Source organism: Myotis daubentonii, chromosome 5 (genome assembly GCF_963259705.1).
Source record: "Myotis daubentonii chromosome 5, mMyoDau2.1, whole genome shotgun sequence".
In the NCBI taxonomy this organism is placed as follows: domain Eukaryota; kingdom Metazoa; phylum Chordata; class Mammalia; order Chiroptera; family Vespertilionidae; genus Myotis; species Myotis daubentonii.
This window is the reverse complement of record NC_081844.1, coordinates 3,003,853-3,115,158: the sequence shown is the minus strand read 5'-3', so window position 1 is coordinate 3,115,158 and position 111,306 is coordinate 3,003,853. Positions and strand designations below refer to the sequence as shown.

At 51.5% G+C, this 111,306-nt stretch overlaps 1 protein-coding gene and 1 long non-coding RNA gene across 8 annotated transcripts; one reads left to right on the top strand and one right to left on the bottom strand.

Moving 5' to 3' along the window:
• The first annotated feature begins 40,164 nt into the window (after positions 1-40,164).
• On the top strand, positions 40,165-43,946 carry LOC132234565 (uncharacterized). The gene is made up of 2 exons (XR_009452900.1): positions 40,165-40,305; positions 42,362-43,946. It is a non-coding gene; the product is annotated as an uncharacterized LOC132234565 (long non-coding RNA).
• A 1,181-nt stretch (positions 43,947-45,127) lies between these two features.
• USP53 (ubiquitin specific peptidase 53) lies at positions 45,128-98,681 on the bottom strand. Of its 7 annotated transcripts, XM_059695573.1 has the most exons (20): positions 98,462-98,681; positions 97,577-97,680; positions 95,169-95,445; positions 85,579-85,922; positions 83,326-83,418; positions 79,441-79,575; positions 76,918-77,031; positions 76,759-76,841; positions 72,971-73,076; positions 72,235-72,381; positions 71,099-71,248; positions 66,802-66,964; positions 65,912-66,064; positions 64,166-64,288; positions 62,085-62,126; positions 61,162-61,825; positions 60,089-60,165; positions 49,067-49,157; positions 48,697-48,747; positions 45,128-48,239 (listed from the first exon to the last, which is right to left on the bottom strand). In XM_059695573.1, exons 4-20 carry the CDS (start codon positions 85,720-85,722, stop codon positions 47,264-47,266), a joined length of 3,312 nt encoding a protein of 1,103 aa, XP_059551556.1. In that variant the 5' UTR covers positions 85,723-85,922; positions 95,169-95,445; positions 97,577-97,680; positions 98,462-98,681; the 3' UTR covers positions 45,128-47,263. The 7 variants fall into 7 exon arrangements, with proteins under 7 accessions (XP_059551556.1, XP_059551555.1, XP_059551559.1 ...); XM_059695572.1 differs by lacking the exons at positions 95,169-95,445; positions 97,577-97,680; XM_059695576.1 differs by lacking the exons at positions 48,697-48,747; positions 95,169-95,445; positions 97,577-97,680 and having other exon boundaries at positions 98,462-98,680.
• Positions 98,682-111,306: the final 12,625 nt, after the last annotated feature.

The following is a 111,306-nucleotide window of genomic DNA, read 5'->3' as shown; positions in this document are numbered from 1 at the left end:
ACTGGAGGGGGTGAGGCCCTCAGCCTGGGGCATCAGCAGCATGGAGGGGGTGAGGACCTCAGCCTGGGGCATCACCAGCATGAAGGGGGTGAGGACCTCTGTCTTGGGCATCACCAGCCTGGAGGGGGTGAGGCCCTCAGCCTGGGGCATCACCAGCATGGAGTGGGTGAGGCCCTCAGCCTGGGGCATCACCAGCATGGAGGGGGTGAGGCCCTCAGCCTGGGGCATCAGCAGCCTGGAGGGGGTGAGGCCCTCAGCCTGGGGCATCAGCAGCCTGGAGGGAGTGAGGCCCTCAGCCTGGGGCATCAGCAGCCTGGAGGGGGTGAGGCCCTCAGCCTGGGGCATCACCAGCCTGGAGGGGGTGAGGCCCTCAGCCTGGGGCATCACCAGCCTGGAGGGGGTGAGGACCTCAGCCTGAGGGATCACCAGCCTGGAGTGAGGCCCTCAGCCTGGGGCATCACCAGCCTGGAGGGGGTGAGGCCCTCAGCCTGGGGCATCACCAGCCTGGAGTGAGGCCCTCAGCCTGGGGCATCACCAGCCTGGAGGGGGTGAGGCCCTCAGCCTGGGGCATCACCAGCCTGGAGTGAGGCCCTCAGCCTGGGGCATCACCAGCACGAAGGGGGTGAGGCCCTCAGCCTGGGGCATCACCAGCCTGGAGTGAGGCCCTCAGCCTGGGGCATCACCAGCACGAAGGGGGTGAGGACCTCAGCCTGGGGCATCACCAGCATGGAGGGGGTGAGGACCTCAGCCTGGGGCATCACCAGCATGGAGGGGGTGAGGACCTCAGCCTGGGGCATCACCAGCCTGAAGGGGGTGAGGACCTCAGCCTGGGGCATCACCAGCATGGAGGGGGTGAGGACCTCAGCCTGGGGCATCACCTGACTGGAGGGGGTGAGGCCCTCAGCCTGGAGCATCACCAGCCTGGAGTGAGGCCCTCAGCCTGGGGCATCACCAGCATGGAGGGGGTGAGGCCCTCAGCCTGGGGCATCACCAGCCTGGAGTGAGGCCCTCAGCCTGGGGCATCACCAGCCTGGAGGGGGTGAGGCCCTCAGCCTGGGGCATCACCAGCCTGGAGGGGGTGAGGCCCTCAGCCCGGGGCATCAGCAGCCTGGAGGGGGTGAGGCCCTCAGCCTGGGGCATCACCAGCCTGGAGTGAGGCCCTCAGCCTGGGGCATCACCAGCACGAAGGGGGTGAGGACCTCAGCCTGGGGCATCACCAGCATGGAGGGGGTGAGGACCTCAGCCTGGGGCATCACCAGCATGGAGGGGGTGAGGACCTCAGCCTGGGGCATCACCAGCCTGAAGGGGGTGAGGACCTCAGCCTGGGGCATCACCAGCATGGAGGGGGTGAGGACCTCAGCCTGGGGCATCACCTGACTGGAGGGGGTGAGGCCCTCAGCCTGGAGCATCACCAGCCTGGAGTGAGGCCCTCAGCCTGGGGCATCACCAGCATGGAGGGGGTGAGGCCCTCAGCCTGGGGCATCACCAGCCTGGAGTGAGGCCCTCAGCCTGGGGCATTACCAGCCTGGAGGGGGTGAGGCCCTCAGCCTGGGGCATCACCAGCCTGGAGTGAGGCCCTCAGCCTGGGGCATCACCAGCCTGGAGGGGGTGAGGCCCTCAGCCTGGGGCATCACCAGCCTGGAGTGAGGCCCTCAGCCTGGGGCATCACCAGCACGAAGGGGGTGAGGCCCTCAGCCTGGGGCATCACCAGCCTGGAGTGAGGCCCTCAGCCTGGGGCATCACCAGCACGAAGGGGGTGAGGACCTCAGCCTGGGGCATCACCAGCATGGAGGGGGTGAGGACCTCAGCCTGGGGCATCACCAGCATGGAGGGGGTGAGGACCTCAGCCTGGGGCATCACCAGCCTGAAGGGGGTGAGGACCTCAGCCTGGGGCATCACCAGCATGGAGGGGGTGAGGACCTCAGCCTGGGGCATCACCTGACTGGAGGGGGTGAGGCCCTCAGCCTGGAGCATCACCAGCCTGGAGTGAGGCCCTCAGCCCGGGGCATCAGCAGCCTGGAGGGGGTGAGGCCCTCAGCCTGGGGCATCACCAGCCTGGAGTGAGGCCCTCAGCCTGGGGCATCACCAGCACGAAGGGGGTGAGGACCTCAGCCTGGGGCATCACCAGCATGGAGGGGGTGAGGACCTCAGCCTGGGGCATCACCAGCATGGAGGGGGTGAGGACCTCAGCCTGGGGCATCACCAGCCTGAAGGGGGTGAGGACCTCAGCCTGGGGCATCACCAGCATGGAGGGGGTGAGGACCTCAGCCTGGGGCATCACCTGACTGGAGGGGGTGAGGCCCTCAGCCTGGAGCATCACCAGCCTGGAGTGAGGCCCTCAGCCTGGGGCATCACCAGCATGGAGGGGGTGAGGCCCTCAGCCTGGGGCATCACCAGCCTGGAGTGAGGCCCTCAGCCTGGGGCATCACCAGCCTGGAGGGGGTGAGGCCCTCAGCCTGGGGCATCACCAGCCTGGAGTGAGGCCCTCAGCCTGGGGCATCACCAGCCTGGAGGGGGTGAGGCCCTCAGCCTGGGGCATCACCAGCCTGGAGTGAGGCCCTCAGCCTGGGGCATCACCAGCACGAAGGGGGTGAGGCCCTCAGCCTGGGGCATCACCAGCCTGGAGTGAGGCCCTCAGCCTGGGGCATCACCAGCACGAAGGGGGTGAGGACCTCAGCCTGGGGCATCACCAGCATGGAGGGGGTGAGGACCTCAGCCTGGGGCATCACCAGCATGGAGGGGGTGAGGACCTCAGCCTGGGGCATCACCAGCCTGAAGGGGGTGAGGACCTCAGCCTGGGGCATCACCAGCATGGAGGGGGTGAGGACCTCAGCCTGGGGCATCACCAGCCTGGAGTGAGGCCCTCAGCCTGGGGCATCACCAGCATGGAGGGGGTGAGGCCCTCAGCCTGGGGCATCACCAGCCTGGAGTGAGGCCCTCAGCCTGGGGCATCACCAGCCTGGAGGGGGTGAGGCCCTCAGCCTGGGGCATCAGCAGCCTGGAGGGGGTGAGGCCCTCAGCCCGGGGCATCAGCAGCCTGGAGGGGGTGAGACCCTCAGCCTGGGGCATCAGCAGCCTGGAGGGGGTGAGGCCCTCAGCCCGGGGCATCAGCAGCCTGGAGGGCTGAGGCCCTCAGCCCGGGGCATCAGCAGCCTGGAGGGGGTGAGGCCCTCAGCCCGGGGCATCAGCAGCCTGGAGGGGGTGAGGCCCTCAGCCCGGGGCATCAGCAGCCTGGAGGGGGTGAGGCCCTCAGCCCGGGGCATCAGCAGCCTGGAGGGGGTGAGGCCCTCAGCCCGGGGCATCAGCAGCCTGGAGGGGGTGAGGCCCTCAGCCCGGGGCATCAGCAGCCTGGAGGGGGTGAGGCCCTCAGCCTGGGGCATCAGCAGCCTGGAGGGGGTGAGGCCCTCAGCCTGGGGCATCAGCAGCCTGGAGGGGGTGAGGCCCTCACCCTGGGGCATCAGCAGCCTGGAGGGGGTGAGGCCCTCAGCCTGGGGCATCAGCAGCCTGGAGGGGGTGAGGCCCTCAGCCTGGGCCACCACCAGCCTGGAGGGGGTGAGGCCCTCAGCCTGGGGCATCACCAGCCTGGAGGGGGTGAGGCCCTCAGCCTGGGGCATCACCAGCCTGGAGGGGGTGAGGACCTCAGCCTGAGGGATCACCAGCCTGGAGTGAGGCCCTCAGCCTGGGGCATCACCAGCCTGGAGGGGGTGAGGCCCTCAGCCTGGGGCATCACCAGCCTGGAGTGAGGCCCTCAGCCTGGGGCATCACCAGCCTGGAGGGGGTGAGGCCCTCAGCCTGGGGCATCACCAGCCTGGAGTGAGGCCCTCAGCCTGGGGCATCACCAGCACGAAGGGGGTGAGGCCCTCAGCCTGGGGCATCACCAGCCTGGAGTGAGGCCCTCAGCCTGGGGCATCACCAGCACGAAGGGGGTGAGGACCTCAGCCTGGGGCATCACCAGCATGGAGGGGGTGAGGACCTCAGCCTGGGGCATCACCAGCATGGAGGGGGTGAGGACCTCAGCCTGGGGCATCACCAGCCTGAAGGGGGTGAGGACCTCAGCCTGGGGCATCACCAGCATGGAGGGGGTGAGGACCTCAGCCTGGGGCATCACCTGACTGGAGGGGGTGAGGCCCTCAGCCTGGAGCATCACCAGCCTGGAGTGAGGCCCTCAGCCTGGGGCATCACCAGCATGGAGGGGGTGAGGCCCTCAGCCTGGGGCATCACCAGCCTGGAGTGAGGCCCTCAGCCTGGGGCATCACCAGCCTGGAGTGAGGCCCTCAGCCTGGGGCATCACCAGCACGAAGGGGGTGAGGCCCTCAGCCTGGGGCATCACCAGCCTGGAGTGAGGCCCTCAGCCTGGGGCATCACCAGCACGAAGGGGGTGAGGACCTCAGCCTGGGGCATCACCAGCATGGAGGGGGTGAGGACCTCAGCCTGGGGCATCACCAGCATGGAGGGGGTGAGGACCTCAGCCTGGGGCATCACCAGCCTGAAGGGGGTGAGGACCTCAGCCTGGGGCATCACCAGCATGGAGGGGGTGAGGACCTCAGCCTGGGGCATCACCTGACTGGAGGGGGTGAGGCCCTCAGCCTGGAGCATCACCAGCCTGGAGTGAGGCCCTCAGCCTGGGGCATCACCAGCATGGAGGGGGTGAGGCCCTCAGCCTGGGGCATCACCAGCCTGGAGTGAGGCCCTCAGCCTGGGGCATCACCAGCATGGAGTGGGTGAGGCCCTCAGCCTGGGGCATCACCAGCATGGAGGGGGTGAGGCCCTCAGCCTGGGGCATCAGCAGCCTGGAGGGGGTGAGGCCCTCAGCCTGGGGCATCAGCAGCCTGGAGGGAGTGAGGCCCTCAGCCTGGGGCATCAGCAGCCTGGAGGGGGTGAGGCCCTCAGCCTGGGGCATCACCAGCCTGGAGGGGGTGAGGCCCTCAGCCTGGGGCATCACCAGCCTGGAGGGGGTGAGGACCTCAGCCTGAGGGATCACCAGCCTGGAGTGAGGCCCTCAGCCTGGGGCATCACCAGCCTGGAGGGGGTGAGGCCCTCAGCCTGGGGCATCACCAGCCTGGAGTGAGGCCCTCAGCCTGGGGCATCACCAGCCTGGAGGGGGTGAGGCCCTCAGCCTGGGGCATCACCAGCCTGGAGTGAGGCCCTCAGCCTGGGGCATCACCAGCACGAAGGGGGTGAGGCCCTCAGCCTGGGGCATCACCAGCCTGGAGTGAGGCCCTCAGCCTGGGGCATCACCAGCACGAAGGGGGTGAGGACCTCAGCCTGGGGCATCACCAGCATGGAGGGGGTGAGGACCTCAGCCTGGGGCATCACCAGCATGGAGGGGGTGAGGACCTCAGCCTGGGGCATCACCAGCCTGAAGGGGGTGAGGACCTCAGCCTGGGGCATCACCAGCATGGAGGGGGTGAGGACCTCAGCCTGGGGCATCACCTGACTGGAGGGGGTGAGGCCCTCAGCCTGGAGCATCACCAGCCTGGAGTGAGGCCCTCAGCCTGGGGCATCACCAGCATGGAGGGGGTGAGGCCCTCAGCCTGGGGCATCACCAGCCTGGAGTGAGGCCCTCAGCCTGGGGCATCACCAGCCTGGAGGGGGTGAGGCCCTCAGCCTGGGGCATCAGCAGCCTGGAGGGGGTGAGGCCCTCAGCCTGGAGCATCACCAGCATGAAGGGGGTGAGGACCTCTGTCTTGGGCATCACCAGCCTGGAGGGGGTGAGGCCCTCAGCCTGGGGCATCACCAGCATGGAGTGGGTGAGGCCCTCAGCCTGGGGCATCACCAGCATGGAGGGGGTGAGGCCCTCAGCCTGGGGCATCAGCAGCCTGGAGGGGGTGAGGCCCTCAGCCTGGGGCATCAGCAGCCTGGAGGGAGTGAGGCCCTCAGCCTGGGGCATCAGCAGCCTGGAGGGGGTGAGGCCCTCAGCCTGGGGCATCACCAGCCTGGAGGGGGTGAGGCCCTCAGCCTGGGGCATCACCAGCCTGGAGGGGGTGAGGACCTCAGCCTGAGGGATCACCAGCCTGGAGTGAGGCCCTCAGCCTGGGGCATCACCAGCCTGGAGGGGGTGAGGCCCTCAGCCTGGGGCATCACCAGCCTGGAGTGAGGCCCTCAGCCTGGGGCATCACCAGCCTGGAGGGGGTGAGGCCCTCAGCCTGGGGCATCACCAGCCTGGAGTGAGGCCCTCAGCCTGGGGCATCACCAGCACGAAGGGGGTGAGGCCCTCAGCCTGGGGCATCACCAGCCTGGAGTGAGGCCCTCAGCCTGGGGCATCACCAGCACGAAGGGGGTGAGGACCTCAGCCTGGGGCATCACCAGCATGGAGGGGGTGAGGACCTCAGCCTGGGGCATCACCAGCATGGAGGGGGTGAGGACCTCAGCCTGGGGCATCACCAGCCTGAAGGGGGTGAGGACCTCAGCCTGGGGCATCACCAGCATGGAGGGGGTGAGGACCTCAGCCTGGGGCATCACCTGACTGGAGGGGGTGAGGCCCTCAGCCTGGGGCATCACCAGCCTGGAGTGAGGCCCTCAGCCTGGGGCATCACCAGCATGGAGGGGGTGAGGCCCTCAGCCTGGGGCATCACCAGCCTGGAGTGAGGCCCTCAGCCTGGGGCATCACCAGCCTGGAGGGGGTGAGGCCCTCAGCCTGGGGCATCAGCAGCCTGGAGGGGGTGAGGCCCTCAGCCCGGGGCATCAGCAGCCTGGAGGGGGTGAGACCCTCAGCCTGGGGCATCAGCAGCCTGGAGGGGGTGAGGCCCTCAGCCCGGGGCATCAGCAGCCTGGAGGGCTGAGGCCCTCAGCCCGGGGCATCAGCAGCCTGGAGGGGGTGAGGCCCTCAGCCCGGGGCATCAGCAGCCTGGAGGGGGTGAGGCCCTCAGCCCGGGGCATCAGCAGCCTGGAGGGGGTGAGGCCCTCAGCCCGGGGCATCAGCAGCCTGGAGGGGGTGAGGCCCTCAGCCCGGGGCATCAGCAGCCTGGAGGGGGTGAGGCCCTCAGCCCGGGGCATCAGCAGCCTGGAGGGGGTGAGGCCCTCAGCCTGGGGCATCAGCAGCCTGGAGGGGGTGAGGCCCTCAGCCTGGGGCATCAGCAGCCTGGAGGGGGTGAGGCCCTCACCCTGGGGCATCAGCAGCCTGGAGGGGGTGAGGCCCTCAGCCTGGGGCATCAGCAGCCTGGAGGGGGTGAGGCCCTCAGCCTGGGCCACCACCAGCCTGGAGGGGGTGAGGCCCTCAGCCTGGGGCATCACCAGCGTGGAGGGGGTGAGGACCTCAGCCTGGGGCATCACCAGCATGAAGGGGGTGAGGACCTCTGTCTGGGGCATCACCAGCCTGGAGGGGGTGAGGACCTCAGCCTGGGGGATCACCAGCCTGGAGTGAGGCCCTCAGCCTGGGGCATCACCAGCCTGGAGGGGGTGAGGCCCTCAGCCTGGGGCATCACCAGCCTGGAGTGAGGCCCTCAGCCTGGGGCATCACCAGCATGGAGGGGGTGAGGACCTCAGCCTGGGGCATCACCAGCATGAAGGGGGTGAGGACCTCTGTCTGGGGCATCACCAGCCTGGAGGGGGTGAGGCCCTCAGCCTGGGGCATCACCAGCATGGAGTGGGTGAGGCCCTCATCCTGGGGCATCACCAGCATGGAGGGGGTGAGGCCCTCAGCCTGGGGCATCACCTGACTGGAGGGGGTGAGGACCTCAGCCTGGGGCATCACCTGACTGGAGGGGGTGAGGCCCTCAGCCTGGGGCATCAGCAGCATGGAGGGGGTGAGGACCTCAGCCTGGGGCATCACCAGCATGAAGGGGGTGAGGACCTCTGTCTTGGGCATCACCAGCCTGGAGGGGGTGAGGCCCTCAGCCTGGGGCATCACCAGCATGGAGTGGGTGAGGCCCTCAGCCTGGGGCATCACCAGCATGGAGGGGGTGAGGCCCTCAGCCTGGGGCATCAGCAGCCTGGAGGGGGTGAGGCCCTCAGCCTGGGGCATCAGCAGCCTGGAGGGAGTGAGGCCCTCAGCCTGGGGCATCAGCAGCCTGGAGGGGGTGAGGCCCTCAGCCTGGGGCATCACCAGCCTGGAGGGGGTGAGGCCCTCAGCCTGGGGCATCACCAGCCTGGAGGGGGTGAGGACCTCAGCCTGAGGGATCACCAGCCTGGAGTGAGGCCCTCAGCCTGGGGCATCACCAGCCTGGAGGGGGTGAGGCCCTCAGCCTGGGGCATCACCAGCCTGGAGGGGGTGAGGCCCTCAGCCTGGGGCATCACCAGCCTGGAGTGAGGCCCTCAGCCTGGGGCATCACCAGCACGAAGGGGGTGAGGCCCTCAGCCTGGGGCATCACCAGCCTGGAGTGAGGCCCTCAGCCTGGGGCATCACCAGCACGAAGGGGGTGAGGACCTCAGCCTGGGGCATCACCAGCATGGAGGGGGTGAGGACCTCAGCCTGGGGCATCACCAGCATGGAGGGGGTGAGGACCTCAGCCTGGGGCATCACCAGCCTGAAGGGGGTGAGGACCTCAGCCTGGGGCATCACCAGCATGGAGGGGGTGAGGACCTCAGCCTGGGGCATCACCAGCCTGGAGGGGGTGAGGACCTCAGCCTGGGGCATCACCAGCCTGGAGGGGGTGAGGACCTCAGCCTGGGGCATCACCAGCATGGAGGGGGTGAGGACCTCAGCTTGGGGCATCACCTGACTGGAGGGGGTGAGGACCTCAGCCTGGGGCATCACCAGCATGAAGGGGGTGAGGACCTCAGCCTGGGGCATCACCTGACTGGAGGGGGGTGGGGGGAAGAGCCTCACCTGGGAGTGAGGACCCTGAGTTCATCACCAGCTGTGACATCACCAGCTCAGGACATGGGAGTCACTTGGTCTCTTGGAACGTAGTTCCGTCCTCTTTACGAGGCCATTGGACTAGATGGTCCCTACACCCCCGTCCCGGTGCCAGATTCCATGGTCGGTGAACAGCATGCAGTGACTCCGTTAAGTGCCCTGCTGTGTGTCACAGCAGCTGCGATGGCAGAGGTGGAAAGGGAGTGACCTCTGAACCCCTCAGCATGCTGCCTCACAGCTGTGACTGCACTAACACTCAGGAAATTCTGAACCAGGAGCCCCGCATGTGCATTTTACACAGGCCCCGTTCCTGTGAGCCCGCGGGGACTAACTGTAACAGCCATTTTCCCACGAGCAGCTAGAGTCTGGCAGAATGCCAGCCCTGGCGCCTGCAGACGGGCAAGGTGGGTGAGATGCTGCCTGGGGAGGCACTTCCAAGGGGTATGAAATGCTCTTGACCCTCTGCTGCCACGTGCTGTTTCTCAACCCTAGGATGAGACTCCCACCTGCTGGTCATGGACAGGAGCTCTTTAAGGCCTCCAGGGCTGGTGCCTTTCAGTAGGAGGTGTCCAGAAGGGCTGGGCATGCTGCATTCAGCAGTTTCAATACTTGGCAAAGGCTTCCTCATACCAACGTCCAAACTAAACAGAAGCAACACAAAAACTCCTTCTCTGTCCTCCTGAATAACCCCCAAAGTGGCTTTCATTGGTTTTATAACAGCACTGTGTGTCAGGCATCAAGTATTCAATAATAAATGCCACTGGTAAGATAGTTATTAAGAAAGTCATCACCGGATTCACTAGTTCTGTGTGTCCTGACGGGGAGGGTGACACTTATTCTGAGTGTGCAGTGTGCATGGTGACACACGTGTGTGTGCTGACGTGCATGGTGACACTCATTCAGTGTGTACTGATACATAGGGTGACCCTCAGCATGTACTGACATGCAAGGTGATGTATACTTATGAACACCAGGTTCAACAACCACCTTCAGGCTACTAGTTGGAAGAGACGTCACAATCAGCAGGCAGAGTCAGCAGGAAGTGGCAGAAGTAGCAAAATGTAGGGCCATGGAGCAAATTATCAGAAGAGTGTTCCGAGGCCTTCTCTGGTCCCTCACCACTCCCACTGAGAACTCTGTGAAAGTCCTGCCTTCAGGGACAGCCAGATAACCAGTAAGAGAAGAGGGAAGGCAAGTCCTGCCCAGTAGTAAGTGGGCAGGACTCCTGTGTGGGGAGGAGGAGTGGAGCCTGGGGAGGGAGGAAGCTCTCCTGGACCTCTGCCCAGTCACAAGGTCACGTCCCAGAGGACAGTGGTATAAGGTGTTCTTTTCAGACAGTTCTGCTCCACGGCCCACACTCACCACAGGAAACACCTGGAGCCAGAGAACTGTGCTCCCACTCTTTCACAAAGAAACATACCCAAAGTGCTTCAGGTCAAGGAGTATGTGCTTGCTTCCATTTCTTGTTTTTCCTTTAGGTAATTCTTTTACCTTGTCTTCTAACTCGACAATTCAGTCCTCAGTTTCTTCTAGACTACTGTTAAAACCTATTGTGTTATCGCAGCTATGTCACTCTTCATTTGCTCTTGATTCTTACTCAAACTGGTGAAATTCTCATTTGGCTCCTTATAATTCTCATTGAGCTGCATGTGTTTTTCATCCAGATGTTTGAACATCCATATAATCATTATTCTGACAAATTACTTGCCTTCATTTCATTTAGTTACTTTTCTGGCAATGCCTCCTTATCTTTTCTTTGGGGATTGTTTCTTTGTTTCCCCATTTTTGCTGTCCTGTTGTAATCATTTCTATGTATTTTTTTTAAAGAAGATATCAAGATAATAAGGATATCAAAGGACAAATATGACCTAGAATATCTTTGTTTCAACATGTACTTGGACAGAAAAACTGGAAGGAGGATGGCCCTTACTTCACACCAAGGCCACTGAGTGTGCCTCCTTTGTGCCCCCAGCACAGAGGGCTCGCCAGTATCACACCAGCACTCTGGACCCAGTGGGTTCACTTGCCGCCTGCAGGCCGTGAGGTCTCCAAGACCAGGATGGTCTCAGTTCTGTGCACCCATGTCCCTCTCACATACAGCAAACAATCATTGTAGCTGGCTGATACCTGGACCTGCGGGCAGCCAGCCAGCCTCCTCACCTGTGTTCTGAGGCTTACACACAGATAATCCTGTGCTGGGCAGTTCGCCCCACTCCAGCTAATGTGAACTCAGGGATGGATGAGACAGACCTGTTGTCCCCATAGAGCTTCGAATTGAGCCTAGGAAAGAATCTGGAGGTAGAAACGAACAGAAACCACTGTGATAGGCATTACAAGGAAATGGCCAAAGCTCTCACAAACTCATGCAGCATCTAAACTCATGTTTCCATGGGCCTCCTTCCCCACATGCCGGTTATGTGGCCTCCCTGAGTTATAGGAGGCCTGTCGCACACTTGATAAGGATGTGTTCTTTCCATCCTTACTTAATTTGTAACTGGACATGAAACGTCTGGTTCCCAGGACCTAAAATTATCTTCAAAATTCAAATTGGCTCCAAAATACGAAGACAGCATTGCAAACTACAAATATTTTATCCACAGAACACAGCACGAGCTGAGATGAAGTTCAGTGCACCTCGCCCCACCTTCGTGATGTCTGTAATGAGCAGAGGCTGTCGAAGTGCCTCTTAAAAATCAATGTGTGTTAATGCTCACGGACCACACGAGAACCAGCACTACAATCCTCACTTAACCGAGGGGTAACTGAGGAAGAGGGGCTATGGAACTTGACCAACACGACAGCCAGGAAGTGGCTGGAAAGGGCTCCGGGAGCGGCGAGGGCCAGGCGACGCGACCGCGCCGCAGCAGAACCACCTGGGGCGGCCTTTTCCTTTCTCATGTTCTCACAGGATGTGCCACTTTCTCATGTTCTCACATGATGTACCACTTTCTCATGTTCTCACACGATATACACTTTCTCATGTTCTCACACAATATACACTTTCTCATGTTCTCACAGGATGTGCCACTTTCTCATTTTCTCACACGATGTACCACTTTCTCATGTTCTCACACGATGTACCACTTTCTCATATTCTCACACGATGTACCACTTTCTCATGTTCTCACACGATGTACCACTTTCTCATGTTCTCACACGATGTACCACTTTCTTGTGTTCTCACATGATGTACCACTTTCTCACGTTCTCACACGATGTACCACTTTCTTGTGTTCTCACATGATGTATCACTTTCTCATGTTCTCACAGGATGTACCACTTTCTCATGTTCTCACAGGATGTACCACTTTCTCATGTTCTCACACGATGTGCCACTTTATCTTCTTCCAGCAGCTGCATTACAGGAGGGTGTGCATCAGGGGGTGGAGAGGCGGTTGATATTTTGTGAGTCTCTATGAGCTTTTGTTTTGACTGCCTCTTATTCATACTATGAAGGTCACAATTGCCATGTACGTCATCCTAGCCATGATCCAGCCCTGTCCTGCTGGGTGTGTGCACATGGCAGATACATGAGAACTAGAAAGAGATGCGAGCACAAGATGTAAATGCACAGATTGGAGAACACCTGCCCTTCTGCAAAAGCGAGCCCTCAAACCCACTGTTAGGTTATAACTTCACTGAAAACTTCACGGAGGAAACAGGATTTAGATTTTCACATGCTTTTGTAAAAGCAAAGGCTCAGAGCACCTGTCCCTCTCTAAGCTCACCTCTCTGGCTCAGGGTCTCCACACACCTGAAGTGGGGAAAGGCAGGAGCTAACCGCATTTGAAGGTGGAGAAACTGGCATGTTGTCCACTAGCTTGTCTGCTGTGTCGGAGTCCACGGTGACCCAGGAGCTGAGGCCCTGACCTCAGTCCTGTACATGGGATCTATGCTGTTACCCGGCCCAGCACAATCACAAGTATCTTTTTTTTTTTTTTAAAATCAAACCCATGACCCTTTAATCTGCAGATCAATACTCTATCCACTGAGCAAAACCAGCTAGGGCAATAAAAATATATCGTTAAAAAAATACTGAAAAAAAAAAAAAGGAAATCTGAATCCCCCTACTGCTTATAAACCTTTCAATGGCTTCCCGTTGCTCTCAGAGTAAGAGCCAATATCCTGGACCTGGACTATCAGACCCAGAGGATCTGGCTCCTCATGACCGCACCAGGCTCATGAGCTTTAGTTCCGGTTACATCCTAGAGTCCTTGACAGGCTACCAATATTTAGGATGTGCCAGGTTCCTTCAGACCACAGTGCTTTCCAATGTGTTCTTCCTTCGGCCTGGAATGCTCTTCCCCAGTTCTTGGCCTGATTAACTACAAGTTTATGGGCTGCTTTCTCAGGGAAACCTCCTTGGACCTTCTAGCAGTTAGAAGGTTAGAATCTAACCTAAGTCAAAACCTCCAGATTTCATGCCAAAAGTCAGGAAACTGATAGATCCTTCCCCCAACTGGTGGGCGGAGTATGCCGACCTAACCTGCAGCAAGGAGATACCTGAGTGACTAACCATGTACTTTATATGGACTGTACATTGCAGCAACAATCCGGACCTGCCAAATACCCTAAGCCCTTGTCCCTATTTGGACCATACAGTAAGCCAACCAACAGTGCGCGCCCAGTACCCTAAGCCCCTTCCGCCCACCTCTGTCCTTCTTCCCCAGGCCACCAGTCTGGGGGAGGAAATGGACCGGGCAACCCATGTGACCGCCGCCCACGGAGTTCAGCGCATGTCAGTGGGCCAGGAAAGGCAGGTCCACGACCTCATTTCCCAGGAGGGAGCGAGTCCACGCTGCCGCTGCTGCTGCCATTGTCAGAGAGCCTGACTAGGTTTGAGCCAGTTGTGCCCTGTCAAGGCTGCAGCTGCGATCCGTGCCGGGGCCCAGGTGAGTGCCCGGGTGGGATGTAGGGCCCTCTGACCAGTTCGGTCATTTCATCTTTTATCTTTTCCCTGTGGTGGCCTGTTCACAGTCCCTGGGCTCGCCTGGCGCTTACCCCCTGGCCTCCATGTGGAGCACGTCCTCCGGCTCCCTCTCCCCATCCCTGACCTACTGGGCTCCCCTGTGCTCTGGCCTAGCTCCCCACGCCCAGGGCTGCCCTTTCTCCAGAGCAGCTTCTACTCTGCTTTCTCCTCCTTGCAAGCCATCTGGGAGCCTCTCCCCCCCCCCTCCCCGACCCCTCCCCCCGCCCCCACCAGGCGCATGAACCAGATTATTTGGATTTCTTTTCCTGGAACCCTGAGTGCCCTTCTCTCCCCCTCCTCCCCCCACAGTCCCCGCTGGCCTGGTTCTGCCTTCCCCTAGGGCCCAGGCGGCTGGCACCCAGTAAATGGTAGTACCTCTTCCGTCCTTTCTGCCAAGTCGCCAGAGGAGGCATGGTCCAAATGCACCTGCCCCGGGAACATGTGTGGAACATGTGTGCGCCCACGTTTATCTCCATCCCTTGAGCTGGAGGTGAGGCCGACTTGACTTGCCTTCCAGTGATAATCTGCGTGTGTTCTGCTTACAGGAGGCCGTATTTGCCTTCCTGAGCATCTAACCAACTTATCAGCTGTTCTGTTTGCCTCTGGGAATCTTAGGGGAGGAGCATGGCGGCAGAAGCTGGCGCCTGAAGTTGGAAGTCAGCAGGGGTAGTACAGTGCTTACTACCCTTGGTTAATTGGATAGAAAGAAAGGCCTGGGGGAGTGTGGGAAGCCTGGCGGGAGAGAGCCCTGAAGCTTCTGGTGGCAGCATTAACCGAAATGCCCTAGATCAGTGGTCGGCAAACTTCGGCTCATGAACCACATGAGGCTCTTTGGCCCCTTGAGTGTGGCTCTTCCACAAAATACTGACTTCGCATGGACCACAAAGTTTCAATCGCACTGTACGTGTGTGCCCGCACATGGTATTTTGTGGAAGTGTCACACTCAAGGGGCCAAAGAGCCGCATGTGGCCCGTGAGCCGCAGTTTGCAGACGACTGCGCTAGATGCAGCGTGCCTGCATTCAAAATTGGGCCCTGCTTGCTTTTGATTTTAGGTCGGGGTGGGGGGGCTTCCCAAACACAAGTATCTTAAGAAAAAAAGTCCCCCCCGCTCCTCAGTGGCCCCCAGAACAGCGCTCCACTGAGCCAGGTCTGACTGTCCAGCAGCGGCAGCCAGTGCTTTGGCCCTGGTCCACGCCCGCCTCCCCGCAGGCTCACTTCCCACAGCCTATGCCTCTCCTGCACTGGGTGTCCCTGCTTCCTAGTACTGGAGCCGCCGATCCCTGGCTGTGACCACCTGCTGCCACCCCTCTTTGGGAAACTGACCTGACCTCACCAGCTGTGGCTGGTCAGGGTCTCTGTGGCTGGTCAGGGTCTCCGTGACAGGAAGTGGAGCCAGGACACAGTGCACCCCCAGGGCCCTGCAAAGTCCATGGCGCTACCTGTGAGGCAGAGAGAAGGCGGGTGAGCCTGATGAGAAGGATGGCACCTGAACAACCAAGCGGGAATGGGAAGGAGGAGGGCCGGCCCATGTGGTTTAGAACGTGGGGCGGTGAGGCTGCGGGAGCCCTGGTGGATGCGGACACTCAGAATGAGGGCTGGGGCTCCCACGGAGGCGGCGGTCTGGGGCTGGCCCTAAATTCACAGCGTCCACGGCGTGGTTCCCACTGCGGGGAAGTGGGAGGGCAGGCCCGGAGGGAAGGCGAGGGCAGGACCCTCGGGGACGTAGGTTTACATGGACGGGGCAGGAGGAGAAAGTGCTGGGCCCAAGAGACATGGCTGCTGAGCAGGGAGGCCGGCGGAAGAGCAGCAGAAGGCAACACACACGCAGGTTCCGAGGTGCAGGGCCGGGGGGGTGGGGGGGTACATGCGGACCAGGGGGGTGTGGGCCCCGCGATGAGCAGCAGTGAGAAGGCAGCAGCAGGATACAGCACAGGTGAGGGGACAAGACGAGGAAACGGATACAGACAGTTGCTAAAGACAAGTTTTGTGTGAAAGAGGGTGGAGGAGTCGCGGTGAGGGTGTTGCTGAATCATGAGAAGGTTTTATGGTTCAGGAGCTGGGAGGCCAGATGACAAGTGGCTTCTCCACATGGATTTGGGGTCACCTGGGTGGTGGCAGGACACGGGTGGCAGCGAGCCAGCTGCAGTGTAGACGGCAGACAGCAGGCGATGGGGACAGATGATAATGACAGGCCGGGAGGAGGTAGATAGGATGAGGCCGAGGCTGGAAGGTCATAGCTGAGGCTGGAAGGTCATGGCCCCTTGGAAATGGGCTCAAAAGAAAAGTTTTTCTTAAAAAAAGAAAACAGACGGAAACCTAAGGTTTGGGTGTGGGATGTGGGGTGAGGAGCTGAGACAATGCGACCGGCCTGCCTCTGTGTGGGGGGCACATGCGCAGGCAGGAGAGGAGCACCCCCTGCCCCCCTCCCTACCCCCCCCCCCACACACACACACGCATCCTGAGGCGTCTGGGATCAGAGTCAAGGAGAAGGTGGAGGTCACAATCCCTGGCTGCAGGTCACTGGGCTGACCCTCCAGGTCCTGAGAAGGCAGCCCCTCCCGCTGCACATGTGCCCCCGCCCACCCCCCGCCCCAGCTGCTGCCACTCATGGTCTTCGGGGAGGAAACCAAGCAGCCCTCCAGGCACAGCCTCTGGGACAGCCCTGCACAGGCCTCAGTCTCTGGGCTGCAGTGGCTCAGGGTGAGAGAGAGGGGAGCCCCTGCAGGGTTGGCGGGACTTTCCAGACCCCCCTCCTCGAGTTCAGCCCCCTCCCCTGACACAGACCACTTCCCCTCCAGCAAGAAAAGGCAACCAACTTGGGACTGCAAAGCAGGTTCTGAAAGGCTGAGGGAGGAGGGCGGGCCTCGCGGGCACAGGGCGGCTCCTGGGAGAGGCAGCGATGCGTGGCCTGCACAGCAGACCCTGCCTGTGACCGCACCTGGAGGGCATGGGGGCTCGGGGCAGAGGGGAGGCGAGGCTGCACACACAGCAGGAGCCCTAAGGCCCGTTCATGCCGTTCCTTCTCTGCCCTGGAGGACGGACTGACCAGCGAGAGCAGGTGCGATCACCACGCCACACCTGGGGCTGGTGGCCACCGCCCTGCAATGGCCCGGCTGATGGAATGGACAGTGAGCAGCTCCCTGAAAGGGGTCCCCGGGGGCACCAGATGTAATCATGGCCGGGTTCCAGTCTGCTCAGATGTGTGGCCATCGCTCCCTGGGCCTGGAGGGGTCTGGGCTAGCCCGGTAGCTGCTCCCCTGCCCAGCGGTAACCACGGGCTCGGCAGTCACGTCCCCTCACAGCAGCCGTGTTCAGGGATCACTGCGCTCAGCTGGTGCACAGTGACCTCGCTCTGCTCACAGCTCGCGGTGTCCTGGGGCCTGGCGGGCGGGAGCCTGTGCTGGGAGAGGCTGAGTGGCTCCCACCTTCCCTGGGACCCTCCCACCCTCCACCCTGGCTCCCTCCCCCCCCCCCCCCCACACACACACATGAGTCGCCAATTCCCCTGGGCCAGGTTTGCGGAGGGCAGGGCAGGGAGAGCCTAGAAGGGAAGGTTTCAGCTAGCCCTGTGGCAGCCTCGAAGCTGACTCTCTCCTTGGGAGTTTTCAAGTTACCCAGCCTCCTTTCTGCATCTTGACCCCCCACGGCCCGCCCCCCCGCCCCCAGGCCCCGCAGGCCCATCACCATTCAAGGGCAAAACACAAGTGGGCCGGCCGAGTCTGCACATGGGCCAGGCTCCTCACCAGGTGCGGGGGTGGCCCGAACTCCCAGTTACCCCAGAACACGGGGCAGTGACACATTTGTTTGAAAGCGAGTGGATTTTCAGTCTCAGCGTCTTATTAACTTTGGTTGTGCAGCTGCACTTGGCCAGAAAGTCTTACAAGGAAGTGGCTATTGAGAAAGCGGAGTAGCCATTGCGTCTCACTGCCCAGCTGTTACTTATGCTCCAGATTACCTCCGATGCAGCGTGCACTTTGAACCTCGCACCAAAAAGCCTTCCTTCAGATCCTAGGCCTTCTAATGTCCCCCAAGTTGTAGTTTAAGAAAGAGCAGTTTCAATTCAGTGAGATTTCAGGAGAGGAGCTAAGGGATTTATAGGAACAAAAACTACTTTGCATTCAGTGAACTTAGGTGAGGTGACCTCCTGAGCTTTTTTTTTTTTTTTCCATGTTACTTTTTATTTCGATGGTCTAGAACCGAACCCACAATATTTCTGAGGTATGCCTGTAAACACTTTTCTAAATACTACTCAGATCAAGACATCTAACATGGCCAGGAGCCACCGTGTACCCCTTCTTAATTACAACACCCTTCATTCCCCTGATTTCATGAAGTTATTTTCTTGGTTTTCTTTTTTTAAAATATTTTTTTAAACTGATTTCTGAGAGGAAGGGAAAGGGAGGAAGCGATAGAAACATTAATGATGAGAGAGAATCATTGATCGGCTGCCTCCTGCATGCCCCACACTGGGGATTGAGCCTGCAACCTAGGCATGTGCTCTTGACTGGAATCGAACCTGGGAGCCACACCTGCTGGGCTTCTTGCTTTTCTTTATTGTTATTTACTTGTATTTGCATCTCCAACACTATAGTTTAATTTTGTCTGTTTTTGAACTTTTTGCAAATGAAATAAATTACGGTATGCATTCTTTTGTTCTATTCTTTCATTTGTTTTTAAGAACCATCCATATTGTTGTGAGTAGTTGTAGTTCATTCATTTTTTATTTTATTTTTTTAATTGTTTTATTGCTTAATGTATTACAAAGAGTATCACATATGTCTCTTTTTTCCCCGCCCTTAACAATCCCCTGGCCTCCCCTACCCCCTCAGTGTCTTATGTCCATTGGTTATGCTTATATGCATGCATACAAGTCCTTCGGTTGATCTCTTACCCTCCTCCCCGCCCCCCAACCCTCCCCGGCCTTCCCGCTGTAGTTTGACAGTCTGTTCGAGGCTGCTCTGCTTCTGTATCTATTATTGTTCATAAGTTTATAATGGTCTTTATTATCCATGAATGAGTGAGATCATGTGGTATTTTTCCTTCATTGACTGGCTTATTTCACATAGCATAATGCTCTCCAGTTCCATCCATGCCGTTGCAAATGGTAAGAGTTCCTTCTTTTTTACAGCAGCATACTATTCCATAATGTAGATGTACCACAGTTTTCTAATCCATTCATCTACTGATGGGCACTTAGGCTGTTTCCAGATCTTAGCTATGGTGAATTGTGCTGCTATGAACATAGGGGTGCATATATCCTTTCCGATTGGTGTTTCTGGTTTCTTGGGATATATTCCTAGAAGTGGGATCAAGGCATCAAATGGGAGTTCCATTTTTAGTTTTTTTTTTTTTTTTTTTAGTTTTTTTTTATTATTTTTTTATTGCTTAAAGTATTACAAAGGGTATTACATATGTCTCCTTCTTTTCCCCCACCCTTGACAGTCCTCTGGCCCTCCCCAGTGTCATATGTCTATTGGTTATGCTTATATGCATGCATACAAGTCCTTCAGTTGATTTCTTACCCCCCCCTCCTGCCCCCCTCCCCTCCCCGGCCTTCCCGCTGCAGTTTGACAGTCTGTTCGAGGCAGCTCTGCCTCCGTATCTATTTTTGTTCATAAGTTTATAATGGTCTTTATTATCCATGAATGAGTAAGATCATGTGGTATTTTTCCTTCACTGACTGGCTTATTTCACTTAGCATAATGCTCTCCAGTTCCATCCATGCCGTTGCAAATGGTAAGAGTTCCTTCTTTTTTACAGCAGCATAGTATTCCATTGTGTAGATGTACCACAGTTTTCTAACCCATTCATCTGCTGATGGGCACTTAGGCTGTTTCCAGATCTTGGCTATGGTGAATTGTGCTGCTATGAACATATGGGTGCATACATCCTTTCTGATGGGTGTTTCTGTTTTTTTGGGATATATTCCTAGAAGTGGGATCACAGGTTCAAATAGGAATTCCATTTTTAGTTTTTTGAGGAAGCTCCATACTGTCTTCCACAGTGGTTGCACCAGTCTGCATTCCCACCAGCAGTGCACAAGTGTTCCTTTTTCTCCACATCCTCTCCAGCACTTGTCGTTTGTTGATTTGTTGATGATAGCCGTTCTGACAGGTGTGAGATGTTACCTCATTGTTGTTTTGATTTGCATCTCTCGGATGACTAGTGACTTTGAGCATGTTTTCATATGTCTCTTGGCTTTCTGAATGACCTCTTTTGAAAGGTGTCTATTTAGGTCCTTTGCCCATTTTTTGATTGGATTGTTTATCTTCCTTTTGTTAAGTTGTATGTGTTCCCTATAAATTTTGGAGATTAGGCCCTTATCAGATATGACATTGGCAAATATGTTTTCCCACACAGTGGGCTTTCTTGTTGTTTTGTTGATGGTTTCTTTTGCTGTGCAGAAGCTTTTTATTTTGATGTAGTCCCATTTGTTTATTTTCTCTTTAGTTTCCAATGCCCTAGGAGCTGTATCGGTGAAGAAATTGCTTTGGCATATGTCTGAGATTTTGTTGCCTTTGGATACTTCTAGTATTTTTATGGTCTCCCGTTGTACATTTAAGTCCTTTATCCATTTTGAGTTTATTTTTGTGTTTGCTGTAAGTTGGTGTTATAGTTTCATTTTTTTGCATGTATCTGTCCAATTTTCCCAACACCATTTATTGAAGAGACTATCTTGACTCCATTGTATGTTCTTGCCTCCTTTGTCAAATATTAATTGAGCATATTGGTTCGGGTCGATTTCTGGGCTCTCTATTCTATTCCATTGATCTATATGCCTGTTCTTGTGCCAGTACCAGGCAGTTTTGAGAACAGTGGCTTTGTAATACAGCTTGATATCTGGTATTGAGATCCCACCTACTTTGTTCTTTCTCAGGATTGCTGCAGCAATTCGGGGTCTTTTTTTATTCCAGATGAATTTTTGGAGAGTTCGTTCTACATCTGTGAAATATGTCATTGGTATTTTAATGGGAAGTGCGTTGAATTTATAGATTGCTTTGGGTAGTATGGGCATTTTAATGATGTTGATTCTACCAATCCATGAACATGGTATGTTCTTCTATCTGTTTATGTCTTCCTCTATGTCTTTTTTCAACGTCCTGTAGTTTTCTGAGTAGAGGTCTTTTACCTCCTTAGTTAAGTTTATTCCTAGGTAGCTTAATTTTTTTGGTGTGATGGTAAATGGGATTTTTTAAAATCTCTCTTTCTGCACATTCACTATTGGTGTATAGAAATGCCTCAGATTTCCTGGGGTTAATTTTGTATCCTGCTACATTGCCAAATTCATGTATTAAGTCTAACAGTTTTTTGATGGAGTCTTTAGGGTTTTTTATGTATAATATCATGTCATCTGCAAATAAGGACAGTTTTACTTCTTTTCCAATTTGGATGCCTTTTATTTCTTCTTCTTGTCTAATTGCAATGGCTAATACTTCCAGTACTATGTTGAACAGGAGTGGTGAGAGTTGGCATCCCTGTCTTGTTCCTGTTCTTAGGGGAAATGGTGTTAGTTTTTGTCCATTGAGTATGATGTTGGCTGTGGGTTTGTCATACATGGCTTTTATTATGTTGAGGTATGAACCCTCTATTCCCATCTTGCTGAGAGTTTTTATCAAAAATGGGTGTTGGAATTTGTCAAATGCTTTTTCTGCATCAATTTATATGGCTATGTGGTTTTCTTTTCTTTCAATTTGTTTATGTGATGTATCACATTTATTGATTTGTGGATATTGTACCATCCTTGCATGCCTGGGATAAATCCTACTTGGTCATGGTGTATGGTCTTTCTGATGTACTGCTGGATCCGATTTGCTAAGATTTTGGCATCTATGTTCATGAGGGATATTGGCCTGTAATTCTCTTTCATTGTGATGTCTTTACCTGGTTTTGGTATTAGGGTGATGCTGGCTTCATAGAATGAGATTGGAAGTGTTCCTTCCTCTTGAATTTTTTGTAGTAGTCTGAGGAGGATAGGTTTTAGTTCTTCCTTGAATGTTGGTAAAGCTCCCCTGTGAAGCTGTCTGGTCCTGGGCTTTTGTTTGATGGAAGCTTTTTGATGACTGCTTCAATTTCTTCCATAGTTATTGGCCTATTGAGATTTTTAGATTCTTTCTGATTGAGTTTTGGAATGTTGTATTTTTCTAGGGATATGTCCATTTCCTCCAGGTTGTCTAGTTTGTTGGAGTAGAGTTGTCCAGAGTATTTTTTAACAATCATTTGTATTTCTGTGGGGTCTGTTGTTATTTCGCCTCTATCATTTCTGATTTTGTTTATTTGGGTCCTCTCTCTTTGCTTCTAGGTGAGCCTGGCTAGAGGTTCATCAATCTTGTTTATCCTTTCAAAGAACCAGCTCTTGGTTTCATTGATTTTATGTATTATTATTATTATTATTATTATTATTATTATTATTATTGGTCTCTGTCATTTACTTCTGCTCTAATCTTTATTATCTCCTTCCTTATGCTCACTCTGGGGTTTTCTTGTTGCTCTCTTTCTAATTCTTTGAGTTGTAGAGTTAGATGATTTACTGCCATTTTTTCTTGTTTTTTGAGATAGGCTTGTAGAGCTATAAACTTCCCTCTCAGGACTGCTTTCATTGTGTCCCATAGGTTTTGGGTTGTTGTGTTTTCATTGTCATTATTTTACAGGATGGTTTTAATTTCTTCTTTGATTTTTTTTAATTAAATCTTTATTGTTCAGATTATTACATTTGTTCCTCTTTTTTCCCCCCCATAACTCCCCTCCTCCCAGTTCCCGCCCCACCCTCTGCCCTCACTCCCCACCCACTGTCCTCATCCATAGGTGCACAATTTTTGTCCAGTCTCTTCCCGCATCTCCCACACCTCTTTCCCCACCAAGAATAGTCAGTCCATTCCCTTTCTATGTCCCTGATTCTATTATGATCACCAGATCATTTGTTCACTTGATTCTTAGATTCACTTGTTGATAGATGCATGTTTGTTGTTCGTAATTTGTATCTTTACCTTTTTCTTCTTCTTCCTCTTCTTAAAGGATACCTTTCAGCATTTCATATAATACTGGTTTGGTGGTGATGAACTTCTTTAGCTTTTCCTTATCTGTGAAGCTCTTTATCTGACCTTCAATTCTGAATGATAGCTTTGCTGGATAAAGTAATCTTGGGTGTAGGTTCTTGGTATTCATCACTTTGAATATTTCTTGCCATTCCCTTCTGGCCTGCATAGTTTCTGTTCAGAAATCAGCTGACAGTCGTATGGGTATTCCCTTGTAGGTAACTGAGTTTCTTTCTCTTGCTGCTTTTAGGATTTTCTCTTTGTCTTTTGCTCTTGGCATTTTAATTATGATGTGTCTTGGTGTGGTCCTCTTTGGATTCCTTTTGTTTGGTGTTCTCTGCGCTTCCTGGACCTGTAAGTCTATTTCTTTCACCAGGTAGGGGAAGTTTTCTGTCATTATTTCTTCAAATAGGTTTTCAGTATCTTGCTCTCTCTCATCTTCTGGCACCCCTATAATTCTGATGTTGGTACGCTTGAAGCTGTCCCAGAAGCTCCTTACACTATCTTCGTATTTTCGGATTCTTTTTTCATTTTGCTTTTCCATTTGGGTGTTTTTTGCTTCTTCGCATTTCAAATCTTTGACTTGATTCTTGCGCTCCTCTGGTGTGCTGTTGGGAGTCTGTATAATATTCTTTATTTCAGTCAGTGTATGCTTAATTTCTAGTTGGTTCTTTATCATAACATCGAGGGTCTCATTAGATTTCTTGTAGATCTCATTAAGTTTATCGGCAGCTTCTAGACAGTTTTTGAGAGACCTTAAAAGTGTGGTTCTGAACTCTGTATCTTCCATTGACAATTTTGTCCTGTTTCTTTGTCTCCGCATTTTTTTATGCTTTCTTGGTGCACCCCCTAGTGGTCTTTGTGCGCAGTCTTGTTGTAGTTAAGCCTTGATTGTTGTAATTAATACTGGGGGGATTTGACCTCCAGGCCAACTGGCTGTGAGAGTCAGCTGTGTCTGCAGTGGGAAAACTTCTGTCCTCTGGGGAGGTGCTAATCTAGCCTTTGCCTGAGGCTATCTGGCTAATGGCTCTGTGTAGGGCTTGGGCAGGGCGGGTCGCACGGGATCAAACAGGGCAGGCGGAGCGAGCAGTTATGGCTCCTCTCAGTTCCGTCCCTAGGGGCTCTGCCTCACAGAGTCCCAGCAACTGCTGCAAACCTCGGAGAGAAAGCTGCCTTCAAGTTCCGACTGAAGCCAGACAGTCCCGCTTCTCCCGTTTGAGTCTGGGTCCCTAGAGACTCGCCCGGATCTGGAGCTCAGAGTCTGAAACTCCCTCCCGATTGAAAACAACAACCGCGCCCTCCGCCGCCAGCCCGCTTCGCGAGCACTCCGCACCTGAGTATTTCACTTCAGCACTGCGCCTCCTCTGAGTCTGGGTATGATATTCTCTTTCCTCCTAGTTGTAGAATTTCCACTCAGCCAGCCTTCCTGTGGTTCTGGATGATGTCCGTTCAGTCTTTTAGGTGTACCCTTGAATTGGTTGTTCGAGGCAGCAATCTCCGGCGTTAACCTATGCCGCCATCTTGGTTCTCCTCTCCTCTTCTTTGATTTCATTGGTAACCCAATCAATATTTAATAACATGCTATTCAACTTCCAAGTGTTTGAGTATTTTGGGTTGTTTTTATTGTTGTTTATTTCTAATATTATGCCATCGTGGTCTGAGAAGATGCTTGGTATGATTTCAATCTTCTTGAATTTGGGAAGACTTTGTTTGTGACCCAATATGTGGTCTATTTTTGAAAATGTCCCATGAGCACTTGAGAAGAATGTATATTCCATGGCTTTGGGGTGAAATGTTCTGAAGATGTCAATTAAGTCCATCTGATCTAGTGAGTCATTTGGGATTGCTGTTCCTTTGCTGATTTTTTGTCTAGAGGATTTATCCAGTGATGTCAGTGGTGTATTAAAGTCCCCTACTACGATTGTATTGTTGTCGATCTCTCCCTTGATATCTTCCAGGAGTTTTTTTTTTTATGTATTTGGGTGCTCCTGCATTGGGTGCATATATGTTTATCAGGGTTATATCCTCTTGTTGTATTGATCCCTTTAGTATTATGAAGTGGCCTTCCTTATCTCTTGTTATGGCCTTCACTTTGAGGTCTATTTTGTCAGATGTAAATATTGCTACCCCAGCCTTTTTTTTTTTTCGATTTGCCTGAAAGATATTTTTCCATCCCTTCACTCAGTCTGTGTGAGTCCCTTATTCTGAGGTGGATCTCTTATAGACAGTGAATATATGGGTCATGTTTTTTTTATCCAATCAGCCACTCAATGTCTTTTGATTGGAGCATTTAATCCATTTACGTTTAAAGTTATTTTTGAAAGGTACTTGTTTGTAGCCATTTCTATTTTTTGTGCCTGTTTTCTTTCTTAGCTTTTTATTTCTTCTTTATACACAAGTCCCTTCAGCATTTCTTGCATTGCCGGCTTGGTGGTGATAAACTCCCTTAGCCTTTATTTTGTCTGTGAAGCTTATTTCCCCTTCAATTTTGAATGATAACCTTGCTGGATAGAGTATTCTTGGATTCAGTCCTTTGCTTTGCATCACTTTGTAAATTTCTGTCCATTCTTTTCTGGCCTGATGTGTTTCTGTTGAGAAATTATTTGATAATCTAATGGGAGATCCCTTGTATGTAGCTTTCCGTCTCTCTCTTGCAGCCTGTAAGATTCTCTCTTTGTCCTGAACACATGCCATGGTAATTATGATGTGCCTTGATTTGGGTCTTTTCGGGTTCACCTTGTTTGGGACTCTCTGTGCTTGTGTGACTTTTTTCTTTGCCACCTCAGGGAAGTTTTCTGATGTTATTTCTTCAAATCGGTTTTCTAACCCCTTGTTCCTCTTTCTGTTGTTCTGGCACCCCTATTATTCGTATGTTGTTTCGTCTCATGTTGTCCCATAGAGCTCTTAGGCTCTCCTCCTGTCTTTTAATTTTTTTCTCCAATTGCAGTTCAGTTGTGTTTTGCTTCCCTGTCTTCTAATTCACTAATTTGGTCCGCCGTTTCTCCTAGTCTACTGTTGAAACTTTCCATGGTGTTTTTTATTGCAGCTATATCACTCTTCATTTCTTCTTGGTTCTTACCTAAGTTATTGATTTTTTCATTCATTTCTTTTTGATTCTTACATGAGTTGTTGATTTTTTCATCTGTTTCTTCTTGATTCTTGCATAAGTTGTTGATTTTTTTCCTCCATCTGGTTTATGCACTCTAGGACCCGTAATCTGAATTCCTTTTCTGTCATGTTGCATGCCTCTGCTTCACTTAGCTGCTTTTCTGGCGAGTCCTCCTTTTCTTTCCTTTGGGGGTTTCTTTGTCTACCCATGTTTGATCTCACTGACATATCTAGATATTGAGTCATTCAGTGGCTGCTCCTTGGGTGGCAGTGGCTCCTCGAGCTGCGGTTGCTCCTCGGACGGTTGTGGTAGCAGCTGCTCTTCAGTTGGCAGCAGCTCTTCTGGGGATTGCCGTTCACAGCTGTGGTGACTCCTCTGAACTTTAAACGTAAACATCACAGGGCAAGATTGGCTCTAAGAAAAGAAACAGAATAAATTATCTCCTCCAGAAGGACCTGAGGCTCGGACAGGACCAGAGATCATGGCATCTAAAGAGGCCTGGAAGATCCAGCGGGAAGAGAACTGTAACCCATCCCTGGAGAAGACGGGTAAGGGCCTCACTCTTTCGTGGTTCCTTCTTGTGCTTCTGACTCCTCACCCCTTGTCCCCAGGGGCTCTGGCTGAGTGCTGGCACAGAGCAGGGCACACCTAGCACCCAGATTCTGCTGGAGACACACTGTCACTAGTGGAAGGAAAGGCCTTGCGTACTGTCCCCTGAGACACAGAAAGATCCAGATGTTTCCTTGCATTCGAGCTGACTGAGCCCTATGGGTGCACGTGCATAGCTTCTTTCTATAAAGGGAAGAAGGGGGTGTGCATGACTGCTCCCAGGCCTGAGGCATTGAGTTCCAGGGCCGGCAACACCAAGGCATGGAAGCGTGAGAGAAGGTCCTAGCAGGAGTCGCAGGCCAAGGCAATGACCTCAGAATAACCTCCTGACAGCTTGGGGTTAGTCAAGGAGGCCTTAGTTTAACTGCTTTAATATCTGTTCCAACACATGGGCAGCCCACACGCTGCCCAAGAAGGGCAGACACACGTGTGTCATTACCTACAAGTAAAAGCTGCCTCCACTGTGACCTGCAGCTCAGGGGCCTGAACCTCTATATATGAAATCCATAGGCTTTATGATAATGACCTTGACTGCAGTAATGGCTGACTTCCTCATTTTGGTAACAGTCAGAAATGCCTCTGAAAGCAAAGATAATGACAAAGGTCACAATCTGAAGCCACTGTGGAAAGCAGAATTACAGTAAGAAAAGAATCCTGTATTTATAGAATTAAAGTTGTATATCCTTATACATGGATGAATGTCATTTTGAACCTTCATTGGTCATATCTGGTATTTGGTTTAACTCTGACACAAAAAACGGTGATCACTTCATTTAAATTATGTAGTTCTAAGGTTCTATAATTCCATGCTCCATTTATTTTTTTCTCAAATTTGGCGAGAGTAGCTTGCTGAACAGGGACTTTTTCTGAAGAAGCACCTGCAGGTCTACAAGGCCATGCCCTCAGGACTTCCACCCCACCCTGTCCTGTCCTGCCAGAAGCCCTAGGAATGATGTAGAATGGTGATGCTGAGTTAAGGCAGAACCGGTGCTGACTTCACTGCACCCCTCGCGTTTGCAGGCAGCAATTTGGAGCAAAGGATGCGTGCGGTCCAGGAGGAAAAGGTGAAGGTGAACATCGGCCAAAAAGGAAACATAACATCCATTGAAATATCTCAAAAGACCTTCATGGAGGGAACATCCAGGAGCAAAGGTTCCAAGGCTGGAGCGAGCCTGATGGGCACAGTTTCGAGACCTGCCATCGCTGACTGAAGATGGGTGCCATGCCCAGGCACGCAGGCTGGCTCCTCCTGTGCTCAGAAGTGGGTGGGGATCCCAGACTTCCCACACTCTGTCTTCCACTCACTAACTCCAGTGCAAGTGCCCAGCCTTGATTTTTGTACTCAATAAATGTTAGTGATTCGTATCTATGCCCTTCTCTTGAAGGGAGAACAGAGCAAAGTGTTTCTGACTGATGGCAAAGCCAAGGGGATGGGGGAGAGCCTCGCCTGGAGTGAGGCCCTCAGTCTGGGGCATCAGCATCCTGGGTAGGGGGTGACAGGTAAGGCCTACAGCCTGCGGGGGGCGGCCCTCAGCCAGGGGTATCACCAACCTGGGGTGGGGAGGCCCTCAGCCTGGGGCATCACCAGCCTGGTGGGCGGGAGGAAGAGTCTCGCCTGGGAATGAGGACCCTGAGTTCAGGGCAGTCTGTGACATCACCAGCTCAGGACACAGGAGTCACGTGGTCTCTCAGAATGTAGTTCAGTCCTCTTTACGAGACCATTGGACTAGATGGTCCCTACACCCCCATCCCGGTGCCAGATTCCATGGTCAGTGAACAGCATGCAGTGACTCCGTTAAGTGCCATGCTGTGTGTCACAGCAGCTGTGATGGCAGAGGTGGAAAGGGAGTGACCTCTGAACCCCTCAGCATGCTGCCTCACGGCTGTGACTGCACTAACACTCAGGAAATTCTGAACCAGGAGCCCCGCATGTGCATTTTACACAGGCCCTGTTCCTGTGAGCCCGCGGGGACTAACTGTAACAGCCATTTTCCCATGAGCAGCTAGAGCCTGGCAGAATGCCAGCCCTGGTGCCTGCAAATGGGGCAGGGTGGGAAAGATGCTGTCTGAGGAGGCACTTCCAAGGAGTATGAAATGCTCTTGACCCTCTGCTGCCACTTGCTGTTTCTCAACCCTAGGATGAGACTGCCACCTGATGGTCATGGACATGAGCTCTTTGAAGGCCTCTGGGGCAGGTGCCTTTCAGTAGGAGGAGTCCAGAAGGGCTGGGCATGCTGCATTGGGCAGTTGGCAATACTTGGCAAAGGCTTCCTCATGCCAACCTCCAAACTAAACAGAAGCAACGCAAAAACTCCTTCTCTGTCCTCCTGAACAAACCCCAAAGTGGCTTTCGTTGGTTTTATAACAGCACTGTGTGTCAGGCATCAAGTATTCAATACTAAATGCCACTGGTAAGATAGTTATTAAGATTGTCATCAACAGATTCACTGGGTCTGTGTGTGCAGGATGACACTCATTCTGAGTGTGCTGACGTGCAGGGTAACACTCGTTCTGCGTGTGCTGACGTGCAGGGTGACTCTCAGCGTGTACTGACATGCAAGGTGATGTATACTTATGAACACTAGGTTCAACAACCACCTTCAGGCTACTAGTTGGAAGAGACGTTACAATCAGCAGGCAGAGTCAGCAGGAAGTGGCAGAAGTTGAAAAATGTAGGGCCATGGTGCAAATTATCAGAAGAGTGTTCTGAGGGCTTCTCTGGTCCCTCCCCACTCCCACTGAGAACTCCGTGAAAGTCTTGCCTTTGGTGTCATCCAGATCACCAGGAAGAGAAGAGGGAAGGCAAGTCCTGCCCAGTAGTAAGTGGGCAGGACTCCTGTGTGGGGAGGAGCAGTGGAGCCTGGGGAGGGAGGAAGCTCTCCTGGACCTCTGCCCAGTCACAAGGTCACGTCCTAGAGGACAGTGGTATAAGGCGTTTTATTCAGACAGTTCTGCTCCACGGCCCACACTCAACACAGGAAGCACCTGGAGCCAGAGAACTGTGCTCTCCCTCTTTCACAAAGAAACATACACAAAGTGCTTCAGTTCAAGGAGTATGTGCTTACTACCATTTCTTGGTTTTCCTTTAGATAAATTTTTTTACCTTGTCTTCTAACTCACCGATTCAGTCCTCAGTTTCTTCAGAACTACTGTTGAAACCTTCTATTGTGTTATCACAGCTATGTCATTCTTCATTTCCTCTTGATTCTTACTCATGTTGGTGAAATTCTCATTTCGTTCCTTATAATTCTCATTGAGCTGCATGCATTTTTCATCCAGATGTTTGAACATCCATATAACCATTATTCTGACAAATTACTTGCCTTCATTTCATTTAGTTACTTTTCTGGCAATTCCTCCTTTTCTTTCCTTTGGGAATTGTTTCTTTGTTCCCCCATTTTTGCTGTCCTGTTGTAATCATTTCTATGTATTTTTTTTTAAAAGAAGATATCAAGATAATAAGGATATCAAAGGACAAATATGACCCAGAATGTCTTTGTTTCAACATGTACTTGGACAGAAAAACTGGAATGAGGATGGCCCTTACTTCACACCTAGGCCCCTGAGTGTGCCTCCTGTGTGCCCCCAGCACAGAGGGCTCGCCAGTATCACACCAGCACTCTGGACCCAGTGGGTTCACTTGCCACCTGCAGGCCGTGAGGTCTCCAAGACCAGGATGGTCTGAGTTCTGTGCACCCATATCCCTCTCACACACAGCAAACATTAATCATTGTAGCTGGATGATACCTGGCCCTGTGGGCAGCCAGGCAGCCTTCCCACTTGTGTTCTGGGGCTTACACAAAGATAACCCTGTGCTGGTCAGCTTGCCCTGCTCCAGCTAATCTGAACTCAGGGATGGATGACACAGACCTGTTGTCCCCATAGAGCTTCGAATCCAGCCTAGGACAGAATCTGGAGGTAGAAACGAACAGAAACCACTGTGATAGGTGTTACCAGGAAGTGGCCAAAGCTCTCACAGACTCCTGCAGCATCTAAACTCATGTTTCCATGGGCCTCCTTCCCCACATGCTGGTTATGTGGCCTCCCTGAGTTATAGGAGGCCTGTTGCACACTCTATAAGGATGTGTTCTTTCCATCCTTATTTTAATTAGTAACCAGACATGAAAAGGCTGGTTCCCAGGACTTAAAATATCGTCAAAATACAAATTGGCTCCAAAATACAAAGAGAGCATTGTCAACTATAAATAAGTGTTTTATCCACAGAACACAGCACTAGCTGAGATGAAGTTCAGTCCACCTTGCCCACTTTTATGATGTCTGTAATGAGCAGACGTTGAAATGCCTCTTAAAAATCAATGCGTGTTAATGCTCACGGACCACACGAGAACCAGCACTGCAACCCTCACTTAACAGATGGGGAAACTAAATAAGAGGGGTTATGGAACTTGGACAACATGACAGTCAAGAAGTGGCTGATCTAGGACTGGAACCGAAGCAGTCTGGCTCACTGTCCCCACAGCCCTGTGCCGTCTGACACCCATTATCTATGGATGCTGATCCAGGCTCACTGTCCCCACAGCCCTGTGCCATCTGACATCCATTATCAGTGGGTGCTGATCCAGGCTCACTGCCCCCACAGCACTGTGCCATCTGACACCCATTATCTATGGGTGCTGATCCAGGCTCAGGCTGCCAGGTGTAGGGAGAGCAGAGGACGCGATGTATAAGCCCAGCCTCTTGCTTGCTGGGAGCTGGGATTTGTGTAGGACTCTTTAGTGAGGTGGCAACATTGATACTTTATAAAGTTTACTTTTCCCACTTTCTAAAGTTCATGCATGACCTGTCCAGTCATTGAGGCTGCTGAGCAAAGGAGCATGGATTCTGGGGCTGCTGGGTACAACTCCATGTCTGTTAGTCTGGTGGTTACAGTGCCATTCAAGTTCCTGCTTTCTTACCGACCTTCTGTCTGGATGTTGCACCCATTACTGACAGCGGGTGTTGAACTTTCAACTGTTACTGCAGAACTGTCTATTCTCCCTCGATTCTGTCCACGTCTTCTTCATGTCACTGACTCAGTGTTGGCTCAGATCTGCAAGCCTCTGACTGTGCCGAGTCCTGACAACTGCTCGGGACAGTCCCAACTCATTCCCCAGGTCTCCGTGGAGGGATGAGGCGTGGAGCTGCCTTCTCCACCATTCCAAACCTTGGTCTCCCAAGGACCTTCGGACACAGAGGTCACCGGGCTGGAAGGGAAAGTAAGTCTGTTCCCTCCCGGGGACATTTATAGGTGTGGGCGTCAAATCTTCCTCAGGGGTCAGAGCTCCATGAAGGGCAGGTTGACGAGCAGTCACCCTCACAGCAATCCCACACTGACGCCCCTCCTGCTCTGATCCCACGTCAGAAATCACTAAGGAGGAGCTTTGGCGCAGGTGGCCTCATTTATTTCCTAACTTGCTTTCAAAAACCTTCCTCCCCAACTTCTAGTTAATGTATTTTCTTTGAGAAAGTTTAGAAAATATGAAAAAGCACAGCAATAAAACGATCTGCGATCCCATTTCCTGAGGTAACTGCTGTTAGCATGCTGATATCTCCCACACTCAAAACAATGCCCAACTCTGGTGAGTGTCTGGTGGGTGGCAGGACCACCTGGCATCCACTCAGTTCACACTGTTATTCCAGATGGCGCCTATGGAACCGGCACACCCTCACCTAGAAGCTTGTTTCAATCACTTCATGAGAGCAGATGGGCCCCGTGCTGACTCACCTGCAGTCTCCACCCGCTGAGACTGTCCCTCCGCCTTCCAATAAAACAAAAGCTGGTTGCTTGCTCTGCTGATGAGGATGAAGATATTTTAAGGTTGTGGGTTCCACCATCTTTGTCATCTATGTCTGCCTGTCAATTAAGTGACCTTGGCCCCTTTGAGTTGTTTTTAATCCTTAAAAAGCAGAGGAATGTCTCCTTTATTTTAAAATGAAATCTCCTATGAACCCTGCACCATGAAATAAAGGAGACCGAGCTCCACTGCGGAGGCCCCTGCGTGTGTGAGCGGCAGGTGGAGAGGCCCTTCATTCACAGCCTGTCCCGCGTGGCCCTCCCCGCACCCAGGCGGATGCACACCCTCGGGCTCCGGGCCAGGCTGCTGGCCACACACCACTGTGCTGTGGTGGAGACCGGTCCTGCTGAGGCTGGAGGACATGGCCTCTGGGTCTCCCGGGGCTGCTCAGCGCCAGCACTCTGAGACTGCTTCCTGGGATTAAAGAGGAGCCATCCACGGGGGCGTGGCTCGTGCGTGTCCCTCACCAGTACCTGGAGGAGCCTGACAGGGAGGGACCATTTCACTACTCTGCCAGGAAGAGATCATCAAGTACTTTGTGAACAGGACTGTGTTGGTGGTCGCTGAAAACAACCATATCTCAGGCCACCCCAGCATCCTTAGGCCCCTCCGTCCGTTTCCTCCTCCATCATTACTGCTTCCAGCCCCCGTGACAGTTCTCTTTAGAGCTGGGCAGTTGTCACCAATGCTGTTGGTGCAACAAAATATAACTGAATAAATCCTGGATTTCTTCCCTGTTCAAGGTACTGCGGGAGGGACTGTGGAGGCTGGGAAGATGGTAAAGAAGATAGTCCCCCCCGTAAAGAACACTTATTACTCTGACAGGGGAGACAATTCACGTAAATTTGTGCTGCAAAGCAAGTCAACGCACCAGAATGTATGGTAAGAAAATTTCAGTATTTTTCAGCAGAACGTAGAGAAATTTTGAAAAATGACCCATCCAATTACAGCATCATCAACAGGAGGTGCTAAAGAATGAGAAGGCGAAGGAATATCCCCTCACTGCCTTGGCCTTCAGGACATAACCCTGCCCAAGTAGAAAGCAGCCCATAACAGGTTGGAGACAGGGGAATGTGCGTTTTTGCAATTGGCATGTTAGACGTACTGAGAAAGGAGGCTGGGTGTGAACTGCAGCGGGGAGACGTTAGGAAGGTGCGTTTAGACGGACAAGGGATTGATAGGGCTCAGACATAATTTAGTGAGAACAAAAAGCACCACAGCCCACAGGCCAGAGGCCGAGCGTGTCCACTGGAAGACAGAGACCGAAATCTGGCTAAGGAGGGGCGCTCTGGGCCTCAGGGGCTGAGTGCCTGAGCAGAGGTGTCTGGGCATTGGGGCGGGGTGCTGAGCAGGGGTGCTCTGGGCATGGGGAGAGAGGGGGCTGGGTGGCTGAGAGGGGTGCTCTGGGCATGGGGGGGCAGTAGGAGGATGAGCAGGGGCACTGCTGGGCACTGGGGTGCTGAGTGGCTGAGCAGAGATGCTGCTGGGCACTGGGCTGAGTGGGCCGAGTGATGGGAGCTGTGAGAGGCCAAGACGAAGACAGAAGAGAAGCTGCGCCAACAGCACTGGTTACAACTGCCCAGCTCTCAGAGAACTGTCACGGGGACATGAAACAGTAATGATGGAGGTGGAAACGGATGGAGGGGCCTAAGGATGCTGGGGTGGCCTGAGATATGGACTATGAGTAGGTAGCCCGGAGACCCGTCAGCCTGGACAGACTCAGAGGTGCCAGGAGAGTGAGCCTCGGGACAGGGCTGATGCTGATCGTGCCCCCGAAGCCCGTCCAATCCTCTGCTGAGGCTAATGGTGAGCTCTGGGTGCGACTGAGGACAGCTGACCCTGTGAGTTGATGGGCGCTGTCCCACAGAAGGGAAAAATGAACCCTCTGAGGGTGCTGGGGTCTAGAGAGATCAGTTTTTAAGCTTCCTTTCCTTACAGCCATCAGAAATAGAAAACAAGAGTCCTCATAAGAGAAAGACCAGAGTCACTGTTCCTAAAGAACGAGCCACACGTTTTCTCCGACCACTCTACGTCTAGAAGGGGAGTGACTAAGACAGACTGGCCACTGCAGGCAGAGCTAGAGACTGTCAAGGGCCAATCCCTACCTTCTGCTGCCTTCTGTCCGAGGCCCCAGGGCCTCAGTGTCCAGCCAGGGCCATCCTGTCCTTGTTCCTAAACCTGGGGTGAGGAAATGCTCCCCTTACCCCACTGCCTGTGCAGTACTAAAAGCAGACCCCAGAGTTGCCTCCACTGTGGCACACACCTCTACTGTGGCTCTTCCCACCGGTTCCAGCCTGTGTATGTGGTGGATGGACTGGGGGAGGACTGGTGGACGGACGCCACAGGGGAGGAGAGGTTAACCCCTGTATGTTCCTGATTGGACTGACATAGACAAGGGAACCCGTTGTTCAGCAGAAATAAACCATTTCCTTGCAAAAACTCTGGGGTACCCACCAATATTTCATTCCTGGTACCAACCCCAATCCACAGGGCAAAAGGAACCAGAAGTCTAGGAATCAAAAGGCTTTATGGAAACTGTATCAGAAACTGGACTTGCCGGCCAGAGCACTCCCAATGTCCTTATAGAAACCTCTTGTAGAAGACACGGATCACCCCTTTGGATGAGTGTTGGGTTGCCCTATGCCTACTGGCTTCTCTAAACCTCCCATTCTTGGCTTCAGTGAACAGGACAGGGACTTGATTTCATGTCTGACCAGCGACATGCAGGAACTAACTAGTGTGCCTGGAGGGCATCATCAGGAGGTGAAAGGGCGTGGCCTCCACTGACCTTATGCCTTGCCATCCCTTTTGACTTGGAGATGGGACAGACATCACGGTTTTGAAAAGAAAGCACATGCTGTCGCCTTGCTGAGAAGGCCCTTATGAGATGCTCACCACCTACTGCCATCAAAATGAAGAAAAAATTACTTTGGATTCACACAAGCCACACTAGGTTGGTGTGCCCATCACTGCCAGGATAATTAGAAGACCATCAAAAGGTGACCTTGAAGCCAGGACTCCTGGGCCAATTCCCAGGCCCCAGAGGCAGACACAAGCATGAAACAGACAGCTCTTCCCAAGATCACAGATCAAGAAACTTCACTCCCAGCTACTTTCTCCCCAATTGGGTCTCAGCACTTCTAGAGGGAAATAAAACAGAGGGGGTTCTTTCTTTTAACCAAGCCTCCACCTCGTTCAGCCATTTATTAAAAGGCGGACAGGAGAGAACCACAGGAAGGCTGGCTGAGTGGAAATTCTTCAACTAGAAGGAAAGAGAAAAGCACTGAGACTCAGAGGAGGTGCGGTGTGGAAGTAAAGTGCAGAGGTCGGGAGGCGCACACCGAAAGGGCTGGCAACTGAGGACGCAGCACACGTGGAGAGGGCTGGCAGATGAGGACGCGGTTGTCTTTTTCAATCGGGAGCAAGTCTCAAGCGCCCGACTGCTCTGAACTCCAGTTCCAGGTGAGTCTCTGGGGACCCAGACTCATACGGGAGAAACTGGACTGTCTGGCATAGGGTAGAACTCGAGGGTGGCTTTCTCTCAGAGGTGCTTACAGCGATTACCGGGACACTGAGACTCGGGGCCACTTAGGGTAGGACTGAGGAGCAGCCATAGCTGCTTGCTCTGCCCTGTTGATCCCCTGAGGCCCCGCACCACCCAAGCTGTGCACAGAGGCTTTTGCATATGAAAGGCCAGGCCCTTTGCAACCTGAAAATTACCTAACAAACTGCAGCTGAATCAGAGAGACCCAGAACTTCCAAAAGAAGGCCCAAGGCCCCACAGCAGCTTGCATTGCTTCACAGCTGGGCCTCATCTGGGCACCTCCAAACCCCAAACAAAGAAGAGGAATCTCTCCATAGCTCCAGCTTGGTAGCCTCAGGCAGAGGCTAAATTAGCACCTCCTTAGAGATCCAAGAACCAGTGTATCCAGTGGTCAGAGTGGGACCATCCAGATTACAACTCCTCAGATCCATAAGGGACACACTCAGGGGGCAGACTCAGTGAGCACCAAAGCCCCACTGAAGCAAGTCTTGCCCCAGAAGGGTGTCCCCAGCTAAGAAGTTCTCCCACTGCAGACACAGCTTATTCTCACAGCCAATTGGCCTGGAGGTCAATTCCTCCCAGTGATACCTACAATCAAGACTTAACTACAACAAGGCTGTGCACAAAGCCCACAAAGGGGTGCACCAAGAGTGTCCACCTCAGGTAATTGGGGAGGCTGAGCCACTGGGTCCTATAGGACACCTAGCACACACAGCCACTCTATCAACACAGGGAAGCAGCCAAAATGTGAAGACAAAGAAACAGGTCACAAATGACAGAAATGGAGGAAAGCAAACGACTGGATATAGAGTTCAAAACTACACTTTTAAGATTTCAAGAATTTTCTAGAAACCGCCGATAAATTTAGTGAGACCCTCAAGAAATCTAGTGAGACCCTCGAGGTTATGAAAAAGGACCAACTAGAAATTAAGCATACACTAACTGAAATAAAGGATATTATGCAGAGTTCCAACAGCAGACTAGAGGATTGCAAGAATCAAGTCAAAGATTTGAAATATGAAGAAGTAAAAATCACCCAACTGGAAAAACAAAAAAAGAATCCAAAAATATGAAGATAGTGTAAGGAGCCTCTGGGACAACATCAAGTGTACCAACATCTGAATTATGGGGGTGCCAGAAGAAAAGAGAGAGCAAGACATTGAAAACCTATTTGAAGAAATAATGACAGAAAACTTCCCCTACCTGGTGAAAGAAACAGACTTACAAGTCCAGGAAGCACAGAGAACCCCAAACAAAAGGAATCCAAAGAGGACCACACCAAGACACATCATAATTAAAATGCCAAGAGCAAAAGACAAAGAGAGAATCTTAAAAGCAGCAAGAGAAAGAAACTCAGTTACCTACAAGGGAGTACCCATACGACTGTCAGCTGATTTCTCAACAGAAACTATGCAGGCCAGAAGGGAGTGGCAAGAAATATTCAAAGTGATGAATAGCAAGAACCTATAACCTAGATTACTTTATCCAGCAAAGCTATCCTTCAGAATTGAAGGTCAGACAAAGAGCTTCACAGATAAGAAAACGCTAAAGGAGTTCATCACCACCAAACCAGTATTATATGAAATGCTGAAAGGTATCCTTTAAGAAGAGGAAGAAGAAGAAAAAGGTAAATATACAAATTATGAACAACAAATACACATCTATCAACAAGTGAATCTAAAAATCAAGTGAATAAAGAATCTGATGAACAGAATAAACTGATGAATATAATATTATCAGGGGCATAGAAAGGGAGTGCACTGACTATTCTCAGGGGTGAAAGGGGGATGGGGGGTGTGGGAAGAGACTGGACAAAAATTGTACACCTATGGGTGAGGACAGTGGGTGGCGGGGGTAAGGGCAGAGGATGGGGTGGGAACCAGGTGGAGGGGAGCTATGGGGGGGGGGGAAAGAGGAACAACTGTAATAATCTGAACAATAAGATTTAATTAAAAATAAATAAATAAATAAATAAAAATAAAATAAAATAAAAGGTGGACAGGAGCTTGCTTGCCTCAATCTATCCTATTTTCCATCTGGTTCTCCAACATGGCTCTTCCTCAAACCATGTCTCACTCTTATGAAGTTAAACTCGAACTGGTTTCTCAACAGGTCAAGCACAGACACCCCCTGTACCAGCTTTCCAAACCCTGGTCACATTAACGAATCAACCGGAGAGCTGGCTATGTCGACATTTAGACCACTGGCAGGAGCAAAAAAAACTAATTAGTGTTCCTGCCAATGGGAGGACCTGGAGAACCAACTCTAGAAAATGGATGAATGACAATGTATGGCATCCATGACCAAGAAAACAATGTCACTCTTCTCCTTTTGGTGAGTCAATTGGACACACACACATGCACACACACGCAGAAATCCCTTTAGAAGCTCAAGGACTGTCTCTGCTCAGGCAGACACTCAGAAGGGCATTTCCCCTTTGCAGTGAAAGCTGGCACAGTGCTAGGCCTTGTCTGGGTCGTGTACCAAGGCAACATTGCAACCTCCCTGTGGTTTGATTCCACAGGCGGCATCCTGAAGCCTCTCACGAAGGTCACGAACGGTCTTGGTGCGGGCTCTTACGGTACGGACACTTGTCAGATGTTACGTGTGGCTCACCAGCTCGCTTGTGCAACCTTGGGTAGCTCAGTGGCTCCCCGGATTAGCTGCCAAAGACCAAACATTATCTGTGGGTGGACCAACAATCCGGTAACAAATCCAAGCCTTGCAGCTGCCAAGGCCTACCTCCCGTGCCACTATTCCACAGCCTGCTCTGCTTCTCCAGACTGACAGGAACACACAGGGATGGAGAGGTGCAGACGCCGGCAGGACAGGTGACAAGGTGCCCCAACCCCGACCCGGTGGTCACACGTTCCTGTCCGATCTCAGCCATGAACAACACTGGCCTTTTCACCTCATGTGGTGACCAGGGATAGGAAGGCTCCCGCCCAGATGGTTAGGATGACGTGGACTCGACTCCTGACGCCCTCGGTCACCAGGCCCTCCGCCTTCCATGCCAGCCAAATTACAACCTGGGCTCCCCTGCCTGAAAGTAGCGCCACGTGAACACGCCAGATGAGCTGTCCTAGGAAACCGCTTGGGCCTCAGCGCTCCTGAGAAGTCGCAGGTGCACTGAGGGCTCCCTGGCCTTCATGAGGGGCCTCCCTGGCCGGGGGGAACAAGGGACGAGGAATGGCCACGAGACATCTGTTCAGGCAAACCCTTCTCTCCTCCCACCATCTACCACCAGCGCCCAAGGCCCTGGGTTCACTCCCCGTGTTTGGTGTAGACGCAGAGGTTCTCAACCTTCTGGCCCTTTAAATACAGTTCCTCATGTTGTGACCCAACCTTAAAATTATGTTCGTTGCTACTTCATAACTGTCATGTTGCTGCTGTGATGAATCGTCATGTAAATATCTGATATGCAGGATGGTCTGAGGCGACCCCTGAGAAAGGGTCTTTCGACCGCCAAAGGGGTCACGACCCACAGGTTGAGAACCGCTGGTAGAGCTTTCTGCTCTGGCCCCTTTCGGGGGCGTGGTCCTCTCCTGAGGGTCCCGGGACCTGAGAGATGAGTAAACGCACATGCTCCGCTGTGGACCTGTCCCCTGTCCCCATAGTCCTGAGACCCAAACAGGGCAAGAGGGGCGGCGGAGGGGTTGCTGCCTGCAGTGGGCAGTCGCTCCCTTCCCGGGTGCGCTCCATCCTGCTCAGTCCAGCGCAAACCCGGGTCCCTCTCCAGTTCACGCCGCGGGGTGCGTGCCCCTCCGTCCTCTGCCCCCGAGGGGCTCGCGCCGGCCATTAGGATTCGCAACTCACTCGTAAACCACACGACAAGCCAGCGCGGCCCGCGGGAAGGCCCGGAGCGCACCCGCCCTCCGCCGCTGCACCAGGATCCCAGGGGAACGCCGGTGGGCCCGTCGCCGCTGGGAACGGGCCCTGACAGCTACTTCCGATCCGGTCGGGGCACTTCTTCCAGGGAAACAGGAATGGCCTGCTTCCCGCCTGGAGGCCACAGGCGGAGGGGCGGGCCCGCAGGTGCGGCTGGTGGGCGGCGGCCGCCCGGCCCTGCGCGCTGCCTGTCGGCGGTCACGGACGCAGCCGGCCGTGGGCGGGGCCTGAGCGTGGGGGCGGGCCCACTTCCGGGGCGGGGCGCCGCGCATGCGTAGGCTGCGGCCTGGGTCCCTGGACTGGCCTGGGAAAGCGGAAGCGCGGAAGGCGGGTTCCGGCTGCGGGTGGAGGTGCCATGGAGGGTCGCGCGGCGGCGGGAGGCGGCCGGAACGGGCCCCGCGAGCGGCGAGGGCCGGGCGACGCGGCGGCGCCGCAGCAGAACCACCAGGGGCGGCCCCCGGCGGCGGCGGAGCGGCTGCCCAGGCACTCGTACTGGCTGGACCTCTGGCTGTTCGTGCTGGTGGATCTGGTGCTGTTCCTGGTCGTGTACCTGTGGCCGTGGTGAGCGCGGGGAAAGGGGTGCGGGCGTCTGGGCCGCGTGTCTGTGGGATGTTCTGCCAGGAAGCCGCGGGGTGCGCGCTCCTCGCCCCGAAGGCCGGGGGTGACTTCGCTCCTCCGAGCTCGAGGCATTCGCGCGGGGACCCGAGCGGCCAGTCCTGCGCGTGCAGTGGCGGGAGGGCCGAGCTTCCCCTGCAGGCGGCGTGTCTGCGTGGCCCCCAGGCCCCGAACTGCTCGGCAGCCGGACCCGGAGCCCGCCGCGCCGGGGTCTCGGGCCCCAGAGCTGCCATTTCATCAATGTCAGCTTTCCACCCGGGACCCGCCGGACCCCTCTGCACACAACCCCATCCCGCACACCCGTGGGCAGTTCCCAGAGCTCGGTGGGTTCCGCCTGCAAGTCCATTTTCCCAACCGCGCCCTCGGAAGACAGTCCAGGCAGCGGGGAGGGAAGGAAGGGGAAGGAGAGGGGAGGGCAGGGCAGAGCAGGGGAGGAGAGGGACGCTGGGCTGACACGGGGTGGGGGCGGGGGGAGGGTAGGTGGAGTGGAGGAGCAGGGAGCGGAGGCCGCGCCTATGGAAGAAGGGATCCACCTATATGAGAGAAAGGATCCACCTATGGGAAGGATCCACCTATGGGAGAAGGGATCCACCTATATGGGAGAAGGGATTCACCTATGGGAGAAGGGACCCGCCTATGGGAGAAGGGACCTACCTATGGGAGAAGGGATCCACCTATGGGAGAAGGGACCCGCCTATGGGAGAAGGGATTCACCTATATGGGAGAAGGGACCCACCTATGGGAGAAGGGACCCGCCTATGGGAGAAGGGACCTACCTATGGGAGAAGGGATCCACCTATGGGAGAAGGGATCCACCTATATGGGAGAAGGGATTCACCTATGGGAGAAGGGACCCACCTAATGGAGAAGGGATCCACCTATGGGAGAAGGGACCCGCTTATGGGAGAAGGGACCCACCTATGGGAGAAGGGACCCACCTATGGGAGAAGGGACCCGCCTATGGGAGAAGGGACCTACCTATGGGAGAAGGGATCCACCTATGGGAGAAGGGATCCACCTATATGGGAGAAGGGATCCGCCTATGGGAGAAGGGATCCGCCTATGGGAGAAGGGAACCGCCTATGGGAGAAGGGACCCGCCTATGGGAGAAGGGACCTACCTATGGGAGAAGGGATCCACCTATGGGAGAAGGGACCCACCTATATGGGAGAAGGGATCCACCTATGGGAGAAGGGACCCACCTATGGGAGAAGGGACCCACCTATGGGAGAAGGGACCCACCTATGGGAGAAGGGACCCACCTCTATGGGAGAAGGGATCCACCTATGGGAGAAGGGACCCACCTATGGGAGAAGGGACCCGCCTATGGGAGAAGGGATCCGCCTATGGGAGAAGGGACCCGCCTATGGGAGAAGGGACCCGCCTATGGGAGAAGGGACCCGCCTATGGGAGAAGGGATCCGCCTATGGGAGAAGGGACCCACCTATGGGAGAAGGGACCCACCTATGGGAGAAGGGATCCACCTATGGGAGAAGGGACCCAAGGCTCCTGGACTTCGGAGTTCTCTATGCACTGTGAGTTCACGGCCCTCGGCCCTCACGCTGGCGAGTGAGCGCTCTTGATGGCAGTTGCCCGAGTTCTGGCAAAGATTTGAGCCTAAGCTCATAGCCAGGCCCCTCTGTCTCCGGTTTCTGGGCTCTGGCAGGTGGGCAGGGACAAGGGCGAGTGGGAGGACAGGAGACTTGGGTGTAAGATCCTCTGTGGGGCCGTTTGTACAGGGAGCGTTTCCTCTCTTCTGCACCTCCCCCTTTTGGGTAGAGATGTATCTCAAGTATAGTTTTTTTTTGTTTTTTTTTTAATGACCTGAATTTTCAGCTCTGGGTAGAAACAAAAGCCTTTGATCAATGGTTCGGGCTATTTTCTGCTCTTGTCAATGTCATTCATCTGGAATAGGCAAGTTCCCAAGACAGTTTCAGAAGTGGGCACAAAATACTGTGGGAAGAGAAAGGGAACGCTGTTGACGGATGCTTGGTTTTTACAGATGGATTGCCTGGTATCTACATCCAGAAGTTGACTCCTGGACTGAATTCTGAACACGACTTGCAGCTTCTTGAGCAAAGACAGGATTGTGCAACAGAAGAACTTCAGACTCTTAAGGGCCCTTCTCTCCTTTCCACATTCCTTACTCTTTGGGGGACTGGGTTAAATGGGCAGCAACCTCACCCATTCATAGCTAAGTCCTTAAAACTGGACTCTTTGATTCATGTTTAAAAACTGTCTTCAAATAGCTGATGGCTTTACAGGAGCTGAATTAAAATATTTGTACATAGAGGTTTAGTGTACCCATTAAGAACGACAGCAATGACTTTCCCTTAACGTTTCAAGGGTTGACCAGCGTTTAGTATGATGTAATGTTATATATGGTGAATTATTAAGGTGAAGTATGTACAATTAAATTCCTAGAAAGCAAGGGGAGAATTTTAGAAAAGGAATTAAAAGCTACACAGAGAGTGCAGGTCTACAAGTTATTGGCTATAAGAGTCCAGCTTAAGTTCTAGATGCGGTGGGCCTCTGTTTGGCTGCCAGGTTGACATGACCTTAGAGAAAGTAGTAATATCCAGTAGTGGAAAGCTAGGGGGCAGCTCCTCCTGCCCAGTGCTCCCCCTCTTCCTTTTAAGCTCCTGAACTCCCTAAAGGAGGACAGCGTGTTTCAATCCTATTATTTATTATTGTGGTTACATTAAGAATGGTTGTGGCCAAAACACATTTGTTTTTATAATTACTGTAACTTAACTATTCAGCAAAATCAGCATATTTATTCACCCAACGAATATTTGAGCACTTGTATGGGCCGGGTACAGCGGTGAACAAAACGGAAATCACTTCCTTCATGGGGCTCAGCCCCTTGGTTTTTCTCTGAATAAACAAGAATTTACGTTGTAGGAGTGCGCAGCTGGCATCTGACGAGCAGGGCCGCACTCAGTAGCTACAATACGCCCTTCAGACGTACAGGACAGGCACTCCTTTACATACAATGTTCAGAACAGCCTCTTGTCGAAATTGGGGACATCGGACGGATGTGAATCGCCTTCGTATTTTGGGGAGACGCCCCTTCTTTCAAATCAGGGCATGGATCTGGTGAACTCTGCGTCCTCTGCCTTTCAGAACGGCACTTGGGTTACAGTGGAATCTGGGACTGATTTGGGAGGACTTTATCTGTCAACTACAAGGTTAACAATGATGCCTCCAGGGTACCCTTGATCTCTCTGAAGAAAACCTTTCGGGCAAAGGTGGGAGCATCTAGAGCAGTGATGGCGAACCTATGAACTCATTTTTTTTTTGTTGATTTTTCTTTGTTAAATGGCACTTAAATATATAAAATAAATATCAAAAATAATCTTTGTTTTACTATGGTTGCAAATATCAAAAAAATTTCTATATGTGACACAGCACCAGAGTTAAGTTAGGGTTTTTCAAAATGCTGACACACCGAGCTCAAAAAGTTTGCCATCACTGATCTAGAGAAACACAGAACGGGGATTTCCTTCCGTATCCAAACATTATATGAACTGTTTCTGTACTGCTGGCTGGTAATTTTGCCCAATAAATGTTTATTGTGCAGCTAACTTGGTCTGATGTGCACTTTAGGTTGTGACAGGATGACAGTTCTCACGTAGCTTACTCACTGCTGAGTCACGCACAGGCTTGCACTGCACACTACCTTGCCGAGCCTCAATCAGCCCACACACAGCGATGGCACATTCTGAGCATTTCTGCACGGGTGACACGGAGGCTCAGAGCTGGGCCTGGCTGTGATGGCACCCTGAGCATTTCTGCACGGGTGACACGGAGGCTCAGAGCTGGGCCTGGCTGTGATGGCACCCTGAGCATTTCTGCACGGGTGACACGGAGGCTCAGTGTGGGGCCTGGCGGTGAATGGCACCCGGAAGTGGTGGCAGGTGAGGCGGAACCTGTCCTCCAGGTGCTGAGTAAGAAATGGCACTACCACTGAGCTGCGGCCTGAAGCAGTGACGGCTCATGTGCCCACACTGACGGCTTCTAAGCCTCCCCCCTGGTAAATGGGACACCAAGGACGTTGGCACACTTGCTATGGCGAGAACAAAGACACCAAAAGAATAACAGCGCTATGGCTTTAATCTGGTAAATTTCACAAGCCTGGAAGTAAAACGGCTGTTTTCACAACCATTTGAAATGAACTGGCTGATTAGCAGCCGTGCGGAAGGCTGTCAGCCTGAAAGTGTTAGGATGTGAAGTGCTGCCCGTTCCCACCCCTCACTGCACGGACTCACTCGGAGCCCACAGGGTGTTGCGGGTCAGTAGGGCATCCAATGTGAATAATGCTCCAGGACAAGGGTCATGGAACTGGCCAGTGGCCCACAGCTGGCCCACTCACTGCCCCTATAGCCCGTGAGCTGAGAAAGCGGCGGGAGAGAATGGATTATTTCCTGACATGTAAAAATTGTATGATATCTCAAGTGTCCACATCCACATTTCCCTGGCACACGCCTGCTTCCCCGGCCCTGGCGGAGCTGAGGAGGGGTGAGCTCCAGACCCGTGTCCACAGGCCTCGAGGGCTGCCTGGCCCCTCACCGAGTCCGCCCGCTCCTGTGGGGCTGCTCAGGCTTCACTGCCGTTTCCCTCAGGAGCCTCCTGTGGTAACACTTGATGGTCAGTGACATTCCAAGTCCCCCTGAACTTTAAATTGACATATTTCACATAAAGTATATAATCCATGTGGGGGGAGAAGAAGCCACAGTTCATGAATGCAAAGAAAGGTCCAACCATATCAACTTAAAGATCAGTTTATCTAAAAAAAAAAAAAAAATTGAACTGGAAAAACTCATTTCACATGAAAATAGAACATTTGGAAGACAAGTATTTTGAACATTACAATTGGTTCCATTATTTCAAAATTATCAGTTTATAAGCAGAAAACACCTATAAAAATAAATAGGCACCCTAAAAATAAAAATTTTAGATGTGGATTATTAGTTACTAAATAAGCACTCAAACTGTATTTGGAGTGTTGGCTCACATGAAGACGAACGGTCATTTCCAGCCTGTTCAAGCTGTTACATGATTCGGGATGTTTTGGCCGACAGCACTCTAACAGGAGTCCAAGGGGACATTCCTAGTTGTCTGAACTCAACTGTGAGTGTAAATTCAAATCTGAGATGGCTGTTAAATATCAGAAATCAGTTTAGCTATTTCAAATAATACATCTCAACTGAACATCTTGACCAGAATAAAAACCTACACAAAAGGTTTGTGAAAGCTATTAAAAATACATGAAGTCCATTTTCTAGTATGTTACAATGTTATAAAAGCAATGTTTATATACACTGACATTTCAAAGTTTACAATATTTACAAATGCTCCATACTCAAAGTCATGTTAAAAATAAGCTTTCTTAAAAGATAAAATGTAATTTAGTTGATATTCAAGTATTTCTAAATGAAGAGAAGGTAATAATCACTATCGTAGTTAGAAAAGGCTATTAAAAAGCCTTCTTGGTGGAAGACAACTCTAAGATTTGGTAACTGGGTAAAGTTAGATTTTTGTAAGCAATTACTTTCTATTTGTCTAGAAGTATTTTTAACCATTTACATTTTGGAATATTTTAATTTATGGAATTGGTCAAAGTATTAAATTTAGTAATCAGTTCATAAATGATCAAGTTCTACCTATAAACTTTACCCACTGGCAAAGGCAAGAAAAGCTTTCAGCGTGTCGTTCTTCATTCTCGGGAGTGGACAATGTGAAACTCAGCTGAGCCACCATTAGGTTCCTCAGTTAGTACAGAATGACAACTAATAAAGTCCCAGAAGGATTTTCAGATACAAGAATCAGAAAGTCAACAAAACAGGTTGCCAACCTACAGACGGAAGAGATGACAGCAGGGAGAAGCCAGGCGGCCACTGAGGTTCCCAGGAGGCACTAGTCACCTTCCAACACTGGTCACTAGCAGCCCACAGCGACCAAACCAAAATAAAGGCCGTTCACATTTCATACAAACGTTTAAAAAAGTAACAAGATAAATAAATATACTAAAGCTAAGTATTTTATTATTTTTAGCTTACCTGGCTGAAGTATTGTTTATTGATACAACAGTCAAAGGCCAAACTGATGTTAACTAGGCATTCTGAATATGCAAGTTCTAGGAGCAAAATAAGTTTCTCCTGTTTTGACCTTGAGTATTGAATTTATAATTTTCTTTATTGCCCAGCAGTGTGGCTCAGTGGTTGAGCACCGACCTATGAACCAGGAGGTCATGGTTCGATTCCCAGTCAGGGCATAGGCCTGGGTTGCGGGCTCGAACCCCAGTGTGGGGCGTGCAGGAGGCAGCTGATCAATGATTCTCTCTCATCATGATGTTTGTATTTCTATTTACCTCTCTCTTCCTCTCTGAAATCAATAAAACATTTATTTTAAAAATGTCTTTATCATTAAGGCTTTTCCCCCAAATGCTATCAATTTCATGGTTGGTATTGTCTAAGAAGTCGGAACCCACGGGCTGGCCAAGTGGCCTTTGGCCTCACGAGAAAGTGCCTGTTCAGAAAGCCCAGCTGGCTTTGCCTACTGCCACACATCCCCTGGCACGTTTCAGCTAGCACAGGGTTCTGGGGACTCTCACACTCGGGGTTCTACCAACCACAAAATAAAGGGACAGATCCGTTTTTATTCAACCGCAGCATACCATTAGTGCCTTTCTGCACGCCCCTATTTTTCGAGGCAAGCCAAGACTACTCAACGGGATTTCTAAAATATCCAGTGAGTTGATTGTCTCGAGGTAAAAGGACACAGAGAAAGCTAAAGTGACGAATGACAAACACCAGGGTTCTCATTTCCCTGCTCACTAGGCTCGGTCGTCGATCTCCCTCCTGCTGTGATGGCCTCTGAGCGTGAGCGGCGGGGTCCTGGCTCATCTATCACAGTGGACACTGGGTTTGTGTCTTTGCTCAGGAGGGCAGCTTGCCCCGAGGCTGTCCGGCGATGCAGGTCCCAGGCCTCCTGCGCCCGGAGGGGCCGGGTTCTCGCTCCCGCAGCCAGAGCGCTCGGGGAGGCAGAGCTTGGGCCGCTGGTGGTACTTGAGCCTGTACGTGTCGGTCATGCAGCTGTCGACGGAGAAGTAGGTGGTGAGGCAGACGGGCTCCCCGGGACAGGCCGGACTCCAGTCTGCTGGTTGGCACGAGGGAGCCACACCTGCCCCCAGGCCCGCCTGGGCACCGCTGGCTGAGCTAGCCGGGGGGTTCCGGGCGGCGCCCACGCGCTCTCTCACGTGGACCGTCTGCTTGAGCCTTTCGTCCCGGGAAGGGGCGCTCACTGCCGAGCCCGGTTCTGCTGGCCCCGTGCTGAGCGGCGAAGGACCGGCCGAGCGAGTGCTGGGCGCCTCTGGGAGCCTGGCCGCGGGTGCAGGCCCGTTTTTCCCTGGCTGTGGCACCCCGGTCACAGCATACCTTTTTGGTGGCAAAGGGGGTGGTGGATTCTGGCAAATGAGTTTTGGCACCTGACCACCGTCGGCTCTGCGAGGGGACGGAGCCCCGCGCCCCCTGGGTGGGGAGGTCTCCGGGGAACACGGGTCCATGGCCGTGCACTGCCGGGCGAGGGGGGCAGGGGCGGGCGGGGGCCCCGCAGCTCTCCTGGGCGCGGGCCACACCGAGGCTGGTGCAAAGTCATCGCTGTTTGTTCTCATTCCAGAAGCAGGACTGGCATCGGTGTGAGAGAGCCCACCTGCCCCCTCCGAGCTGCCTCCATCTGGCCGCGCGGGAAACTGGCACTCGCTGGCCTGTTCAGGCTTCTGCTCCCCCGACAGGGTGAGCTCACCAGCTGGGAGGCCCCGGAGGACGTGTGGCCCCGGCGCAGGGAGCAGCTTCCCGCTGGGGTCGCGTCCACGGGACCTGGAGTAGAAAAGCAAAGCGAAGCTGCAGTCCCACGTGTGAGCAGGTGGCGCGGGGGACTGTCCGGTCACCTCCCCTCACAGCAGCACGTTCGGCGACTTTTGTGACATAACAGAAGCAGAAGGATCTGAAGCATTAACGTCTTACACTCTGACTCTCAACCAGACGGGAATGCTCACCAGAAACACCGGCCGAGTTTCTAAGCGTTAGAAGTGTGATTTCAAAAGCTGTGAATTTCAGACTTAAGGAAGATATTCCCAGCAAACACTTCAATCCCCTAAGACACTTCCCAACCAACACTGCAGAGTTTACAGTAATGGAGGTACTCTAATCCTGACACATAAGGATAGGAGACTAATTTAAAATAATCTAGCTAACCAAGATTACGTCTATTTAGGTAGTGATTAACCTCTAAGGTGAAGAGAAAAGGTAGCACATTGCAAACAGTTTTGCTCACCTGGTCATTTTTATCATGGGCATTACAGCAGGATGGAGAGCTGAGGCTTTGCTAGGTAGACAAGAGCTATGGTCAGGTCTCAGCTCCACTACTTTGGACAAATTACTTCATTTAAGTCCTGAATTTTCTCTTTTGGAAAATACCATCTACTTTGTAAGGATCTACGAGGACTGAAGCAATTGTGTTGTGCCCGTGGCCCTCTCTCCTTAGGTCTACATCCTTCTAACTGCCTCCAATAAGACGGGCACCAGCATGCCGCAGGCCACGGCTGCGGGTAGTAACGGGCACTGTGCCTGTCTGTAAGTGAAACGTTCCTCTAATACACCCACTTACGAAAAAGACATTAATATTCCCAACTGTCCCTCCTTACCTTTTTATCACAGGGTTTTTTATTTGTGGATGTGATTCTGGGTCATGAGACTTACAGCCTACTTCCAAGTTCTTGAATTCTTTTCTGCAGCCTGAGGAGGGAGAAAAGCGGGAGTATTTAAAATCTTCCAGTTAACAAACAAAACGAATTCCTCGACTCAGCTCAAACAGCACCTCTTTTCTGGCCCTTTCTACAGAATGAGTGGCTCTTCCCTCAATCTGTCACCTGAAAGTGTCAGCAATGCCAGAAAAATGCTCTTCCCATGGGTTGGGCTGGACCAGGGCCTGCGTCCCAGGTGCCTGTGTCCTGGGTGCCTGTGTCCCGGGTGTATGAGTCCCAGGTGCCTGTGTCCCAGGTGCCTGTGTCCCGGGTGCCTGTGTCCCGGGTGTATGAGTCCCAGGTGCCTGTGTCCCAGGTGCCTGTGTCCCGGGTGCCTGTGTCCCGGGTGTATGAGTCCCAGGTGCCTGTGTCCCGGGTGCCTGTGTCCCGGGTGTATGAGTCCCAGGTGCCTGTGTCCTGGGTGCCTGTGTCCCGGGTGCCTGTGTCCCGGGTGTATGAGTCCCAGGTGCCTGTGTCCCAGGTGCCTGTGTCCCGGGTGCCTGTGTCCCGGGTGTATGAGTCCCAGGTGCCTGTGTCCTGGGTGCCTGTGTCGCAGGTGTATGAGTCCCGGGTGCCTGTGTCCCGGGTGTATGAGTCCCAGGTGCCTGTGTCCCAGGTGCCTGTGTCCCGGGTGCCTGTGTCCCGGGTGTATGAGTCCCAGGTGCCTGTGTCCCGGGTGCCTGTGTCGCAGGTGTATGAGTCCCAGGGCCTGTGTCCCGGGTGTATGAGTCCCGGGTGCCTGTGTCCCGGGTGTATGAGTCCCGGGTGCCTGTGTCCCGGGTGTATGAGTCCCAGGTGCCTGTGTCCTAGGTGCCTGTGTCCCGGGTGTATGAGTCCCAGGGCCTGCGTCCCAGGGGTATAAGTCCCAGGTGCTTGTGTCCCGGGTGTACGAGTCCCACCGCTAAGGAGGCACGGGACCCTCGTTTGAGGACAGAAGGCTCGGTTGGAGCCTAGAGTCACGGCTGACCGGGTGGTGACCGAGCCAGCCCCTCAGCCCTGACAATGGCGCTTCCTCAGTAACGAGACCACAGGCTTGATTCCCTTCCTCACAGAAGTAAGAGCACCACTGGGTCACAGCATGCACCACATTACACGCCCCCACTGCCACTGACGAACCCTAACCCTAACCCCCCACTGCCACTGACGAACCCTAACCCTAACCCCCCACTGCCACTGACGAACCCTAACCCTAACCCCCCACTGCCACTGACGAACCCTAACCCTAACCCCCCACTGCCACTGACGAACCCTAACCCTAACCCCCCACTGCCACTGACGAACCCTAACCCTAACCCCCCACTGCCACTGACGAACCCTAACCCTAACCACCCACTGCCACTGACTAGCCCTAACCCTAACCCCCCACTGCCACTGACTAGCCCTAACCCTAACCCCCCACTGCCACTGACTAGCCCTAACCCTAACCCCCCACTGCCACTGACGAACCCTAACCCTAACCACCCACTGCCACTGACTAGCCCTAACCCTAACCGCCCACTGCCACTGACTAGCCCTAACCCTAACCGCCCACTGCCACTGACGAACCCTAACCCTAACCGCCCACTGCCACTGACTAGCCCTAACCCTAACCGCCCACTGCCACTGACGAACCCTAACCCTAACCGCCCACTGCCACTGACGAACCCTAACCCTAACCACCCACTGCCACTGACGAACCCTAACCCTAACCACCCACTGCCACTGACTAGCCCTAACCCTAACCGCCCACTGCCACTGACGAACCCTAACCCTAACCGCCCACTGCCACTGACTAGCCCTAACCCTAACCGCCCACTGCCACTGACGAACCCTAACCCTAACCGCCCACTGCCACTGACGAACCCTAACCCTAACCACCCACTGCCACTGACGAACCCTAACCGCCCACTGCCACTGATGAACCCTAACCGCCCACTGCCACTGACTAGCCCTAACCCTAACCGCCCACTGCCACTGACTAGCCCTAACCCTAACCGCCCACTGCCACTGACGAACCCTAACCCTAACCGCCCACTGCCACTGACTAGCCCTAACCCTAACCGCCCACTGCCACTGACGAACCCTAACCCTAACCGCCCACTGCCACTGACTAGCCCTAACCCTAACCCCCCACTGCCACTGACGAACCCTAACCCTAACCCCCCACTGCCACTGACGAACCCTAACCCTAACCCCCCACTGCCACTGACTAGCCCTAACCCTAACCACCCACTGCCACTGACGAACCCTAACCGCCCACTGCCACTGACTAGCCCTAACCCTAAACCCCCACTGCCACTGACGAACCCTAACCCTAACCCACTGCCATTGACAAACCCTAACCCTAACCCTAACCGCCCACTGCCACTGATGAACCCTAACCCTAACCGCCCACGTGGATTGTAAGAAGTGGATAATAATTATTTACTCTTACAACTGAACACCATTTTTACTGGAAAAGATGGCAAGTGTGGGTATCAGACTTGGTTATTTGGCAGAAATTTTCTTGAACATTAAAGAAGTGAACACGTGACTTCAAGAAAACCGACTGTTTATTGCCAGTGATGGAATTCAAGCTTTTAGATCAAAGTAAGACTTTCGAAAAACTTACTACCTACCTCTGTGAGTTTTTTAGCTTCCCAATTATTATAGACTTTCTGCTAAAGTCTGGGGATATTAACAAATAGGGTTTAAAAAAAGATATATAAAGATAGTATCAAAATAAGACCCGAAGCAGGGAGGCATGAAACAGGCGAACATACCTTGGTGTGGGGCTGGGGGGACAAGAAGAGATAAACCAAAGAACTTGTATACTTATGTGCAAAGCCATGTGCCAGGCCACAGGGTGGGAAGAACTGGGGCGGCGGGGGGTAAGGCCTGGGAGGAGGGGGAACAAGGGGGGTGGGGTGGGAGACATCTATAATACTATCAACAATAAAACATATATATTAAAAGAATTAAAAATGAACTCTTCCTTAAAAAAAAAAAAAGGATCAAGGACTGGAAGACTTACATAATTTAGCTAACCAGTATTTCCCAAATAAAGATGCATGGATGTTACAAAACCATGCGTGAGTTTGGTTATTTAAAATATTTAAAATGTTTGGTTTAATGCCTAGTACAGCCAATATGGATAGATATAACTATACAAACAAAGGTCTTGAGGTCCTCAATGTTTTTTAATGATATAATGATATGGGGATAAAGGTTTGAACCACTGCTCTTGATTAAAAAAATAGCTGCTTCCTAAAACCTCCGTCTCAGCTGTGCTGTGAGACACTCCCCTTCCCATCCCCAGAGGCAGGTGCCCGGCAATGCGCCAGCTGGCAGGTGGCAGCAGCCACACCTGGCTCCCGGCGCCCCGAGCCCTCGTGCGCATGTGCCTAAGTACAAGGTCACCCGCAGCGTCTCCGTCTGGCGAAGCGGCCCCGGTTTGAACATCGAGTCCCAGATGCACTTTCATGGGCTGATGCCCAGAAGAGAACCAATTACATGGCACCAGCTCGCATTTTCAATTAACTGCCCACACTCTGTACAGTTCTAGTAAGTGCTTGTGTTCTCCTTATTTTAGGTGACCTTTTCATCATGTTCTGTTATCTCAATTTCCTCTCGTTCTCATGCACACCAAATAAAAGGTCAAAGAAAATGAAGCAAAGTTATTAAAACAGAACTTATTTTTTAAACAATAACATGGAACTCTATCATAGATGCCCTTTTATCCCTAAGTTGACCATCAGGGTATATTTTTAAAAACTACCCTGTCCCTCAGAATTCAAGTGGAATCGTAGTTGATCGAAACATCTAAATATTACCCTACCAAAAAATCTGTATTTGACTTTGATCAGGTTCTGAAGGTTAAACCTTGAAGCAACTCCCAAGAAAGAACTGTATAATATACATGGGAATTCAACACCCAAATGCGATGCTGCTCACAGGTAAGGACACCTCCCAGTACAACCTTCCCTTAGGGAAGGAGGGGCCGCAGGGCTGGCGTTCACTTGCTAAAGACTGAGGCTCACTTCCACGAGACCAGTCAGCCCTTTATCTGTGACCGTTTCCCCAGAGGCCATCTCAGTACCCAGCACACAGAAAACATGCCCCTGGAAATCTACAGATGAACACGCAGCGACACGGGAAACTCTGTTTTCCTTCCTTAGGTCAGCCCCACCCTGTGCACCGTGCTCCCCTCCCGGGTCCGGGCCAGGGAAGTGGACTCTGAGACGGTCTCCACCTGAGCGCCACTCCAGTGCCGCCTAAATAAAAGGCAGTGGAGGCCCCCCCAGTCTTAGTGGCACGGAAGCGGGGCACACTGCCTGGGGCTCAAAAACTAAGCTCCCCGCTTCTCCCCCCCCCCCCCCCCCCCCCGCCGTTACTTTATGGTTAAAAAAAGTGTCAGAAAGAACCTGGCTAATTTTTCAATCTTTAAAGCCTAAAACATTTGTAACTTAAAATTACATAATTTTCTACCCATTTTGATTTTAACTTCAGAATATTTATTTTACTTTTTAACTTACTCATAATTTCAAGTCTAATAGACACACACACACAAGAAAACAATAAATCTTCAAGAACTCTTGCCTTTTGTTCAAGTGTCCACACCCCGGCAGCAGGGGGCAGCAGAGGCTCTGTGAGTGTGTGGAATTTCAGTCACTATGGCAAGCATTCAACCAAGTGGTCTGACTTCAGAATTCCACTGCCTTAAAAATAGATGCGCTATTTTTCTCTCCTGCTGACATAGACATCCATGTGTCTTTACGGGAATTTTGGCTCCAGGTTCTTTGCAAATCTAAAACAGACCGATTTTAACACTTGGCACAAATGATGCCACAATGTCAGGGCAGAAAGCTTTAATTAATAATGCTCATTTTGATACTGTACACCAAAAAACCCAAAGCCCACAGTCAAGAAGTTAATATATACTTCATCTGAAAAGATAGCCTCGGTTTGAAACAGACGTTAAGTCGCCATAAAACCAAGCTGCCCTCTCTCTGTCAGAATGAAGAGAAACACTGCGTTACAAAGCCTAAACGTTCAAGGGCAGTCACATACGCAATGAGCCGGCCTGCAATGATCAGACGTGCCAATAAGATCTGAATGCTTTAGGAAACCCACATTACTTCCACTGGGTGACTATTTCTGGCTAAATTCACCCGCAGGGATGAGTGGCTACTTTAACAACGCTCCCAAGTAACTAAATGTTGGGAGGACACAAAATAAAAAGGCAGGAGTCGGAGACTTTCCTCACTGGAATTACAATTTAAACAAAAAGCAAATCATGCTATTTTGTGACAAACTCAATACCGAACGCTTCCGGTTTTAAAACGACATCACCGTTTGGTGGTGCTGTGTGCCAGTCACTGCCCTCTGCAGCCGGACACTCAGAACATCAATGTGCGTCACAGGAACAAGTCAACTGGCAAAGGCCCTCTTCTCTAGATACACTTTCTAATGTTACTAGGGCCCGGTGCACGGAAATTTGTGCACTGGTGGGTCGGGGGGGGGGTATCCCCTCATTCAGCCTGCCCCCTCACCGTCCAGGAGCCCTCAGGAGAGGCAACTAGGCCGATCAGGGGAAGGTGCCGCCCCCATCACCCTGCTGCTGCTGCTGCTGCTGCCACTGCCAGCTGCCACTTCTGAAGGACGATCGGCCGTCTGGTCTAATTAGCATATTATGCTTTTTTATTATAGACTGTTTTAAATGAATACACTCTGCAGTTTGGGGGAGGAAACCTTAGAGAGAGTAAACAGGCACATGCACAAACTTCTAATAAAATTGTTTTCATTTACTGATTCTATGACTTAACACTATTCAGGGTAGTCTATTTCACTCAACACTTTTTTGCAGTAAGAAATTCAGGGAACTAACGGGTATTTTGAGCACAGGCTAATTTGTCATTCCCAGGATCCAGATTCTCAGCTTGAACTAAGGCTGACTTCTAGCCTCAACTGAGACTGGGCCAAGGATTGCTGACTCCAAAGCTGGTGGCACAAGTTTTCTGAAAAACCTAATAATCCCTTTGAGACTTGTTGTGTGTCGTCTGCAATATCTGAACATACAGGATTTCAGAAGACACCCTCGGCTCCTGGAGGAAGACAGCACTGGGTGTGAACTCCTTCCACACCCCACTGAGCACAGCCCAGGGACGGAGGCCCCACCCCCATCTCCCGCCCAGGCCTGCCTCTCCTGGTTCCCTCCAGCTCTCCCTCCAGTCACCAAGCTGGCTGTCCTGCCCCGCCCTGCTCTCACACACCCTCCTCCTAGGGCATCCTTATTCCTGACTCCTGACACAATGCCAAGCTGAGTCCTGGCCTTCATTTTCCTCCTCCAGGTGCTGCTGGGCTAATCCCAGCCAAGGCTGGACAGATGTGGTAAAGCCACGTCCCTGTTACTTTTAATTCTACTGGGAAACCTTTTTATTTGAAACCTAGAGGCCCAGTGCACGTGGGATCCTTGGCCTGGCCTGTGGATATTGGGCTGAAACCGGCTCTCCGATATCCCCCGAGGGGTCCCGGATTGCAAGAGGGCGCAGGCCAGGCCGAGGGACCCCACCAGTGCATGATCGGGGCTGGGGAGGGACCGCGGGAGGGCTCCAGGGTATGTCCGGTCTGTCTCGCCCAGTCCCAATTGACCAGGCTCCAGCAGCAAGCTAACCTACCAGTCAGAGCGTCTGCCCCCTGGTGGTCGGTGCACGTCATAGCTACCAGTGGAACGGTTGAACGGTTGCTTGGGCTTTTATATATATAGATCACTTCAGGAAGTTCAGAAAAGTTGGAAGATTAAGCCTAGTACTAGAAATCCCTGTGCCCTTCCCCAGATTCCCTCCAGTGAACATTCCCCCTGTGGTCTGACACACGAGTGAGGCACCAAGAACACAGCCTACTTCCCAACGCCTCACTCGGATCCTGCTTCATGTCTCACGCCCTCCAGCCTGATGGCTCTCCTGCATCACTGAGGACCACTGAGAAGTGGACATCTAACCCTGACGCTGCTCACTCTGTGACCCCAAGCCCTCAGGAAGCTCCCTGGGGTCCCTGGGATGAGCCCCTGCTGTGTTTCCTCAGCCTTCCCAGCTACTCCTCACACTTTCCCAACGTGGGTCCTTCTCTCAGTCCTGGCTCATCTTTCTCACCCAGCAAACCCCACTCATATGTGGAATGAATTGAATGAACAGAATAAACTGATGAAGAAAACAGATCCTTCCTCTCTTTTTCTATCTCTTGCTTCGTCTCCAGTTCTCGAGTGCGACAGCTCACACCCATGCCATTCAGCTCCCGTACGTGCTGACGAGTCCAAATACATCATCTTTCCTGAGATCTAGGCCTACATCCCTAACTGCCTCATAAACCCCTTCCCGGGGCCTGGGCCAGGGGCAAGACACAGGCTGGGGCGTGAGCCAGGCAAAGCCAGTAAGAACCACGGGGGCTCTGATGTGCACGAAATCAGACGTTTTTAAAATTGAGGGTGTCTACACTTCAGTCATGCTTTATTCTGGATGACACTGTAAATCCATCTCAGTCTTTTTTTATATATTTAGTTTTAAATCTTTATTGTTGAAAGTATTACATATGTCCCTCCCCCCTCCCATTGACCCCTTCTAGCCTGCCCCCGCCCCAGGCCTTCGCCCGCCTATTGGCAGTGTCCATGGCTTATGCACATATGCATACAAGCACTTTAGTGATCACTTCCCTACCACCCTCCCTCCTCCACCTTCCCTGAGCTTCCGCCACAGTCTGTTCATGCTTCTATGTCTCTGGATTTATTTTATTCATCAGTTTATTCTGTTCATTAGATTTTATGTATGAGTGAGATCATGTGACACTTGTCTTTCTCTGACTGGCTTATTTCGCTTAGCTTATACTCTCCAGGTCCCTCCATGCTGTTGCAAAGGGTAAGAGTTCCTTCTGTTTTACAGCTTCATAGTATTCCAGAGTATAAATGTACCACAGCTTTTTTATCCACTCACCTACTGATGGGCACTTGGGCTGTCACCTCACAATGAGGTATCACCTCACACCTGTCAGAATGGCTACATCAACAAATCTACAAATGACAAGTGCTGGAGAGGATGTGGAGAAAAAGGAACACTCGTGCACTGCTGGTGGGAATGCAGACTGGTGCAGCCACTCACTATGGAAAACAGTCTGGAGTTTCCTAAAAAAATTAAATATGGAACTGCCATTTGACCCCAGTGATCTCACTTCTAGGAATATATCCTAAGAAACCCGAAACACCAATCAGAAAGAATGTGTGCACCCACATGTTCATAGCAGCACAATTCACCATAGCTAAGATCTGGACACAGTCCACGTGCCCAGCAGGAGATGAGTGAGTGTATTTTATTGATTTTAAAGAGGGGAAAGCAGAAGGAGAGAGAAATAGAAGCATCAATGAGAGAGAACAGCATCCATCGGTTGCTTCCTGCAGCCCCTCCTGGGGATTGAGCCCTCAGCACAGGCATATGCTCTGGGAATTGCGCTGTGACCTCTCGGTTCATAGGCCACGCCGCTGGGCAAGAAATAATTTTAACAGATGCAATTTATGTAGAGGCTCACACACCCATTAGGATGGCAACCATCAAGGAGCCCAGACGATACGGGTGCTGGGAGGGGTGGAGAGCGGGCACCCCGTGCACTGCAGGGCTGTGGAATGTGCAGCTGCTGGGATGGTCCCTCAGGACCCAGCAGCCACACCGGGTGCACTCTCAGGTCCCTGTCCCCCGGGCTCACAGGAGTGCTGCTCCCGACGGCCACAGGTGGAGGGGCCCGAATGTCCGACAGCAGACAGGTGGATACACAAACGCATCAGGTCACACAATGGAAACTCTCCCGCCTTGAAAAGGAGGGGAATTCCGACACAGGCACCTGAAGACATTATGTGAAGTGAAATAAGCCAGTCACCAAACAGTCAGTTCGATCCCTCTTCTCTGAGGTGCCTAGACTAGTCCAGTTCAGAGACAGAAAGCAAGGTGGCTGCGGCGGGGGGGTTGGGGGGACGGGGGCGGGTGGAGGAGCAGGGAGGGAGGGATGGGGGCAGAGCTTCAGTGTGAGAAGATGAGAGTGGAGATGGGGGAGGTGTGGGCTGCATAACAATGTGAGTGGACTTTATGCCACTGAGCTGTCACTTAAAAGTGGTTATTAGAATGGCCAAGGTCATGCGTATTTTACCACCATAAGAATTGTTTCAGCCCTGGCTGGTGTGGCTCAGTGGAGAGAGCGTTGGCCTGTGGGCTGAAGGGTCCCGGGTTCAATTCCAGTCAAGGGCACATCCCTGGGTTGTGGGCTCGATCCCCAGTAGGGGGCATGCAGGAGGCAGCCAATCAATGATTCTCTCTCACCATTGACATTTCTCTTTCTCTCTCTCCCTCTCCTTTCCTCTCTGAAATCAATAAAAATATATTTAAAAACATTGTTCTAAGTGGGCTACATGCCCACTCTCCCGTGTTCAATGGGAAACCAGTGCCCACTCTCACGCTCTCATGGCAGCACACTCCTGACCGCAGGCCCCACGGCCTGTGCGATATGCTCTCGGGAGGCCAGCACCGTTCTGTCAAGACCCTGAACTGGGGTCATTGTTCAAGGTCCCCACCTCGGCCACGGCCTCTGGCCAGCCCTTCGCTGCTTCCTGTAATGCTCGCTTACCAGACGTGATCAGATCTGTTAAACAGGCGGGACATTTACATGGGAAAGGAAGGCTGTTTCCTCAATATCAGTGTTTCCTTCTGATATTACACCCTTTGATGGGAACAAAATAAGTTAGCGCTTAGCCATATTCAAGTCTGCCACCTGAACAATGGTCTCCACAGGCCTTCAGGAGGATAAACACTGAAAACAAATTTAAAGTTTGTTTTTTATGGCTACTGTTTATTTTGAAAAATTAAATTCCTTCTAATCCTCTGAATTTTACCATTTCTACTGTTGGTCCCTGCAATCTCAATAGTAGTTGCTCATGGTTCCCCCGAGCCTCCCAGACACACGGGCTCCTCGACAGCACTGCAAGTTCTGTACATCCCCCCTCTCCCCAACACCCTTGGCTTCTGGGCTTCTACTGGCTGCCGGCAATGCACCGGAGTGACCCGCACCACAGGCACCGGAGCGACCGCGCCACAGGCACCCGAGCGACTGCGCCATAGGCACCTGAGAGGCCACCGGAGCGACCACGCCACAGGCACCCGAGCGACCTGCACCACAGGCGCCTGAGAGGCCACCGGAGCGACCGCGCCACAGGCACCCGAGCGACTGCGCCATAGGCACCTGAGAGGCCACCGGAGCGACCACGCCACAGGCACCCGAGCGACCTGCACCACAGGCACCTGAGAGGCCACCGGAGCGACCGCGCCACAGGCACCCGAGCGACTGCGCCACAGGCACCTGAGAGGCCACCGGAGCGACCACGCCACAGGCACCCGAGCGACCTGCGCCTCGGGCACTGAGAGACCGCACCAGTGCCCACTGTTTCCGACTGAGCTTGCCCCGCAGCTGCTGACAGTTTCTTTGCCCTTGACCCTGTGGTGGACACCGGGTGTTGTGCATGTGACATGGCCCTTCCTCTCTGCAATCAGGCCTGTGGCAGAGGCCTGCCTGGCCAGTGAGAGGAGTGTGGTGTGCCTGGTGCCTGACACCTCCATACAGCCGTGGTCAGAGAAGCATCAGTGCCGACGGGGTCCCGTTGCTGGGCCCGTGATCACCTGGGTCAGTCAGCAGGCTGACCGTCCTGTACACGGACATGAACAAGAAACAGCGCTATGACCCTGGGACCTGAGGTCCTCACCGCTGTCCAGCCGAGGACGGAGCCGCCCTGAGTGACACTCCCTTGCGTCCCTGCAAAGGCTCCCAGCACGGGCTCCGCTCACCTCCCCCTCATCGCTCATCACTTCTCCTGACAGGACCGCTTTAGCTTCATCACTCTGATGAGCACAATTACAATCTATTTAAATGAAAAGTTACCTTCCAGGTGGTTTTCACTCTGCTGGGAGGCACAGTTCACACGTTCTGTATTTTGGTTGCTTGTCTTACTCTGGTCTCTAAAAAACAGAACAAGGCACACACGGGACACGTCAGCTACCATGAATTACCATTTCAGTTTACTCTGAGACGGAAAAAGAAAACAACACTCGTTAAGCGATTGCAAATGCCACGTGCTGTTCTAGGTGTTAACGCACACGATTCCACTTGCCTCTCACCAGGGCACCCACAGCACTCATCACCCGCAGCTTACAGCAGACTGAGGCGAGGAAGTGAAGTTCATTTGCCCAATAAGTACGACCTCTCTACCACCCTAAGCCACTCCTCCCCAGGAGCTGAAATCCCCTGCCTGACAAGAAGTTCCCCGGCTGTTAATGGAACACAAGCAGCTGATTTCTGCACATCTGGCGTTTTAGTAATGGAGGTGGTGAAGCACCATCTAATATCAAAGCACAATGTTCTGGATGGACTAAAAGCATAAAGTCGACAGGCTGACCCAGGAAGCCAGCCGCTGAGCAGGCTGGGGGCAGGGTTCCCGGGTTCCCGAGTGCAATGGACCAGGACAGCGACCCCAGACGCTCAGAATCGCTGAGCACAAGCCCAGTGGGGTGGCTGCACTCTTCCACATCTGCTGAAGGAAACTGTCTCCACGGGCGGGGCTGTGAGCATAAAATAGCCCCGTGTCCGAGGTACAAATGCCAGAGGCGGGAGAACAGGCATGAACTAGATGCAAGAATTAAACAACCAGCTTCATGGCCGCGCAGCAACCCACTCAGGGCTGCGCTTTACACCTGTAGCACCTTTCAACAGCTTTCAACGCGGCCATGAGAACGTATTTCTATAATTTCCGTCTCCTGCACAGCTGTGTGTTTTGGAATCTGGAAGTAACCACTGAAAATAAGAACCGAAACATCGAACGCCCCGCAGTGTCCCAGGTGTCGTTCCTTTGAGCTCAAGCTCCTTCCATCACACTGAGCAGACCCTGGGCTTTGAAAATCACTTCAAATGATTAAGGAGGCCCCTGGGGAGGGCGCTCCCTCCCATGACTGCACTACCTGGGGGGCTCCGCGGTCCCGGCACCGTCCACACCCGGCGAGTCCAGGCTGGCGGAGCCGCTGCTGACGTGGTCGCTGCTCTCACTGCCGGACTCAGTCCTCTGCCCCTGCCGGGTGTCACCAGGGAGGCCCGTCTCGGTGAGGCCTTTCCCCGGGCCGTCGGGGGAACGCCTGCTGCCCAGCTCCGGCCTCGCTTCATCCTCGTAGATGGTCATCAAGCACTTCTGCTTCGGCGGCCCCTGGGGCCAGCTGCTGGGGCTCTGGTCCCTGCATCTGGGCGTGTGACTGGCGCTCGGCCTGTGCCGTGGACTGTGCTGCCGTTTCTCACTCTCGCTGAGGACACTGTCGACATTCAGGGTCTCTCTCATGGGCTTCCAGCCTCGGCTCCCGCTCCTGCTGTGGCGGCTGCTGCCTTTACCCCGAGAGTCCAGGCTGCTGTCTGTCTCGTACCCAGGGCCGCTGTCGCCCTGCACCCCCAGACCAGGAGCCTGGGGCCTCCCCGCACGCGGGACCTGCGCAGACGCCCGGCTCTGGGTGGGTGGGTCCTGGCCACACGGCCCCCGCCCCTGACCGGGGGACGCGGGGCGACTGCCGTATTGTCGGAAGCCGTTTGGGGCAGGCGGTGATCTGGACTTGACGCGTGGAAGGTCCTCATCCAGCACATCTTTAAAACAAATAAGGAGACACACGACCACTCTCAGGGCCGCCTCAGCCACAGCCACTTGGAGAAGATGTCTAAGCAGGAGTAAGCGGCGATTCCACCACCCAGGGCTCGAGTCCTGTGCTAACTGAGGCGTTTGTAAATTAAACGGCTACATCCTGACTTTAAAATAACTCTAAAGAGATCACAAGATAATTAGTTTTTTAAAAAACAGTATTCCACCTCATTTATGTTTCATGAAAATCATAAAAACATGTTCTACCTCTCATGCTAGCAGAGTGTCGAAAGTCTGTGAGATCAATCGCTGCGGAGGGGGAGGGCAGACGCCCAGTTGCTGTGGTGGGACCGTGGACGGGTCCCCCATTAGGAGGGCAACTGAGCCACAGCGACCAAGTCCAAAACAGACCCCCTGACCCAGCGATTCCTGGCAAGGATCCTGCTGTGGCTGTGCACACGGGCACACAAAGGCCAATCCCTCACCCTTTCTACAGGCCGCGTCTGTTACACCTGGCTGTGCACACGGGCACACAAAGGCCAATCCCTCACCCTTTCTACAGGCCGCGTCTGTTACACCTGGCTGTGCACACGGGCACACAAAGGCCAATCCCTCACCCTGTCTACAGGCCGCGTCAGTTACACCTGGCTGTGCACACGGGCACACAAAGGCCAATCTCTCACCCTTTCTACAGGCCGCGTCTGTTACACCTGGCTGTGCACACGGGCACACAAAGGCCAATCCCTCACCCTGTCTACAGGCCGCGTCTGTTACACCTGGCTGTGCACACGGGCACACAAAGGCCAATCTCTCACCCTTTCTACAGGCCGCGTCTGTTACATCTGGCTGTGCACACGGGCACACAAAGGCCAATCTCTCACCCTTTCTACAGGCCGCGTCTGTTACACCTGGCTGTGCACACGGGCACACAAAGGCCAATCTCTCACCCTTTCTACAGGCCGTGTCTCAGTTACACCTGGCTGTGCACACGGGCACACAAAGGCCAATCTCTCACCCTGTCTACAGGCCGTGTCTCAGTTACACCTGGCTGTGCACACGGGCACACAAAGGCCAATCTCTCACCCTTTCTACAGGCCGTGTCTGTTACACCTGGCTGTGCACACGGGCACACAAAGGCCAATCTCTCACCCTGTCTACAGGCCGTGTCTGTTACACCTGGCTGTGCACACGGGCACACAAAGGCCAATCTCTCACCCTGTCTACAGGCCGTGTCTCAGTTACACCTGGCTGTGCACACGGGCACACAAAGGCCAATCTCTCACCCTTTCTACAGGCCGTGTCTCAGTTACACCTGGCTGTGCACACGGGCACACAAAGGCCAATCTCTCACCCTTTCTACAGGCCGTGTCTCAGTTACACCTGGCTGTGACAGGGAAAGTGCTGAGGCTCCTGGTGGACGGAACAAGGATGGGGACCGAGGGGCGGTCAGGGCGCCAGGAAAGCGAGCTCCTGTCACTTTTTCTATAATCCTCCTCACTGAGTGCACCACGAGTGGGCTGCAATCAATTTTAATTAAAAATTAAATAAATTTCCCAGCCAGTGTGGCTCATCACCAGGAGGTCACGGGTCATGCCTGGGTTGTGGGCTCAATCCCCTGTAGGGAGGGTGTAGGAGGCAACCAATCAATGCTTTTCTCTCATCATTGATGTTTCCCTCTCCCTCCCTCCTTCCCTCTCCCTATTCCTCTCTGAAATCAATAAAAATATATTTAAAAAAATTTTAAAGAAATTAACTTTTATTCATTTAATTTTGAATTAAAAGCTAAAACAGCAAAGTATTCCAGACTAGAATTAAACAAGAATGAGGAAAATTTACATCTACAGGTTCAACAGGTGTATTAGAGAAATCATATTAAGATACATGACATAGAAACAGATACATATATTTAAAACTAGAGGCCCGGTGCACGAAATTCGTGCACTCAAGGGGTGGGGAAGCGGTCCCTCAGCCCAGCCTGCACCCTCTCACAATCTGGGAGCCCTCAGGGGATGTCCGATCAGTCGGACATCCTTAATATTGCCGCAGAGACAGGAGAGGCTCCTGCCACCGCCGCTGCGCTCGCCAGCTGTGAACCTAGCCTCTGGCTGAGCAGCACTCCCCTTGTGGGAGCACAGTGACCACCAGGGGGCAGCTCCTGCATTGAGTGTCTGCCCCCTGGTGGTCAGTGTGTGTCATAGAGACCAGTCATTCTGCCTTTCGGTCAATTTGCATATTACCCTTTTATTATGTAGGATAGGATGGTTAAACTGTATTCAAGCTATAAAATGTAGTGTTCCGATAAGGCTTTAGGGCCCCTTTCCAACGTGCACTGCCCGCCCTTGGCTCACCTCGGTGCCGACCCGCGTCCCTCTTCTGCGAGCACAGGAGGCGCCTCTGCTCCAGCGCCTTCAGGGCACACTCCCTGGAGAGGCCCTTCATCTTCTCGCGGGCGTCACTGGGTCCTGACTTAGCTGTAGGGGAAACCAGTCGTCCAGTCAGGAAGCACATCATTTTCTAACTGCTCACTACGCACACAAACTGCACTGTATGAAACATTTAAGACACTCTGTGTTAAAAACAAAACACGCATTAAAGTAAGAGTAAACTCATTTTTATGTTTAACTAAATCAAGTTAGTGTGATATCTCCTGGCAATGGAGATGCGTGTTACCTTTGAAACTTGTCAAGCATCTAAAGTGAGTGTGCAGGAGAATGAGCTTCTACTGAAATGTAAGACCTAAAGGCTGGTGATGGGCACCATGTGTCCTAACTCACTTCCATCTCGAGATGAGCACAAGTACAGCTCCATCTGGGATCGAAAAGCAGAAGTAACGAACCTGCCAAGTTCACATCACGCACAATGTAGATACAGATAGCGCCAAGCTGTCTGATGCCAAAGTGTATGTGAACACACACAGTTCCTGGGCTTAAGTTAGGTATGTTTAGAAAAATAGATAAAAAGTATCAACAATACATAGAGGGAAACGGTATGTTTCCATTTAGAATTTTAAAAAGCACTTAGTGTACTTCTTTGTTGATGGTAACTGTTAATTCTGAATCTTACCTTCCTTGATTATGGGTTACCTTTTTGGTTAAACATTATTTCACTAATATATTAAAAAGTTGCCCGGCTGGTGTGGCCAGTGGTTGAGTGTCAACCCATGAACCAGGAGGTCATGGTTCGATTCCCATGGGCTTGATCTCAGTAGGGGACATGCAGGAAGCAGCTGATGGCTAATTCTCTCTCCCTCTCCCTTCCTCTCTTTGAAATCAATTTTAAAAACAAAACAAAAAAACAGTCCTAGCTGGTTTGGCTCAGTGGAGAGAGTGTAGGCCTGTGGACTGATGGGTCCCAGGTTGGATTCTTGTCAAGGGCACATACCTCGGTTGAAGGCCCCTGAATCCCCAGCCCTAGTTGGGGCTCGTATGGGAAGCAACCAATCGATGTGTCTTTCTCACATCAATGTTTCCTTCTCTCTGTCTCTCCCCCTCCCTTCCTCTCTCTCTTGAAAAAATATCCTCGGGTGAGGATTAACAACAAAATTTTTTTTTTAAAGTTGCTTACAAAGCATCCTGAACAGCCACCCAAGTAGAGTCAGGGTGTCTCTGAGCCGTGCTGCACACCGCACTGAGGTCTCACTCCGGACCTGTCCCTGAACTCGGGTTGTGAAAATTAAAGTTGTGGGATGACAATAACAGGAGAGCTGAATGACAACGAGGATAAGAACAAACTCGACTGTAGCTTTGAACTGCCACTGCAGTCGCTAATTGTAAATTAATTCTGGCAGGTGAGCCGAATGGTTAACTGTGTTTTTCCTCTCAAGTTGGTAACGGCCACCATGAAGGAGAGGCCACAGTTTTGGTAACAGTCCAGACTGCCTCTAGCCTGCGAGGGCTGGGAGCCGTGGAGAAACTCGGGCCCTGGTCGGGTCCAACTGTCCCGATGAGGCCACACATCTCAGACGCGCATCAATGGAAAGGCAGTTTTGCTGCTGCTTGTTACTGTCGCCTGGTCCCTGCCAGGAGTGAGTCAGGAAGTGAAGCCGGCCAGCGCGTCTCCTCAGGGACTATGAAGATGGCAACTGAAACACATACCTGCTCCTCGGCCACTGCTCGCCGGGATGTGGCTCCGACTGAAGGATGAAATGTCATCTGTTTGAAATTTCTGATTTTCTCTCTGTTTGTCCTGATCACCAAATCCATTCTCTTTGGAATTATCTGACTTATAAATCGAGGGCCTTTCAGATCCTTAAAAAGACAAGCACAAATGCATCATCCCTTTCCTCCTCCTACCAGAACAGATGTCCAAGTCATCCTTTCAGATGCTTCTAAAACTGTAGACAATTACTAAAACTCAGAGGACTGACATCTTCCAAGGATTTCTAAGTGCCATGAATGCACACAGACTCCCTCGCTGCTCTGGGCGTTCCCAGTGGCTACCTCACTTTCAATCCCAATGCCTCCTGCTAGAAAGAGCTCGCAGCTGGCAGCCCCTCTGTGCCTGTGTGACCACTGTCGTGGGTGGCTCCCAGGGGGGCCTGTGAGGCCACTGGTCAGGAAAGATGATAAAGGTTAACTCAATGTATTAGAATCTTCCTGAACTCCGTCTGAAACTAAATTTTTAAATTATCCTCAACCTTCATTTTACATTCAGTACTAGAGGCCCGGTGCACAAAATTTTGCACTGGGGGAGTCCCCTCAGCCCAGCCTGTGCCCTCTCACAGTCCGGGAGCCCTCAGGGGCCTATGCCATCAGACACCTTAGCGCTCCCACCACCGCCCGCCACTGTGCTCGCCAGCCCTAAGCCTGGCTTCTAGTTGAGCGGCACTCCCCCTGTGGGAGCACACTGACCACCAGAGGGCAGCTCCTACCGGTCATTCCACCATTCGGTCCATTTGCATATTAACCTTTTATTACATAGGATATTAGTATTCCTAGTATGACTGTCAGAAAGAAAAACACTGAACTAAAAGGCAAAGAATTACCCGTATTTTCCACCCCGGGTCTCTGATGTGGCCAGCTGACGACCTGCCTGAGTGCATCTTCGGTGGACACCGCCGTGCCTTCGGGGTTGGCGTAAAACAGCAGCAGGGGCTGGAAGTGGCACCGGAGGCACTTGGAGACCACGTCCTTCCATCTCGTTCCCACCTTTATAAAACCACAGGGAGCAAAACCAAGCCTGTCAGCACCCTGTTTCCCGAAAAGGCAGGGGCCGAAATAATTTGCATATTAAAGATGTTTAACGACATTCAGATGCTAGCCAGCCGTTCAACTGTGCGCTGTATTATATTATTAACTTTGTTTTATTTAATGAGTCTAATTAAAAATCTTTAAACATTAAAAAGTTGATGGGCAAAATTATACACTCTCTATCAAGATTTGGATTAGCGAATTTTAGAAAGCTTTTCTCACACACATGGTCAACTGCCTTTTGGCAACGATTAAAGGGAGTTTAATGGGGAAATATAAGTCGATACCACAAATGATGCTACAGCAACGGGAGGAAAAAGAAAGAAGACACAACTACACCCAAAGCCCAGTAATGAACTCAGGGGTCATGTAAAATCTCTCGAGTTTACAGAAGAAAATGAGAGAAAACAGTAACCTCAGGGAAAGTAAAAATGTCCTATCAGGACATCAAACAAACCAAAGAAAAAATGTAAAATTGGATTCCATGAAATGAATGAATAACTTCTGCTCCATGAAAAACGCCATTAACAAAATGGAAAAAATAGAACAAAAACCCCACCTGTATCTAATAAAGGAGGGCTGTGCCGGATACAGAACTCCTACAGCTCAGTAAGAAGAAAACCATCCAATCTGAAAAATGGGCAAATTCTCTGAAGTGACATGTCACTAAAGAGACATAGGAATGGCCAGTAAGCACAGGAAGAGTTGTTCAGAACATTATTGTTAATCAAAGGGAAGTGAATGAAAACCACAGTGAGGCAACATTAGGGTCCCTGGAAGGCTAACATAAGAGACTCCCAGCAGGGGGCACTACGCGGGGGGCTGCTGAGAGGAGGGAGATGCGCAGTGTCTGTGGACAGCCATTGTCCGTTCACATACAGCTGACTGCACACTTAGCAGGCCACCCAGACATCCCACCTGGTGCTGGGAGCAACGGAAAAACGTCTTCACACCAAGACTCTTCCTACCTTAACAGGACCACCGTTCTATACAGCCACAGGATGGAACACCGCACGCGTGAATCCTAAAAGGCATGTGCTTGGCGAAGCAAGCCAGCCTCAGAGGGATGTGTGAGGGGAAGGCCATCCCCACGATGCTGAAGAGGGAGCAGAACTAATCTACAGAGCATCCGGGGTTCCTGGGCGGGGTGGGAGGGGCCGACAGGAACGTGGCACCATGCGGGGGGTGGGGCATGCTTTGTGCTATATGGTGTGGAGGTGACACAGATGTGTGTACAGCTGCCAAACACTTACATGGGTACGTTTTAACGTTTGTAAATTACCTATATATATAAAAAGCCAGTGACCGGAACACTGTAATGACCAGAACGACCAGTTGCTATGACGCCCACTGAAGCCAGTGAACTGGCTGATGGGGGGTGGGGGGGCGGGGACAGCTGGCCAACTGCCTGTGGTGCCTCCCCCTTGCCAGCCCCACCCCCAAAGGTCTCCCACAACCCCAATCAGCCCACAGCCCCTACCAGCCCCCCACATTGATCAGGGGCAGGGCTGGCAGCCAACCTCCCGCAGCCCCTCCCCCAATCCACCCCTGCCCCCCTACACACCAATTGGGGGAGGGTCAGCTCGCCCACAGCCCTGCTCCACGGCCGGCCAGCCCAGCCCTAATTGGGCCCTGATCGGGGCCGGGCTGGCCAGACCCCACCTGTGCACGAATTCGTGCATTGGGCCTCTAGTACCTCTATAACGTTGATTTAAAAACAAAACAAAACCAAACAAACAGGAACTGGTGCATTCTAGAATGTTGGCTTCTGCAGGGAAGGGAGGGCTGTAAAAAGTCTGAAGAATTTTTCAAACTACATGCTCAGCTGCTGACCCTCCTTACCGGGGACGCTGACATACTCGAGGAACTAGATTAACTTGAAAGCAAAACAAATATAAACTCACAGGGTGACTGCACACCCATGTCCTCCTTTGAGCTTTGACAATTTAAATGATGTGGGTGCCAAGTAGGACGGCCATAAGGTCTGCTCACGGACGCAGGTGAAGTCCCTTAATAAGCTGCTATAGCAAAGCCTGAAGAAATCCAAGTAAAAGCTGCTTTTAAAACATGAGCACCAGCACTTCCCGTTGGCTTTACTGAGCATAGTCACATGAACTACAACCTCCCAGGCACACGGCAAGCCCACGCGTTCTGACGAGTGTGCACAGGCGTGCAGCCTCACTCCTCGCTCCCTCTGCAGGGCCTTCCGTCACTGTTTCCTCCTGTCAGGGAATTTTGTGTCAGTGGAATCCGTATTTGGCCGGGTGTCTCGCTTCTGTCATTGGCACAATGGTCTAGGATGTTCCACATGTGTCAGTTCATTCCTGTCTGATGGGCATCAAGCTCCACTGTGCGCTTGGACCACAACGTGGTTACCTGCTCACCTGCTGATGGACATTCGGGGTCCCAGTGGGGTTATAGGAATAAAACTCCCACGGACACTCAAGGGCAGGCTGTGTATGGACACGTCCTCAGGGAGTGGTGCTGCTGGATGCATGGTAAGATTACGTGCGCAAGAAGCTGATGCAACTCTCTAAGGTGGCTGCTCCATGCGGCACTGCCACACGCCTGCGTCAGGGATCTGGCTGCTTGCTGCCCTCCACGCTCCCGGTGAGGTCGGCACTGCATGCTCCTGCGTCAGGGATCTGGCTGCTTGCTGCCCTCCACGCTCCCGGTGAGGTCGGCACTGCATGCTCCTGCGTCAGGGACCTGGCTGCTTGCTGCCCTCCACACTCCCGGTGAGGTCGGCACTGCATGCTCCTGCGTCAGGGATCTGGCTGCTTGCTGCCCTCCACGCTCCCGGTGAGGTCGGCACTGCATGCTCCTGCGTCAGGGACCTGGCTGCTTGCTGCCCTCCACGCTCTCGGTGAGGTCGGCACTGCATGCTCCTGCGTCAGGGACCTGGCTGCTTGCTGCCCTCCACACTCCCGGTGAGGTCGGCACTGCATGCTCCTGCGTCAGGGATCTGGCTGCTTGCTGCCCTCCACGCTCCCGGTGAGGTCGGCACTGCATGCTCCTGCGTCAGGGACCTGGCTGCTTGCTGCCCTCCACGCTCTCGGTGAGGTCGGCACTGCATGCTCAGGGACCTGGCTGCTTGCTGCCCTCCACGCTCCCAGTGAGGTTGGCACTGCATGCTCAGGGACCTGGCTGCTTGCTGCCCTCCACGCTCTCGGTGAGGTCGGCACTGCATGCTCCTGCGTCAGGGATCTGGCTGCTTGACGCCCTCCATGCTCCTGGAGAAGTCGGGCTTTGGAATTTATCCTCCTAACAGCTGAGTCTGAACCTCACTGTGAACTGAGTGTGTTTCTTTGTGCCCAATCAGGCTGAGTGTCAGTGCAAGGGCTGTTCACCTGTCTCCTCTGGTGAACTGTCCAAAGCTTTTGTGTATCAGACAGAAGGATGGTGCGTATGGATACCTGGTAGCTACACTAACATTTATTTGTCGCCTTTTTATTATTCTAGATATGGAGCCAGCTTCAAAACAAACCTGATTTCAAAAACTAATAAAAGGATTCCAAGAACTGTCATTAAAATCATTTATTATTTTATATAAGCATTTATATCTAATAATCACTCTATATAATTACTACAGGCCTGGTGCATGAATTCGTGCATGGGCGGGGTCCCTTGGCCGGGAGGTGGGAAGGGACAGCGGGAAGTTGGCCGGCCATGAGATTGGCTGTAGGAGTGCACTAACCCCCAGGATATAGCTCCTGCATTGAGCGCCTGCCCCCTGGTGGTCAGTACGTGTCATAGCAACCCGTTGTTCAGTCACTTAGGCTTTTATATATATAGATACATTCCTTTTATCACTGTCACTATTATATTAATATTAGAGGCCCTAGCACAAAATTTGTGCAAGAGTAGGCCTTCCTTCCCCCAGCTGCCGGCACCAGCTTTCCTCCAGCTGCCAGCAGGCACTAGGGACCTGGGCTTCCCTCGCAGCCCCAGCTTCGTCCAGAAGGTTGTCCGGAAGGATATCTGGTCTAATTAGCATATTATGCTTTTATTATTGTAGGTCATTATTACATCATTTATTCCTGAAGAGCATAAACCACAGTAAGCACCCTAGTTCACAGAAGTGTCACCTACCTCTTTCACATTTGCGTCATCGAAAAACACCCACTTGGAACTCTTGGTGTGAAATGTGAAGGCACAGTAGTGCCGGCTGGTGTAGCAGATCAGACCGACGAGGTGAAGTTCACTGTTTTTGGCATTTTCATCAGTAACCCTGTAAAAAAGCTGTTTGGAAAATTAGTAATTTAGGACTGTATCCTTAAAAGTGAAGAGCAGTGATGTGCTATCATGTAGCTGACTCCCCATAAACAGCATCTCCCAGGCGTGCTGCCCATCCTGCGCTGCCCGGTGTGAAGACACCACGGCCCTGCGCACTCCCCCAGTTACACTTCCATCGCTTCCGGAGCAGTACAGGAAGTCCTGACTTTAGCTCGGTAATACGGTGTCTCCAACAGAACTGACACAGTACATCTACAGACTCAAAATATGAAACAAATCACCCATTTTCTGATCGTTCTTGATTGAATCACATGTGTGAACACACATTAAACTTGTCACCTAAAAGATAATTTTCTAAAAGTTTCATTGTAACATCAACCAATTCAAAATAGTTAACTAAGATGGTAAAAGCATATAAGCCAACAGTTCATATTTACATTTATGATCACATCACCATCACACTAGAGCAGTGGTTCTCAACCTTCCAATGCCGCGACCCTTTAATACAGATCCTCATGTTGTGGTGACCCCCAACCATAAAATTATTTTCGTTGCTACTTCATAACTGTAATGTTGCTACTGTTAGGAATCGTCATGTAAATATCTGATATGCAGGATGTATTTTCATTGTTACAAATTAAACATAATTAAAGCACAGTGATTAATCACAAAAACAATATGTAATTATATATGTGTTTTCCGATGGTCTTAGGCGACCCCTGTGAAAGGGTCGTTCGACCCTAAGAGGGGTCGCAACCCACAGGTTGAGAACCGCTGCTCTGGAGTGACAAGAGCCGCAGCAGGAGACAGTGAGAAGCGAAAGCCCCTCCTGGCCTGGGCTCTGAGGAAGTTGTTAGCCTGACTGGGGCAGCTCCAGAGAGTTCCAATGAACCTCCTTCCGTGAGAAAGAACACTTAGTTCTGAAAACCGGCCGCTGCATGTGTGTCCGAGAGTGCGAAACTGAAAGGGAGGAGAAGGAAAGGCGGAGATACCCCGGGGAGAGAGAGATGCGTTGCCAGACTCCGAACCACGTCGCTGGTCAGGTCCGAGTGCTCGGAGTCCCAGACCAGGCCGATGGTGACGATCTCTGGGCAGTTCATCAGGACGCGGCGGATCTTTATTTTCTGGCCACAGTTACTCTAAAGAAAAACACAAAAGGCAAGTTTAGGAATGACTGAAACAGACATACCACAGGTGGCGCCTTACATAGTTTGCATGATGTAGTCACACTCTTAACATGCATTGCCAATTTATTCTTTAGCATATTAAAATAAACTTCTAACAAACTATTTCTCTTAATTATTGATTAAACAGGAAGTTTATTTTAAATCAAAGTGCTTTTCTTCAGTATTTTTGTAACTATGTTAAAACAAGAATTCAGTTTAAAAAAATCAGAAATAGAATCCCTGAAATGATTAATAATTGTGCATCAGAAAAGAATATCATTTGTAAAGTTCAAAGAAAAAAAAAAGAAATTGTGTCTTTAGTGAAATGATAGATTTCTGAACTTAAAAAAAAATTTATATATGCTACCTTAAATCCTTCCAATTTTGAGTGTTTAAAGAACTAGTACTGAGATAAACAGCTCGCATGGTATAGTTACCTAAACTAACATTGCAAAAACAAATTCTTAAAAGTAATTTCATAGACAATTAAATGACATAGTAACTTCTGGATGTCTCCTTAAGCGCACACACAGAAACCACTGAGAGCCCCAACTGTGCTTACGGGACACTTGCGATAGTCATCCGTGGTGTTCGCTGCTTGCAACAATTCCGCAAACATTTCGGGCCTCACACGCTCATGCCTGTCCGTCATTCTTCCAACTTCGTTGCTATAAAAGAAAGCAGCAGTCCCAAATCTGGCCTATGTATAAAATTATGTATGAAAAATACCAAGTTATCAATATATGCAGGATCACTTTTTCTGTCTTAAAACATGATTTTGTATAAAAAATTAACCATAGCTCTCATAGCTAGTTAGTCTGGAGGTCAGATCACCCCCGGTATTGCCGACAACAATCAAGGCTTAACTACAACAAGACTGTGCACAAAGACCACTAGGGGGTGCACCAAGAAAGCATAAAAAATGCGGAGACAAAGAAACAGGACAAAACTGTCAATGGAGGATATTGAGTTCAGAACCACACTTTTAAGGTCTCTTAAGAACTGTCTAGAAGCCGCCGATAAATGTAGTGAGATCCTCAAGAAATCTAATGAGACCCTCCATGTTATGATAAAGAACCAACTAGAAATTAAGCATACACAGACTGAAATAACAAAGACTATACAGACTCCCAACAGCAGACCAGAGGAGCGCAAGAATCAAGGCAAAGATTTGAAATGCGAAGAAGCAAAACACCCAACCAGAAAAGCAAAATGAAAAAAGAATCCGAAAATACGAAGATAATGTAAGGAGCCTCTGGGGCAGCTTCAAGCGTACCAACATCAGAATTATAGGGGTGCCAGAAGATGAGAGAGAGCAAGATATTGAAAACCTATTTGAAGAAATAATGACAGAAAACTTCCCTCACCTGGTGAAAGAAATAGACTTACAGGTCCAGGAAGCGCAGAGAACCCCAAACAAAAGGAATCCAAAGAGGACCACACCAAGACACATCATAATTAAAATGCCCAGAGCAAAAGACAAAGAGAGAATCCTAAAAGCAGCAAGAGAAAGAAATTGAGTTACCTACAAGGGAATACCCATACGACTGTCAGCTGATTTCTCCACAGAAACTTTGCAGGCCAGAAGGGAATGGCAAGAAATATTCAAAGTGATGAATACCAAGAACCTACAACCAAGATTACTTTATCCAGCAAAGCTATCATTCAGAATTGAAGGTCAGATAAAGAGCTTCACAGATAAGGAAAAGCTAAAGGAGTTCATCACCACCAAACCAGTATTATATGAAATGCTGAAAGGTATCCTTTAAGAAGAGGAAGAAGAAGAAAAAGGTAAAGATACAAATTATGAACAACAAACATGCATCTATCAACAAGTGAATCTAAGAATCAAGTGAATAAATAATCTGGTGATCATAATAGAATCAGGGACATAGAAAGGGAATGGACTGACTATTCTTGGGGGGGAAAGGGGTGTGGGAGATGCGGGAAGAGACTGGACAAAAATCGTGCACCTATGGATGAGGACAGTGGGTGGGGAGTGAGGGCGGAGGGTGGGGCGGGAACTGGGAGGAGGGGAGTTATGGGGGGAAAAAAGAGGAACAAATGTAATAATCTGAACAATAAAGATTTAATTAAAAAAAACAAACAACAAAAAAAAATAAAATAAAAAATTAACCATAAATTTCCATAAAGTGAAAACCATGAAATTTGGCAGGTATGTGATAAAAAATCAGGTCAAGAATGGAATAGCACAGGAAGTATAGCACCGTTTGGAACTACACGAACGAGGTGAGATGCTCTCTGTCTAAAGGTAGCTGTAAGTCAAATACCTGTTTTACATTATGACTTGGATTATGGCAGCAGTTACTGGGGGTGTGGGTACAGACTCGGACCTAACAGGCTGTGGGCAGGCTCCCTCTCTGGCCCAAGGCTCCCAGGGGCAGTTCCTTCCAGCTGAGAGCAGGCTGCCCACTGGGAAGGCCGCCAGAGCCACGTAGGCGGCGCGCCTCCCGCTCCCCTCGGGCACGCTCGCCATGTCATCGGGGCCGAGGTGCCTGCCACTTTCTATTCGGCCTCCCCTGGAGTCACCTTTTACATACACGCATCAAGTCTCTTTAGGCAAGTATTTAAGCATTTCCAAGAGACTGCAATGTGGCTCAAGTACCCTTCCTTTCCATTCCAGACGCCATGGCTCTATTTAATGTGAGTGTCGCAGGGCAGGACATACTGACAGGTCAGCGGTAAACAGCATACAATACTCAGCCACAGCTAAAGCACCCTCCGCCTCAAGCACCTCACCATGCACAGAGAGCACAAACGCTGACAGTTCATCAGACCTGGCTGTCGGGGGATGGACAACCAAAAACTGAATCGGAAATGAAACCCACCTGGCTTTCAATCTTAATTGGTCTATGTATCAGATCAACCTTATTAAAACTATTTCCTCATCAACGAAACAGTGTTGTTGTCAAGATTAAAGTGACAATTTATGGAAAGCCTGGAACACAGTAAGCATTCAATAAGTGATCTCCAATCCTCAATGCCCACAAAGGAGACTATCAGAATTCAGTCTGGGCTCTTGCGACCTGGGGCGTGGGCCAGGGCGCACGGACGGAGAGCTAGTTGGTATGGCCTCGGCGACTGCGCAGGGACGCGTGAGCACAGGAGCTGCCAAGCGAAGGCTTACCGCCCTCCCTCTGTGCGGCTCTCCTGTTCCAACCCACCCTACGCTTCATGCAAAGAGAACAAACCAGCTGCAAATGATTCAAGTTTAGGGAATGTTTCTCTAAACCGACATCCCCCCAACTCTGTACAGACAAGCAAGATGCTAAACACACACAAGTAACCCAGGTGCTATTGCCCAACAGCATTTAGGAACGGCTGTGCTGCACCCAGAGGAGGAGGGCTAAGGGGCAGTGGATGAGGATCGCCGCCTCACTGCGGGAGGAGACGCTGTGGCCTGAGTAACCAGCAACGGATCTGACTGAGGTCAGCGACCCCCGTTGGCTTCGGCACTAAAACACCTGCAGCATCTGTGACCTTAGTCAGTGTTTGCACACACACAGCACATAGCATTCTCTCCACTGCCTGCTGGGAGTGTTCAAGGGATGGTGGTTGTGTGAAGTCTGGGGATACTTCTGGGTCCCTAACTAGTACTGTTTCCTGGGCAGGCAGAGCGGAGCAGGCGGGCAAGCCAGGAAATTCCTATCCCAGGTGATGGTGAGGCCTTCAGGCCACAGACCTATTGAGGATTGTGTTCACTGTTTCCTTTCTTTCCTGCTTACCCCGCTTCCATCACACGGGGGCACACGCGGGGCTCACAGGGGACACGGCCACTACAAAGGTCACACCTGCCGAAATCAGGGAGTCATGTGCAGCTCCCTGACCACTCGCTTGTCGTTTTTTGAAAACATAATTTTGTTGATTTTTAGAGAGAGAGTTAGGCGGAGAGAGAGAAACATCGATGTGAAAGCAGCTCAGCGATCGGCTGCCTCCTGCACGCCCACTATGGGGAATCGAGCCCACACATGTGCCCTGCCCAGGAATCGAACCAGCACCCTCTCGGTGCTTGGGACAACGCCCAACCACTGAGCCACACGCCAGGCTGTTGGTCATTTCCAGCCCTCCTGCGCAGTTCCAAAGACTTGCTCTAGATGTGAACAGGCATGCATTTGACTCATGTTTTGCACATTTCACTAAGTGGTGGCTGCATCTGGCTAACTCAGAAGCACCCGACTGAGACAGACACCACTGAGTACTTCCGATGGTCGCAGCCCGAGTCCCAGACAGAGAGCAGATACTCACAGGTGCGGTGGGCTTACAAAGTAAATGCTCGCTGGGCCTCGCTGTGCTATTAAAGCTTTGGTGAAGGTGCTTTCCGGTTCTTACCACAGGGCTGTCGTCGAAATGTACCGCACGAATTCTGTGAAAGGCAGAGGGTCTGATGAGGCCCCACAGCTACGACACACGCACTGCGGCAGAAACAGACGCTTAATGCACGGCTCGTGGAACACAAACGGCATCTAAGGAGCGAGGTCGGCGCCTCACCTGCTCGTACAGCGTCATGGCAAACTTCTGGTGCGCGACGCAGCACTTGGAGGTGCACATGTCCGCGTCCCGGCTGGGCACGATGTGGAAGTGGATCCTCTCCAAGATATTTTCCTGGTTCAAAAGCAGAAGACACGTGAGTGGTGAATCTGGCAGAGACACTTCCCTTTATACAGCCCTTTATAACCTCACGGACTTAAGCCTTTTACAGCTTCCCAGGCTGGACTAGGCGTGCCCTACTCATTGCCAGCTTTCCTGCTAAAGACACCTCGAGTGTTGGTCAAATGTTCACCACCTGTGGCGTCAGCTTAAGACCATCAAATAAAAAGAAACATTCATTTCATAAATTTAACGAAAAAAACAATGTATGGGTTTTTTTTGTTTGTTTGTTTTAAATATATTTTATTGATTTTTTACAGAGAGGAAGGGAGAGAGATAGAGTTAGAAACATCGATGAGAGAGAAACATCGATCAGCTGCCTCCTGCACACCTCCTACTGGGGATATGCCTGCAACCAAGGTACACGCCCTTGACGGGAATCGAACCTGGGACCTTTCAGTCCGCAGGCCGGTGCTCTATCCACTGAGCCAAACCGGTTTCGGCAATGTATGGTTTTAATAAAGATTTTAAAAATCTTTTTAAAAATCAAGTTATGGTAGCTGACATCTAGGACTTAATACCAGGGAACAGTTTCCTATGTTTCCTGTTAATTAAGAAACACAATCCTACGTGGCTCACGTGGACAGTCCACGTAACTCACGTCCACGGGATGGTCCATGCAATGATAACACCTGCAACTCACCACGCAGGGGTGTGCTCCCCACAGGCTCATGGGACAGCTCAGGTCTAACATCACCAAGGCATTTACTTTAACAAATGACCCTCTTTTCTCAAACAGTAAATAATGGATCCCTTCAACCACCTTGAAAACAGTTATCAAGCCTGGACTGCTAGGTCTCCATGAGCTGTTGTACCATGTGTTAGTGCCTGTCAGTGAAGTGAACTACAGACCTCAGTACTGTGCCCAGTGTTTAGAGCACGGACCGATGATGAAGGTGACAACCGTAAAAGCCCGTTTCATGCTGTGAGTGCTGCTCTGGGCGTTTAGTCACCGTGGCACGTGTGCTGAGCAGCCCCCCAGGCAAGGAGCTGAGAAGATGCTCTCTAAAGACAACAGAAACCCAAGGCACTACGGGGACCGTGACCTTGCCATGTCCAGCAGGCCCGACTGAGGCCGCGCCTGGACAACTGAATACAACAGACACCGCGAGTATTTCGGGGCCCTGAGCAAAGCTGCGAAAGGGGACTGTGACCACTCACTAGCAGGGGCAGTCCAGGGGACGCAGAGCGAGGGCCTGCAGTTCAACTGAAGGGCCTTAGGTGTCAGGTGTCAGGAGTGAGTCTAGACTCGAGTCACAGAAGTATCAGGAGAGCAAGCATTAGACGGAAGAAAATGGTATTAACCAGGGCCATTAAAAAAAGACTGTAAGGCCCTCACTGGTGTGGCTCAGTGGATAGAGCGTCAGCCTGCAGACGGAAGGGTCCCGGGTTCAATTCTGGCCAAGGACACATGCCCGGGTTGTGGGCTCCATCTCCAGTAGGGGGCATGCAGGAGGCAGCCAATCAACGATTCTCTCTCATCTGATGTTTCTCTCTCTCTCTCTCTCTCTCTCTCCCCCTCTCCCTTCCTCTCAGAAATCAATAAAAATATATTTTTAAAAGTCAGACTGTAAGGGGCCAGGCTGAAAGGCCACTAGGCAGGAGGCGTCGCTGGAGACTGTGGCAGGAAGGGGGGACAGGAAAACGTGAGAAAGGAGAACACTACAAGGGCCCTGAGGAAGCACCGGGGGGGGGGGGGGGGGGGGCGGGGAGGGTGCTGACTGGATGCAAGGAAGGAAGCAGCAGCTGTGTCTCACATACAGGCAGCATCTCTCACTGATACACCCAGGAAGGTGCAGAGGGTCCGTGACGGAGCATGGGACACTCTGCTCATCTATGTAGCGACAGTCCCAGGGCCTCCCCCCGCCGGGCCTCTCCACCTGCCATGGGGTGCGTGCCAGCCCTGCTGCCCCAAGTCACTGCCCACTAGACGGGCGCCCCGGCTGTGCGTACCTGCAGGCCCAGGGGACGGGGCGCCAGCTGAAGTGATGTCTTCAATTGAATGAACCGTTTTGCTCCAACAAATACATTTTGAAATACCCTAGTCCCGTGGTCGGCAAACTGCGGCTCACGAGCCACATGCGGCTCTTTGGCCCCTTGAGTGTGGCCACAAAGTTTCAATCGCACTGCATGTGCATGCCCCCACGTGGTATTTTGTGGAAGAGCCACACTCAAGGGGCCACAGTTTGCCGACCACTGCCCTAGTCGCCTAACACTCAGTAAAACTTGGAGCATCACCAAGGGCAAAACCAGAGGTGCACGGAGCCCGACTGAGCTGCGAGGGCTCTGACGCTCCACGCTGTGACCGTGTCACTGTGTGAGGGGACAGGACGCGAGCTCGGGCAGGAGGCTCCCAGTCCTTACAAAGCACTCGGCCGCGTCGTCCATGAGGCCCAGCTGGAACCGCTGCTCGTCCCGGAAGCTCTCGGCCAGGGCGCGCCGCACGTTGTCCGACGGGAGGGCCTTTTCCCGGCTGTGTTGAAACTGAGCAAACATGGTCTGCAAACCACAAGCACAGGCATGAGCGCAATGCCAACAACTGCAAACACGTCCATATCTCACTCCGACACGGTGACACCAACGGTACCCGCGGAAACCAACACTAAGTCTTCTGCCCTGAAACCCACAGAAAAGCCCTGTGCGGAGACGGCTGCCCAGCCTCTCCACCGAGCGCCACATGCAGGAGAACCGGGCAGGCTGCTCGGGCCCGGCCTGGATTCTCCCGGCTGCGTGTGCCTGAGTGAGGCCCGCGTTCCACTGCTCCCTGCTGATTCTGAAGTTTTGAATCAAAAGTGTACCATCGGAATTAAAATTATATTAACCAAGAACAAACACCTAATCACACAAAAAACAGCAGGAACTCAGTAGTGTTAATAACCCGAATGGTGTGGCTCAGTGGTTGAGCGTCGACCTATGAACCAGGAGCTCACAATTCGATTCCCAGTCAGGGCACATGCCCGGGTTGCAGGCTTGATCCCCGGTGTGGGGTGTGCAGGAGGCAGTCGATCCATGATTCTCATCACTGATGTTTCTCTCTCTCTCTCCCTCTCTCTTCCTCTCTCTAAAATCAATTTTTTTAAAAAGTGTTGATAAAATCTTAGATTCCAGGACAGGATTTCAATGACATAAAAGAGTTGCTTAATCTATTCAGTGGTTCTCAACCTTCCTAATGCTGTGACCCTTTAATACAGTTCCTCATGCTGTGGTGACCCCCAACCATAAAATTATTTTCGTTGCTACTTCATAACTGTAATTTTGCTACTGTTATGAATCGTAATGTAAATATCTGATATGCAGGATGTATTTTCAGGGGTCGCGACCCACAGGTTGAGAACTGCTGATTCTATATGGACTCCCTGCTTCTGCCTTGTATCTCTTCTCTTTATTCTCATTCCTGTAGCCAAGTCCAGTCCAAACACAGCATCCAGTTAAAACAGATGGCATCACCCTCTATGCCAGGGACCCCAACTCCTGGCATCACGCACGGGAAAAGCCGAGGTCCTCACAGAGCCCGGGAGGGCCCTCCATGCCCCGCCTCCTGTGCGTTACGTATCACTCCATGGTGAGCCCCCCCCCCTCCGCTGTTACTGACAGCCGTTACTGACAGTCGGCCTCGCTTAGGGCACAAATCTGAACTTGGGGACAGCTCAACCCTGATCTGGAGGAGGCCTGTGGCACAGCCTGGCGCTAGGAATGGACTCATCGAGTCCCTCACTGACGCCGGGCAGCTGCTGGTGGTGGGCTGTGGTGCCAGCCTGGCTTCCTCCTTGGACCACAGCCCTCTGAGGATGACCACTTGCCAGACAGAGCCGGGTAGGAGCCTTGGCACCTTCTCCAGGCTCCTCGCCTCAGGCCTGCAGCATCCGCAGCCACATCCTATGTCCTGGATGGAGGTGCAGGTAGCCCACACTCAGGGACCAGACCCGTTTACAGGAGGGGCACAGAGGACTCCGCAGGCAGGCTGTGATCACTGCTCCCCACACCCAAGCTCCCGGGCACCCCAGGCTGTGATCACTGCTCCCCACACCCGAGCTCCCGGGCACCCCAGGCTGTGATCACTGCTCCCACACCCGAGCTCACAGGGCACCCCGGGCTGTGATCACTGCTCCCCACACCCGAGCTCACAGGGCACCCCAGGCTGTGATCATTGCGCCCCACACCCGAGCTCCCGGGCACCCCAGGCTGTGATCACTGCTCCCCACACCCGAGCTCACAGGGCACCCCAGGCTGTGATCACTGCTCCCCACACCCGAGCTCACAGGCACCCCAGGCTGTGATCACTGCTCCCCACACCCGAGCTCCCGGGCACCCCAGGCTGTGATCACTGCTCCCCACACCCGAGCTCACAGGGCACCCCAGGCTGTGATCACTGCTCCCCACACCCGAGCTCACAGGGCACCCCAGGCTGTGATCACTGCTCCCCACACCGGAGCTCACAGGGCACCCCAGGCTGTGATCACTGCTCCCCACACCCGAGCTCCCGGGCACCCCAGGCTGTGATCACTGCTCCCCACACCCGAGCTCCCGGGCACCCCAGGCTGTGATCACTGCTCCCACACCCGAGCTCACAGGGCACCCCGGGCTGTGATCACTGCTCCCCACACCCGAGCTCACAGGGCACCCCAGGCTGTGATCATTGCGCCCCACACCCGAGCTCCCGGGCACCCCAGGCTGTGATCACTGCTCCCCACACCCGAGCTCACAGGGCACCCCAGGCTGTGATCACTGCTCCCCACACCCGAGCTCACAGGCACCCCAGGCTGTGATCACTGCTCCCCACACCCGAGCTCCCGGGCACCCCAGGCTGTGATCACTGCTCCCCACACCCGAGCTCACAGGGCACCCCAGGCTGTGATCACTGCTCCCCACACCCGAGCTCCCGGGCACCCCAGGCTGTGATCACTGCTCCCCACACCGGAGCTCACAGGGCACCCCAGGCTGTGATCACTGCTCCCCACACCCGAGCTCCCGGGCACCCCAGGCTGTGATCACTGCGCCCCACACCCGAGCTCCCGGGCACCCCAGGCTGTGATCGCTGCTCCCCACCTGAGCTCCCTGGGCACCCGCGCCCACACAGTGGCTGCAGCCAGGTCTCCAGGACCTTGTCATGCTCACGGCCCCTTGGGCCCTGCCCGCCTGAACGTCCAGTCCACTGTCACCTTTCAGGCCATAATTTAAATGCCGCTCTCCCAGCGAGGCTTCCTGCTGCTCGACTCTATCCCCTTCCGGGTCCCCTGCCCTCATCTGCAGTTACTACCATCTGATATGCTTCCCCTCCCTAGAATAGACGCTCCATGAAAACAGGGCTGTATCATTCTGTTCACTGCTGTCTCCCTGGCAACCAGAATTTAGGAGTTCAAAATAATGTAAAAAGAGCATGTCAAACTCACAGCCCGTGGGCCACACATGGCCCACAATGAATATTTTTGCGGCCCAGCCAATATAACAGTATGTAAGAAACGTTTCAATTAAAATTTCATGACTTAATTTTTACCATATCCTGCTATACATAATTATTAATAACGAACAATAACGTTCACTAATGACTAATTACTATAATCTTGTTGCATTCATTTCCCTCACACGCCTTACGCACAGGTGCACCATTTCTCTCCACTAATCCTAGCAGCGAATATTTTAGCAGCCAATGGCCACGGCATTAGTCTTGGACTGACTTGCTTGGTGTGCAAAACAGGAAATATTTTGCTTTCGGAGAACAAGAAAAATAGGTTTATTTGCGTTACGCTTACTAATTTGTGCAGTTATTCAGTGTCTGGTAAGCTAATGTTCAAGAAAAATTAGTTTTTATTAAAATGTTCTGTTCTTTTATGTTAACGATGACTCATTTATTTCAGCCCTTTGTATTCAGCAAGTCTCTACTGAAATAAACCTATGTTTCCATGAAAATTGAAGCTTTTGTTTTTTTTGGCCCACATCAACTTAAACCTTGTTTATTTGGCCCATGGTAGCCTTTGAGTTTGACATGCTTGAAGTAAAAGGTAATGTTCCCAACAATTTCATATCCTGTAGAATATTAACTTAACTGTCCTTGTATAGAAGTGAAAAATGAAAACACAAACCCAAATAAGTCATACTTTAAGAATTCATCCTCAGAATTATAAATCACTTGACAATGAACTTTAATTACAAGTGAGCTATCAAATATGGCAAATAAATCAAATAAACTGTCAAGTAAAAGTAAACACTTGGAGAGACAACCACGGCAGCCGTCGGAGCTCTGAGAGGTACCTTCAGCGCACAGAAGATGCAGGCCTCGCCCTGGCAGACGTGCCCCGTCAGGGCCCGCAGGCTCCTCCGGAATATGTCCAGCTGCCACAGCACCTGCGGCGAGAGCGGGAGAGGCGGTAAGGCTCGGCGAGAAGAGGCGGAAATGTCCTAGAAACTGCAGACCAGACGGCCTTTAACCTGCTGCACAACAGCAGGAGCCCCCTCCCCCCCAAGACAGCACCAGCAGGAGCCGGTGAGGCCTCCGGCGCCCAGGGAGCCTGAGCAGTGCGGGCAGGCGGCGGAGGCCTCAGGCCAGGGCTCTATGAGCAGGACACGCGGTACTGCGGGGACTTGGCAGACACGACAGAGGAAGTGATCGTAATACTTGGAACAAAGTGAAATTCAGAGGAAACACAACTGGACTTGAGACCAGGGCGCACCAAGTGGGTCAGAGCGGGAGAGTGAGAAGACAGGGCGAGCAGCAGCCGCCTCTCCCCCCACACTGAGGGGAGGGCGCCTGGCTTGGGACGGGGTGCAGCCGGTAGGAAGAGCAGTTAGAAATAACCCCAATACTTTGGCTACAACTATCCAGTCATCATTTGCTACTAAAAGACGGAGAAGGGGGGGGGGGGGGGGACGACGACTGTACTTGTTTAAATAAATCAGTCCTGAACCTAAAGTCCGTCTGAGAAACCTGACATCGCTGCCGTGGGGCACCGTGGCTGCCTCGCCCGCAGGGCTCTTGGTAAGGGCCAAGCACTCAGCTACAACCTTTAAAGTGGGAGCGCAGTGCCGGGCAGAGCTGGCAGGCAAGGAGTGCCAACTGCCCTGCCGCTGTCATTCCCGCCACAGCCGCCAGTGTGTCTGTCGTACATGCAGCCTCCACATGAGGGACAGGAAAACCTGAAGACATATGGTCAGAGTTTCCTGATTTGGTTTAAATTATAAACCAGTTCTCAGCAAACCCACTACAAGACACACGACGAGGACGATGCGGAAGTACCACACGACCACCGTGCCGCCCAGGGACAGAGAGGAGAGGACGTGGGCAGAGGGATAGGTAAGACAACAGCTTCTCATCAGAAACAACGTGAGCCAAAGAGAGGGAGCGAGAGCTGCACAGAACTGAAGAGAAAGCAGGCAACTCAGACGCCTTTAGTGGTGAAAGCATCTTTCAGCAACAAAACGAAGTTGAGTTTTCCCCAGACATACAAGAACTCCAGAACTCATGGCCGACAGCCTGGGCCACGGGAAACACTGAGGTGCCAGCAGACGCCACGCGGGCTGCATGCAGGATGCCAGCACCAGCAAGGGCAGCTGCGTAGGACGTGCAGAGCCTCTTCATGGGAAGGTCACGGATGCTCATTTAAAAAGTGCATCCTATCGGGCACTTCTCCATTTCCTTTCCCTTGTGCGTGTCCTTCCTGGGATGTCTGAGCAGTCCCGATGGGCTCATTTAACTAAGGGGCTAACTAACCAGTACCTGTCTTTCTACTCTGAGCTGTCAGGAGGGAAAAGTAGCAATGGAAAATATGTGAAAAGTGGTTTATTTTCAATAAATTCTTCTAAGGTACATTCTGAGGTCAATAGAGTAACAGCCCAACATTCTAAATCCTCTTTGGTAGTGGTCGGAAGGACACAAGATCCTACAAAAGCTGGGACTGGGGAACAGAAGCCATACCACGCATAAGGACATTTATCTAAGACAGAAAAGCGGACTAACACATACTTGTTAATTACAAGAACTGCAACAAGGACAGAAACAAAATGGACCAACCTTCAATTTAACAAAAACAGTGGAGTCCCAATCATGAATCCACCCACAGAGGTGGGCTACGGCACAGTGGGGGTGAGGAAGTTGGAACTGAGATTAAAACCCCAGCTCATTTCGACACAGATGGCTTGTTTCCTTTCATGCTGTCTGTGGGGATCCTACTGGATTTCCTTTTAAAAAGTATGTGGATGTCTGTGTATGTAGGGGGCACGGGAGGAAATTAGCTGATTCAAAAACTATTTTATGTATTTGAGAAACATATTCTTAATTTACTAAGTAGTGACTAAAAATCAAATGATATCTTCATATCGTAGTAATATATGATCCTGCTGAAAAAAATAACTCCTTTTGTTATAATAACCGAAGTGCCCAGCCCACATACTGCTGCCACCATTAAGTGAGACAAGGTCACTGCAGTCCCTCCCCCTATTCTGAACGTGCAGCGGAAGCACAGGCGAGGCCTCCCCGTGCAGCGCCTGTGGGGAGCGGAGCGGGCCTACCTGCACGGCGCTGTTGAGGAAGCAGCTGTTCTGGCCCGGCGCGTTGAGCAGCCCCTTGGTGGGCGCCAGCGATAGCAGGCTCCCCGGCTGGTAGGCCTTCCCCAGGCCGCCGCCCGGCTTCCGCAGGAACTTCACCCACGCCATGCTCACGCGGCTCTGTGGGCGTGGAGGGTGAGCGGGGGGTGCTCGCGGGAGACGGCGCCGCAACGGGTGCTATCCTGACGTGTCCGCTGGGATGCGCCGCAGTCTCCGGCAATTCCGAGAGCGTCCGCGTCCATCGCTTTCCTGCGGCCGCAAACTGGGAGGACTTTGTCCACTGAAACAGGGCGCATGAACATCAAGTTCTGAAAACGAAAAAGGAAGGCTATTTTGAACAAGGCCTTAAACGTTTTTATGTGTTACTTTTAAAAGAGATTTAATCGCTTAAGATGAAAAAAGGTATTTTCTTAAACTGCTAAAAATAACGTTGATGAACAAATTTTCTTTAAAGTTCAAGCCATTGTCTTGATGGTTTGAAAACGATGTAACACTGGCATCTGACACGGTTCCTTTGGTTGTTCGTTTTCCTTATGGCCTTTTAGTAAGAAAGAAGGCTCTCTCTCCCCCAGGTGAACTTATCAAAGTGACTGACTCCATATTGCACATCCACATGACCGCAAAGCAACTTTACAACAGAGAGAAACACTGCTTACATAAAGGGAAAGGCTAATCAAGAAAGCCCCTACTTTACTATTTGAACACAAACAGTGAATACATATTTGAAATGTTGAATTTATAATCATAAAAAGATTAAAACTAATGTTCTAATATGAAAATGAAAACATAGTTTACCATTAAAAATTGTTTAAATATCAATGTGACACTAAACCCTATTGAAAACAGACTGATGGTTGCCTGTGGGAGGGGAGAGGGGCCATGTGCGAGAAGGTGAAGGGATTAAGAGGTACAAACTTCCAGGTCTAAAATAAGTCCCAGAGGTAACGCATAGCACAGGGAATCTACTCAATAACATGGTAATAATCCATTCAGTGCAAGATGGTCACCAGACTTAACATGATCACTCGTAAGAGAGAGAAATGCCGGATTACTGTGTTGTACACCTGAAACTAATATAACACTGTGTCGACTACAATCAAAAAGATAAAATAGTTTTGCACATTGGCAATAAGTGAGAGAGATTATTTGGTCCCACTTAAGGGGATAAAATTTGCACAATATCCAGCATAAAGCATTTTTGTAGGTGTTACCATGCGACATCATTTTAAAACTAATGAAACTAGCAGAAAACAAGAATTTTCAGCTCTTAATGTGAATCAAAGAGCTTACACTTCCCAAACAATGTGTATTCAAGCAGTGGAATATTATTCAGCCATGAAAAGGGATGAAGGACTTACAGCTGAACATGGAGGACACTGAGAACATTGTGCTGAGTGAAAGAAGCCAGTCACCACAGACAACACGGCACATGATTCCATTCACTCAAAATGTCCAGAACCCAGAAATCCAGACAGACAGCATGTTAGTGGCTGCTCAGATAGGAAAGCAAGGGCTGTGGTGATGGGGACGAAGAGTGACAGCTGAAGGTACGGTACAGTGGTCCTTTCTGAAGTGATGAAAACATCCTACAATTGTGATGTACTAAAATCCACTTTAAATGAGAGAATTGTATGGTATATAAATTATTCTATGTAATAAAAGGCTAATAAGCAAATCATCTGAACACAGAATGACCGGTCGCTATGACGAACACTGACCACCAGGGGGCAGACGCTCAACGCAGGAGCTGCCCCCTAGTGGTCAGTGCACTCCCACAGGGGGAGTGCCACTCAGCCAGAAGCTGGGCTCATGGCTGGTAAGCACAGTGGTGGTGGCGGGAGCCTCTCCCACCTTCGAGGCAGCGCTAAGGATCAGCAAGCCCTGCTTCTGGCCGAGCGGGAGCAGGCCTAATACGGTAGTCAGACATCCCCTGAGGGGTCCTGGACTGCGAGAGGGCACAGGCTGGGCTGAGGGACCCCACCCACCCACCAGGGGACGAATGTCATGCACCGGGACTCTAGTATTTCAATAAAAGCTACTTTTTACAGAAAGAAAAGACCACACAGCAGGCTAGCATTCGCTCTCCTTGAAAAAGCCTGCTTTCGAGGGTTTGGCTCTGGGAGCTTAGGATTCGATTCGGGAGGATTCCCAGCCCAGTGGCTGCTAAGGTGGTCTCTGCACCTGAACTAGCAGCAGTGTGGCTTCTCCAGACCCCTGCTTCCTCCCGCAAGCCTGGCACTTGGCTCTGTCCTAGACGGAGGTGCCTGTGTGCCACCACGGAACGCTCCCACCTCTGATGAGGACATTTTCTGTGCCATCGCAATGCCTCGCTGGAGGAGTGAGTGTGTCCCGAGGGACTCCACTGGGAGAAAACTACTGGGAGCTGGTGCCTGGTTCCCACCAGACCTCCGCCCATGACCCTTCTCCGTCTGTGTCACTTAGGTCCCTTCTCGGGGAACACAGCGTGGCAATGAGTCAACAATACGCTGAGTGCTCCGACTCCCACACAGGCACTGAAAGGAGGGCCAGGGGTCTAGGGACCCGACACAGAGAGCTGCAAAGTCAGTAAGAGCTACTTTGTTCCCGTCAGGCTGGCAAAACTTAAAGCAACACTGCAAGAGGGGATACACGGACATATATTGTTGACTAATAAAAAGAATGTAACTATACTATATACCATATGGCTATAGTGTACTATCTGCCTGGCAACAACTAATAAAATATAAAACAAGGCCCGGATGGTGTGGCTCAGTGGTGGAGCATCAACCTATAAACCAGGAGGTCACGGTTCAATTCCTGATCAGGGCACATGCCCAGGTTGTGGGCTCAATCCCCAAGGTGAGGCGTGCAGGAGGCAGCTGATCAGTGATTCTCTCACATCATTGATGTTTCTATCTCTCTCTCCCTTCCTCTCTGAAATCAATATATATATAAAACAAGCACACTTTAATATTTAATAAAAAACATTATTGACAATATATGCTCCAAACATAAAAGTACTTCATTGAGATATATTAGGTAGGTGTAGTGACTAAGGAAAGAAACAAAATCAACATCCATAAATAGGGACTTAATATAACTGTTTTTAGTGACAAGAGAAAAATGAAGAAATGTAACATGACCCCACTTTGATAATATGTGGGGAAGTATATATGCTTTCTATGAGCCTCTGAGCGGGGAGCAGTGTGTGTGCATCTGAGATGGGGGTGGACAGCCGAGCTAGAGGATAAACATGGAAAACACGTGCGTGATAGCATGTGTATTCATCACATGTAAGCATCACATGAGTTAGGAGTGTATGCATACGCAAATATACAATTAAGACAAAAATGATACATGTGGAAAGATTATAGTAAGGAAGATATTAATTGAAGAATAGATGCCCTTTGATATACAAAACTGTTGTCACTATATATGGAGGAATTGGAGAAGACTGTGTTAGAAAATTTCTAAAACAAAAATAAAAAATAAGATTACGTAAGAATAAGGAAATACTCTACCACAACCAACAAAAACAGTGAACTTTAAGTAACTTTCAATGTCCTGCACTTTTTGCTCTGTCTTTGTGGTAACAGAGGACTGTGCTGTGATCTCCCCCACATGCTCGTTTCCACAAGTGACTTGAGACGAGCCTGCATGTGCACCCTGCATACGGGACACGAGCGCTAAGGACAACCTCTGAGACATGGCTCTGAAGAGAGGGGGCCGCGCGGGCACCCCGTGCATGGCTCTGCGGGCGCAGCCCCAGCCTGGACTCCGGCCTTGCCTCCCCTCTCCCCCTTCTCAGCTCTGACTTCACCCTCAATTGCTCAGAACCAACATCCTGGCATCTCTTACTCCCCTTTCTTACTGAGTGAAAACTCGGGAAATAAAGGGACACCTCCATCACCACGCCCTCTGCCATCAGTGTTCCCGCCTAAGACTGAGGCACGAAGGGTCCACGTCAAGTCCCTGTGCGGGCCCCGGGCCGGGCCAGGACTAGGCTGACGGAGGTGGCGCTCTCAGGCTGCAGACAGGACCCAGCAGGAGGGCACCCCTCAAGGATCACATGGCCTGCTCACCTGGAGATGGGCAGGGCCCACCGGAGAGGGCAAGAGTGGGTCCCGCAGGCTGAGCAGCTTAGAAGCCGGAGTGTAAAGTGTCCGGCGGGTCCCTGATGGGCCCTGACAAGCAGGGAATCCACGCTCCGCCTCAGGATCCCCAGCTGATTATTCCACCCGAGAGGCTCCAGCAACTCAGCACAGCTCTCAACCACGGATCATTACAGGCCCCGCAGCTGCTGCCCTCACAATCTCTATGAAAGGCTCACAGAGGTCTTGTAAGACTCATAAACCATGGGTAAGAGACCTAATGAACACCTAAAACATAGCAGGCATTCAGCAAATGCAAGCGTTATAATGACAGCAGCAACACGGTCTTTGATGTAAGTGATTTTTAACAACATAAACAAACGTCTGAATAAAGGAAAAGCTGTACTACGTGGTATTTTATATCCTACATTGCCATCTTTCTCCATTTCCTGAAGCTGCTGTACCACTCTTGACCATGGCCCTTATCCAGATTTAGGGGGGTCAGATGAACATATAATAAAGCATCAATTTCTAAATTTTAAAATTTGTTGATAAGTCAGTCTTAGTAGAAAATAAGCAATTTCATTTATAGAGCTGTATATTACTCTATGAAAACTTAACATGCGAAAAATTCTAATTTACAAAAAACCGGGAATGTTTCATTTCAAGTGGAATCACCACCACATTGTTTCAAACTTTCATTTGCAAACTGGACTGGAGAAGGAGAACTGAATTACAACAGAAGGCAACGCATCAGAAATACTCGGGCAGCTACTCAAATCATCATGTAAGCAACGGGGAAGATTTAATTTAGAAAAATTCAACCTATGTGGTCCTCTCATCTGCAGCAGTGGATGCCTGAAACCATGGATAGTACCAAACCCTATACACACACACACACACACACACACACACACATACACATATATACACATATACTGTGTTTTTTCCTATACACACATACCTAGAATAAAATTTTATTTATAAATTGGGCACAGTAAGAGACAATTAATAAAATAGAAAAACTATATGCTCAGCTGGTGTTGTTCAGTGGTTGAGCATCGACCCATGAACCAGGAGTTCAATTCCCAGTCAGGGCACAGACCCGGGTTGGGGCCTCGATCCTCAGAAGGTGCAGTAAAAGGCAGCTGATCAATGATTCTCTCACATCATTGATGTTTCTATCTCTCTCCCTCTCCCTTCCTTTCTGAAATCAATAAAAATGTATTTTTTATTTTAAATCTATTGAGAGTATTACAGAAGTCCCTCTTTTTCCCCCTCTGCCCAGTTCCTGCCCTGCCCCAGGCCATCACCACCCTATTGCATGTGTCCTTAGGTAATGCATGTATGCATATAAGGTCTTTAGTTAATCTTTTCCCACCTCTCCTCCCCATCCACCCACCTTTCCTCTGATATTCATCATTCTGTTCCATGTTTCTATGCCCGATTCTATTTTATTCTTCAGTTTATTTTGTTCATTAGATTTCTTATTCATTTATTTTGACTTTTAGATTCAATTGTTGATAGATATGTATTTATTGCCATTTTATTGTTCATATTTTGTCCTCCTCCTCCTCTTCTTCCTCCTCCTCTTAAAGAATACCCTTCAACATTTCACATAGTACTGGTGTGGTGGTGATGAACTCCTTTAGCTCTTTCTTGTCTGTGAAGCTCTTTATCTGACCTTCAATTCTACATGATAGCTTTGCTGGGTAGAGTAATCTTGGTGGCAGGTCCTTGCTATTCATCACTTTGAGTATGCCTTGCCACTCCCTTCTGGCCTGCAAAGTTTCTGCTGATACATCAGCTGACACTCATATGGGCATTCCCTTGTAGGTAACTAACTGCTTTTCTCTTGCTGCTTTTAAGATTCTATCTTTAACCCTGGGCATTTTAATAATGACTAGGGGCCCAGTGCACAAATTCGTGCACCTTGAAAGGAACTGTGGGCTGTGAGGCTGCGGTAGGCAAAAGGGCGGGTCTCGGCCCATCCTCCACGCCCCCGCCCAGCCGCTCCCGCCGAGGCCCCCAGTTCCCTGTCTGCCAGCAGCCCCACTCCTACCGTTACCGCTGACAGTGCGGAGCAATTGGGGCCGGCGCCGTCAGTGAGTGCCAGCAGCGCAGCTGCACCGATTGCCCCTAAGGACCAGGGAGGTGGAGAAGCACTCAGGGGCGATTGGGGCCAGCAGACGCCGCTGGCACCCACTGACGGCGCAGAGTGATCGGGACCGGTTCCGGGTGCTGGCAGCAGGTGCGAGCAGTGGCTGCCGGTCCTGATCATCCCTCAGGAGCAGGAGGAGGTGGAGAGCCCTGAGGGGCTGTCAGGGCCGGCAGCTGCTGCTCGTACCTGCTGATGGCGCTGAGCGATGGGGTCCAGGGCCGGGCGCCAGCAGTGGGTGCGAGCGGCAGCTCCAGCGCTGGCAGCAGGTGTGAACAGGGCCGGCACCCGCAGCAGGTATGAACACCAGGCAGGACCGCGGTGTGCGGGAGCAAAGAATTTTCAGTAACCACCAGCGGCTGGCCCTGATGACAGCAACTGGTGCCCCGCCTTGGTTTGGCGCCCCACCTTGGTCTGGAGCCCCCGCTCACTTGCTCCACCATCCCGCCACAGCTGACATAATAGCGACCAGTTGTTCAGTTGTTCCGCCCTTCAGTCTATTTGCATATTAGCCTTTTATTATATAGGATATGTCTGGTGTGGGCCTCTTTGGTTTTCTCGTGTTTGGGACTCTGTGCTTCCTGGACATGTAAGTCTATTTCTTTCACCAGGTAGGGGAAGTTTTCTGTCATTATTTCTTCAAATAGGTTTTCAATATCTTGCTCTCTCTCTTCTCCTTCTTGCACCCCCATGAGGCGAGTGCTGGTACACTCAAAGTTGTCCCAGAGACTCCTTACACTATCTTCATATTTTTGGGTTCCTTTTCTTTTTACTCTTCTCCTTGGGTGTTTTTTACTTCCTCACATTCCAAATCTTTGATTTGATTCTCAGAATCCTCTACTCTACTGTTGAATCCCTGTAAATTGTTCTTTATTTCAGTTAGTGTATGCTTCATTTCTGGCTTTTTTTTTTTTAAATGTCTTTGACATTCTCACTAAAATACCTGAAAGTCTCACTAAGTCCCTTGAAGATCTCATTAAGAACCTTGAGTAACCTTATAGCCATGATTTTGAACTCTGTATCCAGTAGTTTACTTGCTTCCATTTCTTTCATTTGTGACATGTTTCTTTGTCTCTGCATTTTGGCTGCTTCCCTGTTTGTTTCCATGTATTAGATAGAGCTGTATGTCTCCTAGAATTGGTAGAGTGGCCTTGTGTAGTAGGTGTCCTGTAGGGCCCAGTGGCTGTCTCCCCAGTCACCTGAGCTGGGCACTCTAGGTGCGCCTGTGTGGGCTGTGTGCAGTCTTGTTGTAGCTGAGCCTTGACTGGCATCACTGGGAGGAATTGGTGTCACTGGGAGGGATTGGCCCCCAGGCCAATTGGCTGTGAGGACCAGCTGCATCTACAGTGGAAGAGCTCCTGTCCTATAGAGCAGGACTTGCTCACTGAATCTGCCCCTTGAGCGTGTCGCTTGTGAATACGTAGAATTATAATCTGGTATGGTCTGAAGCTGCCCACTGGGTGCACTGGCTCTGGGGCCTCTTGGGAGGTGCAAAGTCAGCCACTGCCTGGGGCCACTCAGCAGGAGCTACAGAGAGATCTGCAGATGGCTGCTACTTGTGTTGGGTTAGGAACTGCCCAGGCAGGGCCCAGCTGTGAGGCAAGACAGGCTGGTGCTAGTGCTGGGTCTTTAGCCTTTTATTGATAGGTCTGGGGCATGCTGACTCCAGCTGCTGCTTGTTTAAGAGATTTTAGCAAAGTCTGAAACCTGAGCCAGGACTGGCCATTCATGTGGAAAAGCAGCTGCAAACAGCTTGGATGGGACTGCAAATTGGATGGGGCAGGGATCTCAGGGAATCATCAGGATGAAGCGAACAGTATGGGCCGCGCTGCTGGAAACTCAGATATGACCACCAGTCAGCTCCGTGATGCGGGATGTCCCAGCACAGGAACAATAACCCCTGCAAGCACGCCTCTGGGAGAAAGCTTCCCAGCATTCTTGCTGCAATGCCAGACAGTCCAGTTCAGTGGTTCTCAACCTTGGCTGCACATTAGAATCACCTGGGAATCTTTTTAAAATCCTGATTTCTGGGCCTCAGCCTCCGGAAATTCTGTTTCTTTGTTATGGGGTGGGGCCACAACATTAGTAACAAAGAAACAGAATTTCCGGAGGATGAGGCCCAGAAATCAGGATTTTAAAAAGATTCCCAGGTGATTCTAATGTGCAGCCAAGGTTGAGAACCACTGGTGCAGTTCCTTCCCAAATGTCCCTGGATTCCCCCAAAGCCTCCACCTGGCTCTGGAGCTCAGAGGAATCGGGACCATGTAAGTTCATTCACCGGCCCTTTAGGAGGAACACCTGGGTCTCCAGCAGCCTCCCTGTCACTCAGCTACAATCCCTGCTGCTTTTACAGCCTGAAGTTACAGGGACTTCTCTTTCCAGCTCTGGAACCCTGGGCTGGGGCCTGGTGTGCTGCTGGGATCCCCTGCTTCTCACGGGAGGCCTTGGAGACATCACCTTCCGATTAAAGAAACACCATCCATGGGTGTTGGACCAGCCTGTTCCATGCCCCGCCCCTCCTACCAGCTTCAATGCACGTTCTCCTTTACTTCTCTAGTTGTAAGACATCCATTCAGTCAGATTTCAGGTGGTTCTGAATAATGGTTGTTCTGTATTTTAGTTGTAATTGAGATGTGGTTGTGGGAGGTGGCGGTTCTCTCAATAAAAAAAAAATAATAATTTTTTAAAATAGAAAAACTATATACTAATCTGTAAATGTGTCTCACCCCTCTCCAGCAAACCAGCACAAATTCTTTTCCTTCTTCACAATTTCACAGACAGAAAAGTCCCTACCACAGACCTTGGCAGCCTTGGCAGCAGACTTCCTTCTTTCTTTACTAAGTTGTGAAAATTCACCTTCCACTTAAAGGAAGCACTTTCTGACTTCTCTTTAGCACGTCTGAATCACCACCATGGCTTTGGGGGCCATCATTAAGTAAAATGAGGGTGACGTGAACACAAGCACTGTGTTCTGAGACAGTGGATGTGATACCCCCAACAGCTTGACTGATGGGCAGGGGCATTCTCAGAGCGGAGATGCCGAGTCACCTCAGGACAGCAATGGACAGGTGCGCGATGTCGTCACGCTACTCAGTATGGTGCACGATCCAAACTCATGAACTGTTTATTTCTGGAATTTCCATTTAATATTTCAGTTTGCAGTTGAGTGCAGGTACCTGGAACGGGGAGAGCTAAATCACAGATAAGGGGACTGCTGCCCGTAAAACTTTTCAGAAAAATAACCACAAACATCCCTACTGACCGCTTAAATTCATAAATAACAGGAAGTCCAGCCGCCATAAAAAATGAGAGCGACCAAATGTTACCTTGACATTGGGGTCGCCGTGTCTCAGTGCTGAGAACGCGCCCTGTGCGGCACTCCCGTCCCGTGGGGCCCATCCTGCTCTCCTGACGTTTCAGATGAGAGTACCCGCACCATCTTCAGATGCCCTTCATTATCTGTCTTCCCTGTAGGATGCAGTATAAAGCCTCAACAAAAGAGTGTATCAAGTGCAGTGAGTGGTGCCTAACGCAAGGATGAGGTACTCTACCGTCCTTTGCTGGATCAGAACACACTTCCAGGCGCGGTGTGGTCATGGGGAGCTGAAAATGGAATGGGGAGAGAGAAGCAGCGTCTCATGAAGGCAAGAGTATGAGAAAAAAGACTCTTTTATCTTCAGAAACTCAGTGCAGTTGGGGGAGGACTGGCAAGAACCAGAGACGAGGCTTAGAAAAGGAAGAACTCATATATCTGACCATTTTCACACTGTCTCCTGGTTTTTGAGTCCCTAGTGCCTAGCATACAACTTTTCGGTCAGTAAATGTTCATTGAACAAGTTTGCCAACTTGGCAAAGCACAAAAGGTAAATATCAAAGTTCCATATCCCAAAGGAAAAGTATTTCTTCAAACTGCTTTCTGCAGGTCAATATTTGCAAAATAGAAGGCTAATGTAATGATTTCCAAAAAATTAAATAAAAAATACCATGACAACACAGGTAACTGATTTTGTTCATCAAACCAGCTAAGATATTCAAATATGGTTTACGTTGCTTAACATTTTATTTTCTGATAAATTACAAATATGAACATACGGTAAATCTAAAATTGTTCAACCGGATGCAGTGGTTTCTAGCGTTGGTGTGTCACAGCCACCTTTTGTAGCTCATGGAGCCTATGGACTCCTCAGAATAATGTTAATATGTTAAAATGCAGCTCTAACCACTGGCTCTGGTTCTAAGCATGGAGCCCAGTTTAGGAACTCCTGATAGAAGATACAGGTTAACCTGGAAAAGCAAACAACAGATACTTTTTGCCTAAATATTCTAAATATGTAGTATTCCTAGTATTAAAAAAATTCATAACTTGCCAGATTAGGGTTTTACATAAAGCTATTTAAAGCTTATATGATCTTTGAAGATTTTCTCTGTGGTAGTAGTATACAGGTTGCAGCCACTTCTTGCTCTTATTACGCGCACATACTGCAATGCAAAATCTAAAGTCATTACAGCGATACAAAATTAATAATACACTAACGCCACATTTGTATCATCACTAATTCCTAGCTAGCTCTCCACAGATGACACAAATGAGCACATTCCTCCTTTCATCCAAGAGCCCGTGAGCAACATGAGGCTAAATTGACAATCTTTTGGGCCCAGGCATACCAAGCAGCTCTGCATCGGAATACTGCCAGCTGCAACGAGCAGCTACCTCTGCAGGCTCTCTGAGGTCTATAATTGAGAAACACCTTATAGTTACAGCTGTCAAATAAGAAGACGTGCTGGGTAGCTTAGTAAGACAGCGTCTCTGTAGGGCAGCTTCATCTACCACTTTGCAGATTTCAAACGTATTTTCAGACAATTGGAGGGTAAAGCCATGTCCCCTGTGGAATGGTAGGCCAGTGAATTCCAAACAGCTCCTGCAGACAAAATGCCTCTGACTGTGACTTGTAAATGTGGGTTTCACCTTAAAATAGATCAGCTTTTCATAATTTAACTCTCTGTCCTGCTGAAACAAACTTCTAAGCCATATAATTCCAAAATTTATTTCCTGATACTTCAGTTTACAATATTTACTTGACACTAAATAATATAAAAGACCTTGAGTCACAGAACATACTAAATTATGAGTTTTGTGATTTTCTTTTCTTTTTAAGGAAAAAAAGTAAACTAGGTGGAAAAGGTGTGCCTGCCCCATTAAAATAGCTATCTTTTTAGAACCTACTTTTTGTAACGTCTAGAGAAACAATATTATTAATGGATTGCCTATTTCTATCAAGTTCCATGAACAACTTACCAACTAAATAATTTATAAAAACTCTTTTTCAAAAATTAATAGGGAAAAAGAAATGTGTATTCTTGGGCACTTATTTTTTTTATACACTGTCGGAAAGAATACACATCACCACCAGTGAGTTTAATTTGTGAACAAATTTCAATAAATCACTTTCATGACTTAGGACCAGTCATCATGAGCCTGGTCGCGCTGTCCAAACAGCTAATTTCAAAATCCTTTAAAACGTAAAACAAAAACAAAAGCCCTTGTTTTTTCAGGCCACGCTTAACTCCTACCTACAGTGAGTTAGTCCATTTGGAATTCTTATGACAATGGCAGAGAAATCACATACTGCTTTTGCAAAATACGTTTTGTGTGTTTAATTTCTCAACGGGACACAGGGTCTTTGCCTAGAGCCCATACCATGGAACTTAAAAAAGAACGGGGGAAAAAACTAACCAGTTAAGTATCCATTTAGCCAAAAGTTCACTTTGTGTCGTCGGCACTGGCGACTCCTTTTCAATCCTGTGAACCAGCCGTGCTTTTCCTTCCAGAGCCCAGAACTAAAAGCGAATCAGACCCCCTCAGCACAAAGCACTTCCTAAGTTTACTGTGGAACATCCCTCAAAAAACAGCCTTGAAAATGCCCTGCGGAAAACCTCCCCTCCCCTCCCCCGCACACAAACTGGTTTTTCCCAGATAAAGCAACATTTGGCAAATGGCTGGGTGACACGTTAAGCCTCGCAGTGCACTTTGCAAGCCTCGATCAGACCTCGCGCTGATGCAGAAAACTCCGCAGCGGGTAGCAAAGCCCGAGGCGCTCAGACGGCAGCTCCGGGACCCTCCCGGCACCTGGGCAGGTGCCTCCTGTGCTCCGACGTGCAAAAGGCGCTGGTAAACGTCCCATGGGTGACCGTTCAGAAGCTAAACATTAACTTTGGAAGTGACTCCTGCTCCCCAGCAACCAGCAGCCCAGGGGCTCTCGCGGGTCCGGTCACCTGTGGTCTCCACGGAGGGGCAGCCGGCCGCGCGGACCCCTTTACGGGCAGCGGCCGGGATCCGGGCCGGGCAGGGACCGGGGCAGCGGCGCGCACCCGCCTCCAGCGCCCCGAGCGCCCCCGCGAGACCCGGGTCCTCCCGGGCCACCCGCCCGCCAATGCAGCAGCGCCGCCGCCGCCGCCACCCGCTCAGCGTGGGCCCTCGGGCCCGGCCAGGAGCCCGCGTGGGCCCCGGGAGTGGGTGGCGGGCGGACGGGGTCTCGGGGCTGGAGCCTGGTGTCCCAGTGGGGCCCGCGGGGTCGCAGGTCGCTGGGTCTCCATCCAGGGACACGTTCCCCAGACTTACCTGCGCTCGGCCCTTCCTCTCCCGCAGGGCGCCCTCCTCTCCCTCGCGCCAGCACCGGGCAGACACGCCGGCCACCGCCGCCACCGCCGCGCGCGGGGAACTGGAGCACCGGCGGCCGGACTCCGCCGCCCAGAGCGCGACCCTGCGCACGGAGCATGCGCATACGCAGGCACCCCGGGCCTGGCCGGGCCGTGACACCTGCGATCAACAGGTCCCGGCAGCCCCGCCCCTCGGCGCCGCGCGCTCGCCCCGCCCCCTCGCGCTGGCCCCGCCCCCACGCTCACCAGCCAGCCCCGCCCCAGGCCGAGTTCCTGGGTCGGACCTGCGGGGCGGTATTCCCGCGGGGGTTCGCTGGGGCGCGAGATCCCGCGAGAGCCGAGGCTGGGCTGGAGCATCTTCCGAAGGCGGGCGCCGGGCGTCGCCCCGGGTCTGGCTGCCGGGCCAGGTGGCTGCAGGTAGGGCTGGCGGCGCCGGCGAGGGAGGGGCGCGCCTTCTCGTGCTGGTCGCTCTTCCGGTGCCCGCGGGGAGTGTCCTGAGCCCGGGAGGCGAGTCCCCAGCCCAGGGCTTCGGGTCGGGGTGTCGCCTGGGAGCTGCGTGTCTCCCTGGCACCAGCCCCGGTGCAGGTCCGCGCTCCCCTGCCGCTGTCGGGGGCGGGCCGTGTGCAGGTGTGCATCCCCGGCGGCGGTTCGCGGCTGTTAAAATGCAGGCTTTCCCACACCTGCTGACCCGGCTAAAGGCAAAATGTGCCAAGAACACTGTGGCTGCCTCCGTGCGTGCTTCCCAGCAGCTTTTCACTTTCTGGGGAATTAGGCTAAGCCTGGCTTCCTAATGAATTGTTTCTTGGGAATTGTAGCAAGAAAACGACAACCCGCGGGCGTCTTGAGCCTGAACGCCGCCTCCGTCCGTTGTAAATAGTCTTGGAGCTCATCCCAAAGCGGGGGCCGGCGGGGCGCTGATGTAGGTCCACTCGTAGGAAACTCCAGGTTTATTTGAGGACATAGGATGATGTGGACGAACAGGACCTCGAACAGAATTGAGGATTTCTCGAGCACTCACTGCGTTCAAATTCAGTGACATGTAAGACATGGTTCCTTGCGGAAATTTAAAACTTTGGAAGGAGGAGGATAAAAACTCCACATTTTAAAAATAATAATGATAACCCCATGCACTCCTCTGGGCTTCCCCTAGTGCCCCCATCTCCTGGTTCGGGGACCTCCTGGCTGATGCGTGTTGAATGTTCCTCCTGGCGTGCCTGCTCTAGGCAACAGCATCTTCATTCGACCTCACGCAGGTACCTTCGTGGGCCCCACATTGACATCGCCATCTACCATTTCCTACTTCGGTGCAGCGTCTCTCCCAGCCCACCTGGAACCAAGCCCATTTTCATTCCCTGTTTCAGATACGGGCACCCAGTTGGCCAAGTCAGAAATCCACGAGTTCCTCTAGACCAGCGGTTCTCAACCTTCCTAATGCTGCGACCCTTTAATACAGCTCCTCATGTGGTGGTGACCCCCAATTTCATTGTTACAAATTGAACATAATTAAAGCATAGTGATTAATCACAAAACAATATGTAATTATAGATGTGTTTTCCAATGGTCTTAGGCGACCCCTGTGAAAGGGTCATTCGACCCCCCAAAGGGGGCGCGACACACAGGTTGAGAACCGCTGCTCTACACAGACAGTCCTCGGGTTACGTTAGACTCAAGGAACGTTGTTTCGTGGTTACATCATCATCTCCCATTTATTTAAAAAAAAGTTTCATCATTTCGACGTATGTACATCTGTGCTTTATGTTTTTTATTTTTTATTTATCACCAGTAAAGGTCAGGAGTTGTTTTAATTTTTCTTTTAATTTTTTTTTTTACTGTTTCACGTCATTCCTGCTGTGTACGTGCTCCATGTGAGTGACGCAGATGCTTATGTAGGTGGGTTCCAAATGATGGCGAAAATCGCATTACGTCGCGCCGTAGGCACGGATCTCCGACGTAACCGAGGACCTACTGTATTGCATTTCCTTCATTTCCTCTAGCCTGGTATCCCATCCTATTGGCTCTTATCTCCTTCAGTATCTGTCACACCCGCCTGTCTTAAACCTGTACTCTCCCTTCTCCGTCTATCAAGTCGTCATCCTCCCTCCTGACTCACCGCCCTGGGACTATCGAAATAGCCTCTAGTTACGTCCCACTCCAGCCCAGCCTCCATGCTGCCAGTCATCTCTCTAACGTGAAAATACGGTCGCGAGGTTCCTCGGCCAGGACTGTGCCGGCTCCCCTTCACCAGCAGAGCCCCTCACGGTCTGCGTCCTTTCCCATTGGCTGCATACTCCTGGCTCCTGAGATCCGGCTCTGTTCCCTCCAGACCCTCCAGGTCTCCATCCAATACCTGTCTCCTCCGTGGGACTTTTCATAACTTTCCGAGACAGACGTGCCCCTCTTTCATCGTTTTGGGGCGTATTTCTATTATAACTTCAATATTGTACTATAGTTATTTCTATGCAAACATAACTGACGGAGCAGCCCCCACCTCCACTCTTAAAAAAATAATTTGAACTGTGGCTCATAGATGCACCCTATCTGCCTCCCTCACTGGGAGATTACGGAAGAATGAATGCCCGCACAGTCCACCCTGCTCAGGGGTTTGACTAAACCCTGACTGTATGCTTTTTTTACTCATATCATTTCACACCTCCTGCCAGTTCTTGGCATGTCTAAGTATCGGGTTTTAAGTGATGGATGGGTCATAGGTCACAAGTAGAGTGTCAGGGGGTGAATCTGAAGCGAACATGGAAAATTGTCCTGCATATTAGGACAGAAATATATAGGCATTTTAAAATACATTTAAAACTATGTTGTGACATTCCAAACTGCAAGGGTGCCAGGAAACGTTGTCGTTAGGAACGACACAACATAGTTATTTCTGGATGGACCCACATTTACAAAGAAGGATCTCTGTACATCACACTGGCATAGATCATACAAGGGGATGGGCTTGGCAGGCCAAAGACGGCCTAATGCCATGGCAGGTGTGCCCAGCGGTTAGAGCGTCGGCCCATGCACCAAAGGGTCATGGGTTCGATTCCCCGTTAAGGGCACGTACATGGGTTGCAGGTTCACTCCCTGCCCCCAGTCGATGTGTCTCTCTCACATCAGTGGTTCTCTCTCTCCCTCCTCCCCCCCTTCCACTCTCTCTGAAAAAAGCAATGGAAAAAAATATCCTCTGGTGAGGGTTTTTAAAGAAAAGGACCCCCTCATGGCCCAGCTGAGGCCGAGCCAGAGTTTGCATCACCTGCACCATCACACTGACGCACCTGGTACCCCTCTTCTGGAGCGAGGGTAACTCAGACTCCGGGAAAGGATGAGTAGCAGGTGCAGTGATGAGTAATTCCAGGAGGCGATCCCCAGCGCCAGGCGTGGTGCGCGGGACTGAGCTGGGCGGGGCAGGGCGGCCCACGGCCGGAGAAGCAGCCACTGAATGGCTGACTCGGATCAGATACCAGACAAACTGCCGCTGACAGGCTTTATTTCCGTGCTAGCTAAGGCCCTGGAGAGCTGAGGCCGTACTTCTGCCTTGTTTTATTTCCAGGGCCCAGCGCAGTGCCTGGCACAGATGCTTAACAAGTTCGTGCTCAGCAGATGGAGTGAAGAATTAGGAGTTGCGTTCATTTTTTTTAGAGAATAGAGACATCTGTGTGGAACAGAATTGTGGGGGGGGGGGGGGTGGGAGGGGGGTTTCTGTGGGAGATCAAGCATGAGCCTCAGCCTGCAGGGTTCACGGTGGTTGTGTTCGAGGGCGTTAGGGAAGAGACATGGCTACTTCAAGAGCAAATTTTTAGAAACAGGAATAAACAAGGCCGGTGTAGGGCTGTGACAGGAAGCCTCTGTGTGTTCTAGAACAAGATGATTACTTTGGAATTATATACAGAAGATTCGCAGGGGAAATTATAGCTAAGCAAGAAGATGAGCTAAACAGAGCGATTCCAGAAAAGTCTTCAGGCGGTGACCTGGTGATGAGGTCACCGGAACGATGCAGTCACCGGCCACCACTCCCTCCGCACACTCAGCCCGGTGGCTGGGATGCGTCCTCTCCCGCCTCTGCCCCGACCTCGCTGGCTGCTCGTCAGGCTCCTTCAGTGCCTGGCCCTGAGGTCGCCTTTACCCTCCTTGGTTTAAACCCATTTCCCTCACAGGAGCCCGAGTCGTCTGTTTTGAATATAGACATGTTACTCCCCGACTTAAAAGTGTTCAATGACTTGCCATTTATCTACACTAATGAGAGGGTAATATGCTAATTAGACCGGGAGATCTGGACAAAGCCATGGTGGCAGGGCTGAAGCAGAGGCTGTTAGGGGTGATCAGGCCAGGAGGGGAGGGCAGTTGGGGGTGATCAGGCCGGCAGGGGGGGGCAGTTGGGGGCAAGCAGGCTGGCAGAAGAGGCCAGTACGGGGGCGATCAGGCCAGCAGGGGGGCAATTGGGGGTGAGCAGGCCGGCAAGGGGGGGCAGTTGGGGGCAAGCAGGCCAGCAGGCAGAGTAGTTAGGGGCGATCAGGCAGGCAGGCAGGTGAGCGGTTAGGAGCCAGTGGTCCCGGATTGCGAGAGGGATGTCTGAACTGGCAATTGGACATCCCCCGAGGGGTCCCAGATTGGAGAGGGTGCAGGCCAGGCTGAAGGACAACCCCCCCCCCCCGCACGAATTTCATGCACCGGGCCACTAGTGTAAAATAAAATCTAAATTCTTGCCACAGCCTGCAGACCCCGGATGGCCTGTCCCTAGCTCTCTAACAGTGTCTTATGCTGTCTGAGGCTTCACATTCTTAATTCCCTGTGTCTACAGTAGTGGCTCTCAGCCTGGGGGTGGGGGGCGTGGCTCCCAGGAGGCATTTGGCAATGGCCAGAAACACATTTCGGGGGAGGGAGGGCAGTATCCAGTGGGAGAGGCCCCTGCTACAATGGACAGACAGTCCCCACAACAGAATTCTACGGTCTAAGATGTCAGTAGGGCCAGTGTTGGCCGACAGCACCCTTCCCTGCGTCTCCAGTGGCGACTCGTTTCCACTGAGAGAGCCGTCCTGGACTCCCTGTGGACCTCCATCCACCGTCCTTTTGATTCCCCAAATACTTAACACAACCTGTGACTGTTTTGCTCATTTATTTGCTTGCTTGCTTACCAACTTTCTCACCATGTAGGAAGAAAATCCCGCGAAGGGCCTGTCTCTCTTGGCCCCTCTGTCTGTAAAGTCTGAAACTGTGGCCCGAATAGGAGCCAGTAGAGTTGTTCAACACCTGAGTTAGCGTCTACGGTTAGTCACAGAATGGAAACATAACCGTAAGACCTTCTTTTCTTCTTCTTTTTTCCTGTACAACTGAAATGTACGGTCACCAAGAGAAGAGGGCGGAGACCCCTGGAAAGAGGGTGCCCCTGCTACAGAGGGTGGCTGACTGTCCCTGGAAGGCTGCTGGTCGCTGTCAGAACTCAGATGCCGCCCTAACCGGTTTGGCTCAGTGGATAGAGTGTCAGCCTGCAGACTCAAGGGGCCCAGGTTCAATTCCGGTCAAGGGCATGTACCTTGGTTGCAGGCACATCCCCAGTAGGGGGTGTGCAAGAGGCAGCTGATTGATGTTTCTCTCTCATCGATGTTTCTAACTCTATATCCCTCTCCCTTCCTCTCTATAAAAAATCAATAAAATATATTTTTTTAAAAAAACCACAAAAACTGAGATGCCCTCTGTGAATACGTCCCAAGTAGCTTCGCACAGTTGGAACCGGAAGTACCATTGTGTAATGGCCAAAGTAACTGTCATCTGTGAAATGATAAGAATCGTTCAGAAGGGGGAAAAAAGTAAGGGAGAAAAGCACCCAAAAATGAGATAAAACTACAATTTTATTTATCTATCTATCTATCCATTTAGTTAGTTAGCTAATCCTCACCCGAGGATATTTTTCCATTGATTTTAGGCATAGTGGAAGAGAGGGAAAGACAGAGAGAAACATTGATGTGAGAGAAACACATCGATTGGTTGCCTCCTGCACGAGACCTGACCAGGGGCCGGGCTGGGTAGCAGCCTGTAACCGAGGTACGTGCCCTTGACCAGAATCGAACCTGGGACCCTTGGGTCCACAGACCGATGCTCTACCCACTGAGCCAAACCGGCTAGGGCAGGTTATAATCTTTTTTATTAAGTAATCTCTTAGGAAGTTAGAAAACCTAATTATTTATTATGTAGACTTCTGATAAAGCTGGTGAGAATGTATTTGGCACTGTGGCTAATATACATGTCATTTCCTTCGATTGAGAAAAGACCTGTGGTGGACGTGTATTGCTTTGTCCTCTGCTTTCAGTCGTAGAGCCAGATCACTGAACCACAGCGTGGGCATAGCGCCAAGGGGGGGGGGGGGGCATGTTTCACCCTCTTCTGGCCACAGTTCTTGGTAGGAGTGATTCAGGCTAATTGGCATCCTTTCCCAGGAGTTTTCAAGTTAGCACTTGCAGGAAAGATCCCTTTTTTCTCTGATTGCGAAGCTGTAGAGAGGTGAGCTCCGAGCTGCTGAGGCGATGGGCCTGGCCATGAAGTAGCTGGTCGGGAAGAGTAAGGCAAGTGTGGGGGGAGCGAGAGCCCTGAGGGTCCTGCATCCTCGTGTAAAATAGGGCATTCCAGAGGCCAGTCAGTGTTCACTGGGCCCCTCAGCGTTTAGCAGCGTGACATCTCGCTACACATCAGAAGATCAAACTCAGTCATACTTACCAGCCCACATTTGCTAGTTAACTACAGTCAGTGGTTGAACTAGTGGACACCTTAATTTTTGCTGACTTACTGCCAGCTTAGGCGATTTCATTACCCTTCTGTGTTATTTCACGTTGAAACATTCTAATTGTCTTATCTGCAAAATGGGGGTGAGAAGTAATACTTACACCTGATGTCCCTTGACAAGGCCCCAGATGAAAGGAGCTGTCAAGCCCTGTACTGTGTCATTATGGCCATTACTGCTGTTCTGATGATCGCTGCTGTCATCGATGGTAATGTGGGGCTCTACGAACCTATATGTTGTTTTCCTTGCTGGGGTGTGTACTTACGACAGCCTCAGAGACCCAGGAGGCTTCCGATGTCCTCTGATCCGGCCTCCCCTCCCTGGTGGGTTGTCCCCAACCTCTGTTCAAAGGTGGTGACAGGGACAGAAACGCTGAAGCTTCGAGGGGCAGCCTGTTCCTCCTTAAGACTTCCACAGCTCTTCCAGAATGTTCATCCCAGGCAGTTTCATCCACCTCCCAATAATGTTCACACACTGACTTGCTTTTGTTCTTTGTGGCCACAGAAATCTGTACCTGTTCTCTTTTCTGTAAGACTGTTCAGCTTTGTGCGGTAAAAAAGAAGGAACTCTTGCCTTTTGCAACAGCATGGATGGAACTGGAGAGCATTATGCTAAGTGAAATAAGCCAATCAGAGAAAGATAAATACCTCATGATTTCACTCATTTGTGGAATATAGAGAACAACATAGACTGATGAACAAGGACAGATCCAAAGACAGAGAAACAGCGATCAGACTATCAATCCCCAGAGGGAAAGTAGGGGAGGGAGGGAGCAGGGGGAAGAGATCAACCAAAGGACTTGTATGCATGCATATAAGCCAAACCAATGGATACGGACAACAGGGGGATGAAAGCATGAGTGTCGGGGGCGGGGGGGGGGGGGTGGAGGATGAGGGCTTAATGGGGGGGATGAGGACACATTTGTAATACCTTAACTAATAAAGAATTTTTTAAAAAAAGACTGTTCAGCTTTGAAAACATCTCTTGTGTTTTCCAGCTAAAAATACTCAGTTCTCTCAATTGTGGAAGGCCTAGTAAATATTCAACTAATCAAACCAACTTCACCTCATCCTACAAAGGATTTGAAGTACATTCTTAACAAAGTAAAGTGAAATACAGTGAATTCTAGCGTATGCTATAAAACAGTGGCCAGATATTAATCAGAGAAGGAATCAGAGCTACGGGCAATTAAAATGCAAGTGGAACATAGAGAAAGAGATCAGAAGAAACACACGTAGGCCTGAGCCCGTGGCTTGTTTGGCTCTGAACTGGGATCCGAAGTGACTGTGACATTGAAGTTATCAGTAACAGGAAGGCATTTTTCTGTCATCACCTGAAACACTGCCTTCCCCCACGTGGGCCTGGCCTCCATCTAAGGAGGCTCTTATCTGTGTGCACTGACAATGGGCTCATCAACAAGTCCCAGTCCCTCCTCCGTGCCCTGAATTCACACTGCACTTTCATTATCAACTTGGAAAAAACGTGGCATCCAAAAATAAAACCAGGTTTTTACAATCGGCCAGATTTATGGTTTGGGGGAATTATATCCTCTCTGGGTGTTTTTATCCGGACAGTCTAAGATTGTTTTAACTTGTTTCACGACTATGTCACTTTGTTAGCCAATGTAAGTTTATGTTCAAAATACGGAATTTTTGTGTGTGTGTGAATTTATATTAAGCCAGGTTCCCTGAATCTTAATGCCGTTAATTTTTTAGACACAAATGTTTATACTGCCTCAGAACACAAGCAACTTCATCATCTGTTTCTTTTATTTTTTTAAAACATCCTATTAGATCTTAAAGGCTTTTGTTGTTTTTTTAATATATTTTTATTGATGAAAGAGAGGGAGGGAGAGATAGAAACATCAATGATGAGAGAATCATGGATTGGCTGCCTCTTGCACACTCCCTGTTTGGGATCCAGCCCACAACCTGGGCATGTGCCCTGACCGGGAATCGAACCGTGACCTCCAGGTTCATAGGTCCACGCTCAACCACTGAGCCACACCAGCCGAGCAGATCTTAAAAGTCTTAACCGTATCGCATCAGATTCACTGCTCTGCCTAGAGTTTTGTGTTGCCAAGTTAGGATCTTCTTTGTCCTCAGCTGACCCATTGGGACAGATGTTGAAGGCTGGACGCCTGACCCTCCCCTTGGAATCCAAGTTCACCCAGGTGGCAGCATTAAAACTGTTCAGAAAGCCAAGAAGCGACCATGTCCAAGGGCAGCATGGTATCGTAACGACCACGCCTCTGGACCCGGACAGACCCAGGTTCAGGTCCTGACCTTGCCCCTTAGATCCTGTGTGCCCTGAGTGGTTATTAACTTCTCCTAACCTCGGTCTCCTCATCTGGAGGCTGCCGCGGGTCCTAGCTGGTCCCCAGCTGGGTGGCTGTCAGCAGGATTAGTAGGGTTGCCAACCCCATGTGGGCATTTCTTTGCCTGGTTTTTAATTTTTCTAGCCGTGTTTGTAACCCGAGAGAGAGGATGAAAGGAACGGGTGGCAGAATCGCTTATGTTCAACAGTAGCCGGATGTCATAGAAAGAACGCTGGAGGGAGACTTGTGGCAGTCTTCACAAGTCGCTGCGTGGCTGTGGGCTGGTGGCTCCAGCTCTTCTCACCTCTCTTTTCTGATCCAGAAACGGAAGGATTGGATGACAGCCTTCTAAATGCGCATTAAATAACGACCGGGACAAGACCCCTACATTTCTGTTCCCCGTCTTTATTTCATCCCAAGATATGCATCCGAAACCCAGTGCCTCGTGCAGATTGCTTTACTTCCCGAACGGTCCTAGATATGAACACGTAGATATTATTACAGCCTTATCTCAGAGACAGTGACAGTGAGGCCCCTGGCACACGCCAGGCAGGCGGGAAACAAGCTGGAACCTGCGGTTCTGGTGCTGCCTGTGACAGCCGTGGCGGTTCCGTTAGCAGAAATGAGCAAAGGCGGTATGGCCTCCGCTAAAAACCACAGAACTAAAACGTCTAGAGATTTTGTCACTAAGCCATTCACTAGGTTTGTTGTGCATAAATATCTCTATTTATAAAACATTTTATAGCATATCTTCTATATATATAAAAAGCCAGTGTCCGTGACGACTGTGACGACCAAACGACCAGTCACCCTGAGGTGCATTGAACACCTCTTGGTCCCTCCCCTCCACCCCCTGGCCCGCGAGTGGGGTAGGACTGGGGACTGGCGAGCGGGCTGAATGGCTAACCTCTTGGTCCCTGCCCCTGGCCCGCAGGCTCCGATGGATCAGCGATGGTGGAAGGGGGAATTGGGGTGGGTGGCCGGAGGACTGGGCTGGCTGTCAGGCCGTGGGATCACCAGCTCACCCCCAGTGGCAGCAGCACCCGCGTGAGTGGCCCCAAGCGGGCAGTGCGTTCCATCAGTGGCTGGCCTGGTGCACGTGCATGGAAGTGAAGTTGCCGGCTCCTGCTTTCCCGCAGGCCTGAGCCCTCGAGCAGCAATGGATGAGCTGGTGATCCCAATGGCCTGACAGCCCTGTGGCAGAGGCGGCGTTCAGCCTGGGGGTTGGCAAATGGGCAGAAGGTGGCCCTGATCACAGAAGGCTAGGCCCTAGGGATCCTATCCGCACGATTTCGTGTGCCGGGCCTCTAGTATTATATGTAAGATTCGTTAGAATCGCAGCAATGGGAAGGATCTGAGAGACTAGGTTGAGATCTCTCACTGTGCAGACGAGGAACGTTAAGTTCATGAAGGTGGAGTTACCCAAGCTCACGCTGGACACACTAAGCCAGGACCGTGGGCCAGTCCTGAACCTTCCGAAGGGCCTGGTGTCAAATAAGCTTGTAAGTTTCACAGGAGATGGTGGTGTTGCTTCAAGCGCAGTGACGTCTCTTGTATTCGAGTTTTGGCAGCTGGGTGCCCTCTGAAAGCCCAGGGCAGGGATGTGGGGGAAGTCAGGCAGAGACGGCTCTTTCTGAACCGGGATGTCCAGGCCTTCTCTAGCTTGAAACACACGAAGGTGTTTGGAAATTTACCAGATGTATTTTCCCACCGCTGGGGAACCTGACCAAGCTAAGCCGCTGTGACCCAGCATACATTCACACACACACACACACACACACACACACACACACACTACCTCTCCCGCTGGCTTGCTTTGAAAGCAGCACTTTGGGAATGCAATAGGAAAATCGCACCTGGTCCTTTGCTCACAGCTATCGGCCGAAGGGCTGACCCCACCAGAGGAAGTTGCCCAGAGCGCGCGTCTTTGTGAAGGTGACAGAAATATTCAGGGCACCAGTGCTTCCAAGTTGCACTTCCTTGTTGAAATTCACTTCACACTTAAAAGAAAAGAGGGAATGAGGCACATTTTTGTTAGAGTAAGAAAACTGTTGGAAAGGACTCGAGGATAGAACGACTTCAAAGAACTATCGGTGTCCACAGAGGCAGGATTCCGGAGCCCTGGGCTTACTTCTCACACTTACCTGTCAGTGCTCAAGCCTTTCCTTCTCTCGTCCATGAAACAAGCCCTCAGCCTGAAATTGCACGGGGAAAATAACAACTAACTTAGCAAACAGTATCCCTGGGTTGTATGTGAGAGCCTTTTTGTACATTTTAAAGTCAAAGTTTTCTGATTAAATCGTTTTGTACAAGTTTTGTCCCACTGTTTCAAATTCTTCTAATTCAGGAGAACTCTCCTCAAATTGGTTATAGTAGTTTTTATGGGATGGAGAGAAGCCAATTCAGCCGCTACAAACACTGCTAATATTTTTTTAATTTTCCAACAGCAGCAGTAGCTTTCCACCTAAAGGAAGCGGCATCTTTTACGTTTTGATCTTGCTCACGTGACATACGTAAAACAAATCAAAAGCTCATGAGACAACACTGCTATTGTGAGAGGTGTGCTCTGATATTTTATTGTACTTTATGTCCCTCATTTGAAAAGCGGCCGGTCACACCTGATTGAATTGCTTTCCAGACCCCTTAGCAGAACACAACTACAGTTTGAAAGACACAGAGCAGGAGGTATTTAGTGGAAGAAGCCATCTTCACTCTTCAATACAGTGTGGAAATTCACTCCCTTCCACTTGAACATGGTGTGATGTTTTCACATGAACAGTTTTCTACGGATGGAAGTCAGACTTCCAGCATTGTGAGGAAGGCCCCACATGGTACTAACATCACCTCTTGTTCAGTCTTCTTTCTCTGCGGTCAATACATGAGGTACCCAGATTACATAAGGCTGTGTCCAGACAGACGCTCACCAATATGAAACCGCGCACTGTGTGTCCGCAGAGGATGTGTGGAGTGTGACCCTGGGGACTGTGTGACCGTGGGGAGACAGAACAAGATAGTGGGGGGGGGTGCGTTAGACCAGAAGCAGGGTTCCTGGTCCTCATGTGAGCCATGCTGTGTGAGATGAGCTCGTTTCTCAACTCCTCTAGGTTCCCTTCTGTAAAAAGGAATTGGTGTGGAGTATTTTAAAATAGTGTCTAATTCTAAAGGTCTTCGATTCTAAGCAGATGGTTGTTTGAGCCAAAGAGTTTCATTATGCTATTAACATAGTATTAGTGAGTTGTATTGGACAAGATAGTAGCTCGTTCTTTGCTTCTTCTTCTTCTTATTATTGTATCCAAAATATTAATATTCTCTGACTCTGCTGACAGGGCCAGTTAAGTCAACATCAGGGCACGGGATTATACAAATGGGGTGGTCTAATGCAGTCTGACAATTATGATATTAACCATAATTGATGCATCTGGCACCATGATAATTTTAGTGTTGCTAGGCATCTTAGTCTGTTCAGGCTGCTGTAAACAGCAGACATTTATTTTTCACAGTTCTCAAGCTGGAAAGTCCAAGATCAAGACCCCAACAGATTCAGTGTCTGGTGAGAGCTGCTGCGGGTTCCGAGGGCTGCCGTCTGTGTCCTGTGGCGGGGGACGGGGGAGAGGTGAGAAGCGCTGTAGGTCTCTTATAAGGGCACTAATCCCACAGTGAGGGCTCCACCCTCACGACCTCATCGCCTCGCAAAGGCTTCACCATCACTTTGGGAGTTAGG

Bases quoted from the DNA above. Each gene is read 5' to 3' on its own strand.
- USP53 (XM_059695573.1), bottom strand. From the start codon at position 85,722: ATGGCGTGGGTGAAGTTCCTGCGGAAGCCGGGCGGCGGCCTGGGGAAG. The intron at 64,289-65,911 runs GTATGTGTTTCA...TTTCCCCTACAG, and splicing joins GAGCAGTGGCCGAGGAGCAG to CTAAGTCAGGACCCAGTGAC. The intron at 48,748-49,066 runs GTAAGGAGGGAC...TTGTCTACCTAG, and splicing joins AAAAACCCTGTGATAAAAAG to CAAAGCCTCAGCTCTCCATC.